This window comes from Motacilla alba, chromosome 1 (genome assembly GCF_015832195.1).
Source record: "Motacilla alba alba isolate MOTALB_02 chromosome 1, Motacilla_alba_V1.0_pri, whole genome shotgun sequence".
NCBI lineage: Eukaryota > Metazoa > Chordata > Aves > Passeriformes > Motacillidae > Motacilla > Motacilla alba.
Window position 1 is genome coordinate 53,007,206 of NC_052016.1, and position 144,179 is coordinate 53,151,384.

A 144,179-nucleotide genomic window follows, 5' to 3' on the forward strand; every position below is an offset into this window, starting at 1 on the left:
CAGCAAGAAATGTCTAGACAAATATATTTGTTACAATTATATAATGCAGCATTTATAACTTGGTTTGAATTGCCTTTTTTCTTCCTTCAAAAAACAGGTGCATTTTTAGAAGCATTATTCACTTTCCACAGTGAATGGAAAATTAATGCAATGATGCTATGAATCTTTCAGAACACTTATGTCGAGTCATCTCTCAGTGTTCACTACAAACAGTCTGAGTCTTTCCTGTGGACCTCAGTGTGCTCTCACACCCTGATTTACAGCAACTGGATGTATAGATGATCACAGAAAATTCTTTTTTTCTATTTTTTTTTTTTTTGGTACACAAGGGATACAGAAGTCAAATAGCTCAAGCAGAAGCAGTCACCAGGAGGAATATGAATGAACAGGACTTATTTCCAGAAGCCTTTGCAACCATTTCGCGGATGTCACTAAGCAGAGACATCTTAGCATTGCTCTAAAAGAAACATAAAATGGCATGGAAAGATCCCTGTTGAATATATGAGAATGAAAGGAAAATTAAAAAAAAACAGGCAAGTGTAACATAAAGCAGGAAATTACAAAAAAACCCCAAACCCTTACGAGGACAGTTTTCCTTCAACATATAATATTATTTTTAAACAAAGGGCAAAGCAAAATTTGAAACCACCTTTAAAACTAGTCTTTGAAAGTGGGTGTTCATAGTTCAGCTAAAGTCTTGATACTCAAAAATGCTGTGTGTTTCTGCTTGTTACAACACAATGGGCCTGAAAAGTAATGGGTATGCACATTACTTTGCCCAGAATACAAACCAAATTTGTGCTCCCGTTCATCACAATATGCAAGAGATTTCAACCCTTTAAAGTTTATAAATATTTTTAAATAGTGAGCCAGTTTTAGGATTAATAAAACAATAGTGACAGAGCTAGTTATAAAAGAAAGGATGACTGAGTGTATCAGTTACTCAGTCAGACCCAAAACATGGAATATTTGCTATGATCTCTTTGAAGACTTCAGTCTAGAAACCTGACATCAGGCACATTATAACAAACCAGGAGCTCCTACTGCTGCTGATGTTCCCAGGCTTCAGCGCCCTTCATCTGAAAAAAATGAGGTTTCAGAACTTCTGCCCCATCCAATGTACAAACTCAGAAAAACTCCAAAAGCAGTTTTAAAAACAGCAAACCTCAATTTAAAAATAAAAATTCAGCCATCACAACAGTTTGAAACAGAATGATCTGCCAGGATCATTGTATTTTGTGCAAGTGCACAGTCAAGAAATCCTTTAAACAAAAGCACTAGAGTTTAAAGACAAAAATTGAGAGCAATTCTCCTGTTCTAAAATATTATGCAAGTTGTCTTAGAAATAAAATACTATCTGGGAAGGTACACTATTATCTAAGAAGTTTTATGGTCACTTTGTAATGTGTAAATCTGCCCTTGCCCAGTTTTCACATAAATTAAAAGAGAAAAGGATAATAAAGAGATGGCATTTTTGGCCTTGTGGATCCATCCTTGAGACACTTACGGATTTAACTTACCAAAAAAACCCCACCAGCCCCCCCCAAAAAACCCACAAAAAAATGAAAAAACAAAACAGAACACTGCCAAAAAAACAATCAAACAAACAAAAAACCCAACAAACCTTAGATCACTTATAGCACAGTATTAAAGATTTGTGTCTGTTGTGAGATTCTGGCTATTGTGAATAATTTTGAGATGAACAGCTGAAGAATGGCACAGAATTGCAAACACAAAGCTATACATAGCCATATAAAGGTGTATACCAGACTTTTTATATAAACTGTAAAAACACATGGGAAATATTTAACAGCATAATCTAGCAGAAATCTTAAACAGAAGGGCCCACTTCTGCCTCTGTGTATTTCCACAAAAATAATTTTACTAGACATGCAGCATTTGTGTTTGCTTCAGTTTCCTCCGGCTCATGACAGGAGACAAAGCAGGCCTTGCTTTCATATTCATGTGCTGCTCTCCCTTGTTGGTTCTATATACTCAGGGCACTATATTCTGCTATAATAAAAAGCTAAAGTGCTGATATAAAAAACCAAGCAAGAGCAGAGCAGCTGGCAGAGCAGCTGGGAGAGCTCTGCAGAAGTGGGACTAGATTCAGCAAAAAACAAAAATCTCCTAAATCAGAGACCTCCCAATTACCCTTCCCCACTGGAGTCAAACAGACATGCTTGAGTAAAAGGGTTTGATGCCCCTGTGCTAGCATAATTGTTTTAGCTAATGCCCAACTTTACAAAGTTTGCCAGTAATTCACACCTTTTGGGTTGTTATTGCTTAAGCAAACGGTTCAGTGTAGAATCACATTGCAGTTGCATGCAACCCAGGTGAGAATCAAGACAGATACTGAAAGTAAAACTACACATGAACCTTGCATTAGACACTCATTCCAAAACAACACGTCAACATGAAGGGCTGCAACAGGTACATAAGCAGCTCAGTGCCAACATCCTAAACCAACTCTCAAGAGTCAAATCTTGCCTTAAAGTTCTTACCTAAAGTATATGAGCTTTTTTTTTTTCTTTTAAATTAAGGCAATGAAATGGCTACAGTTCCTAAAGTTCATTTTTGGGGAACAAAAATATACACCTTGTTTTTTTCTTTGAACTTTAGGCAGCACAACATAATGTAAAAACCTGCATTGCATTAAACCTGCAATGTCAGGTTGATGTAGAAAACCAGAACTAAACACAAGTTAAAATATCATTTGGTTTTTCTTCCCCATTGGAACACAAACTGAAACTTCAAGAGAGGAAAAATAAAGCTTAAAATCAGCTAAACTGTTTAGAGCTTTACATGTATCTGCTTCACACTCTAACATGATTTTGGGTAGAAAAGAAATCTGTACGTTTACATGACCACTCATATTTTAAACCAGTGCAAGGGGAAAGGCACTGCATTTATTTCATTGTGCCCATATCTGTTTGCGCATAAATGGAAAAAAACTCAATTCAGATTTTCTGTTCATTCTCTTCCACACCCAAGTATGACAGATTGCAGCTAACACATAATAGCAGAAGCTGATTCAAAGTTGACCTCTCCTATTCCGTGGTGTTATGTTCAAACTTCCAGGCTCTCTAGAATCTGAGATGGCTGCAAAGAACCCAGAGACAGGTACAAGATTTAGTCAGCATTCAGCATTTCTCAGTGCATTTTGCAGAAAGGGTCTAAATTAGGCATAGAGTTTTGTTGTTTATTTTACACAGAGAAGTCCTCCAACATTTGCCATAAATTCTTCTAAACTCTTTAAGAAGGCCATCTTCTGCTTACGGTCCAGTGTAGGAGGAGTGCTGCTTGCAGTAAGCTTGTTGAAGGCATCTGCTAACCGCTGGTAAATTACTGGATCTTGTTGAGTTGATAGCAATGTTTCAACTAACTCTGAATATTCAGCCTGTTAAACAAACATTAAAAAAAAAGAAAAAAGAGAGAGAGATACAATATATACAACTTCTCTCATCAGGACAAGATCCAGAATAAAGGCTGTGACATAAAACCATCAGTGCTGCTTCACCTGTCCTCACAGCCTTTCACCTACCTCTAAACCAGATAAAATCCGTCATCCAGGTTGAGTATTTTGTAAGGCTAAAGAAGTCTTCAGAGCAAGGCACAATGCTTTGCAGTGCAGAGTGAGATGAGAATTTTAAGGCAAAGGGTCTTCTGGCTCTTCCTTAGCATAGGCTTATTCCTGCAGCCTGGACTGTTTTTTCTTGATGCCTGTCCCATATTCCATACCAACCATCTCCTCCCACAGGTTCTCCATTTTCTAGGGTTCCCTCCCTGGGACAGAGAGCTTAGATTCCTTTCTAAGAGTATCCTACTTATTCTCATGCTTATTTAGACAGAAACAAAAGACAAAGAAACACCTGAAGCAAGTCCAAAGGGACTGAGCTCTGGGAGCACAGGTGAAGGACACAGAAGTCAGAATGGCAGTTCCCTCCTTTCTACCCATGAGGGATTGGGTCAGGGGAGACACAAGAAGAATTTGCCACCTGTATGTGGTATCACAGGGTCCTTTTCTTTTACATGTTCCTCTTGGAGGGATAAGTGCTGCTAACAAGAGTGAGGATCCATAGGACAAAGTGGCTTAGCAATGTCTTTGCCAAAGCCTTGCCACCCCCACAGGAAGGGCTTTAAAGGGCTTGTTGAGGGAAGGTGGTAACAACTTGTAGATGAGTAAAGAGACAGTGACTGAGAGCATTAAGAACACAAAGAAGTGTCATGGATTTAAAAGTGCTCCTCAAAGGATGAAACAGGCTTGAAAGGAGGCCAACCAGAAATGCCTGTGTAGAAGCGTGTTCAACTTTGGAAACAGAAGGAGCTAGAGCTTCACGTGCAGGTTCAGAGCTGCAACATTACTGCAGGCACTGATATGTGGTGGGACAGGTGGCATGACTGGAGTGTTCCAAGGGACAGGCAGAAGCTTGTTAGAGCTCTTCAGGGCAGAAGACGACAGAAGATTGACACTTCTGTGAAAAGGCAGCTCAAATTAAAGATGTATTTCTACAGACTGGGCAGCAATCTAGTTGAGTTCTTAGGAATCATGATCAGAGGAGAAGCAGTAAAGATGACATCTTTTGGGGTGAGATCTCATTACAAATCCCCAGAACAGGGCTTTTAGTTATCTTAAAGCAACTTGAGGAAGTTTTCAGATCAGACTTACAAAAGATTATCTCCCTGACATTTGCTCACATACCAGATGGGCTACCCAGGGGTGTGCCTTTAAGTCTGCTATTCACAGCTAGTAAGAGCTGGTCATGGATGTGGTAATTAATGCCAGCCTTTCAGTTATCATTAAATAGTGGAGTTAAAGATTCCCAGGAAAGTGGGAACAGAGGGCAGCCAAGTACAGAACCTGGACATCATGAGAGCATATGTTACCTTCTTCAAGACTGGTGGGTGGGATCCTGTGGGAGTGAGCTCTAAAGACAAAAAGAGCTCAAAGAAAGCTGACAGGTCCTAAGGACAATCTCTTCCAAGCACAAGAATGGTCTGCCCAGATACAGAGGAAAACAATAAGGGCACTGATTAAGCTAAGCAGGGACTTAATGACTGAACTCCAGCACAAGGGCAACATGCAGGAAATAGCAACAGGATGAGCTAGAAAGGAGGACAGCAGAAACATTGTCTGGACAAGAACAATGACAGAAAAATGAAGTTCAGCTAAAGCTGAATTTAGCAAAGGACATCAAAAGCAGCTTCTACCAGTACTTTAAGAGTAAAAGAAGGAACAGGGAAAATATGGGTTCTATTGCTGAATGGAATAGATGATTTAATGATAGTAGACAAGAGATAAGGCTGAAATAATCAATGCTTTCTTTTGCCTTGGTCTTCACTGACAGTTTTTTTCAGACCTTTGTGACTAGAGACAGAATCCAAGGAGGAGACAAACTATGCATAGTAAAGAAGATCAACCCAGGGATCTCTTGAGAAATCTTGATGCATGCAAGGTCATAAGACCTGACAGAATCTATCCAAGAGTTCAGAAAGTTGGCTCATGTCATTCATTACTGGCTGCTCCCTATCATCTTCAAATGACTAGGAAAATCATGAAGCAAGTACTCCTGGAAGCTATTTCTGGGCATGTGAAAGTCAAAGGACCCAAGGGAATGACCTGAAGTTGTGTCAGGTGAAGATTACACTGGGTTTTAGGAAAAGGTTCTTCACCCAGAGGGTGGTTGGGCACTGGAACAAGGTCCCCAGGGAGTGGTCACAGGACCAACCAGACAGAGTTCAGTAAGTGTTTGGACAATGCACTCAGGCACATGGTGTGATTCTTGGAGATGATCCTGTGCAGGGTGAGGAGTTAGACTCGATGATCCTCGGTCCCTTCCAACTCAACATATTCTGTGGTTCTGAGAACAGCTAGTGTGGACTTACCCAGGGTAAATCATGGTTTTACCAACCTGTCTTCTTAGACAAAATGACTTACATCTATAACTAGGACAAGTGCAGTGGATCCTAAGGTAAGCAGGTCTTCAGCAGCTGTGTACTGCACCCTTGCAACCAAGCTAGGATTTTATTGTCTTAATGGGTGAGAGCTCTCATCTGGACCTTGTCCTGTAAAATATTTTAGTCAGTGACCTGGAGGAGGAGGGGAAATACACTCTTCTCAAGTCTGGGGATGAAACCAAACTGGCGAGTGCAGCCAGTGCATTCAAGGGCAGGACTGACATTTAAAGACACTCACTCCAGCCATATGGAGCAGTGAGCTGCCAGAGAGCCATGAAACTCAGCAAGGACAAATGCAAAGACCTGCAGCTGAAACAGGCAGACCTCCTGAGGATGCCCCCTTTCAAACCAAATGATTCCATGATTTATCAGGTGCACAAGAAATAACCACTCTCCTTTAACAAAGGACTTCTTTTCAGGGTGTGTCTGAATGCCATACCTGATGCAAACACACTAATGTGTAGAATGCTTCACCTGCTGCAGTTGTCATTTCTGTATTGTGCTTCTGAAGTACCAGCATATCAAAAACCATCTGAAATCACAAAACAGAAGTAGTTGTGTAAGTGTAAACTTAGCTTTCCACTTTATCAACATTTGCCGCTGAAGCTCATCTTCACTTCTGATAATAACAATGAACATTTATTACAAACATCCAAGGTTGCTGTTTGCTTTGCTGCCCCCATTTTTTATTTTTGGATTTAGGTACCAGAACTTTAGAAGCCAAGTCTCAACTTAACAGCATAAATTCTCATCTCAAAGCACTGGAAACTGTTGTTGATTTATATTAACTGTTCTTCAGAGAAACATGACATAACTTGTATTTTTCTCCAAAAGCTTCAGATATACCAGAGAAATAATGAAAAAAACCTTTCATCTTCCAGAATAAAATACAGAATTTTTCTTCAAGTTTTGGAGACTCCTATAAGCTCACAGAAAGTCAAACAAGGAAAAGATTAGTAAAGAGGATTATTATAATTTTAAGTGGAAACTCAGAAATAAGAAATGAAACTATGTTAACTTCGAAGATATATAAAGACAAAATTATGCAAGTTTTTCATTCTCTCAGCTTGTCTGATGAAAGCATTTAATGAGCAATCCTCAGAAATACCAGTCAGTTTGGTAAGAAAAGAAGTCTTAAGTAAAACTGAAACCTATACAAAATCAGAAGACAAGCACACAGATGTCACAATTACTTTATTGCCACTTAGTAGGAACCTAGTTGCTACCAGGTCACTCCAAAATTCATTAAAGTGGATGGTCCTAAAAGTAAAGTACTGAATGTGACACTGAATTAAGAAAATGCATAATTCATTAGATACACTGAATAAATGACAGCATTTCCTTTCTAGTTCCCAGCTATGCTCTTTTTCATGCCTTTTCTTTTAGAACTCTACCCAGCCTCCAGTTCACAGAATGTTGGAAGCCTTCTGTTCACAGCTTCACCAGTAACTGCTAAACTGTCAATCTCAAGTGCAGAGCATGGATATAAAAACTGCATTCTGAGAGGCTCAGGTCTTTTGTTTACTGGCAATAATAGATTGGTTCCCTCTACACCTCCATCCTCTTTTGTACTTTAGTCTGGTACCTTCAGGTCTTCATGCCCTGCTTCTTCTTAAACTGACACTTTATTTTTTAGGTAACAGGCTGTTTCTAATTATATGTATTATCCTGATTAATCTGGATATGATCATTGTTTGGCCTCTGGATGCTATTTTTTATGCAAAAAAACCAAAGTAACAAGAAACACAGATGCCTTACCTTAAGAAAGTGCCTTGTTGCTAGAAAAAGAGTTGAATCTGTTTCTTGTGCTTTTGCACATTGTTCTGCTAACGGTGTTACAGCCTCCAGACAGAGCTGGCAAACCTCTGAGCTCATTCTGATAATCGGTGTTAAAGAACTGAAGTCAAATTTCAATTAAGTTGTGGTCAGACTGCCCAGCTGTGACACTAGAAAATACCTGAAATGCTTGTATATTTCAAGGTTTCTTTTCACTACAAAGTTGCTAATTACAAAATCAAATTAAAAAAACGCTAGAAAAAGGGGGGGAAAAAGGATTCCAACTTTATTGCCTTCTTTTATTAGCTACATGCCCTAAGGTAACATAACCCTCTCTGACATAACATTTTCAGAAAGAGTCCCTTATGGTCAAGCTCATCTGTTTCTGACACGTGCCACAGATTAGTGAAAATGGTACTCCCATTATGAGAGGGAGAGCCCATTGGCACCCTGACAGGAAATGCTCTGGAGCCAGCCCAGTAGAACAGCAGCAATGTTTTGTATTACCAGCTGAGAGACTAATTCAGGAATGGCTTTGGGATACCAGCTGAAGGCTTATGAAGTTACACACTCTGAAATGAAGTAATGGAGGAGGCAGGAATGGCTGCCAGAAAAAACTTACATGCTAAGCTACTTAAAGGCTGCGCCCAAGTACCACAAGTCAGAGGCAATTCAGCTACTGCTGGAATCTCAATGGACACGACAGTGAAACTCTCAATCCCCAGAAAGCAGATTAAGAGTAAAATACTGATATATGATTATACATGCAGATATTGATAGAAAAAGGAAAAAAAGATATTTTTAACAGGTCCTTATAAAAACAACTTAGATTTAAAAAAAAAAAACAACATTCCCAAGTGCTATAAAGGATACGATGACATCCCTAACTCCAGTGAGTACATTAGGCTCTTAAAGAGGTCCTCTGGAAGTTGTGGAATCTTCTCAGGGAATATCTCACATATGAAAGTGATTAATTTATAATATTGATTACACAGAGATGGAAACTGTCAAAAGAAAAACATGGTATTTATAGATTCAATCACGTAACTATTTTGGCATAATTTTCAACTGTACAAAGAGACAAGACTGATGATTTGCACTAAAGAAAAGAATTTTAGTAGGAAACTTGAGTTATTAGAATGGCTACAACTTTATATAAATACAAACACTGTGGTACAATAAAAGAAGATTCCAAAAGATAAACAGTAGATGGTGGCAGTCTGGTATCTGTTCTACACAAATTAAAGGAGTTTTATTTCAGACACAGAAAAATCTAGTCCTGTGGGGTAAAAGCCTCGTGAGCATTTGGAGCACAATCGAGGGGCTCCCAGGGTAGATCCCTCACTTTGGTTTGATCTAAAATGGACGTGGCCCTCACACTCAGCAGGCACTACCAGATGAGAAGGCATCTGGAGAGGGGACAGCTGAGACACCCTCCTGAAGTGTTCCCCTGCTTCGAAGTAAAACATGAGCACAGTGCAACAATGAAATGCTGCCGTCCCCGTGTTTCATATTTTACCTGTTCTACTGACAAGCTACTGACGCCTATGATCGGCAGCCATCTGTATTGTGGAAATAAATAGTTACTTTTAATTCATATAATCATTTATGCTTCTTGTCACATTTCTGACACTATCAGAGAAAAGACTCCATGAGCCACATTTCAGGTTTGGCTGTTGATCTGCACTGACTTGCTTTTAGAAGAAAAGTTTTGTTTAGGACCTTCAGATATACATTTTCTCAGCTTACAGTATTTATTTTCAAAGAGCATTTAGAACTATGTAACAGTTATTTACATTTATGAAGTCTAGAAAATTCAGCTTATGGAGGTGGAACGCATAGAGGAATGAATTCTGGGAATTCATTACTATAAAGCTTTCATATTCTAGCAGCTCTGTGTAAAAAATATACTTACCTTCAGCAAATCTTGTGACATTAGAGGCAGAACTAGATTAACCCCATATAAGACAACATCTGCTGCTGATACAGATCTATTTGTAACTTGCCCAGGTTCATGTCCTCTAAATACTTCATCTGCAGAAAAGAAAAAAATATTTTGTATAAAAGGAAGATTAAACATATTGAAGGAACAGTCCCTTTTCTTTATAATAGACATTTTTAAAAATAGGACTAGTCCCCTCTCTCCAAACAAAACAGTGAGGCACTGTATTAAAATAGAAACTTAGTGAGTGGAGGCTGTCACATCACTCTATATTTATATTCATTAGGACTAAGCATTTCATAATCACTGGTACCAGATGGCATGCTAAACCAGAACACTTCAGATACTGAGGGCTCCCTTCCATTACAGAATACTGCATTTGTTTCTAGTGAAAGCTGCTTCATGCCTGTACATAAACACATAATGAGTAAAATATTACTGCATTTTTATACTTTTTATATATATTATATATTTACATTTGCTTTAATATCTTTTATGAACAGAAGGAGAAAAAAAATGGGAAAGCTAACAGAGAAGTTCTGCAGTTTAGATGTTGTCAAGTTTTCTCCAGCTACAGGTTATGGCCTATATTTCCCATCAACTGGAATGACTTTACTTTTATAATTCCTGCATTGAGTCAGCAGCAGTATGTAGAAAATTCACAATAGATTGGATCTCTGGGCATTGCATCTAGGTTTTATTCACATTACTTTGTTTCATGGTGTTTCCCACACAACTAACATCCAGATCTCAAAGCAAATACTTTACAAAGCACTGGGTTGTCCATTTAATGGACAAAGTCTAAATCTGCTTCTGTATTCATGTTGGGCATGCTTGATGAAAAAAAAAAGAAGATGGACTGCATTTCAGAGTACAATATTCTCTCTTTCAATATGTACCTCAGAAAAGCAATGAATATCAAAACATGCTTGGTATCAAACTGAATCTGCCTGAGATGTTATCTGTGCAAAGTGTATAGAACATGGTGAGATATGAACCATGCAAATGTAATTTGCAACAACTGCAATTTTAAATGGCAAATACATGGAAGAAAGTAACAAGTTGGAATACAAGAAGGAACCCTTAACTACACCCACAAACCATAAGGCATGTTCTGTGAAAGAGGAATACAGAAGACCCTCACATGAATGGAATTTTGATGACTCAACATTCCACAAAAGTTGAATCCTGTACTAAGAAGACCACCCATGAGCTCTCTTGAGCTACTTTACTACTCCAACTTTTCTATGTGCTTTTTGTTATAAAACTGCTGGTACAACATATTCAGACTTGCAACATTCAGATTTCAAGCTGTTTCATGCATCCATAATTTATTTTATGACAGCAACAATAATTTCAGATGTTAGAATACTGTGAAAAGTCCTTCTTTGCTACTTAAAATAGCAATTTCCATATCCTGACCTAGTCAAGTTTTAACGTCAGGTTTTACTTTACATGCACTGAAGACAAGCCCCAGAATGGTTCTTACAGTCTAGAAAACAACGTGTGGTTCATCAATTACCAATTCCTTAATACCTGTATCACTGAAATCTATGAATTCCTTTGATAGAAGATTAGTGAGAAGCTCCATAATAAGAAGAAGATCCTGGTACTGGTCTTCTTCTGCTGTAACATCTATCCGTTGTCGACCTAGATTATTCTTGGAATATACCTGGAGCAGAGTTAGGCAGGCCTCATACAAGTTCATGGCTTTGGCCTATAAAACAATGTTACATAGTAAGAAAACTTCCATATGCTAAAAGCAAAACACTTTGTTTTAAGATGGCATTACTTGGTAGACAATACTTCAAGATTTTCATTTCAGTGTATGATCACTTTTGTACCAACTGTACACAAAATCATCAAGGAAACAGCCACCTTAGACAATAAGAACACTTATAGCCATATATTGATTTGATACTGATTGAAAGAGCAAAACATTAATTTTCTGGATTCCTCAGTCTTAACAAAAATCCAGACAAGAGTGGTTTGGGACAGACTGATACATATCACTAATATCACAAACTAGATTACCAACAAAATCCCCTGGGACACACTGAAGAAGTTTGGAGCCACAATACACTGTTTGTGCATACCCAGTTTGGAATAGGCAGAAACTCCTCCAGATGTCAAAACAACATTAGCCAACAGTGCAAAAATGCAAGTTCAATGCAGAAACTCAAAATTTTAACTGTTAACTTCCTGGGATCTATTAATGCCTTGCCTAGGACTAAGGCAGTTCTCTATGGTATGTATTTGCCACATAGAATACTGCTGTAATTCTCCTAGACTAGACTTCAGAGAAGTTTGATATTGTTATTAAAAAAGTGCACAACACAGTCTGTCCTCTTCTGCCACCCATGCATAGAGTTAGACTAGTGATGAACTGTGGTTAAATTTATGGGTAAAAAAACCCCAGTCTAAATGTCCTGCTTTTAATATTTGCAAGTATATGCTTTAAAACAAAGAAATTCCTTAATAGATGTGTCCATATAGTCTGTCTTTCTCTCTATAAAAATCACTACATTTTATTTTGTTTAAGGAATAGCACTGTATACACATCTACAAACACGCATGTGCACACGCACTCTGCCCCCCCCTCCTTCCCCTTCTGGTTGTATTTACCTCTCCAAGATAGCAAATTTGTTTATGTGCAACTTCAACAAACACTTCTATTATGAGATTAACAGTCTCTGGTGTGTTTTTGTATACTTCCATTAATCCAATGCAATTATTAAGGAAGTCCATTAGGAAATTGAAGAGAATTGCTACATTATCAATCTGGGTAGCCTCAGCAATGCCACAGAGCGCTTCTAATGTAGCAGTGATTTCCTGCTTCACTTCCTCCTCCTGGCAGATCTGCTGAAAGTTTTCTTGGTTTATCACATTCAAGAATCGCTGCTGAAGTGGCTGAAGAACCTTGAAATTTTTCGGAAAAGTCACATTAGGATAAGCATACTATTATATAAGATGTGAGATTTAAATCGCTTAGCAAGCTCATTGCTTTTAGCATGGCAGTACAAGAACCAATCACTTCCAGTTTCCAGTGGCTCAGTTACATTATTATCTGTCACAGTAATGCAAGCAGAAGTGGCAGTAAGCAGTGCCTCTCATTGTCCATCATGGCCTGCAGGCAGGTGTCAAAATGAGCACCTCCAGAAATATTTTAGCTAATTTTATAGTGCTTTGGAGAGTTCAAAAAAATGACGACTTTCTCTGGCTCAAAGCATTTGATTCCCTTCAAATTCAGCATTAGGGAAAAAAACTGTTCCAGCTTATTAATGAAACCATTATGATTAATGCTCACAGTTATCTTTGCTGCATTATGATTCTCAATAGCAAAATCACTGTTGTCATCATCTGTATTTTGAATTTAGAAACTTCCACAAAAATAGTTAAATCTATTTTTTTTTTCCCCAATTACTTCCACTGCATTACAGTTTTACATTAAATGACTCATTTTGTAGCTCTGCCAATAAAAGCATGTTTTTATCAGAAGGTCAATGCTTTACAAAGTCAAATGGTGCTTCCTGATGCCATTTCAGCTACTTCCCAGTATCAGCCTTTCTGGTAATAAATATCAGAGCTTTAACAGTGCTAGGGCACAAAGAGCTGGTCAAGACTCTTCATTATGTTCCACATCAGCTTTTTACTTACTGTCATTATCATTAAGTGATAACAGAATAATTCATAACACCATAAAATTAAAATGAAAGAAAGAAATGTCCCAGTGCACAGGAAATTTTTAATCTTCCATAATAGTCTCTTTCAAACATATTGCTCTACTGTCTGCTTCACAAACCCTTCAATTTATTCTTAGTGGTTTCTCTTTGGGTTGAGATATTTTAGATACAATTTAGATACAACAGATACAAGTATTGACCATCAAAAAGAGAATAATTTTAAAAATCATCAGTATTAAATATCAAAATATGTTATACAAATTAATTTTATGTCACTATAAAATTCCCTAAAGTAACTTGCTTATATGGAGGTAACAGAAGTATCAAAATAGCTTACCTCTGTCCAGTATTGTTGCTTTGTTTCTGTATCCATATGAGCAAAACCTCCTAGAACTAAAGCTTTCATTAGTGTTCTCTGTACAGAACTAGACAAATAGTGAAGAGGAGGGCTTCGCCTTGCAAACTGTTTAGCTAAATTCCACCAGTTTTCACACTGAATGACTAAGTTTGCCCTAAAAGTGGAAAAAAAAATCATTAAAGACTTCACAAAATTGTATGAACAGAGCACATCAGGTTTCTAGCAGTTGCCAGAAGTTTTTTGTTGCTATATTTTTTATTATTTCTTTATTCTGAGGCTAAATTGCCTTTTGATTTTCATCTACTAATGCCTCAGCTCTCAGATTTCTAAAGTATATACTCTGAAAATAAATCAATTCATACAGGAGAAAAGCAGGGAAATGCTTTAGTTTTAAACATATACACACACAAGAGTTAATGGACATACTGCATGTATTAAAAGCTTAGTCTCATTACTTCATAATAAAATAAGCAATTTATTCCAAAACTAGCTCCTGTGGGGTTTAATTTTTTTAAAAAGAAAAATCCTCAAGCATTTTAAATCCTCATACTTCAGAACAGTCTTTCAGTAGACTGTGAATGTATGTTTGCATGTATAATTGTATGTCAACTGACATAAATAAAACATTCAACTTCCTGCTTCACAGTTTGCAATATCAAAGAAAACTTATTGAAATTTGACTGAATCCACAAAATCCTGTATTTAAAAAAAATAATTTAGGTTTACAAAACATATTTTATACTGGCTTAGCCAGTATCTGAACTCCTAATCAACAAAAATTAACAGCAACACGAAAATCCTTGCAGTAAGAGTGGAGACCAGTAGAGTTTTCCTTTCTCACTGTTTAAGAGTGAGACACAAAGTAGGGAAGGAGAGTGCACTTCTAAATAGTAGTAAAAATGAGGTGATTAGGTTTTGTCAAATACAGGTCTCACTCCTCAGCTTGTCAGACAAGTTGGTGGTGTTTTTTGCAGTTACAGTATGTTACTAAAGTAATTTGACTTACAGAGACATGAATATGAAGCACCCTATATCTGGATTACTGTGGCCAAAAAACTTTAAAGGAAGCAAAAGAAACTTTTTGACTTCCAGAGGTATAGCAACTTACCGCTCTCTCCTTTCCACTAATGTTACTAGCAGTTGTACAGTATCATTTGCAAGGTCCTGCTCTGAACTCCACACTGCCAGGTTACTGATCACTTTTTCTAAAAGGTAACCCACAATCCACTGGGAACCCTCTGTATCAGCACCAAATGCTGTACTAAATGGCAGACTTATCTATAAGAAAAGCATTAAAATGAGTGAGTTTTACAGAAGCCAGAACCCAAAAGTGTATGGCAATCATTGTCAGCAAATTCTTTTCAGGCTGTCACTTCTTTCCTACTTAAATTACACAAATGTTACATAGACAAAGGCAAAGAATACCTGTAATAGAAAAATCTTTGCCAAATTTATCTTGTGATTTTAAGCACAACATGTAAAACAAAGAAAAGTTTCAACGTTGTTAGAAAAAAGGTTTGAGTATGTCTAGCTTTTAAGGCCAATGAAAGTTCAAAAGCTTTAATAATTAAAAGATCCCAAAATCACCTTCCAAAAGTTTTTCCATGAATTTAATACATAATTCCTCAAAATTCAGTGGTAAAAATTATTACTATATAGATATATACTATGATCTATGTAGAAACTTGTAAAAATTAATTTTCACCTCAATTTATCTGCATCTGCTTTCTGCAGATGGTTCCTTTAATCTACACATCTTTTAGGAAACATGTCACACTCTGGTCCTGGCACATTAAATTATGCTTCCTTGAAATTGCCTGTTGTCCTACCTTCAAAGAAAGTTTCTCAAGAGTGAAATCCAAAGACTTTGTAGTAATTGTGCAGGGGCTTCCTGTCAGCACACACTAATGCTTCTACCCTTAAGAACTCATGATATACACATGGCTGAGCATCAGGTTTAAATAGAAATTTCAATCACTTTCTCATGTCAACACAAACTGTGTGCATTTCCTAGACACTCTGTTTTGTTTCTTCACATTATTTTTCACATGAATCTTGCCCAACTGGTACCTTTATGAATTCTTAGCTGTGCTATATGTATGAGCTGAATAATATGACTTCAAATATTTACAAGTCTGCGTGATACCTATTATTGTTAAGGAGAGGCCCCCTGAAGCGTTAGTATTCTTAGTTGCTTCAATAGTGGAAATAAAGGGGAGGAGGAGAAGACTTATCAAAAATTAGAGCCAACAGGACCTCCTCAGGATGGGTGGCCTCTGTGAGCTAGCTGGATAACAGTTAGTTCGATAAGCAAAATCAGGATCAAGTTCTAATCATGATTAGTGCTGTCCAAGCACGGTAAGAAGTTGCCCTTTACATAGAACACACTGTTGAAATCATGATATATACAATGAGAATGAGGAGAGAAAGTAGCATGACATTAGCTAACGTATACTACCTTGTGATGGTGTTAAATATCTAACTCAGAATCACAGTCAAGAGCAATCACTGTATTAGAGATGAAATGTAAAATCTGATGGACAGTCATGATTTATAACATCACTGCAGTCAGTGAGTTTCACTCACTATGCAGCCCAGGAGCACTATGTTACTGATATGACAATGGCTACCCAAAAAAAAAAAAATCACATTTACAGCAAAATGTGCAAGAGTCCCCTAAAAACTTAAATTTCTAATTAGTAAATGAAAGAAAACATCAAATTTCAAACAAATTCCAAAATAAATCACAACCCATATAACATTAAAATTACTTTACAATTGCACTTTTAAATAGCTACACTGACATCTATATTCACAGGATATTATTGCTAATACTGACAAATAAATTCATAAAAGTTACATCCTTACCTGATCATACAACTTTTCATCTACTAGAAGGTAAGTCTTTGCCCAGCGCTTGAGGAACCATACAATATCTTTGCCCATCTGGGGGCTCAGGAGGTGTGTGAGATTTGCCCTTATTGCTCTAGATTCTACTTCTGACACTCTTAAAATAGCAGATAACAACCTGCAGATTTAAAATACAATCAGGATTCTGAGAGTGGTTTTTTGAGAAGAAATGCAACTACCAAAACCACTTTCATTTTTCACAAAATATGACAGAAGAATCAGGATAATACAAAGCACTTCAACTCTAATCAAGTAAAAAGCACCCAAATTGATTGTTTTTGAAATGCACAGTGAGAGAGAAAGAGAGAATAGAGCAGATATCCTCCAAAAAGTTCCTTGCACCATGAAGTTTAATAAAGGGTTCTAATTATGCAGTGTTTGCAGGGTGACACATACCAAAAAAACAAATACAGAACTGACCAGTTATTTTTCTCTTGTTCATTACTGCTGAGAAATAGTCTGAAGTAGTAAATCACAAGGTGATTGCATTAATACAATCAGTCCATAAAACTGCATTAAATACCAGCTCTCGTAGTACATCAGTTGAATTTTGTAAGAATGTGATTGTGCATAAGAAATTTAGGAGCTGACAGCAGACTATTTCTTGAAGACATTTCAGAGTTATTGCCAAAGGACTTCAAATCTCTCCTTAGTTTGACCTGGTTTTATTCCCACACTGAGACACTGCATCAAGTACTCCTGTTTGGTGGCCACTTCTTGAAGTGGCCAAAAGTATAAGTGAGCAGTGTTCAACCTTCTAAACACTAGGCACATACATCATTGCTAATCAAGGTCCACTTTTTCCACCTTCTTCCCAGAAGAAAACATTTAATGAGCACAACAACTAATCTTAGGTGAAGAGTCCTCCACGTCAATTTAAGAGTGGAATGCAATCTTCTGAAGTGTGAGGATCCAAATTGAGGAGTCGTTTGTGAGCATCAGCCTTCTTGCAAAAAGAGAAGGGAAATCTCTCCTGCTTCTTTTACAGGCTGACAGTGATGTCTGTACATAACTGACAACAATCCCTCACGCTCTGAGGATCAATTCTGCTGCTACTGCCAACCTTGGGCAGTAACCCGTGTTCAAAGTAGAGAAGCTCTCTGATATTCTGGAAAGCATTTGCTTGAGCTGTATATATGCTGAATGAATTTTAGAGTATATATTAGCTAAAGATTTTGATCTGCCAACTTTTTTTACTTCAGTAATTTTTAGGATTTTCTCTAAAAAATAGATCAAAGATGGGTTTTCAGTAGAAATACAAAAAACATTTCTGTAAATTCCCAAGACTTTGGCATATGATGTCTGTAAGGACTATTAGGTGATTCTTTCCTTTTTCAATGTTCAGTGTTTACATATTGCTTACTTTTCACATTCACAGAAGTCTAGTCACATTCTAGGGTTTTTCTTCCTCTGAAAAAAGCATTTAACACACTTAATAGTACAAGATGCATCCTTACCTAATTACAGAATCAGTTCTGTTGTACCCTGGGATGGAAGAGGCCTTTTCTCCCGGAGATCCCAGAATCTGAAGTGTTGTATTGATGTCAACCTCAGCTGAATGTTTAATGGAATATTCCATTACTTCTGGAGGTATTAGCGGAGTCTCTCCCTGAGTATCATTAGCCAAGAGGTAGCCTTACATTAAAAAAGAAAGAGTGATCACAACTTTCTACCCTAGGTTAACTTATGGCTTTCTGATTAAAGAATCCATAGGCTTAACTGCAGACATCACACCAGAATCAAATGTTTGTACAGACCCTGACTAACACTGCTTAAACGCATACAAGTTAATTAGAATCCTTAAAGCCATTCAGTAGGAAAAAACCTAAAGTGACAAAAAACCAAGACTGGAAAAAGAAACCACCAATTTAAAAACCAATAAAAAAAGAGACAAGTTTTGCTTCATGTAAAAGTGCTACAGTCAATTCATCTACTTGGGGGAGGCACAAAACAACATTTTGTTTTTTCTTCTTCTGCTATGTGGTAAGAAAAGTCTTGTTTTGTAGCTTCTGTGCTGAGGCCACATAATTTGGGACTTCCGTTTTGCAAACATCTCAAATCTGTCAGAGATTGAGAGACCTCAAGTACCTGTGCTGTAACACAGTTTTCCTCACCTAGCAGAAAAAGCAGAAAACTGCAGATCAGTTGAAGCACGGGTTTTCATACAATTCTCTGGTATCTAGATAATATTAATTCCAGCTTTAGCTGTAGTTTTCAATATCTGATCTCATAACCATCTGTGAGCTACAAACTCCATCTCAGTGTTACAAAAATATTATAAACACATTCATATCAACATCTGAGAGCAACTGAAACACCAGATCTTAAAAAAAGTCCCACAAATATTTCATACATTATTCACTTCTCCGAGCAAAGTACAGACTTAGTTGTTACTACATTTGCAAACTTAAGTAAAATATCATCATCTAAAAATCAAACCCTAAAAGGCTCTAAATTTAGAGCAAAAAGGCTCTAAATTCCCCGAAACGTAACAAAATAGCAGGTCATGGATCATCAACACTGAGAAAGTCTAGAACTTACATGATTCTCTGACACCATTACCCTGATCTCATGTTGATTCCCTTATAAAGTCATGTGCACCCAGCCACTGATACCATGAGCAGACTAATTTCTTGAATAGGTTGACTGATAACACAACTCAAAAAATCTATAACTAATTAGTTGCAAGAATTTCCAATGGATATTGATGGAACAATGATGAGGTAATCATTAGAGATAATCTTCTTGTTGCTCAAGGCAGATGATAGTAAGACAAGGACTTTGCAAGTCCTGTATGTAAGATGAAATAATTGTAAGGGATGAAATGCATAGTCAATCAAAAGTAGTTAAAATACATGGATTTTTTTTCCTGAGGTGTTCCAGCTGCAATAAAACTACCAGAATAAGTACTATTTAAAGCTGTTCACTAACCTGTGACTAAAATAAGCCAATGAATATCCTCATACAGGTCGTCAAGCACTTTATTGTCAATTGAACCTGATGCTGGTGAGGCAAGTAACTGCTGCTGATGTCTTTGCAACTGTCCATGGAGCCTTGTCACTCGGTCTTCTAACAAACTGTGGACAAATAACAAAGTAGCTTCACTGTTTTTAAACTGTTTTGGCTCAGGTAGGCTTTTCCTATGTGACTGCTTTATTGATTTGCATTCGTGACTATTTTTTTTTGTACTTACCTTGTGAGAAGAGGTATGCAGTGCTCTGCAGCAATCCTCCCCAGCATGCCTACGCTGGCCAGCTGGTCACAGAACTGGTCTCTGTCATCTTCCTGCAGCTCACTTATTTCTTCTTCTTCCCGAGAGGCCACACCATTGGCAGTCTTTGGTTATTTCAACAAAATTAGAGGCAACCAGTTAGAGTCATACTTGTTAAATTCATTATCACCACAATTTTCTGCATTATTTTGGCTCTTTCTTGCAAGATAATTTGCACTTATGAACAATAGACTTGTACTAAATTGGACACAGGAGAGTTAAACAGAGTCAACATGAGTTCATATTGTTTTAAAATTAGCATTTCACAAACTCATTACCAAAATGCCACATTCAGTTAATTTGCTAACATTTCAATAGTTCTCAGTTCTCTGAGATCTTATATAAATCACATAATAGGCAGTATTTCTCAGGATGAAATGAATGTTAGTTCTTTCATTAAAGCTCTTCCCTAACCTACTGTTTGAGGGGAAATAGTAGTTTAAAAAGTACTACAAAATTTTTAAAAAAGTACATTAAAAGTAAGTGCCATAAACTCAGAAATAATAATCTTTATGATCTCAGTTTTATTTCTTGCTGATGCAGGAGCTGCACTGTTCAATTTCTCAAAGCTTATCTTAGTTGCATTATAAAACTATTTAAATTATAATCAGATCTTATTCCTTGAAGAGATGAACCATGATATGCAGAAAACAAGTATAAATATTAAAAGTGTTTCTTATATATTAATCATAAAATCTATGCAAGTAAAGTAAAATACAGGAGGTGGAGACAGCTATCAGTCTGCTTTGTTTCTATAGAGGCCCTGGAAAACTGAATCCACACACAACTCCTTATGCAAAGTGCTTTTAACTCATCTTTTCTTTATGTAACCCAGCAAATCATTCTCTTTTGGCAGCTTCAAAGTTGCAGCTGTTTATTGAAGGGTGAGCCTCTGCTCTCAAAGCAGACACTGAAAGTTCCTGTTACCACTTTGATGTAGAACAAGAAGCATTCTAAAATGCCAGCTGTGGCTTTTAAAGGTTACCCATGGGATAAATGACTTATCTCACAGAATGACATGAATCAACCTGTGTACACAAGTTATGTCAAGACCGCCTGATATGAATTCAAAGCTTTCTTGTGAAATATCTCTCTCAGTTTTGGCACTGTTATTACCATCTGTTACATATTGAGATAGCAGAATCGTGTTTTACAAAGTGCTTTTCAGAATGAGGTATCTCTGAGATCTTTGCACAGCATCAAATTAAAGAGAGATACATTTAAAGATACAATTAAAGAGAGATACAATTAAAGATTCAATACAGTTATTGAATTGAATCTGTGCAATGCCTAATTCATCCAACATCCACATCCAACTGTCTAAGAATCTATTTTAGTAAGATCCAGATTCCTGGCAAATAGACAAATCATCTTTCTTTTTCAATGGTTCAAGAGATACTTGATGTACTTGTAAATTTTCTCTAGACAGTCAACTGTTCAAAAACTCGACTGGGAATTTATTTTATCCAAAAAAGACCACATGATATTCCAAGTTTCTTCTACTTTGAGCACAGTCAGTCTACATTTTTTCAGGTATTTATGCATGTCAGTTATATTTTGAAGATAGTGCATGGGAGGCAACAACAATAAAAAAGGCCCCCAATTTGACTGAGAATTTTAACTAGAACTCTAATCCAGAAGGAAGGTCAAGAGTTTAGTCACTGTATCCATGGAAAGAACAAGATACACATTGATCTGAATTACAGGTTTACTTTTCTTTTTTTTTAAAGTGATTTCCAACTTTACATTCCTTTAGTTTCCCTCCAGAATGAGAGAAATGGACTGGGAAATCACAACTGAGTAACAAGTTCAGCATTTTTCTCATTTCCAAAGTCATAAATGGCAATTCTATACCAGCTGCCTTGAGCTACATAATATACAGACACCAAAAGACACGGGCCAGTTACTGTTATATGTTATCATCCAAAACTACTACGATGAAGGCTTACCAAATTCCTTGTGCCATCAGGAGCAGCTAGATGGCACTGAATGTAGGAATTAAAGACCTGAACAGCATGTTGGGTAAAGAAACCTTTATGGAAATGCTTGTCATCTTGGACCAAAGTAAGCCAAGATTCCAGTAACTTATCATATGCCTCCATATATACCATGTCATCTTTGTCAAGCTGTAAGAGATGAAAAAAAAAAAATTAAAAATCTTATTATTAAGCTAAACCAGAGGAACATACTTATATTTATCATTATTTTACAGATGTTCTTCTACTGTTTAAACAAAAAATAGGATCTAAGGAGAGCTGAGAAAATATCAGAATGAACTGAAGCAATGCATCAAAAAGGTCACTTCATGCCTGCTAGCTTCAAAAACCTGTCAATGTGTTTAGCTATTTCTCTTAATCTGATGTTGCATATAGATTTACAGGTATTCCACTATCTTTGAAATAAAGAGAGAGAAAAAACAATTATTCTAGAGGAAATCACTGCAAGATTACAAGAGTTCAGGAAACCTTATTACAAGCAGCCAGTTTTGATGAATCCCAACTTCTCATTCTATGAACAATCAATTAGAACAGAATAACCCTGCAGCTTTAATTAATTGGTACATTTCAACAGATGCTTCTTGTTTTTAATTATTCATGTGCTTCTACATAGTACATAAGTTGCAAAAGGAAATAACTTCTCTCAAAAATAAAATCCGGAGTTGTAGGTAAACTAAAGAATCCAAAAAGTGAGGTGGCCATTTCTTTTAAAAAGTATTTTTAATGTAACTCTTGACTTTTTGTTTTGATGCGAAAATTGAATGTTTGTAAATACATCCAACTTCAAAAAACTTCAGCGTGACTGTACAGATAAACATCCTACTAAGATGTCGTCTTCTCAAGTTTTAACCAACAGGATGGCTCACAGAAGTTACCCTGAGATAGCAAAGGTTAGTAAAATGGTTCAATTATGAAATAAAGATATATTAAAGACTTAATCATGCTCCAGACACAAAAATTCCTGACTTCCAGTGATGATACAAACACGGCTGGATGAACAGGCAAGGAAAAGAAAACACTAGCTGGATGACTGATTAAGAGGAAAAACTGATATCACATTGGAAGCATTCCAAGATAGCTTCACAGCATCCTTTTGTAACTGCAAAGTTGTCATATTTCCAGAAGTTAAAATATGGGACATACTGATACAATTGTGAAAACAAAACCTGAAGGTGACAAGGAGAGAGGCAAAATTGTATTCAACACTAACGTAAGTCATAAATTTAGGAAGGACACCAAAACATGTCTTTTTAAAACTTATCTAAAGACACATTAATTTATTGACAGTCATTCAGTCCTGAAGTATTTTGACATGTATGTAATATATTTATATCTATGACTTATACATATGACTTTTAATAATTGAGAGCAAAAACAAATAAACAGACATTTTAATGAAGAACAAAATACCCTCAAATATAGCCAATTCATTTATTTGAAAAGGTAATAAAAAATTTAATGCCTTGAAGAAAAATTATTTCAACACTTTGAGATATTCTCATAAGAAATCTAGGACTAATCAGTGCGTCCATAAAATAAATGCCCAAACAGTAGGAAGATTTTATCCATATTGAACCAATCTGGCCCTAAAGAAACCTTACTAAAACATCCCAATTCTTATTTCAGATTATCTACCGCTGGGCTACCAACGATGTCATAGAGGCAAAGTGCCATGCTGTAGACTGGCAGCTGAATCATTCTGATGGATCAAAACTCAGATCTTCAGGAGAAGCAAGACAAACTCAGTAAATGTAAAGCAAAGATGCTTAATTCCTCTTAATTTCCTCTCCATGAAACAAAAAGAAATTTGTTCCTTCTTCCTTCCTAGTTTGCTGACCCTTTAAAGAAGAAACACTTTGAAAGTTTGTTAGCAGCAACAAACTGCAAAGAGCTGGAAGAGGGGACCAAAACCAGAATGATCTCTGCTATCACGTGATATTTGAAAAAATATCATGAAACAGGAAGAATACATTAATATTCGTTTTGAGAAAAAGAAGCCTTTGATGTCATTTTTACTGGACATTTTATCCAACATCCTGTTCATACTCTTCACTAATTCAGGTGGACTATTTGATTCTACTTCTGCATAAGCATTAAGTTTTGAGCAAGGCAGAGCATAGCTGTGGATGAGCATCCTCTCTCACACCCAGTGCCATTTAAGGAAGAGATTACTGGTCCACCTTGCCCCATAAACTCTCAGCACTGCTGAAGCTTACTGCCCTCTCTCCACCAGGGTAGCTGGTTAATGAAAATGTTTCAACTTCCTTCAGCCTATCTCCCCAGCTCAAACTAGCAGGTTAATGTGAAACAGCATTCAAACATGATGCTTGAATTGTGGGGTTTTCCCCGTGGTTGAAAATCAATATTAGATGCTTTGAAGTGGTTTGCAGATTTTGATTCAGGATCTCCATATTTTGACAGTTTTCATAGCAGGTCTTCAGCTAGGTATATTCCTTGTGCTTGATGGGGTTTCTGCCATGTTCACATGGTATGTTCTGCTGGCATATCACGTAGCAGAAACATGGGGAAAACAGTTTTACCAACCAGCAAAGCTTAAGAAATCCACCTGCTTGCATTCTGCTGCATTTTGTATTTCTGAAAAGCTCCAGGAATATTATCTGAGGATTCTACTGAGCCCAACATGCACAGCATTTTATCTGTCAGAAAGCTCTTAACTACAGACAGCACATGAGCTCACAGAAAGTATCACTGCATGCATTCCAAAAGAAATTCGGGGAACACATTAGCCATGGCCAGGACATTCCTAAGCCAAAAGATTGTTTTCAGGGATGCAAAGTAGTACTTCTATAGGCACAGCATATGGTATTATTGCACTAGATAGTGGTACAAGCTAGTGTAAGCTCCTGCTGAGAGATTGTTTTAAATGGCATCATGTTGAGCACTATTTTCATTAAACATGATTGCGTATTCTAGTTCTCAAGTAACAAGGTACTAACTGAGGAAACAGCATCCCTTAGCTGTCTATGGTTTTGGTGAATCTTATAAAGGCTTCAGAAGCATTTCTAAATGTACTAGTGAGCACTGGGATAAGTATTCAATATTCTACCAGAAAATCTCAAAAGCACAAAAATTTTGACCAGTGAAGTTTGCAAAGGAGCTTTATTTTAGATTCTAAATTTAAACACTGATTTTCTGATTAAGAAATGAAAAAAATAAAAAGCTTAAGTGAGCACTGAGCCAAATATAATACATTTTAACTTTGCAGCAAAGACATGATCTAATGCTCTGCAATGAATGCTAATTAATACACCTGCGCTCTCTGGTAAAGAAACACATCCATCAACTTTGTAATGAAATATTTCTATAATTATTTTCAAACTCATTCTGTCACTACACCATACTGTCAAAACAAAGAAAATCATCCTTTCTTATGATAGTGGGGAAATCTTGTTAGTATCCCAATAGCCTAATTTTAAATCTATAGCCACTGCACATAAATAGCTGAAGTGCAAGATTATTCACTTTAATTCTTATGTTATTTTCCTTAAACTACGTGTCCTTTTTAGTTTTTATTTTTAATGCAACACTTAGAAGCAAAACACTTGGGTGATGCCAACTGCTCTTTAACGTTACAACAAAGTTTTAAAGAAAAAAATCCTTTTAATTCCTGTGCTAGATTTGTACGCACGATTTCCATTTGAACTGTGTCAGCAATGAAGGTATGATCTGAACAGCGTAGATGCACGATGTTAACAACAGATCTTAACAGCTACACTCACTTAAAACAGAAACTCCTTACTCAGAACTCTAGGCAGCACTTAAGTTTCAGTCTGTCCATACGTTCATGTAGTCATTTTAAACTTTCAGGACTGCAGCTTGTTCATTATCTACAACAGCAAGTCAGCAATACTTTTAGACTTTAATATTTTAAATTAATGTATTCACTTAAAAAGTTAAGATGCACTTTAAATCAAAATGAAGTCGGAAAGATGCACACAGTGTGCATTTATGTTCATTACATTGCGTGAAATAAAAATAAAATCCTCTCGTATGTGATTTCAGAAATATCTAGGACAAAACCACTGAATTGACAACAGTTATTAACAAAATAGCCAAATTCTCATGTCACTAATGCTTATCACAAATAGAAGTGAAAAAGGCTACCCACTTTTTGGAGAGCAGCTACTTACCACTTCTTCCAAGGCAGCACTTCTTCCAAAAGAACAGGTGAGGTGTGCGAGGCAGTTAACAAATGAAGAGAAAAGTTCATTTGGAATGGCCGTTAAAATATTGCGAGGAAATACAGTTATCAGATTGCTGATAATACTGGAAATTCCCACTGCTTCAGAGTCTTCTATTTCAATTCTATAGATAGAAATAGCAGTTTTTTGCCATTAAGAAAATTGCTAAAAGGGAATTGGTTTTGTTGATACATTTTCAATAAATCTATTTCATAATAAGCACCACCTACTTTAATCTGCCCTTTCTCAATTTAAGCAATCCAACAATAAGCACAAATTACATCCAGAAATACGCAAGCCATACTACTTCTCCACACAGATATGCTATACAGTCCAAACTAAAGATTAAAAGATGCCATCTAAATTTAGAAAGCAGGCATACATACCCATTGATAGTATTCAGTAATCCCTCAATGAAGTGTGCCAGGTAATCAACTTGAGAACCTTCATCAGGAAAGACTGGCCCGTGCAAAGATGCCAGCTGTGCCAGGCACTGTAATGAATCTTGGGCCATATCTGTATCTTCTCTGATTTTTCGATGTACCTTTCAGGAAGTGAGGTAGTTAATAATACATGAAAACAGGGTGTTCTTACAACAGTCACATGGCTCTCAATCCAAAAGAGCACACACCAAAAAAAGCTTACTATAACTTCCACTCAGTCTGAAATACAAGGGTTTCTGCAAATCCCTAAACCATGGCAAACATCAAGATCGTGACTCAGCTCACATAATCTCAAGCTTTGAATTAACTCACTGAAACTAACATTTAGTCAAGGCTCACCTACATGTTAAAAATTGAACTGTCTATTGAATGTTATGTCTTAAAGAGTGAAACAGATGCCAGCCAGTCAGACATGCTGCTCCTTCTAAAAACAGCAATAATGACAGTCATCTCTATTATGCTAACTATGCCTAGGCTATAGAGTCTTGCTAAAGTTAGTCAACAAGTTCAATCAAGATTATATAGATGCTTCTTTAGCAGAGGTAAACACTGAAGACATATACAAAAATGAATGCATCACTTCCTTGGCAACACCCTTATATTATACAAGGCCAACAGTAATCTTCCTGCATTTGTGCAAATGGTTATGTCATTATTTCTGTTGTTGAGACTTTCCAGATTTGAATCTTACTATTTCAGTAAACATATTCTCACATACTTACTTTAATCAGTCAAGTAGGGATTTAAAGAACTTTTTTTGGCTCATGCCTATTTTTTCATAGAAGATTTATTGAATAAATAAAAGAATATAAAATAGCTTTTTCACACTGAAGTGAAATTTAGCTAAATTATTTCAGCAATATTATACCAAAAAGTACAGTTAAACACTAACTACCTTTCTGTGGTGTTAGTTGCAAGTTCACCCAAGTCATAACTAGTTGGATTAGCTGCACAGTTAATCCCTGAAAGATCAAACTGGCAGGAGAAATAAACCCTGCAACAGAAATACCCCTCCTAATATACATCCCACACGAGGCTGAGATTAGAAATGAAGGCTCTTGCTCTAACACAGCAATCCTGCCAACTTTTGCAAGGTTATTAAAATTTCTCAGATCAGATAAATGAATAAAAATTACTACAATTTACTTACATTACCTCAAACACCAAACTACTACTGCAAGCGTCAACCACTGCAAATCAGGAATCTAAAACCAGAACTGACAGCATACTGCCCTGGCCAGCATTCATTCAAAAATAATAAAATACAGGCAAGCCTTGGTTACTATCAAGTAAAATGCAATGTATTAAAGCAAATCTGCATATTATTAATTTTTTTAATCACAAAAAATAATTGTAAATCAATCAAGGAAACAGATATGCAACTCTGACAACTTCATACTATTAAACATAGAAGAAGGGTTAACATGTAAGCCAAAAAGTTATTTGCATGTGGAGGTTCACAGCTGACAGTAGCAACTGTCTGGATAGTCTAGACAGCTGTTCAGATTGTGTGTAGCTGCTGAGAGTTCTGCCAGTGATTTTTTTCACCTTTTCAAAACTGCTGGATAAACTTGCAGTAAAAAAAAAATAAAATAAAAATTTAAGTTTATCAAAAATCCTATCAAGTAAGAACATGTATCCAAACACACACTGTCAAGCAGCACAGGAGAGTTACATTTACATTGTCTTATGACAACTTCGCCCAAGTTTTGAGCACATTTCTCTGCTTTGCAGAAATGAAAAAAAGCCTGAGAATGCTCAATTCTCAGATCCCAAGAGATGTAACCTAAGTCAAATTGCATAGCAAATGAATTTATAAGCCAATATATGTTGCTGCTGCAATAAGTCTTAGCTGAGCAATGATTACAAACTCCTTCCAACAGTTGCAAAAACAAAACAACACAATTCTATCCATTTTTAACATTATGGGGCTTTTATGTTACAGAAATTGAGTACTACATTCCCCTTTCCCAACACTACCTCTTCCTTATTCCTTCTAACTTCCTCTGCTTTAACCTTTGTGGATTTCCTTCGTGCTGAGAAAAGAGATGCAGAATTCTGTATGCTGAAAGTAGCTAGAAAACGGCAACTACATTACTTATTTTCAGCTGTTCTGTTGAGCAAATGCTTTAATATCAGCAACTACACACTGCTCGTTTGATATTTTCTGAGACCTGTTACACCTCATCTGAAAGATTCACTACTCTACTACTGCTCATCGCGCTTGCTTTTGTCTAATGAGTACACGTCCAGAAGTATTAAAGGTATAAAAATTGAGATAACTACAAACTTTTTTTCTACTGGTAGTGGTCACCAATTTAAAGCAATTAATAGGCAAAATACAAATTCAGTACCCTAGGAAAAAGACAATACTTCTGTCTGCTTAGATAAGCAAGCTGAAGCGAACAGAATCAATCCTACCTGATGCAAAAGGAAGAGTCCGACAACACAGCTTTAGAACAGGAAGGAGCTGCTTTCCCTGTGGTCTGGACTAAGAAAGTTGAAGAAAGAAACTTACTGTAAAGAAAAGCTCCATAACTCTGCTGTCCAGGAGGGTCTCACGCCAGGATTCTGTTGGCTTTAGCATCACATTTTGTGAGGATTCAAACATAGCTATATAATGTCTGCCCAGTTATCTGGTGTCAAGGTCAACAATAACATTCCTACTTGGCTTTAAAAAAATCCTAGATACAACAGGATCCATTCAGAAAGAATGTAATGGAAACAAACTTTAAGCCTCTTCACATACACAGCATAATTCATGCATGAGGCCAAGGAATAAAAGGTATTAAGTATTGAAAAAAAGAATGCTCCAGGAATGTTAGATAACAGTTTGATCATAATTATGAGACATACCATAGCGATACGATCACTTTGATAACCAGGGTGTCTAATGTGACACTGCGAGAAGGGAAAAAAGCAACCGCAATTAACAGGTGTTAAAATTTATGCAAAATAGGAAATAATTCTCTAAAAAATTTTCCTGGCAGCTTTTAAAAAGGTCTTACCATAGCTAAAGATAGCTCATTGAAATCTATATCCTATTTTTCTAAATAGCCAGATATGTGTCACAGAATGAAGATATGTTAGCCCTGCATGAATCTACATTTTCTAATCACACTGAGAAGAACAAAAGCACAAGTCAGCACAAGGCATTGTCATATTCAACACATTTGTAAGAGACGCTCATGAAAAATGTGCAAGCTGTAAAGACATAATTTTGCTGCACCCATTTCAACTCTCACCATGTATTTTGGCATAACTTAATTTACAAAATTCTGCCAATATTCTAGTACAATAAGCAAAAACAATTAAACAAACAGGTTCAATTCTTTGTCAGTCTGATCACACAACAGTTTTAATCAAAATTTTTGGAGGTACTTCTCTTTGCAACACCATCCATTTCAAGTAGTAGTTGCTCAGTTAAAGCAGTTTTACTAGTGTTTTATTTGTCTTTCTTAAACCCTACATTATCCTCTTTGATCCCTTTCTAACCCAACCATCAGAGTAAGTAACAGCATGTTCAGCTGCACATAATTTACTTACTGGTGATGAACATTACCTATAGTAGTGTAAGTAATCCAGTACTATAAAACGTGTATAAGAAACTATTTCTATGTCTAGAATGAAACAAATTTTTCAATGGTATCATTAAAAACAGTAGACCCCTTAACTTTTGATGGGTTTTGTTTAAGGGAAACAGTATTTAAAGCAAGCAAGTAGTTTAATATGAAAAACTGTGTCACAAAGCAGGATGCACAATTTCAGTTTATTTATACTTGTCTTCTGAGTTCTGCCACTAAACAAAATTCCTACCGACACTGTGCAAAACCACATTCCAAAGAAAGGGATTTTTTCCACAGTACAGTACTAACCAGACCTTCACTGGTGGTATGTGTCCAGGACTGCTGTCAGCACGTTATACTGCATAAGAACAATCAGGGGTGTTCACATTTTAGTGCAAAATAAAAGCAGATTCACAATTTAAGACTATCAATGTATGTTGAACTAACCAGATTTGCATTATTTCAGATGGGGAAAAACTAAAAGTCACAGAATTTTCTACTTTACTTCCATCTAAAACACTGATGTAGTTTAATTGATCAAATATGCTCCGGTTCTACCCACTAAAAAAAAAAAATATATATACGTGCATGAAATTATCACATGCAAGCATCCTTTATCAGGAGTAATATTCTAAATTAAAACCAATTTTATCTGGCAAATAAGGCTATGTCTTTTTTCCTTTCCATTTACAATGTCTTAGCCAAAATGGCATTTTATAATTGCTTACTGACAAGAATGTCCTTTGCTGTGACTCTCCAATGAGCTATTGGCTTGGATGCTTTATCAGAGGACAATTATAAACACATTGTCAATCTGTGAAAAATTTACTCTTGCTAGGGTGATTCTACAGAGGGAACCAGCTACAAAATGCTTTTCACACGGAATGAAAGAAGCACTAGTTTGCTGTCACTATTTTAACAAGACTCACTATTTAGAGGCCTTATCCTGTTATTTTTAGTCTTGTTTCTCATGCTAACGGACCGATGACACATCTGACAATAGGAGATTTGTGTGTAAAATATCTGTTCACTGAACATTACAAATTATGTCTCCACCTATCATGGAGATCTTGCAGCCATTTCCCAGCATGTACTACATGTATGCAAGCATTAGCAGAAACTGGCTGTGGAGACGCTTACTGCCACAAAGTACTCCAGCTTACATTGTGCTACAGTTTGGTCTTAGTAACAGCAGTCTAGTTATGCTAAACCTGAATAAAATGGCAAATTATCTTGTACATAGGTGTACACAGGACAAATGCACTCCTAATCATCCAAAATTAACTTGTCAAGACTTACAAAGAAGCAAAAAGTACAGAAGGAGCAAAACACTTTTTTTTTTTTCTAAGCACTAAAGCTTATGATTTAGACTTACAACATAGATAAAATGATAAGCATAGATTAGTCTACTATGACATCCTGGAGAGTTTGGGGATTTTTTTGTTTCCAGAATGAAAAACAATTGCAAACCACTTCTGGTAATAATGTAAATGTTTCTAACATTCCCCGGTCTATTGAGGAATTATAAACTTTTAATAAAATTCACTTTGAATTATATGGAAATTCAGGCTAACAAGTAGCTACCAGAAGCATGTCAACGTTTCACCCATTTTGCAAGGTTTAGGACACTGATTCCTTCAGAGACTTCAATCTTCTGCATGAATCAGATTATTCAGTGATGGGAACTGAACTCTGTTAAAAATCATAAAAGCATAATTAGACACTTTAATGTTTGATAAGGTCCATATGCTGGCTATTACTGCCTAGAGAGGACAAGAAGACCATGGTGTTAAAAGAGATTTTGTTTTATCTTTGACTCAATTTATGCATGTAGACATTAGCTCTGTGCTTCGTTTTGATTCATAAGATGGAGAAATAACAGAAGTTTTTTTCAAAGTTATAAATTTTTTATTTAAGAACTAATTTAGAAAAAAAAAGTTTGAGGTTTTATGTGCTTCTTGGAGGAACATGAATACAATGAAAAAAACCCCAACAAATGTGTAGTTTTCCTCTCACTCACTCAGAACTAGCCTCTGTCTCAGGAAGGGACTGATAGGTGAAGATGAGTATTAAAATATTTGATATCCTAAGGTAGTCATGAGGGATTATAGTATTTTACTTCAGTACTTCAACAAATTCCAGTATCTGAGCATGAATCCTTCAATCTTTTTCCCAAGAGAGGCAAGGCTTGTTCTTCCACAAAATAGTATGTTTGGAACTCAAAAAACAAAGCTGAGATTTCTTCTACTAGAGCCTCATTTGTACGTTTGTGCACAGAAGTGAAACATCTCAGAAATGGAGGGAAAACTCCTGGAGTGTTAAGGTCTGAATATCTTTCTTAAAAGTCATTTTAATCACTTTACTTTTGTTTGAAATATTTCTGGACTTTGTGCCAGTCTTGGACTTGCATTTTAAAAATAAAAAACTGCATTAGAAAGGTACCTGCCGTCCAGTGTTATGTAAAATACTGATTTTATCTGGATTTTTAAGACCTTCTCTGGCTTTCTAGCCAGTGAGCCAAGCACATGGGATGAGTCTGAGGAGCAACTGCCTAGAACTCCTGCAGAGGCTTGCTGCCCCCTATGGAGAAATCCTTCACAGACCTTGCCATACCTTACACTCTCAGCAAATACATCCAGCAACCAGGACAAGAAGCATATGCTTTAATATTAAACACAAGTATTCTTAACAGTCACGGGAATGAAACAGTACTTTGTGTTAGAGACACTGGACTCAGATTGCAGGAACAGGAGTAGGAAGTGCAGGAACACGCAAGCTAATTTTAAACCTGGCCCATTCCAGAGCCATGCCAGTTCCAAGGCTCATGACCACCCATGCAGATTCTGCAGTTCTTGGTACATTCTGCTGCTATAGTTGTGCAGCTTATGATATGCAAGCTGATCACTTCCAGCCTAACTGGCACATAAAGCACCCATGCACACGTGGCTGCCACACAGATGTGCTTCAGGAGTCACACCTTTCCACCACACACCAGCTGCCATCCAGGCTGCTGTAACCATTGCTGCAAAACTGGAAACTTTAAAACCACTTGGGCAAGAAAACAGAATACCAACTCCCCTTCCCAAAAAGGGTCATTCCTGGTCTCTTTTCCTCTTCTGATATTAATGCGGTTAAGATGTTCCTATATTGCAAACTGATTACAAAATTCTTTCAGGAAAACTGAAATTATGTAAGATTGTTAACAAGTTCAACATCAATACAAGTATGTTAAGTGCAATTATGACAGAATACAGAGGATCTTCCAATCTTCTTGGGTTTGCACAATGTTGTCTTAAAAAGTTGCTAGAAAGGTTTAACAAGAAAACACAGTGTCCTAGAAAAAATTTCTAACCATCAGGGATTTCAAAGCCAGGTCAGTTTTCACCTAGAAGCGGAAGGTGATAAAAGTCTAATAAAAGTAAAATGCAGCTCTCTTAAATACAGCTGATTCAGTGCCATTGAATTTTGCTCTATATCCCAATAAACAGACAGTACAGTGCCCTTATGCTTTTTTTTCAGATAAGAACAGACTGCTGCAGTAAATCCAGGATAATTCCAGGCTGCTAGCAAACACAAGGCCTATGGAAAGCAGCCATAGTGCTGAAGAAATCAATGTTGTCACTCCTTGGTACAGGCAGAATCATTTCTGTAGCTGTGCAACAAATCAAACCTGGGGCCAAAACCTGCTAACAAAACCTGCTAACAAAACCCCACCACATTTATAGCCAGGTGGTTCCCTGCTCAGCATCATGTTCATGGGAGGTGCTTTTTCAGCAGCAATGCCAACTTGAACCATTCCTCAAAATCAACCTTGAGTTTTCTGTTTCGTTTTCATGCACTTCCATTATGCACAGCAGATGCTACCAATCTGGGTTGGACTGAGTTCAAACCTTAGAAGTCAGCAGAACTATATGGTTCACAGAACCTCCCAGACAGGTGAGTCATTCTGGCTTGAAGTTTAAAAGACATTTTCAAAACAGAAATATTAACTGTGTGGCCAATGAACACCAAAATGTTCAGATCAGACAAAAGCTTCAGTCAGTTCATACAACTGCCATGGCACTAACAATTCCAATGGAACAGCAATGATGTGTATTAGTAGAGTGCAAACCACTAGGTCTACATAAACTGCATTTTAAATCCCCTATTCTACAATCACTTGAAAATTTGCCAGCTTGCCTCCAAGCAAGTACAGGCACTAAATCCAAACCAAGAACTAAAGCTCAAGTATCTCTTTATTCATGTACTGTAATCCATACATTGTAGAATAAGGGATAAGTACTTTTATGACAACTCCTAATGACAGATAATAGACACCTTTCTGTAGATGGGAGACAGCTGCACACAATTCTTATGTTCTGTCCAAGAACTTTTACACTTGAGGACATTCAGCCAAAGTGTATTAGAATATGGGTGCCAGGAACAGAAAAATCCCAAAGTCAACAAGAGAAATATCTCTGGAAATAAAATGATAGAAATTATAATTACATCCTGACTTCACAGGATGTGTATGTCCATGCCAAGGTGTATTAATAAGCTCAACAACACTCAGCTTCTTAACTGGAGACTTTGAGTACTCACAATGTACTAAAAGTCACATTCTTGGAGGAATTTTTGTAAAGGAGAGGGTGGTACTTTTTAGTACTGATCATCTGTACTTCCTTAATTAGTTGAAATTTAATTTAATAAAAGACGAAGTTAAAACTAGTTCCATACAAGTAAATAATATTTAACAATACTGTAACAGTACTGAAAAAAGAAACTGTGCAGAAGCCAACATGCCACAAGATACTATCTCTGAAGCCTCCACAAACACCGGGTAAACTAATATCTCAAGGTGGCAGATAAAAATAACAATAGATGATTGCTGGAAAATGAAATAGGAGAAAGTGGACATGACTGAAGGGAGGCCTCCTAGGTCACTGTGCCTTGTCCTTCCTACTACAGGCACTACAGCCCAAGATAATTTAAAAATACTGAGTTCCAACTTGAAATTAGGTAGAGTTGCTTCCTTTGTTGCTCCAACGAGGTGGCTATGCCAAATGCATCTTCCATGGTAGCAACAGACTCACCACAACTTTTCTTACAATTGGTGGCAACACTGTCCAAAACTGCATTTAACAATGCAACATTTATAACCTTGTCCTAAAACAACACAGAACTCTTGAGAAGTAGTATGTTTTGATTCAATTCTAACAACCTGGGGATTTGAATAACATGCCACTTTGCAAGAGCCACCATACAGTTGATACACATTTATGCTATATTCCCTTTTTGGAGAGACAAGAATCTTGCTAAATATTACATAAATGTACTGCAGATTACTGTGATGCTGCAGGGAACAATGAGAATCAATACTATCTTGCCAGGGGAAATACCATCTAAAGGAAAAAAGATATACCTGAGAATACAATGGATCATTTTACTCCATGCTTCAGGTATTAAATTCATGCCCATTACTTCAGCATATGTACTGTCAAGATTTGGAAAGAGGACACCAAAAGGACTCTAACCCGTCAATCAACACAGCAATTCTTACATTCTTATGCAATGTACTATCTATTCAGAAACTACAGCCAAGCTAAGTTTCACTGCCCATGAGCTAACAATCAACAGTTAAAGAGGTCATCTTAAGGAAAACAGATTTATGCCACAATACAATCATCAGGACACTGTAAATCCCAAGAGTTACTGAATCTTTGGCAGCTAAGACCAACTTTGCTCAAGGATGACTGAAGATGTTCCAACTTCTGTGAACACAGGTTGATACATAAATAAAGACCCAAGCTGGTGATGTAATTCTTACAGCAAAATGAATCATCCAATGGTAGAAAACAAAAAGATGGTATCAGGTGGATCAGAAATTACAAAAATATTTGAAATTGACCCATTAAGAGCACTTAGGTTCATCCAATATCCAGAAATGGCCTGAACTTCTTTAAGAGCTGTAGTATCTGAAGTAGGCCAAACAGCAGAAAATATGATTAATCTTAGCAGTAGTATGGCTTGCTTTGGTATTTCTAGTAACATTTATTTACTAGTACTTCAAGCACTTAACATTATACAGATGTATAAAGAAAAGCTGGAATTCCAAGGCTCCACATGTTGTATGTGTCTATCTCTCCATCTGGCTCCACCAGTGCAAACCTTAGCCAAGGACAAAAGAGCTCATGAAGAACTACGCCCTTCACTTTTGAACGACCAAGATCCCAGACACACCAAGGGGTTAGAAGTGATTAAGAGCAGCACTGCAGAGAAGGAGCTAGGGGTGATGGTTGATGAAAAACTCAACATGAGTCAACAATGTGCTCAGACAACTGCATCCTGGGCTGCATCAAAAGGTTGAAGGAGGAGATTTCTCCCTCTGCTCTTTCCCTGTGAGACCCAACCTGGAGTACTGACTACAGTTCTGGTGTCCCCAACATAAGAAAGACATGGAATTGATGGAGTAAGTCCAGAGAAGGCCATGCAGTTGACAGGAGACTGGAGCACCTGCCCTATGAAGACAGGCTGAGAAAGCTGGGGCTGCTGAGCCTGCAGAAGAGAAGGCTGTGTGGAGACCTCGTGTCAACCTTCCAGTGTCTGAAGGGGCCCTACAGGGAAGCTGGAGAGGGATTCCTTCTCAGGAACTGCAGCGATAGGACAAGGAGTAATGGGCATAGACTGAGAGGAAATTCAGGTTAGATAGGAGGAAGAAATTCCTTCCTGTGAGGATGGTGAGGCACTGGAACAGGTTGCCCAGAGAAGCTGTGGATACCCCAACCCTGGAAGTGCTCAAGGCTGGGTTGGATGGGGCTCTGAGTAGCCTGGTCTAGTGGAAGGTGTCCCTGCCCATGGCAGGGGGATTGGAAATGGATGATATTTGAAGTCCCTCCCAACCCCTTATCATTCTATGATTCTGTATTTAGGACTACATCAGAAATTTGCACAGAGCCAGACTAAAATTCAGAGGGAACCACCACTGTACAACACAAGAGCATTTCCTTTCTATTTAAAATCCCAAATCCACTTCCAAAGACTTTTATAAGGTGCAATAATTTGACTACAGTCTCCATTTTATAGGCATATGCACTAAATTCCTCTCTGAAACCCTGCCAAATCACTTCAGGGATGAATAAAAGTGGGATATTTACTTTTAATCCATGAACCTTTCTTAAAGCCAATGTAACTGGCATTCTGTGTTACAGATGTGAACCATGGCATATCCAGTTTCCAATAAATTTACTTTTGCTGCCTGCTGCATAATGAACAGACTAAAAGAAAACAAAACCACACAGGTATCACCTTCTGACTGCCACACCAGGAAAGCAAATAAAATCCTTCACAGTGGATTTGAGAGCAACATCAAGATTCCTGCAGTATGTAAAACTTGGTAGCAATTTCAGAAGTTTTAAGAAAAAAGTTTATAAACCAGCTTAAAAGTTTGCTGAGCTTCTTAAAGGTAGTCCGGCTATTAAAACAGGTGTTAAAATGACTTGCTACACATGCTGTCTAAAACCTCTATTAAATACAGAGGGTGATTGAGTATTTTTACAATATTTGTCTAGCCCATTTTTTGGACTAACATTTTTTATATCTTTTTTTCTTCTCTCCTTCACTAAGAGCCTCTTTCTTATGCCCATTTCCTCCTCTACTTTCCAACTCCACTTTTCTCTGGACTAATGAACAGCAGATATCACAAAAATATCTAAATTGAAGCAATGGCACCTGTGTAAAATGAAGTTGACATTTCTCAGCTACCAAATACTTTTTTTTGGGCTGGAGATATTCCATGTTTTAGTATATACCATGTTCTTTTATGGGGAGTTGGTTCACCTGCATGATGGGGCATTGGCCTGTCCCTATCTCTTCTCTAAGGGAGAAAAGTAGGAAAGATCAGATCTCTGCATAAAAATTGAACAGGGCTTAGACTCTTCACCATATGGTTCTACACCAAAGCAGCATATTGCACATTTGCTGTTCCCTGCACTAACCAGACAGACCATAAACCTGTAAAAGGTGGGTGCTCTGTATGCTTTCTCTTCTATGTAAAATACTTTTAAACTTCAATGAAGACCAATAGCAGCTTCTGTATGTAAGCATCTCTTAGCAAGCGTGGCAGAGACAAAAAGTACTAACAGAAGAGAACATAAATCAAGGACTAAACACAAAGTTTCTATGTTTTACTCTCCTTGCAAAGACTTTACTCCTCATCCAAGAAGTGACCCAAGTAGAGGGAAACAAAAGGACCTGACATGAAAAGGATATAATTTGGAGGAAGGAAGTTCCAGCTTAAGACCTGATTGGCTAGTGCAAGATAACGCTGAAACACTGAAGACATCTGAGCATTGAGGTTTTCACGTCTGCTGAATTCCTGAAGTACCTCTACTGTGAGCATGAAGATCTGCCGCAGATCATCCTCCTACAGTCAGGACGAACACAATACATTCAGTATCGCAGTCATTTATGAAATGTTGATCAACAAGAAATACTTTTCCAGAGAGAATAAAAATTTCCAGTTTCATGCTATTTTCATTACAATACAGGAAATACTCTGAAATCGCCAGTGAGAATCCCCCTTTCGTCAAAATTAATTGATTACATTTGCAAAAACTATGAAAAAATCCTCACATAAATACTAGTTGTTAAAAGATAAAAAACCAATATGTTTTTAATAAGTGGTGGAGAAAAGAGTTGGTCTTTGGCATGAAAAAAAAGTTGGTAAGTTGTTCCACAACAGTCAATTTAAAGCAATGCCTTCACATAAACATTTCTGACTGGCCAAACAATACATCTGAGACAACCGGACTACACCATCTGCAATAATATTTTTAAATACATACATAGCTCTCCTTGGCTTTAAACCAAAGCTATATTTAAGACTATCATTGTTCCACAGAGTATTCATTTTGTTTGCAATTGGTAGCCAAGGAATTAAAGAGTCCAATGGCATAAAGATCTGTAGCTCTACTTTCATAAAATGGGCACAAAGGGGTTGCATCTTTTTAATACAAGTTTTTAAAAAATACATTATTAATTTTCCTGAAGCAGCCACTATCTGCATTATTTGCAGTATTTGCCTTATTAAATGCTTTTAGGCACACAGTGGACTTGACTGCACCTAGCACAACAAAGTATTTTTGCTTCCACATGTTTAAATTTTAGAAAGAGAGGCAGCATATATCAACACAGAACTAGTTTACCTGAAATATACGTTTACAGTTACCATGGAACTCCATGCTTAGTCCAATGTTGCTGGTTTTACTTGAACTTGAGAACTCGCTCAACAACGCCGTTAGAATGGAACAGGCCAAAGTTTGCTATAAAAAACATAAGGGGGAATAATATAACTAAAAATGTCCAGTAATGCAGTAGCACCTACAGTGTCCTTCATTTTTCTATTAGCATTTTAATACAACTACTACTTCAGTTCCTTCTAACACAAGCTAGAACAAGTCAAACTTTTAGGAAAATAGATCCTTGGATGAACAATTTCTGAAATCATCAGGGCTCCATCCTAACAAAAGAAATTTGAGTATTCGAGCAATATAAAAGCTGGCATCTGTGTGATCATCATTGCAAATGAAATCAACTTATTGCAAACCATTTCCCAGCCTTGTCATTTACTTTGTCTCCCTGTGCACAGACCTTTACAGGTATTAGTTTCAGGGAATATTCACTGTCCACTTATTTCTATTGATGTAAGAATTCAGGTTCCTCTGAAGCTTGTTTTGGTCCTTCTTTGCATTTGCTACACTTACTATGTTGGTATTTGATAATGATTAACTTTATAGCACCAAAAGTGATAAAAGTTTGTCAAAAACAACACCTGCAATAACACTGTCTACTACATCTTTTCCCTCTCTCTCCATAAAAACAAATAGGAGAGGAATTCACAGAAAGATCTGATACTTGAAAGGTCTTGGATACCTCCCTCCAAAGCACCACAATGACAAGCCTCAGAAAAACCCCTTAAAACTACTCTATTAAAATTATGACTCTGAAGTGATATGAAAATTGGTGAGAAAAAGGCATGCTAATTTTAGAGAGACAGATTCACGAAGACTAAAGGTTTTAAGTATCTTTTTCATTCTCAAAATTTAAGATAAGGTAAATTAAATGTTTATCTAAAACACTACTTAAAAGCCAACTTTCTGTATGAAACACATGGCTCCAGCCTTTGTTGTTGTTTCCTGAAATACATAAAAAAAGCTTTTTTTCCTGATGCCAAAGTCCAGAAACCATCATCACCAGTTTTAATATCTTTTAACTGATCCTTGCACACAAAGGGGAGCAAGTACTGCACAGTGGAGATGCAAGTAGTACTTCAGACTTTTGCCATACACTGCTGTAACAAGCACAAGAGAAAGTGTTTACTGCTAAAATGAAAAGACTTTTTGTTAAAGAGATGTTCTTTACAAAAAGCTCCAAAATTACTGGCTATCCTCCAGACTGTTTGGAGCCAAGGTGCCAGGGATGGACAGAGGGATAGGAATTGTTAAAGGGTCATGCATGCCAGCAAGTGTCCAGGGGTTAAACAGAAATATGCACACTACCTCTGAACACCCGAAAGATTAAAGTGGAGATGATACTATTTATGCAAGCTCATACAACAGCTGAGACCAGTGCCATCCACCCACCAACTGCAACATCTTTGTTCAGAAATGCCTCTGAAGTCAGTACCTTGACCCCCCCAGACAACTAGTTATCTTAGTCAGTAAACACTAAATTAACATTCTTGCTAAATAAGTTCCAGACAGATCAAACATAGTGGCTTTATGATAATACACAGGTTTTCTCTCCCGCTATGCAATAAAGCTGCATAAGCATAGCAGACCAGCATATTGCTGATCAGCTGCTAAGTAAAAGCATTTCCATTTTAAAGAAATTATTTATTTCAAGTGAACTATTTCTCATATACAGTCAGCTCTGTCAAACAACACATGTGACTAAAAGCATTTAGCCAGTGAAAACCAGCACAATTTAAACTACCCCAGTGAAGGAGCAATTTTGTCACTTATATACTAGAAGTATTTCTAATTAGCTCAAATATTTTACAATTCAAATTTTAAAATTCTGCGCAAGGTATTCACACAAATATTTTTTTTTTAGTTAGAAGAAATACAGATTTGATCTAATATTAAAAAAAACCCAAAACAGTATAGACTAGTATTGAGTATTAAATCCAACATTAAAAGTTCCATATGAAAACAATTAACATGGTTAAAAAAAAAATCTACTAAGAAAAAAACCCTCAAGTCTGACTTTAGAACAATGCTTCAGATCAGAATACATGTTTTTAAAGAAATAATGCAACGTTTTCTCGCATGAGTCTCTAAATAGTTTAAAATATAAGTTTTTATTTGATGCTTAAATTACTGATGCACTCACATTTTTCAGCTCAAAGCAGCCATGACATAAGGACATCACTAGCTGCAATTACAAATCTGTACACTTTGATGATCTGCAACATACCCTGATTACCAAGTGGTATCATGGCTCCAACAGTACAAGAACCAGGCAAAAACTAAACTGCTTCTGTTTTAGCATGCTAAGATCTTGACACCAAGCCACCATCCAGACCACCATAGGACAAGCAGGGCAACGATGCAGACTACCCATCATTTGCAGTTGATTGCCAGTTATTGGAAAATCAATCACCAAGTTCAAACAGGCAGGAACAATAGGAAAAGAAGTTTGTTCCTACTGTGATTACAAATACTTAATATTAGCTGAAATAGCGCCTTCCTTTTCCTCCAGTTTGTTTATATGTATATAATAATTTAGCCTTTCTCTTTGCAGAGTAATGTGCTAATGCATGGTAAAAGTGTGTTACAGATTTTTTTTGGTGTGCTTTTCTCCTGATTTCAAGGAAAAATTTAAAAGGAAGGCTAAATTTTATTACTGATGGTAAAGACATCTCTTTGAAAGTGTAAAGAGCAATGGGTACAGGTAGGCTGACTGAATCTGCTAAGCAGCTTGAGCAGTGGCCTATCTAATTTCAATGAGAGCAAGTGCAGATAGTTCTGGGACATCAGTACCTGCTTTGAGCACGACAGGAGAAAAATGATGTTACTAGATTTACACACCTTCTTCCATCAGGCAGGCTAGCTCACAGAAAATACCAGTGCACACTGCACCCCTCTGCTCTACTCCCTCCTAATTCCCAGCATCCCATCAACTTCCTTAACTTGGTATTTCAATACCTGGGATGCAAATCCTGCCCCATTCCCTCACCATCCCTAGGGCCTCATGTGCAATATTTGCACATCCATACGCTTCTGCTGCCCTCTGCACCTGTGCTTACCCCCTAAGGAATTGTAATACGCCTGCATACCCAGGTCAGCAGGGCAGGAGAAGACCAAAGAGAAAATACTGGCCAGAAATTTCAAATTTACTGGAACAACAGGCTGAGGCGAGATGGCTTGAGACTGGTTTCCTAGAAGGCAGGTGCCAGCTCCCATGAGTTTGACTTCCAGACAAGAGCAGAGGAACAGATCAAATCCGCAATCTGTCCTTGCAATGTCAAGTATTTGCACAGAGCTTTGCAAAACCACCACTGCTTCCCAAAACTGCCATAAGACTACAGGAATTTATACAGACTATTGTCCTTAGCAGTAAGGTGGCTATTTTCGTGAGTATTGACAAATTATTAGCTTAAAAGAATATTTGCCTGGCCATCCATCAAACTTTCCTGGATACACAATAATATTTCAAACTCTGGAATAAAGCTCAAGTAAATTTTACTAAAAATCAAATTTGATTTTCATAAAGTAATCTTACTGAAGCTTAACGACTAATATTTTAATTACATTTTTTTAATATACAGATACATTTGGTGTGAAGACACTAAGTACGTCAACATAAATATTATCAGAAGAATGTTGGTTTTCAGATTTTTGAAATCTATTTCAGAGAAACCAATACTGGTGTGCTATGTGAACTACAATTTCTTCCTCTTACACATAAGAAAATTGAATTCACCTAACATATAAAATTCTAGGGTGGAGGGTTCTGGGGGGTTCTCTGTTTTGGGTTTTTTTTGTTTGGTTGGTTTTTTTTGTTGTTGGTTTTGGTGTGGTTTTGGCTGGTTGGTTTGTTCATTTGTTTTCTGGTGGGGATTTGTTGGTTCTTTTTTAAGGGTTTTTTTTAAAGGTTTTTGCCATACCACAGAAGAGATTAACAATGCAAGTTAGTAATACCACACTGTAATAAGTAGAAAATGCACGTGACTCTGGGCATCATATTAAAAGCCAGATCTGAATGTCTATTGTGCAGCAATGCCATTAACTTCATACCAGTAAGAGTACACCTCTGAACCTAGTTTGACTCACTCCCTAGCAATTTCACTAGTTCTGCCACAAGTACATACCCAAACAATAAGCCCATCTAACAAAATAAAATCCTTCTCTTGTTGAGAGAGAGTACTGCCTCTGAGAATAGCTTGGCACTCACCCCAGTTAGCTTTATTACCAGGAATAAACTTTATGAAAGATCGCTATACATAAAATAGACTCTCAGCTGCTCAAACAGAAGATCAATGGGACTTGTGATAAGAGATTAACTTGGCAATCAGACACCCAGTAGTAACATCGTTTTAGTGGTTTTCTTTTTAAATGACTTTAATAAAACACAGACACCACAGAAAGACCATGTGTCATTTTAACAGTAAACAACATAACATTTATATATCATTCATAAAAGTCAGATGCAAAAGGTAAATACAACTTATTCCTCCAAACGGAATGTCCCCTATAAAAGAAGCTAAAGCCATAATGTTTGAAGGGATTTCACACTTGTGCCTGGGCTGCCCATGGAATAAATGAAGTGCTTAATTTGAGGGTAGTTAGGTTACAGAGCATCTGAAAGGAAGAAGAGTTCAAATACAGCCTAGGAAAAAATGGACATGTGGTACATCAGCTCTGCAGCAATAAAGCCAACAGACAAAGCAGAATAAACTCCAATACCAAAACTGTTTCCTTGTTTTGAATTCAGAGCAGATATACAGTTAGGTTGTCAGAGATTTGATTAAATAATTCATTTTACTACAAAACCTAAACTATCATGCAGTGCCTTCTGCAAGTATCATTTACACCTACTGAAAATGCAGTAAGCACATTTAAAAGAAGGAAGATTTTGCCTGAATAGAGCAAATCATAACATCTACCCTGTTACATTAGATCACTGCCAGCCTGAATATGCATTTAGAGGACTTTTTGTCTCCACATATGTAATGTAAACTCTGTTACTGAAACCAAAGGGAAGCCACGTGAAGATTTAATAGTATTCCTAAACTGTCTAAATTTAACTTGCACAAGGGCAGAAAAGAATCGAAGAATAAATGCATTGGAAGCAGAGTTTGCTGTGTTGCTCCTAGGTGATAGAATTCTGTAATGAGAATGTATCAAAAGCAATTTTACTAACTAAGTTGTTTACAGCAAGGCTTTCTTTATAAAGGCAATAATAGTCCTCTTCTCTGATTTCCTTGAATAAGCACAGCTGTTTTTGCTAACATTTTCAGAGTATCTAAATCTCCAGAACATAAGCTGCAACTCCAAATTGGAAGGTTAAAAGGATGGCCAGAGGGCCAAAAGAAATATCCTTATGTACACAGAATAACTGGGGCCACTCCAACTTTTCAACCTGGGAGTATTGCAAGATGGGTGGGGAACCCAGGAGTTGAAGTAGTGGTTCCCAACCAAAGAAAACCAGAACATATTTTGAAGAAATATAAGCAAGCACCAGGAAGAACCCATTGATTTTCATCTGTTCCTTCCCAAATGAGCCAACTGGTGGAAAAAAGCTATAGAGCAGGGATATGATAGGAATAGGATCCACAGCTGCAGTTCTGTGCTGTCAGCAGTAAGGGACTGGCTGGGCAATGCACTCCTTTGCTCTCATTCCCTTTCTGCCGCTGTGCAAAGACAGATGAGCAGCTCCAGGTTAACACATCAGAGCTACAGAGGAACAATAAGCAAGACCTTGCTTCCCTTCCTTGGGAGGAACCAGCCAAACCAAGGGAAACCCCCAGGGGTGAGCTGAGAAAGAGAAAGTCAATTCGCCTGTGAATCACCATGGGCCAGAGGAAGATGATCTTGTGGCATGTGAAGCATGCAGGCTTTGGACAAAGAGAGAAGGGAAGTAGAAGCCTCTACTAATAATGGAAGAGGTCCAGGCAGAGTTCGTTGGAGCACAGGGTGCAAAACACAGGGTGCATGCTTTTCTTGGTTTCTCTGGAGACAGGCAAAGTTGTGAAGCAGAAATCAGGAGGAGGAAAAAAAGTAATCTCATGAAAGAAGCTGAAGGCCTGAAAACCATTTATAAAGGTAACATATCCTTCTGCAGGTTCTTGTGTGAATGCCACCAGCTGGATCTTCACTCCTACCACAGCTGAATGAACAAATACAGGACTTTTAATTAAACTCGAAATAATGAATAGTTAGACTAGCCATGCAGCTCACCATCAGCATCACTGAGCTTTAAATATACACCATCCCAACAAGTGCTCTTTGGTGGGTAGGTGTCCTCCCTCCCCCCACTTTTCCCAGTACTCATTCCTGGTCTTTCTTGCCTGGCTCTGCCTGCCATACTGCCAGCCATGTCAAATGAGCTGCATTACACAGCTGTGCTCCACAGCAGATCTGCCCAAAGAAAAAAATGAGAGGCAGTGAGTGAGAAGGGGCTGTTTCCAAGTAGACTAACACAAAGATCCAGTATGTTACTGAACACATTTATTCTGAAGGGTGGTACCTTTGAGAGGGAGAATGACTAAACACCAAGCAGCTACGGTCAACAAATGTCTTAAAGAGGCTTTTCCCCTCAAGCCTGTATACCTGTGTGACACCGCTATAATAAAAAAAATACATGGTGTAATGCATGGAAAGGCTTAATTTCTTCTTTCCCAGTGAGTCTGTGAGGTCACAGGTGAGAGACTCCACAGGTTCAAATCTCATGAGATGGCAAAACTGAGGAAAGAAAGGGTTTGGCATGCCATACATAGAACAGGAGACAAACATCTCACCACTTGGAACACATCTCCTCACTTCCCAGCCCTGTTGTTGAAACTGTGGCTCTAGTGTAAATGTAACTGGGGAGTTATCAATTTCTAGTAGTTATTAAGCAGCTAATCTGGAGACTTGCATTTCTGGTAAAGCCAGCCCCTTTTTAACAGAAAAATCTGAAAACTGCAAAAGCACCCTGATTAATTCAACTACTAAAAAACCAATTACGTTAAAAAGTTCTCTTACATTTCTATCATTGAGTTTTAACCTCACATTTGGAGTAGTTTCTGGATTCCTAAAATTCCCAAACCGATCTTTAACACACTAACTTAGGCCTTTATAGAGAACTTATCAGCTTAAATATCCTGGTTCACCCTCTGCTTTGCAGACTCAACATGTGTCAAGGGCAATGAGGTACATAGAACAAGGTAACAATTTTATTAGACCAGAAGACACAACTTGGGGTGGATAATACATATGTTTTTGTCAAAATGTGAAAGTCAGGACAGTCTCTCCAACTCCTGCTCTACCACATGAAGCAGTAACAGCTAGACAGGCTTCCAGAAGCAAAATTCCCTTCAAAGAATAGAAACAAAAACCATAAATGCTAAATAAATATAACTAGTTATCCAGGCAGCCATTATAATGGACAGATTAACCTCAATGAAGATGAATGCCTAGAGTTTTGCTTATTAATATTTCCCACTGCTCACATGAAATCCATTCACAGTACATCCCTCAGAAACTTTAGGTAATCTGAAGCAGCTGGATCTTCTCTCTAGCCCAACTAGGAACACTGAGAAACAGAAAAATAGATTTACAAATGTTGCAAGAGAAGGAACTGTTAGGATTCCAGAGCTTTCCCAGTGAGTCTTGACAAGTCTTCTTCCATATACAAAAAAAAATATGTAGGCTTCAGATATGGAGCTTTATATTAAAATACATTCAAAAAACCACAGCTTCTGTTGCTTCCCAGTCCCATATCAAGTCTATAGCAGCTGGATCCCTCTGCATCTGCCTACACATGTACTGGAAGAAATCAAGGTGTGGTCCATATTTGGGTCTGGTTTTAAACAAAATCTGATTGTGCTCTCATGCAGACGAGATCCTTCTCCTGGGAGTCAGTCACGTAGCTGCCAGGATTCCTGTTCTTCTGGCAGCAATGAAGGACAAATGAAATCCTTCAGCTATGCAAAAGCAAAAAATATTTTAACACAAGAAGAAAAGGCCAAGGAATTGAAGGCATTTATAGTTGAGAAGAACGTGGCCCACGCAATTCTCCAAAATCTTGAAATCAGTGGTAGAAAACACGTATTTAGAATTGTAAGATTGGCTCTGATACTGTGTCTGCTGCCAGAAACTCTGTCCCCCAGAGAAACGAAGATTTTGAAGAGATCCTGAAATTGCTGCCAGAGGGAGATTACAGATTCTCCTTCATTCTCCATCTCCAGAGGGATGGCTTGTATTGATAATACAGGAGGAGCCAGAAAAAACAAAACCAAGAACTCCAAAGCTAATCTTTGTCCTCCTAGAGGATTACTACCTAAACTCCGTTACAAATAAATAGGCAGCCAGACTTAAAGTTTGCTTTCCCTTCTCAGACAAAGGTTTCTTCAGTGAGATTCATAAAGCATCAAATGGCAGAGAAGCAGTAGCAGAAGCCAACACTCCAGTTCTAAACCTGGCTCTAACCATGCATCCTTCCCATCCCTGAAGTATTAACTCCCCTTAGTACCCTGTCATTTCCTTAACACTACACTGTGTTCCACTATTAAAAGATTACTCAATACTACAGCAATTTTATTACTCTCATCACAATTCCTCTCCTTATCTTCCTTCCAACCTCCTTATTTTCTCATTCTCAACAGTCTTGTTCATATGTCAGTTTGCCACTACATACCTTCATGTCCTAGCCTCAAAATACATCCATCTCTGAAGATCTTTTTAACTAGTACTCAAGAAGTTGAGGTACTAAGCACATCAAATCCTGCAAAAGGACACAAACAGACACTACCATCTACATTCACTGCCCTCCTTATTACCCCAACTATCAAGACTTGATCCTGACAAGATATTACTCAAAAGTCCCAAAGATTTCATGGAGCAGGACTGGCTGATGATCACAAAGTTAGTACAGACATCTGACAGAAATTGGGTGGAGGGCTGCAGGGAATGGAAAAGATTCTTGTAAGGTAAAGATGGATCAAGAAGCTTCACAGCCAACAGGGAGGAAAAGGTAAGCAAGAAGCAGACAAGAGAATGCTTTTAAAATGGACTTTCTCTCAATTACAAACTGCTGTAGAAAGCCATTACCTCAGAATACTCCGAGTTGGAAGAGACCCACAAGGATCAAGTCCAAGTCTTAAATGAATGGCCCATATGGGGACCAACCCACAACCCTGGTGTAATTAGCACCATGCTCTAACCAACTATCAGCAGCTAAGAGCTGCTGATAGCTCCTGTTTGAGAGCTTTAAACATTTTTAAATGTGAAGTGACCTGCTGCTGACTTCATGTGTAGTGAACCTCAGGCAGGATGACACAAATGGGTAAGCAGAAGGTCAGAACAGAAGGCTGAGAAGGATACAGAAAGGACAAAGAGACTGAAAAAATAATTAGAAGTCACAAAGGTATGATAGACTTCTGCAACTTGAGTGTACAAGGAGGCAAGAGTATGTATCACACTATGGGAAAGATATCAAAAATTTGAATGATTCCTTCCACAGGGAAGCAGACAGGACTGGAAAATATCTGCTGACTTCTTTCAATACCTACATCTTAGCCTCTTCTGTGATTTGAATGGAGGCCTGTATTTACAAGTAACTAATATAAATGAATCTCCAGAAGCACTTGTGACAGTGCATGGCACTGTCCTGACAACACATCTCGGATCTTGAAAGCACCACACTCCTTTCAGGATGTGGGCTTCACATCATACTCTGAAGCACCCTTAGGTGAGACTCCCCACAGCAGCAAGGCAACTGCACCACTGGGGTCCCACACGGCCCCTCAGGCACGGCTGAATGGTACAGGGACACTAGTAAAGAAACAAAACCACCCAACCATATTTGAAAAGATAATTCATACAATCAATTTTTATTATTTTAGTTATTTCATATAACAGCCTTTCAAAGTTGTTACATATTTATACAAGAAGCATGCCCTGACTCCCTTCAGAAAGCAGTTTTGGCAGGTAGCATGCTGAAACACCATTGTATTACTGCTTATTATTGCACAAGCCAGTCCTGGGTGCCAGCACCAGAGTCTCTCCTGCAGCTAAGTCTCAGAAGATTACAAGAACATTTTCGTGAATGAGAACTGGTTTATAATATAAACCATCACATATACATGGGAACATGTACTTATAACCAGTTTGCCAAAGACTACCAACCATGCACTGTGCCATACAGAAAAGACATTTCAGCAGCATCATGTGTCTTTTTTTTTTTTTTTTGCTAGTAAGTCTTATCAGCACACCAGAATATAGAAAACATCATTATATATCCTACACATTTTCAATATCATTCTTAAAACTTGAGCACAAATATTTTGGAAAAACTGTGGGGACATTCATACTCGTGAAGAGGGAGAAATAAAGGGAAAATGAAATAAAGGGAAATGAAAAACTGAGCTCTATTTGGCAGAGAGCTGAACTTGGAGAAGAGTACCCCTTCCCCCAGCCAGAGCTCCTCTGCAACGTGCTCTGCTCTGCAGCGTGCCCAGGATGATATGCTTGGAGCAGGCAGTCTTAGCTTGCTGTGTGCAGTGCGTCTGTGGACAGTGCATGCACAGAACACAACTGCACAAGCTGGACTGTGCATTCCTCAGTTCAAAGTCCACGTTTCTATTTACGTCACTTTTGTAGCTTTATGCGAAGATCCTACAAACTACATGAGCACACACAGTGTCGTGCAAAAAACTTGAAAACCTCAGCTGTAACTCCATTGTAACAACCAGGCTATGTTTCCTGGAAAAAAGCATTAACTCAGTTCTTAACAAATACCCATTTATATCTGAATTATGCAGAATCAAAAGGCTAAAATGGTTTCCTTAAGGTAAATAACTGTGAAATTAAGTTTTACAAGACTAAATGAAATTTCCATACCCTGGAGCGATATTACTTGTTGCTCAGAGGTGACACACTATTTTTAGGACCATGACATGAGCTGGATTACTTCTAGTAGACTTTGATTGAATTTTCAGAGTTAAACATTTGCCACTCCCATCTATCTAGTGCAACTGCTGCTCTAAATGCTCAGCAGTGTCATAAGCCAGTTCTTTCAAGGCTTTTTTTTTGAAGAAAAGCTTCAGTTAAAGTTTCAGCATGGAATCTATGTACTCTTTGATTTTCATCTGGTAGGAGAAAAAATCACCTCTCTTTAAGCTCTAGTTACATGCCTCTATTATGACCTATTCTAAACTTATCCCCTGGCATAGCAAACGGAATTTCACTAAATGCATAGATAGATATTGGACACCTTGTTTCCACTTTGAGCTCAGTATCGAAGGTAACACTTACCCCTAGTAGTATGACATTAAATCAAGAGTAAGTTTTGTATTTCCATTCCATGTTTTACTTCCTCACACCCCTTTCTCTCCACCTACTGTCTCCCAAAGAACAGCAGAGGCCTATGCCTCCTGCTCGCAGGCCATTTCGACAGCTGAGCCGCAGCAGAGTGCAGCACTGCACAGATGGAAGGGGAACAGAATGTGCAAAGAACTTCCCAACTAACAGAAGATCTGTTTTAGATCTTGCTATCAGATTAAAGAAAACCAGAGGAAAAAAGAAAACAAACAATTAAAAAAAAAAAAACACCAAAAAAACCCAAAACAAACCACCAACCCACAACTATGGCACTTATAGCAGCTATTCAGAAAAACATTCCCTAAAAATATGGTCTCCTTGTATACCAAAGTATGTATACACATACAACCCCTTGTCCCAAAACATTAAAAAATCTCCAATTTGGTAAATGACTGGATAGTTACCAACTTAATGACTAATTGTATAAGCAAAGCATAAAATACTTTATAGCCACTAAGTATATAATGTAAGCTGCTGATACAGATTGCTTAACTTTTGAAGAAAAAAAACTAAGTACTTACCACAGTGGGGTTACCACTGCTGATCAGCTGGCTGACTTCATGAAAAATGCTTTTGCAGTCGATTGATTTGTCTAATGATCCCCGTTTCACTATCACCGCTACCGCTAATAGAATCTGCTCCCGCACATACTTTTGGAGGCTGTAAACAACATCGCACAAATATAATTGCAGGTAATTCTGGACATCAATGCTCAATAAAATTTTAAACACATTTATTTTTCAAATATCTTGTGTGAATTCATAAGGCAAAGCTGATAGAAGTTAACTGCTAAGACTACAAGACAAATTATTCTTAAAATGATCTTGCACTGCTACCCAGGGAAACAAAAACGACAGCCCAGATTTTATGCAGAATCCTAGAGGTTCTATACTTACTTAGGCCTTTGTAAGACATAGGTTAGAAGGAATGTTCGCAGTGATTCAATGCTAGCTTTTTCCAAGAGAATCCATTCTCTTACAACTGCTTCCATTATCGCTGTGGCAGCTTGAAAAAGTACATAGTCCACTTTACTAGTTTCTGTGGGAAAAAACAAATGCAACTTGAGTATCAGAAGACATGTATTCAGCTTGAATGTGTTTCCAACAAGAAAATTAATGGAACTTACTATCATTTATTAATAAATAGAACATTGTTGCTGTGAAAACAGAGAAGGAATTTACAACTAAGAAGGGGGAGAAATAATCAATAACCCAATTATCAAATTGTCCAGTATTATTCAAGTCAATGACGTAGGGAAAAAGTTGTCTGTGCTAGGAGGCTGGTTCAAAGAACAGTAATAAGAATGCTAACACAATGGGGGAATAAAATGAACAAGAGGACAGATTTAGTTCCAACAGACTAATTAATAAAAGTGAATAATCTTACAGGCATGTCAAAGCTGGAAATTTCGGTGTTTGTCTTTGAAACAAATAGTACATAAAAGTACATGTATTGCATGGGTAATAAAAAGAAGCAAATCCACTTACACTTGAAAGTAACATTTCCAAGCAAAAATTTTACACCATGGTGTATTTAAAGTGTTCTACATCATGTTCAAATTTCCAGATTTATTTTGAGTTAACCAAAATGTAATTTCTGACCACAGTGTAGAAATCATTTGCCATTATTATCTAAATATGGGATTACTATGTATAAAGATGCACTAAGGAAAATATAAAAGTATATTACAGAGAAAGGTTAACAGTTTGGGTGATTACAAAATACAATTTAAAGAGAAATGCCAGAATATTAATAAAATTTCTATGATGCTAGAAAGCTCCAGAGACTTTTTTGTTATTGTTCCTTTACTTTTAAAAATTTTAACTTGGAAATAGCAGGTAATATCTCAGAAACCAGTTTCAAAACTTTCTGAGCTCCGCAGAAAGAATTTTCAGAAAGGGTACATCCACCACGTCGCAAAAGCATAAAATATGAAATAAAATTCCCAAACAAGAAGCAGAGTTTGAGATATAGTGATTAACCTGCTGGGACTAGAAAAATTGTATTTGAAAAGACCTCAATCATGAGATGAAGGGCTTTTAATTACTAAAAAACAAACTTTCTTGCCCCAATTACATACACACAAGTTTATAATATAAATTTCCTTTATATGCAAGTTATATGTCAAAGATAGCAGCTAATATGCTAAAATATTTTAAAGTAATTTAATCAGGATCCAAATCTAAACCCACAGAGGTAAACATGCTTAAATAAAAATAAACCATGTTTAAATCTACTTATCTTAATTTGGAAAACTAAGTAACCACTTAAGTAAAAGATTAATGTGTATGTCTAACACATATAAAAACAAATTGAATTATTCCTGCATGGGAATTTCAATTCTGGCACTTGTTACCTTGGGCCTTCAGCTTTTCTAGCTGTACAAAGCTCATACACACACAAAGAAAGAATATAATTAAAAAGGGACAGCATTTCCACTTTGCACCAAGTCCCGCAGCCACACAAGTGCAGTCACTGACACATGGAGCTGCAGCCCCCGGTGTAAGCCTGTAATCAGCCAGAGCAGCACGATCCTCCAGGGAACTTACTAAAGAAAGGACAAGTTTTGCCAGTGCACTGAGCAGCTAGAAGCTTACAGCAGAATGCAGTGCCTTGTGCTTCCCGGCTTCAACCCCAGGTTTCTAAAGGACAACACAGTAATGGCTGTTCCCCTTTCCCATATGCTCACCTTCTCCATTATTCTCCTTGTGTCATTCCTACACTCTTCTTTCCACAAATGACATCATCCTTCTTATCTCTCTCTACCTCCACTCCAGTTCCTGTCTTGACCATTTTTTTCCTGTTTCTCTTAAAAACCATCTACTTGGTTTTCTGGTTTTTCCAGCCCATCCTTCCTGCACACATCCCTTCAGTACACTTCAAGTCTTCTATTTTGCATCATGAACAGCTTGTTTCCCTTCCTGGTTCCTGATTTCACAATCCCTGCCTCTTCTTCCTCAACTCCCAAATCTAACTACCTGTTCTTTCTGTCCATCCTGTACAGATACTTACTGAGGAAGCATAAAGTTTTGAAAAAGTGTCTAAGTTCCAGGTCTCAGCATCATACTGCCTACATTCCCACAAAAAAAACCTGCCCCACATGGAAACATGCGGGATTTTCAGTGGTCGTAGCACATGAACAGTTTAAGGATGTAATATATCTAGACATCCAAAAAGTATTAAAATCAGCATCATATTCCGTTCAACCAGCCACATTTAAGATTTCATGCGATTTCATTATTTATTTCTGATTGATGATGAATGTATCCTTAGATCCAAATGGTCTGCAAACAAAGTCACTTAAGGATGTTTTCACCCACCTTAATTTCTCTAAAAATCAACGTGAAAAGAAGAAGCATCAATTTTGCTGAGCCATCAAGCAAAAAGTCTGATTGCAGTTTTCCAAACCAGATGGAGTACTTCTCTAATATACTAAACCCAGAAGAACTTCATTTGTAGAGGAAAATTTTGGTGTGGGAAAGAAAGCACATCCTGATCTATATATCAGAGCATAACATAGCAGTAGGTCTGCAATACTGACATCATAAAATTCATGAATTCTAAGTCTCTAATCCAGTAAATTTATAAATAACTGTGAAAAAAATACCACAGAATGAATTAAGTATGAAAATAATATTTTCAACATAATATTTCTCTGTTCATTCTGGCAAATTCCTTAAAAGAAAAGTTGTTTTCTGTGGTTTTGGCATGTGTTCTTTTGTGCAAACTTTGAGGTTTCCCCTGTCAGGTCTCAGAGTCAGTTTTCATTGAAATTCCCCCTCACCTGTCCCCAGCATTCACGTCTGGTCAATACTACAGTGCTGAGCAGCAATCTTACATCTTTACTGCTCCTGTAATATTCAGATCTAGCTGCCAAACTCTAATAAGTCTCTATAGCACCTGTAAAAACATTTTTCTTTTATAAATAGCTACCCAATCACATTTAGAGCACTTCCATTAAAGAAATTTCTGATGAAGGGTGGTATCTGCCTCTTTCCTTTCTCCACAGGTATAATCACACAAAATTTCCAATCAATACTGTCTTGCTTCTACCAGGTGGACAGATACTTTTCTAGCTTTTTCCTCTTTTCCTCCAGCTGAGCTGTCAACAGCAAGTAAGTTGTTCAACTAGAAACAAACCCTAATTTCAGCACCAATGCAAAATCTCGTAGAAGTGCATAAAATTGCATCGTTGGCTGATTTAATGGGAAGCAAGCACAAAGCCAAGCAACCACACTACTGGCAGCTGCACAAGCTGCACAGATTAGACAGTATTACAATAATCATGTTGCAGAGAAAATCTATTAAATCAGTTTAGGAACTTAGCTACATGAAGTTACACCTTACAGCTTTGAAACTGACAGAAATGAAACAAAGAAGGACAGTAATAGGCTTTGCCCTCCATCAAAAACATCCGTCATTAAAATCAAAACTGATGTTCATAGTCCCAGCTGCAAAAGAACAGCACAGATCCAGTTATAAAAGAATGTACACACCTAAATTCATTCATTGAAACTTACCCAAAATATGTTTGCAGACAGCAAATGGTGATTTTGATTTTCTAAATGATAAGAATATGTGCTCAGCATGTTGGCGTTGTTCATTGTTGACCATGGAAGGTGGTGCCTGAAAGAAAAAAAAGTTATTCGAGCACTGATCAAAAATATACTAAAAACAATGTCATGTCAATGTCATGAATGTCAAACACATAAATGTTTGCCTTGTTAAACACCAAAACCCAGTATCTCTTGGCAAAACTACTTGTTCTCAGGCATTACCTCTTCTTATACACCAGCCTGCATTTACATTGCATGCACACAGGTGTGAATATCAAGGTATCAGGCAGAAAGTGAATAATTTAAGTATAGTTGCCTAACAATGTTTCTGAAGAAACTTAGAAGTCAGATCTAAATTCAATCCAATTCTTTTTCTACTCAGACCAAAAATACCACTGCACATCACTAAATGCTGCTAAGCACGCTCACAGTCCTGGAAGCAAAGCACTATTTTTTTCTTTAGTTCTACATTTGTTTTAAAATATGTAGTTGCATAATAAATTCAGGGGATTTAAAAATCACTACAGATATGTTCTAAAATAAAGTATATACCAGGAACATACTACCCTCTAGTGTTTAATATTAAAATTGACACCCAGAGGACTGGTGTGATTGAAGAGACAAGTAAGCCCATTTGGGAATGGCTATGCTAGTTCCTCAGCTTACACCCATCCTATTACATCCTGGGCACCTTGGCTGCTCAGGTAACACCTGCTGCTCTTCTGTTGAAAGCCAGCTCCAGGGAGGTTTCTACCCAAAAATCAGCTCGAGGTAAAGCATGAGACCATGCAATAACCTGGAATCCTGTGAGGTGCCTACGGAGCACAGAGGAGCTACTTACACTGCAGCCTCACCTCACTGCGCAACCCCAACACCCCACACTGCCCTACAAGGTAGAAACAGCCATGCAGAAAGTATCAGCAGCTCACAGCACCACACTGCTCTCCACTTCTGCCACTAATATTCTCTAACTTCTGCTTTTTAGGGTTTATCTGAACTGCACATGGCATGAGATACTCTTGCAGGCGATTGATACCACAAATACGGTAAGCAAAACTGAGGCCAACCTTTGAGAAAGGAACATGCAGACATGTAGGAAGATCACATCCAAACTGCAGAGTAGGATCAAGGTGACAGCATAGCAGCATAGGTTATAGAACATCAGCTGAACTTCCAAACTCCACATTCCAGCCCTGTCCCTAGCAGTTTGAGAAGACCATGTGTGCCACCTATCTTTCAGTCATGGTCTATATCCACTGCTTCGGGAATAAAAGCATCAAGACCAATGCTTTTAACATAAGTGAAATATTTTCCAGGAAATAAACCACAAGAAATCTGATTTAACAGGTATTTCTGTGATTTCTCAACTGTCCTGCATGCAGCAGGAGCTGCTGCTAATGGGAACAGCTGTTTGTGTTTTCTGCAGTGTGAAGGACCATCCTTCTCTGCATGGACTCTAGCTACATTCACTGCTGTAGAACTAGCTGTACAGAATGCCAGAAGAATATTTGTGGCAGGTTATCAAACATGCAGGAATGACTTACACAGCAGCAGCTTGACACACACACCAGTCAGAGCTGTGGCAAATAAATCAAACCAACCAAAAAAAAGGCAGTTCCCACTCCCCCCCCCCGTATGGGCAAGCATTTGTGCAAATGCACAGAGAACCAGACTGGGGAAGTGATTACCAAAAATCATCCCAGATTTTCTCATCCGTATCAGTTCCCCAGTCTGGTTCACCATAATCCAACACAAAAGCCTAAACCAGCACAGTATGGGACATAATGGGTGGTGATAGCCTGTTTTTTTCCAGCACCAGTTATCATTTTAGGTGCATTTAATCTACAGCCTCTGTTGCTGTGCAGTGCCTGTGAATAGTTTTAAGTCTCAAGGAACACGCAGCTCTGCACAATGATATTTCACAAGAACTAAGAATCAAATTTCTTGAGACAAGTGACTTATTAAAATAATTTTCTGCTACCAAAAGGAGAGGTCCTCCTACTCCTTTTTTGGTCCCACCTGCATGGTCCTGTCACCTCTTTGCATGATACCTTCTATCAATTAGTCCACAAAAGAAAAAGAGGATAGAGGGGGAATCCAGGGGCAAGCGGAATGAACATTTTTTACTCTAATAAGCATCAAAAAGCCAGACTAGTGCCAGAGTCAGTGCAATGATGGGGAGAAAAGGAGCGGAGTGACATTTCTCTTTCAACACTACTGACCTTGCAGCTCACAGCTCTGCAGTCTCATGAAGCCTCACTAATTATAGCTATGTTAGAACAAATCCTTTGGGTGTGACAAAGCATAACATTTTGCAAACCCAGGGTCATTTACAGTCATATCCTTAGAGCAAGAAGACCAAATCAGGGCTACCTGGTCCAAACTAATTAACACATTATATTTAAGTTTGCCATACAGAAATCCTATCTATTTTCACTGTCCTGTAATACTTTAGGGCATCTTCAGGGATATTGCAAACTGTGGCACCACTAAAAAAACAACCAGAAAAGTGTTATGGGAAATACTTCCTTTATGCTTATTATAACTGGAAACTAGATCTCTTGTTTTATATTATTTTAGTTCTTCTACTTCCAGTAGAAGTCCAGTTACAGAAGACATTTGACACCTTGGAAAGGCACATGGCATATCATATTCCTGTATTAATTTTTAAAATGACAATAACTTCATAATACATTACAAACTTCAACTCTCAAAACCATTCAGAGCAGACAAGTGCAACAGTAAAGGTTTGAACAGTAAAGCCACCAGAGGGAGCTTAAAGCTCACAATCTACTGCCTTCACTGCATTCAGACAATATTTATCTGTACAATGAAAGTAAAGTCCAGCTAGTTTTTGCTTTAAAGAAAAGGCCAGCATATACACATTCTGGGCAAATTTCACATTATAAGAACACTGGCTCAGTGAGCCCAAGAGCCCTGGTGGCCAGCACCTCCTCGGCACAATAGGGTTAGAAACATATCATAATATTCATCATGTTTGGAAAGTCCCCTAGAGCACACACACCCTTTCACTGTGCTCTTTCTAATTGTCTTCTTCCAACTCTTCTCTACTATCCAACTTACAAGAAATTAAAACATAGTAAGGTAATGAGCAAGTTCTTTTGGCATACTAAAACCATTTGCAGCTATATCACTTTCCTTTCTGTACTGTCTGACATTACCTCTAACTATCTGTTCTCTCTTTTGTCCTCCAAGTTACCTACAAAAACTTCTCCTGGAAATGACCATCTTTCTGATTTTAGCATAACAAGCTACTGCCCTATAAGAAGAGGGTTCCTATGTGACACAGCATTTAAATAAAATTACAACCTTTCAACTACCAAAGCTGTCTGGATACAGAAAAGGACCAGAAGCAGCAGCGCCCATAAAAAGGATACAGCAGGACTACTGTTTCAAATGGCAGCTATCCACTCAAAGGAAAGGGAAACTGAAAAAAGATAAGAGTAGAAACACTGTAGCAGACTAGCACTAACACTGGCAAGACCACTAAACTTACCTGAAAGCCTGGACAACTCCTGAGAAAGTAATGTAATTGCAGAAGACGGGAGACCAACTGCCATGAAAAGTACACACATGACTAGGAAACATCTGTTGATATACATGTGGGAAGAATAAGGGCTTTGGGATTTTCTTTTATTTTCAATAGGAGTAGTTAGATGTATACAGAGAAACTGAACCTACACATATGTATTCAGAATCACCTGCTTTGTACAAGCATTTCCTACCTCAGTAACACACGTTTTAAAAATATAGTGTAATTATGACTTATTTGCCAGGATGGAAAGTGTCAATAAGTTAAAGTAATAGATACAAATAGACAGAAAGGAAGCAAACAGGTTGCAAACACAAGATACTCATTAAGACTAAAGCTGAAGTCACGCTGTATTTGCCACTAACTGGCTGAAGAAGTAACACCACATCCACATTAGAAGTCTGCTTTTTTAGCTCCTTCCACTTATCTGAAAACACCTTTTGCTTTAAAAAATAAATGCATCAAATTCCACCATGCAAAGTGATTCTGTTCAGGCAGTTTCATGTCACTCATCACAGATATACAAAATACAACTTTTCTGATCATATATTAGAAGTTACATTATTTTCTTAGTGGTTTTAGACCACAGAATAGAATTGCAGAATCACATAATAGTTGGAAGGGACCTTTAAAGGCCATCTAGTCCAACTCCCCACCATGGGCAGAGATACTTTCACCTTCCACCCAACCAGGGTACTCAGAGCCCCATCCAATTTGGCCTTCAACTTTTCCAGGCATGGGGCATCCACAACTTCTCTGGGCAACAAGTGCTAGTGCTTCACCACCCTCACTGTAAAAAAAATTACTATCTTCTTACAAGGCCAATAAAAAAAGACTGAATTGGTTTCTGACTATGAATCTTGACCTCTTCAATACCTTCAACACCTTGTTGAAGTTGATTGTTTAGTAGTTTCTTCTAATATCAATGTGGATTCCAGAGAATGTTTTACTTATTGCTTACTTAAGACACTGATAGTATCTTAGAAGTAACAACTTCTACTATTCAAGTGACAACATTATTATGAAAATCAATAACAGAATGGTTTTTCATTTAAATATTAGTTAACCATCTTGCATTGATACTTCTGCATCAAAATTTTGCTAAGAAAAATCCTGGCCCCAATCAAATACAAACACAACTAAGGATAGGGTGAGCAGCGTTCATTCCTTGCAGGAAAAAAAAACTTGCTAAGACAAAATTTGATTTTTCACATTTGCTATGGTAAGACAGCACTGAATACAACCAAAGTCAGCATCTTCCTACAATTACACTGGGGGAAATCTGCAAATTAGCATGTCACAAAGAACACTCACGCACTCCTCCAGACTTCACTGCTAGGGAGAACACAGAGAGAGTACACTGGAGTGTTTTAAGCTAACACCCACAGTATTCCCACCTACCAAAAAGGTCCCCTATGAACAGCACAGCCTAAACACTAGGAAGATTATGGAAAGTCAAACATGCCTACTAAGAGAATTTTCTTGGTTTATTAAAAAAAAAAAAAAAAAAAAAAAAAAGGATCAAATTGCTTGTACCTGCTAGCATTAAAGCCAAGTAGGAGCCCTTCTTGCCAAAAGCAATGTTTATGTCTGCAAGTGAAGTACATTACAAACTTGACACGAGTAGAAACAAAAATCTGATACTTCTACTGAAGTGTGACTTCATAAAATTCACCACAAACTCTCCAAACTGAGCTTCCCAAATATGTGGGGAATCATGCCTTTCTTGCAGTCAAAAGGTACAATAATAACTGTTCCCAAACTCTGGTCTGGGGGCCACTCTTGGCTTATGAAAACCCAGTTCAAGACATTCTTGTTCTTCAGAATGGTGCCTAGACTCTGTGCTGCAGAGAGCCTGGGAAACCCAGGGGGAAGAGCTTAGGAAACAGATCTCTGTCAATATACAAGGATAAGCAAAAGCTACCACAGATGGCAATGGCACTGCTGGGTCTGGACTTTGCTGACAGCCACCATCAGGCAAGACACGCTCAGAAAAGCAGGGAATAAAGGAAGCCCAGATGGTTTGCCAACATGTCCCAGCAGGCAGGGAAGCCAAGCAATAGTGAGGCATATGCAAAGGAGAAAGATCATGAGTGAACTTGAGAACCATGTGCAGGGGAACACCATGTGACGGTGATAACATAGCTGAGGAGTACAGGCAAAAAATAGAAGGAGAAAGAGAAAAAAAGGGGGAAAACAACACAGGGGCAAGCAATAATTTTTAACTAGTACACATACTGCATTTGGGACAGCTAAATATATTACTCCACCCATGTAAGCAATTGTTACAGCTGCAACATAATTAAATAATCAAAAGCCATTCAATTTTAAATTAACGTGCTCCTCTACCAAGATGACCAAAACCCACTAAAACCAGATTTCTATAACTTAAATAACAAAAATACCTTGAAAGAATTACTCCCCAAAATAATTCTGCTGTATAAGCAATTTATACAAAAGAATTAGACTCAGAATAAAGAGATTTCTAAGTTTAACTCTACCAAAGTCATATCAAGCAACATGCCCCAAGACTAAATTACCCTGACTTCTGTGAAGTCAACCCATAACAAGTTTCCATTCCAGTTTTAGCAGTAACACTTTTCAAGTGTTTCAAATAAGCTTTTTTTCCTACAATATATCACAGCACACTCAAAAACTGTCACTTGTCTTATTAAAGTAGCTAATCTAAGAGATTAAATGTAGGGGTCAGGCACAGAGAACTGGACAATTAGCCACACTTTTGTTCCTAGATAGTCACCCTACTTCTCCAGCAGACACTGATGATGCAAGGAGGTCTTGTTGTCTCATGAAGCAGATGCCACAAGCTTACAAATTCAGGCCAGATGAAGATGCTCAGCTCTGCTACTGCTTTACAAGTAGATCAGACGTTCCAGCTTTGGGCACAAGGCCAGAAGGAATTTAAGACAACTGATAACAACAACAGCTTCTGCTGTCCCAGTCAGATCAGTCACGACATGACTGCCTAGCTTTGAGTAATAGTTACTACAGAAAACTCAGCTGGCACAAAAAACCATCTCCAGCTATGTTCCAATGACTTCCTTTACACTTACTATTTTGAATAATCATTTAAATTACAGCAGTGACTCAGCCTCCAATTCAAAGGATACTCAAGATTATTTTTAAGATTGGTAAGAAAGATGCAATAAATAACTTCCAACCAGAATTCCACTAGAGACAACATGGTGGAGATTAAAGACTTTCTGAACAAAAAACTTCCTTTGATTAAAAAAAAATTCTTCTCCAAAAGTAATTATGACTTGAATTATTTAAACTCCAGAGTGCCCAGTATTTTTCAGTATATATTTGGAACAAATGTGTGACTGCTGGAGGAATTGCCTCCTACACACCTACTCACTCACATCTTGCTTTCATGCAGAAACTTAACAATAGGGAAAAAAGACTATTTTTTCCTCATCAACTTTTGCTTTATATTTTGAAGCTGAAATATGCTATTAAGTCTTTTGCAAGTAAATCAGGAGACAAATTGTAGTTTGCAATAAGAGCTATTCTCAATTTAGTAATGTTCTTGTGTAAGATACTATATATATACACATTAATTGACTAAAGAGCCAAAGTAAATCATTACCATCAACAACAAAACATTTTCTGAGATAAGACTACTCTCCAAGGCAAGCAACAAACACTACTGAGACTTTACTTCTCTACTAACAATTTGATCCACAAATATAGACTATTAAAGACTCTCCACTGAAATTACCCTTCATTTATGTGCACAACACAGCTACATCTGAGAAACATCCCATAATGGATATTTACCCTACAGTAGTCTGGCTGTTGACAGTGAGAAGATGAATGCTGACATGAGGCTACAGTTCAGACCCTTAAAATAAATGTTATTTATTTCCTAATCTCTACATTCACTGTTCTAACATTTCAAAGCACAAATGAGGTCTGACCTGCAGTTCTGTTTGGCAAAATAGATTTTCTGAAATACCTGACTGACTGATGGCAATGGGAAAATCCACATGGTCCCTTGAAGTCAGTAAGATCCAACAAAGCAACAAGAAGTCAATCCATGTATGCCAGAGAAAGCTCAATCAAGACAAAGTGTGACTCACTATGTAAGAGGACAGAACAACTACACAGAACAGTTACAGAAAACCTCACTGTTCCAAATCCAACCTTTTAAAAGCATTTAATGTTAACAAATAAAATCAACCCACTTTGACTTCAGTAAAAATGGCACATCACGACTGTAGTAGCACAGGAACCCTAAAAATATGCTACTAAAGGATACAAAAAGTCAAAGTGCCCCTACAACAACTGCATTCAAGCCTCAAGTCCCGCTCTCCTGTTTCCTTTCACTGTGTAAAAGAAAAATCTTCAAAATTAAGAAATGGGAGATTCAGCAGAAAATAAGCCCCATGCATTCTAGCTACTCCTCAGGTATCACAGGGCTGGTGGTGGCTGGCCTTAAATTCTGAATGATAGCTAGTTTGGCAATCTGACCATCTCCTGGAGCTGGAGTGAGCTTGGCCTCCTTACCCTGAAGCAAGAAAGAAAAATGCAAATGAACCAAATTTCTCCCTCAGCTCCCACCAACTCCAGCTGCTTCTCTTTTTCCTCACAAGGAGGCATGGAAGACACATGGGTAATAGGTGGAAAGGAATCTCAGCACCACCACACCGCAAACCTCACTGCAGGGTGGACTATCCCCATGACAGGTACTGGTTCTCCAGCAAGAGATAGGATCCTAGCCTACCCACAGCCTCTGAAATCCTGATTGCAACTTGATGATAGGATTCAAGTGGCTCACCTCTGTATTGCTCATTTCTGTGCCTATGAGACAGCACAGACACCACTTTAAAAAATGTGCCAGGACAGTACACAGTGAATTTCAATAGAAAGTTTGAAGTAAAGAAAGAACCATTGTGATCATTCTTCTATGAGACAGGAGATCATAATAACGCTGGTAATGGCAATACTCATTTTCCAAAGTTCATAACTTGAGATGTACACAATATACAACCCATTTATCAGACTCACTATACATCAAATACAGTCAGCATCTGCTCTCCTTCTGCAAAAGGAACTTCCATACTGTGTGTAAAGAAGTGTCTCATATTCTTTTTTTTCCTATTGTCCAATTTCAAATTATACTTTCTGAAAGAACAGCTATAACCACCCATTGCTGCACGGGTGGCATTACTTTTACTTCCATGTAGCCTTCTACAGTGTGCACATGCAGTGGAGTGAGACATCACAGGGGTAACCCCCATGCACCACAGACCCCAAAATACAAGACAAAAGCCATCACTACATGAAATATTTAAACTGAGATAGTGATAAATTTCAATTTCTGAGTGGTTTAGGCTTTGACTCCTATCAAAAAGGCATTTCTTCCCACCAAGCTAATGAAGAAAGGCAGACACACAGGGCAGCCAGTTTCCCTGCCAAAATTCACAGTTTAGCGCTTTTCCACCATCAATCTCGTTAAAATGTCAAAACCATTTTGTCCTATCACAGTTACTTAGTAAGAGTTGATTAAAAGCAAGATAAGGAAGGTTTTAAATTTTATCTAAATTTGATGTGGAAAACTCCTTTGGTTTATTGTACTTTCAAAATGGCATGGCCTAAATTGCCTGCCTTTATTAATGGATTTTAAATGTTAGGGCACTAATGAAAACTTAACGACACAAGTGAAACACACACAAAGTACAATATTTGAATCATGTAAGAAAACAGAATAAGATACAGACAGATACAAGGTACAGACAAGAAGTCAAGGTTTAGCAAAAAAGAGGAGCAGAACAGAGGCCAGAGGAAATTCATAACCTGCATTAGGTGGAAGATAAGAAAGCCAAGAGAATTTGTGAAATTGAAATTAATTTTGTGAAGAGAATAACATCTTTCACTCAAACCCAGGAAAAATTATGAACTTTCACTGAACACACCTCAAAAAAAGTTCTTTCCAAGTTTGCCCATATTGGGAAACAGCAAAAAATCCATCTAGAATTGTACATACTTGAGACAGTAAAATGTCTTCTACTTTTACCTTGCTTTACCACTTTGTTCCACTCTTGCAAATACAGCCTGAACCATGATACTGAAGAAGTTACACATGTCTGTATTCATCCTTTGATATACAGAAGCAGGCACATGACACATATTTTGAGAAAACCTCTTCTAAACATGAGTTTTCCATGATAAGAGTTGGGGTTTTTTTAATGCCTGCAGAAATGTTTTGGGATTTCATTTAGAAGATGCAATTTTTAGGACTCCCTTAAAGTGAGTGCCTGAGCTCACACTAAAAAACCTGCACAAATTAGCCAAGTCTCAAATTCTGAACGGTCAAAGGGCTCCACACATTCAGGCTCCACTGAAAAAATGATCATGAAGAAATGTGGTCATAATCATATATTTAATTCTCAGCCCTCTTAGAGGGAATATTACTGTAAAATGAACAGAAGACTAGCTCCAGAAACAATATTGTTATTTCTCTTGATATTCGAATTTAATATTTATATATTCCCCATTAAACAATTCATTATTCTGAAGCTACCCAGCATCTGTTCCTAATCCCATTTAAAACAACCTCACAAAATAATGGGTTTTCAGCTTACCCTCCCTAATTCTCTTAGGAAGAAGTACATTTGTTTTTGTTCTTGGGCTTTGGTGCTTGCTGTTGACAGGTGAGGAAAGCACTATTCATACTCTCCTTGCCAGAAAGGAATGTGCCTGTTTTGTAAACTTATTTGCACATTTCCTCATTAACAATGCAAGATGTAGTCATCTGGGAAGCTACCAAGACCGTGGTTAAAAGAGAAGTCAAATAGCAGCAACATTATTAGCAAAATAAACAGTAGATGCCAGTGGCCCAAGAGATGAAAAAGCTAAACTAAATGTGAACAGTTAAGGCCTTGATGAAAAACAAAACAAAAACCAAAACAAAATGATGATGCAGAAAAAATGCAAAGCTCTCTTTGCACCTAACATGAATGGAGGTTAATGTAATACTTTTCAGCCACAGCTTCAACAACACACAATTCATCTTTAAGGCACCTAGAATGAAACCAGCAGCTAGCTGCACAGGGGGAACATATTCCTTCCCCCCCACAGGCTGCAGTCCTGTGCAACAGAGATACAGGCTCCCACTTGGGGATCTCCACTTCCTGCACACACATGTACATAGAGATGCTGTGGAGACGTCCTCATGAAATCCACCAGTGACAAATGTGTAAAACGTGGCTTTTAGATGAGGGGTGTAACATAAGAGGAAACCGACTGAGCTGTAAGGTGAAACCCAGAGCAGGCAGGCAGGGTCTGCCAGCACCAACAGCAACTGTGTGAAGTCATGGCAAGATGAGTGAGCAACTGACTTAAGGGACCATGTGAATGCCAGGATCACCAATACAAGACCAAGCTGTGGCAGATCAGTTCTGGGGAAGTTCACAACCAAACATTGAAGACCACCTATTTGCAGAACCAAACAAAAAAAAAATCAAAATGAGAAGAACCTTTGCTGCTTGCTCAAGGCAGAGAAATGACACACACAGATGCTGGGCCAGAGAGGATGGCACTTAACCCCACATCACCAGCTTGGATACCTTCTACCCATCCCCAGGCAGGCAGTGCACAGATATGACTTCTTTTGTACTGCCACAAGACACAAGTGGCAGTCCTGCTGTGACTCATCAATGAGCCAGCGTGGTTTGTGCTTGTACAACTGTTTCTGCTGCTTTTTAGCTCTGATACTGCTTGCACGCCATCACTACTGCCAAAATTAATGATAGCTGGAACATTGTTTCACAGTAATAAGGGAAGGTATAAGTCAATGTTGGTTTTCATCCAATTGCACCACTGATCTTCGTGCAGACCAATGCTTAAGTCCCAGAGCCACAGATGTTCTGTGGTACAAGTCAATAAACACAGCTACTAGATTTGCACACTCCACGTTAATGATGCTGCCACACATTTTTTGAATTCTGCAAACTGCCCCTGCCCTCCTTCACACACTGTTGGAGCAAAAACCTATGCAGCCAGGATATTTACTTGTGATGTAAATTAGTAAAATTCAGGGTCCTTCCGAAGCAGCCTGAAGAAGGGATAGAACACGGCTCAATCACTTCCTTGTGTCTTAAAAACTATCAAATTATACATTTCCAAAAAACTTGAAATAGAAAGTTGAGGAACATACCACTCATTCCAATGCAGTACCATGTAGCTTTTCTGCAGCTCTTCCAATGCACAGATTTCAGAACACATTTGTGAAGGATGCTGGTATTATTATTTTCCGTCATTATAACAGGATCATAGTCTAACTTGACAGTAATGAAGAGGGGCTGCCTCTCCAGAACTCCAAGGCTGTGGTGCTTGGAGATCTTCCATTCCTTCCTGCCATGTTAATTCCTCTCCACTCCTAGACACACATTATTATCCTGTGCTAGCTCTGGCAGCTGGCAAGTCCTTCTGACAGCCAGTCCAGCTCACTAACCTAGCAGATAATCAATCCAGCAATAAGACAAGTAATGTTTTTTCTCTGCCACTCAGTGTTAGGCTGGTTTAAGCTCCCGTAAAAATATAGCCTAGGTCATACTTAGAAGCCTGGGACTGCAGATGTTCTTCACCTTAGCCAAGGCTTTTGAAATACCAGAGCCCACCATCATAAACTGTAAAATTCCATGGCAAAACACCTTTTTGCACTTCACTAATTTCACAGTCACAGATTAATTATACAAAGCCTTCAAGAGATCCTGGCATAAGGCATATTTCCAACACTACCACAGCTGTGCCTCTAGCATTTTGCATAGATGCACCTAAAACAGGCCTGAATGACAACAGAGTGAAATTCATAATTTCAGCACAAACCATGATACACCTTTAGCCTTTCTTCACACTGACTTTTGTAGTTCTGTAAATTTTGAATTTGGTAGGCACCACTAAACCAACTTATCTCACTTACAAAGTAACAAAAGCAAAACCCATTATTCACTTGCTCCTACATTAACTTAAATAACTTTTAAAATGTATTTTCAACTAAAAAAAAATCAGTCTTGATTTGAAAAGAAAGATAATTGTATATGCTACTTCCTAAGTGGTTTAACAATATAATTTGACCAAATTGCTTCAAGGAGCATAGGCAAGCTCTCTCATCTCAGTCAAGATAGTAGAATTGTCTCTAATGCAACACAGTGAAAATTACTTTAATTAAAAGACACTTTTCTCCTTGAATTCACTACCCAATCTAGCTCACTACGCAACCACTCAGGTGGGTGTACTATTATCCTACGTTTTGGCATGGCCAAAGACAGCACTGCACAGCAGTCACTCATTATGTCTCTGAAGTAGGAAAGTTTGGGGTTTTCCTTTTGGAAGATGGGAGAGAGGAAGAAGAGGGACTATTTTAAGTATATCCTCTTGTCAGTTTTCCTTCATTCCCTAAAATCCCTATCTCAAGAACTACTTCCTCTTCAACAAGATGTTTTGGACTTCAAAGTCCAAAGGACCAACATCTCCTACAGCTCAGATCTGACACCTTCCCTTGTATGCCACATCTCCCAGCACATATGTGGGTTTATGCCACTCATACACCCCACTACACATCAAAATTGCAGAGATCTTATGTACACCTAATTCAGACAGACTTTTTAGAATCAAAACACTGTCAGAAACTGATGAAAAGGAGTATTTTACTTATCTGCTTGTGACAGGATCAGCTCAACTTAATAATCAGGAGGATTTCTTCCACCTCTCCATAGGGAAAGCTGTTAATTAACTAATGAACACAGATTAGCATAACAACGATAAGACTCTTAGGAAGCAGGTTAAAGGGAAAACAGCAGTAGGTAGTGCCTGAAGAAGAATAATCCAGATGGAGTTATGGACTAATGAAGCTCCCCAGCAGATGAATGCAGAAGCAAGCACACAGTATTTACATCAATTACTCAGAACAAAATATAGAAATATGCCAGTGCAACGGTGACATGTCAAATGGGTGTGAAACATATTGATTCAAAAAGACAAATACTCCCTCTGTGAAACAGTCAGGGCAAATAAACTCTAAGCATGCATAATCCCATTTCACTAGATTTTAATTTCATCAAACACAATATTTACTTTTCAAAGATATCAGAACCTCTATCAGTTCTCACTTCTCTAATCTCAACTCTTCACTTTAGTACAGATAAGCTCCATGCACATTTGTTCTTGGCTCCCAGTTAAGAGTTCCACTAGCATGGTGCACACTGCATGCACACATATCTCCCAGGCTGTAATCTGAACTGTGTGCCTGTAAAATGCACCAACCATACGAGCTCTTAAACAAAAGAAGAAAAAACCATACATATATGCGATGGACTCTTAAGTTATTTAGTGCTGTTCCAAAAAATTATCTGAACGGCTTGGGTGTGGTTCTCTGAAGACATAACCTTGCTGCTCTGAAGCCATTAAGGAAAGTACAATGTTAAGTACTATTAGAAAAGGAATACAGAAGAATATAAAAAATTTACGACCACCTAAAATCCTCAAGTATCCACATTGCAGAATTCTGATCAGTTCATCCAAAAACAGTATCATAAATCTAAAAAATTACAGAGAGATGTTCTAATGTATGGGGAAACATCCCATATGACAAAATCACAAGACCCTTCAGTTTAGCTAAGAGATGACTGGAGGGTGCAATAAGATGGAGAACTATACAAAATCACAATGGATACTGTAGAAGAAAAATCAGAACACTTTATAGTTATTTCTCATAATTTAAGAATTAATTCAATTATGAACCAGCAGGCTTCACTCAAAGAACTATATTGCTTTTTATCAAAAACACTTGTAAACCCCATTACACTCAGAAAAGCATGTAATATATATGTATAAAGACTAAATAATATATATATAAACTCAAAAAAAAAAAAAAAGGCATTCCAAAAGCAACTGGACCCATTTGTGGGCAAAAAACAATGACAACACCTCAAGCTTTTGAAATTGCTAATTCAAATAATGTAAAGCATCCACTAGTAAAAGAATCATCCTTACTTTTCAGACCTCTCTAACAGCAGCTACAAGCACCCACCAGAAAAAACCCCATCTGAGCAGAAATTTTCTCAATTCTAGCCATAATATAGCACACATCCTGCTTGTTTCATGGGTGACAACTTGGAGGACTTTCACAAATCTTCTCAGCACTGGAATGATTCATTTGTCTGATTTCTTCCAACAGGCAACCTGCCATAACAAAAGCAGAGCTACTCCATCTCTCCCTTTCACCTTACTATGAGCCACGCTTCACAGTCTGAAAAATTGCCTCACAATGAAGACATATTGCAACAAGAAACCAAACTTCTTGTGGAATAAGGATTATCATGGCCTTTGTGAAGAACAGGCTGGCTGGTTATGTCAAGATGTGAGACAGTGGAGAATTGATGAGGCTGACTGAGCAAAACCACAAGCTAGGCCACCTGCTCATCTTGTGCCTGGGCTTGAGCAAGGCTTAACACCTGAATGTTGCCTGGGCTGAAGCAGAGGCCCCAGAGCCCAATGTTGTCTTACTGAAGTGCAGAAGCACCCAGGTCTCTGTGCCAGCCCTCAGCCTCACTGCCCCTTCACTGTGCACAAGCCTTGGTTTAGATCTGTTCCTCTGAGGAGACAATGATGGGGGTAAAGACCTGGCGAAGGCCTGGGTCAATGGCCACCACTGCTGCCTCAGCTGAGTGGAAGAGCACACTGAATACCACACTTCTGTGCTGTCTTTTTCAGCCACAAGATAGGTAGCTCATTTTGATGAAGATAACCAAAGACCCTCATTCACTCCCTGTTTATATATTAAAAGCCACACCTACCAATATGAAAATAAGAAAACAGATGTTCCCCCACCCTACACCTACGATGGCAGCAACAGGCAGTCAGTGATTTTTAACTGCAGTCATTCATCCATTTGTCCATGAACTACAAATTGATATTTGAAATCCTTCACTATGCAAGGACAAGAATACAACCCCACTCTACAGACAAGTCAGTGGGTTCGCTACTCTCTCCTCCCCAAGGCAGGCACAACTCTGTGGTAAGATTTGCTTCTCTAACTGCCTTAGAGCTTACCTGGGAAGACTTGTGCACAGAGCTATGCACTGTGCATATTGTATATTTTGTAGGTCTAGTGCAGTTATCAGCAATCTAACAAGTCTGCTGCTTCAATAAAGCTTCCCTGTGTGACTCCACAACCAGGGAAGTTCTTATTCAACGTGACCGAACTTTAGTGCCTAAGTGGTTATAAATGAGAAATTAAGCCCAGCCCCTCTGATCTCTGAGGACTAGCTAGAAGGCAAGGGGGTTTATTTCCTGACAATTTTATACACTTACCACAACAGGCCTGATCTCCACAAAAGGTAGGTCAAAAAGAGCCAACCATATAAACTGCCATGGTTGATGGTATAAACAATCTGATCCTACTAACGTGCTCCCTTATGCTCTTATTCTGTAAGCTTATTTGAACATCTGAAAGTAAAGATTCTAGGACCACTGTCAGACCACCCAACTTTAGCCTGAAATCTGCCTTAGAACAGCAGGATGAATCACAAACTAAGTGGTACCCTGAGAAGGTGGTGATGTGAGAATCCACATCACTCCACACACACATCCAGCACTCACACTTTGAAACAGACCACAGTCAAAACAGAACATCTACAAACTTTAAAGAATGGAATTCTTCTGCAAAATCACAGAATCACAAGGTTGGAAGAGACCTTCAAGATCATTGAGTTCAATCCATGCCCTAACACCTCAACTAAACCATGGCACCAAGTGCCACATCCAGTCTTTTTATAAAACACATCCAGGGAGGGTGACTCCACCACCTTCCCAGGCAGAACATTCCAGAACTTGATCACTCTTTCTGTAAAAATATTTTTCCTAATATCCCACCTATATTTCCCTTGGTGCAGCTTAAGACTATGTCCTCTCATTCTGTCAGTTGCTGCCTTTGCCCAAATGTTCTTTGAGCTTTCCAAGAGCCACACCACATAGAACAACCTAACACGGACCTCTGGACCTACTTTGCTCAATGCCCTGCCCAAAAAGAGCTCATTTCAAACTTAGATCAGGTTGTTCAGAGACTTGTTCAGTCAAGTATTAAATATCTCCAAAGACAGGAGATCCTACAGTCTCCCTACACAGTCTGCTCCACTGCCTTCACCAATCACACCTAATGCGATTTTTTGTCTTCTCTCCAGCTGGAATGTTCCCTTCTGAAACTTGTAACCTCTTCTCTTTTCAGTGTGCAGCTCTAAGTGAAGTCTGGCATTTCTAATATCAGGAGAGTCGGAGTTAGCAAGATAATTGTACAGTGGAGGTATATTATACACTTGAGCCAATCTGACAACTCACCACTAGCAGGGGCAGACCAGCTCTGTACGTGTCCAACAATCTAATTTCAGTGCCCCTGTGCTAGCTCTGCAACCTAAATGGCTGCACAGATAGCCAATACATCTTGCTAACCTGACAGAAATCCATTCCCTTGTTTAATTCCTATGTCATCTCAGCAATATTAATATCTCCTGCACAGGGTCACAAGAGAGAAAGCAGAGCTGCAGGTAAGAACAGAGCACTTCTTTTTGGAGGGAGGTGGGGTGAACAAGCAATAACCTGTGAATTCACATTTAGGTGTCAGAGAATAGCATATGCTAGAAAATTACAACCTGCTTTAATAAGCTCTCAGCAATAACTAGGTGGTATTAGGCATGTTTCCTACTTCGTCCTCTCACTTTTGGGATGAAATTTACATTTCTTTCCTTAATAATACAACCAATGTCTTCTCTAATCCATGAAGACAGCTATTTAAACAGTGTTTAACTAGTACTAATTATGTTTGGCATTAATTACCACCTGAACTAAACAGAACATAACAGATAGGAGATACATGGTCAGGGGACACTGTGCCAGTAGGAAACAGCGGAGGAGTAAATTAAATCAGTTCATACAGATGTTGGTGTATGGTCTTTACCAAGCCAAATTCACACAGGCCAAACGTGGATACCATCCTGTGGCACTGAGAAACTTCACAGCAAAGCATTAATGGGGATCATACTTCAGGTGAACACCATACATCTTTACTAGAAAGGAATTACATACTCAATTTTTATACCTCAAATACTTTTATGCATATTAAAGAAAATAGTCACAGCACCAGCCTTCAAAATCCTATTTGGCAGCTAATGACAAGATAAGTTTCATCTTTTATTACAATTTGTCAATTTATACCCAATTCCAATCCTTTCTCAAATTAAGCCTTTTGAACGTGAGCTACCTAGAACCTGTTGAAAGGCATTACTGGTAACAAGGGAAAAGCATTTCCATGCAGCTGTAGAAGAGCTTGGTGAGAGAAAAGATTGAACATTTCCAGTTTTTAAACATGGCACACCATGGTTTGTAAAGTCCATAAAGACCAGCAATTTAGGAGATCAGGACTTGGGTGTTCTTTATCTGATATCTAAAAAGTAATTTTTCAAAGGAAAACTCAACTAACCCAGAGCAATGAAAAAAAAATTATGAAAATACTTCTCAAAGATTTAGAGAACTCATAATCCATGCTTATCCTCAAGGAAAGTTAATTAAACACATTCAGGTCTTTTTATTAGCATGCCCTTATTTTCCTCGAGGTTTAGTATTTCTATTTGAAATCAAGGCAAGTATCAAGTAAACCACATCACTCCCTGCTCTGTATTTTGAAATGCTGAAAAACCTTTGATACATCCCTAGCCATTGGTATTTTGCAATTATTGCCACTGTCTCAGCTGTGATAGATTGTCACAAGAAAACCTTGCTGAATCCCTCCACAGCTCCCTGCCCAGTTAAAACCTTTTGCCATCTATTGTCAGACCATTCACAGCTCTGCCTTTTCCCATTGCTTCAGGTAGGGCTCCACTGCAAGGTGGCTGACTCATGATCTCCAACACTAGCAGCAGGTTCATCACCTGGATACCTGGACCCCACAAGTCCTCAGATTTTTACATAAACACCTTTCTAAGTGATCCCAGCAGGTTGCTTGATCAGTTCACCCCTCCCATCTGCCACACAGAGATAACTTCCCACCCTCATCCCTAAGAGGACCTTTAACCAAACAGTGCAGCCTTCTGGCTAAATGAAATTCAGACCATCACCGTCCAGGTGCAGTCCTAAAACATAATTATGCCCTTCTTTTTGAACAGTTGCTAGTGAGGCAGAACAGGAGCAGAACTCGTAACTCTTTCAGTCTCTGGGGTCTCACATCCACCTTTGTGAAGCACCTGCTGAGCTGCACTCCTCTCCTGCATCCCTCCAAAGACTCTATGATTTCTGAGAAAGAACACAGGGCAATGACCCGAAACAGTTCTCACAGCTCTTCCACAGCCAACCCTGCTTAAAGCCTGATTCTGAGTCCTCACCCTCACAGATAGCTCTAGTGAATGTCTCTGTTTCATGCAGCTTCCTCGGTAAGAGCCATCTAACTAGTTCTTCCCAGGTTAGTGTTGTCTATGAAACTTCCAAAATCAGCTGTGGAAAAGAAATAAAAGAAAAGGCTAAGTATCACAACAAGTCAGATTTCATACTGTCAGAGGATGTAGGGAAGAAGGTAGAAATTCAACAAGGATCCTAACATCCATGTGCTTGCAGACCCAAGATGTATTTTACCAGCAAGTCCAGCAACTGTTCTTCAACAGAATCACAAACATTACCATAAGAGGCCTGCACCTTTTCACTGTATTGAAGTTTTTATTTAATTCAACTCCACAGTAAGTTGCTTTTCCCTCTTTGCGCTAGCAGGCTATGCTAGCGAAACAACGCCCACAACAAGTTACCTTTAGTCTTCAAGCACAGATATAAGACTTTGCAGACACCACTGCACAAGCTAGCGGTTTGATACTGAAAGCTACTTAACCACCAGCTTCGTTCCACACCCCTGTTCTGTTACACAGTAATACTTACTACCGATTTTCCTTACCAAGCCAAACTCTCCTAGTAATCACTGCATTTGTGTTATTTTTAAAACAGAGATACATAGACATTACCAGAACATCTAACAATCTACACAGACATGTTTTGTAGAGCATGCACGAATCAAAAGCAGCTCAAAGCTTGAAACCCATCACTAGTGGCATAATTTGTGAAGTATTTTTCTAAAAAAGACTAGTGCTTGCTGCCAAGCTACCTATCTTTACTGTCCTGCTTGGAAACACGGTGAGTGTTTTTCAGGCTTTTACTTGACAAGCAGTAACACACATATTTTGATGGGACACGCACGACTAAAGCTGATCACCTCTCACTTTACAGTTGGGCTACTTCAGTGAGACCTTAAAACACAATCATTCAGGCTCTGGCCATTGATTAATTGTTGATACCAAAAAAAACTTTGCTAGTATTACTTTGGTTCTTTTGAAATCCCATTAATAGCAACACCTTACAAACTTTATTTCTGTCAGAACCACCTTTTGGTAAGTGATAAATTCTGTGGGGAAGGCTTTCAGCTAGACACGAACAGAAGATCTGCAATAAAGACTTGTAAACTAAACCAGCCAACACAGAGCTTTTCATTCAAACAAGTCTTTTACAACAATGCAAACCTATGATGCTTTAACACCAATGGTCACTATCAGTATCCAGCTCCATCGCATTTCTGATCTTTGCCATATGGGCGTTCTTTTCCACGCAGTTATGAAAATAAGGTAACACACAGACATCAGGGACAGTTAATTGATAATTAAACAGATCAAGTGCGAAGCACCACTAATGGCTTTACTTCAACGCGGCAGCGCCGTGAGCCTCTGGCCCCTCGGAGCCCCTCCACTTAAAGGAAAACTCTGGAACCGGATCGCGCCACTCCCGAGGCCGCTTCCACGCCGCCCAGGGCGCCTCGCTGACCCCGCTGGGCAGGGGACGGGCGCGACCTCCCGCCGTTCCTCCGCCGCCGCCGCGGGAGGTGCCCCGCGCCCCAGTCCCGGGAGAGAGGGAGGGAGAGTTGCCCACTGGCAACTTCGGCGAGGGTCTGGGCGGCGGACAGTGGCGGTGCGGGGGCCCGGGGACGGACTCCCCACAGGCGGGGCGGGCAGTCGGCAGAGCCTGCCTGGGGGCGACGGGGAGCGGGCGGCACATGGAGGAGCGGCGCGGCGTGCGCGGCGGGGCCGGCCGCGGCTGCGGGGCCACAGGGACGAGCCGGCGCGGCGGCGGAGGGAGAGGAAGGGAGGGAGGCCGCTCGAAAGGGGAGCGGGACGGGGCGGCGGAGGCGGCGCGCCCCGGCGGGCTGCGCCCCGAGCCCCGCGCCCGAGGGGCGAGGGCAGCGGGAACGGAGGCGGGGAGGGGAGAGGGGTCCGGCGCGGGCTCCCCTTCGGGGGCGAGGCGGCGCTCCGGGCGCGGCGGTGCCGCCGCCCGCCTCACCATGAGCACTTTGGCCGCGTTCTCCAGCTGGGCGATCACCTCGGGGGCGCCCCCCGCCGCCGCGGCCGCCGCCGCCATCATGGTCTCTCTTCAATGACGCGCCATGCGCTGCATTCTGGGGCGAGGCGGCCGCGCGGCCAATCCCGGCCCGGCCCGGCCCCGCCGCGGAAGCGAAGCGGCGGCGGCGCCGCAGCAGCACCGCGAGCGCCGGGCGGGGACAGCGCCCGCCCCCCGCGCCTCCCTCCGCCCGGCCCCGCCCCTCAGGCCCCTCCCGGCCGCCGCCGGGGCGGGCCCGGCCCGTAGCACGCAGCGGGACCTCCCGAGGCGCGGGGTGGGGCCGCCGCCGCTCCCCGCCGGGCCCGGGTCTCCGCGCTTGCCCGGCCCGCAGTTTGTTAGGGGTGGAAGGGGCCGCTGGAGATCACCCGGTCCAGCCCCCTGCCAAGCCAGGGTCTGCTAGAGCAGGTTGCACAGGAACGCGTCCAGGTGGATTTGGAATGTCTCCAGAGAGGGAGGCTCCACAACCACTCTGGGCAGCCGGTTCCAGTGCTCTGGCACCCTCCGTGGAAAGAAGTTCTTCCTCGTGTTGAGGTGGAACTCGTTGTGTTCAAGTGTGGCCATTGCTCCTCGTCCTGTCGCTGGGCACCGCTGAAAAGAGCCTGGCACCATCCTCTTGGCACTCTCCCTGGAGATTTACACGCACTTCCTTGTGCTTCCCAACGAGCTCAGGTGCCAGCGCGGCCGCAGGCGCTGGCTGCTGGCAGCCTCTTGAGCATTGCAGTGCTTGCAGATCTGTGGTGGGATGAGAAGCTGAGTTTATAAAATCTAGCTTACGAAGCGGTGGGGAGGGAAGAGGGTGGTCAGCATCTTTACAAATGAACTGGTTTACAGCAGACAAAACAAACCGAAACAAAACAAAAAACCCAAATGAAAACAACAACAAAAAACCCAACAATGTTTAAAACTGTTGTAAAATGCGCTTTTTTCCACATAAATCCACCCGGAGCTCCTTTCATGTTATTGGTCGTGAGTCACAAGACAGTGTCAACTCTAAAAGATGTGCTGAAGAGAGCACTGTTGGGCAGCCATAGGTGAAAAAGGACTCTCAGATTATGCCTTCAGTGGCATTTCATTTTGGTTAAAGAGTTGGCCTTTTAAACAAATCTAATGGTTTCCAATTCAGTTTGCACACTAGAGCAGACTTGGAACTTTTGATACCTTCAGATGAAGCCAAAATGGAAGATCTGCAATTGCCAAGGAGTGTTCAGTGCATAGTTCCAGATCAGAGCATGTCCGTCACAGCGCAGAGCACTGAGCACCCTCAGCTGTTGTGTTCCCCTGAACCCGCTGGAACCACTCTGCTCTTAAAAGCGTCAGGTGTTTCCAGCCATAGTTCTCTCAGCCTTGGGGAGGCATTAGCTGACCTCAAGTGCTGAATTTATGCGAGGTTTGGAATTTATCAGCTAACTGAGCCAGCTGATAGCAGCTTTGAGTACTTGTAGACTGTACGCACAATCTGAGTGTCAATGGATAATGTTTCCATGCAGATGATACAATGTAATAGCCAAAGAGGAAGAAGGAATCAAGGAAACGAATGACAACAAGAAATCCATCTTTCCCATTCCAAAGAAAAACACAAGGGTTTTTCTCCTAAGAAATGACAGCTTTCAATGCTGAAGAGGGCATGGCAGTGCTTATTACTAAACACGTTTAAAAGTACCAATAGAACCATGTAAATTATTGATTTTGGGGCTTACCTAGGAGGTAGAACTAGAACATGCATTTCAGGATAATGTTAATCTTCAAAGCTGAAGAATATGGGGAGATCAGCAGGGCTGCACTGAAAGGAGGGCTCAACATACAGCAAGTTGAACAACAGTCAGAGATGGAATGGTTCGAAGGTAGTGAGAATTTGACAACACACTTAAGTCCTGGAGTGTGTTTATTGGGCAAACAGCACAATGTACAATGAGTCTCACTCTAAAGAACACAACCCAGAGCTAAAGACTTAGAAGTTTGTGTAAAAAGAGGTAAAATGTAAAAAAAGTCCCTAAAAGGTATGAAAAAACCCTATTTTAAAGAATTCTCTGTTCAGTAAAGGACTACTTCAGTTGAGTACTTCTGTACTTGTAATTGTAATCAAAATGAGATTCTTCAACAACTTTTTCAGCATGCTCAAAGGTCCTTCATTCTGCTGTGGCCTTGTGTGTTTAGCAGCACACTTGAATAGCCATGAAAGCAAAAGAAATAGAATAGTATTCTTCAGGTTGGGAGGACTCAAGAGGTCTCTACACACACCTTCTGTTTCTTCAGCCTTCTGATCAAGTTGCTTAGGGATTTGTTCAGCAGGGTCTTGAAAACCTCCAAGAATGGAGAGTGCACAACTCTCTGGGCAACCTTGTCAACGCTTGATTGGCGTCACAGTGACCTCTTTTCCCCCTTAAATCAGGATGTCCTCATGTGTCGTTTACTTCTCACCCTGCTGCTGTGCACTGCAATAGGCACCGTTGATGCATTTTCTTGATAATCTCAGGTACTGGAAGAAAACTCTTGGGTTCCCTTTCAAGCTTTCTGACTGAATGCAATTCCCTCAGCCTTTCCTTACAGATGCTCCCACCCCCATGCCAACTTGACTGCCTTCAGCTGTACTCACTGCAATTTGTCAGCTTCTTTCTCATAGTGCGGGCCCCAGAGTGCAATGTGGTTTTCCAGTCGTGATGTAACAAGTGCTGAGGAAAAAGGACTAGTTGCTCTTTTGATCTATTGGCTGCATGCCTGTAAAAACAACCTAATATGTCTCTATAAAGGTAGCCTTGCTGACTGCTGTGGTGTTCTGCTCACTTACGTTTAGCTTGGTTCCTGTCAGGCCAAGTAAAGTGCGTGGCTGGGCCTTAACTGCCCTGACACCCTCACCTGGGACTTTAGCACGTGCAGTGCTTTAGGTTTGCCTGTGCCAAGCCCGGTCTCCTCGCATTGTGGCTCATCAGTTGTCCTTTTTCAATATGTAATATATAGCCTTGTCTCCAATCCTTTCTCCTGCATGGATCTTTACTCTTACTCTGTCTTCTACTCTTTCTGGCCTCACTTTCTATCTGGACTCTGGACATGACTCATTATCTTGCCTTGTCTTGGACTCTCAAGAAAACCTGTCACTACTCCAGCCCTACCCAAATCCTTTGGAACTGCATCCTTTTTGGTGAGATCACTGCCCTGCCTGTCCTGTGGTCAACTTCAGCTTATTCATCCTCATGGAGTGGCCCTGCTCATGCTGTCCTTGCCACAGTCCACCTTGCCTTCAGATTCCTACTTTGGTCAGACTTCAGTCTATACTGCTGTGGTGGTTATTCCATTTTAGGTAAGGTATGACACCACAGGATCCATCTGCCAGTCCCTGAATGGGCATGGTGGTTGGATCAATCTGTACCTATCCCTTCTGCCCTGAAGTTTGCCTATTTGGGCACACTTTAGCATGTTCATTAAATCCTCTCCTCTTTCAAAAGTGGTATGGTTTGTGCAGACAAAATCATGCATTTTACCCTATCATCATCAGGAATATCTTGTCCTCATTTTGAGTGGGAGGACTGAGTGGAGTAATCTTCAGTAAAAATTACATGTTCAAGTAGTCACATCTTCTCTCAGCTATATTACAATCTTAATGTTCTCTTGGCTAGTCTTAGAAAAGCTGATTGTTCATTTATCTTGTCAGAGTGAATGCTGAAGCTATTTCTGCTGTTGGCTAAAAAAGATGCATTACATTGTTCCTTCACGCTTTCCTCTTTTGTGGTGCTAATCCTCTTAAAATAGTTCAAAGTTTTGGAGTCATTGCCAGAAAGAGTGCTGTTGATAGTGGAGCCTGGGCTTCCTGCTCTAGCAGTCCTTTTCTACCTTGTTTTCTCTCACAGCTGAAACCAACCAGCTACTGCCAGTTTGGGCTAAAGATTAAAATGTTAAGGAAAATGAAACAACAGTTGGTTGTTCAAAGCAGTCATGAATTTGGGTTTCTTTTGAATGTGTTAATCAGTCCTATGCACACATATAATAAAACTGGCAAAGATTTGCTGTAGTCAGGAGCATCTGACAAAGTCTAGTGCAAGGAAATAGAAGTGACTGAGCAGTGAGTTATATGAGGTAAGGAAATCACAGTCAGTAGGAAAGCGGATGACTAGTACAAAAGCACAATGACAACTGCAAGCATTCAAGTGGCAAGCTTGGTGGGGAATTAATCTTTCATCACTGATTAGGTAGAAGCTTTAGAAATCATCATCTCTTATCAGGACATACATCTTGATTTATTTTCTGTGCTTGATTTCCTAAGACGTTCCTAAGGTTTATTTCCAGCAGTGTTCAAAAGATCTCTGCCTACATAGCCTGCACTTTTTTTTTCTCAGTAGACCTCATTTCTCTGGCTGGAACATGCAATTTGCTCCCTTTACCAGGCTCATTTTTCCTAACACCTACCTTGACTGCATGGGTTTCTGCAGCAATTCCTGCAATAAATTCTGTAAATAAATTGCAAATAGGTTCTGCAATTAATTCCTGCAACACTTCCTGAATTATCACTGTTTTTTCATCAGTGCCTAGCAGAAGTCTGTTCAGAGTAGTGGTTCCAGTACTCACTATTCCACTTGTGGTAGTCTGTGATGCTCATCACCTGTGACACAGAAATCTCTCACCAGACACTTCAAAACAGTTCAGATTAAGTACTTCAGACAACCTGGCTAGGCTTACATAGAAATGGCCTCAGTCAAGTTACCTGGGCACAGTAAGTCACTATTCCCCTCTGGAGGAAAAGCTTCTACCAAAGTTACTGTAAGCAAGTTTGATATCACTGCCCAGTGCTGTTGGTCACTTGCTCTCAGTTTATTTCTTACAACACAATAGTAAGCAGTGCTGCAAAGCTGGATTAGTCATTCAAGTAATTCATTTCAAGTTCTCAGTTTTGTTAAGAATGGCATTTGACAAGGAATGCAATGTGTCATACATGAGTTTAACAGGGAAGAGGCAAAATATTAGGTCTTTATGTGAGCAACCTCCATGTTGCAAGGCTGGGTCTTACTGGAAGCAAGATTCAAACCAATTATTAACTGTATGACACAGAAAAAAATACAAGGGCTAAGAATGAGGTTATAGAGATTTGGTGTGTAGTGCAGTTGTGTGTGTGTGGAGCTTGTGACACTGTCAGAGCAGTGAAGAGTCACAGTGGCCAGGAGCAGTCGCAGCACACACCAAGCATCAGTTGAGCTACCACAGCAGCAGCCTGCAGAAGGGGAATTCAGGAGAATGTCAGACATAGAAATAACTGAGTCACACTCAATATGGTAAACTAATATTCTGCCCAAGAATTGAGGCACACACCTTGCACTTGAACTGGCTTTTCACAGACAAGGCCTTGCATTGGAATAGATTGACACTGGATGGCAAAATGTCAGTAGAGTTAAAAAATGTAAGCTAGGTGGGCAGTTCTACTACATACAGACTTCTGGCATCTTGTGATACTCATTCCTGTATTTGAAGCTGCAACAGTAAGAGCTTAAGCATTGTTTAAAGCAAGTGAGTGCATTAATTGTTTTACAGGAAACCTGCTGTATTTTGGTTTGTAGCTGCTTACATTCTGTTTCTTCCTGACTCCACTTGTCTGGCAACCACCGTGCCGGCCTTAGCACTGCAGTGTGCTGAGAAGGGGGGAGCTCAAGAGCTCAACAGAACAGTCACAAAAGTTTAGCTGTTTTGACCTTCAGAGTTATCTTTAGGATTTATGACTGGTTGATCAGAATATGTTGCCTATGATTCACACTTGGAAGTTTATCAGTGATAGCTTACACTGAGTATTTGGAAAATATGTATGCTTTCCTCCACACAGCCTCTGTGCTGCCTCTGCCATGGACTTGTGGAGTATTTGGGAACACTTTCCTAGTATACTGAATGGTAGGATGATAGCTGAAGCTAGTCTGTTTCAACTTGGCCGTAACAAACACTTAAAAACCTTCATGAGCAGGTACCTATGTTGAAGGACCCAAATGCCAGCTCAGACTGACAGCTTACTGCCTCTTTCATCTCAAGGCTGTTGTCAAGGCAAACTTACCAACCCAAAAGGGATCAATGTAGCACCAGTGTATTTTAGGCTACTGTCTCTAGACACTTGTTTCATGTAAGTGTCATTCACTTAAGATTGAGTCATTTTTGATTAGCATAGGCTAGAGTACTGATGGCTTTAGTCTCTCCTCTGAAACTGTTCTATTTTGACCCTGCTCTAAAGATGCCTGCTTCCTACTCCTATTAGTTTATTCCTAAGGTCATCTGCTTAAGAGGGGACTTTTCCTTCCTTTCAGTAACTTACAAGTCACAGTCAAATTGTCACTGATCCTGCATAAAAAGGAAGGACATAAGTGGAAATCCTCAGCAAGACCCTTACGTAACACTTACCACCTTAGTACTAGGGGATTCATGGGCCCAATTTGAATGTGTGATTCTCCCTTGTGTGTTGAGTAGGTACAAAACAGTGTGGTCTGGAGAAGCTGACAGGTGAAATATCTGTGGTAGTTCACAGAAGGTGCCAATGAAGCTGCTATAGCTTAACACACACGTGTGCACACCCACAGACTTGTTTTACTTGTGTTTGGAAATGCTGCTGTACTACTTTGGAGGTTTTCCCTTAAGGAAGTCTGACACAAACTTTTGATCAAAAAATGTTCCTCCTGGAAGCAGAAATACCATAAAGCACTTGCAAGTTGGTTCATCATCTAGCCATTTCCATTTTGAAGGCAATCCGTGGAAAGCAAGCTAACTGCCCAGCTGACCAATCCTCTATACAGTCGCCATAAGTGTGTGCCATGTAATGAATCAATTGCAATAGAGAAAGCAAGGTCCAGTAGTTAGCTGTACCCAGGCTATCTGAAGGTGGCTAACTTCTGAAGTTGCAGCAGAAATATGCAACAAGACTCTCTTTATTTTTGTTCCATATACAGGAGAGGCATGTAGTAGAAATACCTGCCGACAGATTCTCCAGTAGCTGAGGGTCCATGGGCAGAATCATCATTGCATAGAACCATTTTACTGCTTCAGTTTGAGTCTGTAGTTTGCACCAGCTCCCTGAAAAGCTTATCCTATGAATGAGGAGATTTTTCATCTTTGGCAGTTCCAGAATAAACTTGGATTTTCAAGGAATTTCCTTCTTCCCTTGAGTTGTATGGATGGCACATGACAGTGTACCTTAGAAGGAGATTCCTGGATGACAAGTTTGTATGAGCTGTGGCCATCACTCTTACCTGCCAAGTTTGCTCTGGGGGTAACTACTGGCACCCTGGTTTTGAATCACTAAAAAGTCTTGCCTGGATTTTGCACATCCCTGCTGCCTCCTGCAACTCATCACAGCACTGCACTGTTAGAAATTAACAGTTAGCCCCACATGGATTTACTGTTTTATTGAAAAAATTAGTATTCATATTCATGGTGTGTTGAGATATTAGAAAGATCCTTTAGCAGGTCCAATTATACCAGATAGCCCAAATTTGGTAGCCTTATCAAAGATTAGTATTAGATTAGTATCCATGTGGATAGTTGGTATTACTAGAAATTCGACAGCCTAAAAAAGTCAAACAGGAATAAAAAATGTTGTCTATCACCTATGAGGGGAAGCTTACTGCCTAAAATTATAATGTAATTCTGATAAATCAGATAGTGACAAATCAGAAGAGATAAGGGTTCCAAATTTAAGCCACTTACTTTGCAGAGTCATGTGTAGCCATGCAAAAGATGATTGTGTCTAAGGTGAGGTAATTTTCTTCTCCTCACATCTCTTGTTGAACAGCTGTTCCAGAGTTTGACTTGGAGAGTTATTTACTTTCAACTTATTTGCTGGCACATGGATAGATATTATTCTTTATCCCAATTAGATTTTTCTCCTTTCTTCCTCATGTTTATTCTTGGTCTATTTAAAATATTATGTTGCCCTTATTCTTCATTTTGTGAGCTCATATAGAATTAGAAGAGATTTTTCCCATAAATAAGTTCCTCTGCATAAATAATGCTTCTTCTATTCTAACATGTATTGATCTTTCACAAAAAGTGACCACCAGGAGGGTGATACTCCAGATGATATTTAACGAGGACGTTTCTTTTCCTGTAGCTGTTGGAAATGCATAGAACAAGGTGGTAAAATTGTCTCCACTAGTTTCACATTTGTATCATTTAAGTGGTTTAGGCATCCCCCAATCAGCTGAGGCACACTCACACATAAGAATACACATATGGAAGGAATTTTAGAGGGCTAATCTCAGAAATCATACCATAAAAAAACTTCATGGCATTTTTATTATTCCACGTATCCCCATTTTGTTTTCTCTTTTACACTGCTGTCAATAATATTTTACTGAATGTGCCTGAATACTATTTGCAGATTTCATTAGTGTGAAAGTTTACTTTTTGTTCTCAAGCCATTTCTAAAAGTATTTAAATTGGACCTATTTATAGGCTCTCCAGCCCTCGACATGTCCCTTTGCAATGAAGTCAGTATGGCAGAAATACCATCTCTGTTCTTCAGCAGCAGCCCCTCAGGGACTTCACCATGGATTTTCTTAGGACTGGAATCAACTCTGCAGAGGGCAATTAATTTAAACAACCATAAAGAAATTCCTAATCCTTACCATAAATAAGGATCAGGAATTCTCCATCTTGCAGGTGGACCTGGAGGTCTCAGGCATCTCTATACAAATTTTAGATTATACCCTCATGCCATGTATGTGCCCACCTCCTACTTATTTAGCCAGCCCTTCCTAGCAGGAGGTCTAGAGATGCCCAGCCAGTCCCTCTGTCAGCAGCTGAGATCCCTGACCCTACTTTGTCTTCTCTGTTTTGAGGTTTGACATGGTAGCAAATGGGTACCTTGGTGGCCAACCCTGTAACCTTAGCTGAAGGAAGTGGTCAGCAAATCCTTTTACTACCACTCAATTTCTAGTATGAGCGTAGGGGAACTAGAGGATAATTATTTGAAGCTAGTTTCCCTGGTTTAGGTTTCCCTTTGGTTCCCAGACATGGTATTCTAGAAGGCTGATGGACAAGTCTCTCAGCTTGTCCCTTTTCAAAGAGGGGTTTAGCAAGATCACAGTTATTCTCATAGATATCTCACCTTAGTTAAGAGTTTTTTTGCCTGGAAGTGGCCAGAGAAGCTCAGGTGACTGCTGCTGCTTGCTTGCCAATTATGTGCTGTGCACCCAGTTTTGATCTGTCCTGCTGGAGTTCCCTGACTGCACTGCTGAGACATTGGATCTACTGCATGGCAGCTGTAAGCTGCCACTGACTGGAACATGAGAGGAAAGTTGTCAATGGATTGATCTTCAGGGCTCTAGATGCTCTTCTGGACAATCCTCTCATCCCTTTTTCCTTCCAATACAATCCATTTTAGTTCTCTTTTTGATAATTTCTATTCTAATAAACTTAAGCATCTTCAGTTTAACTAATAATTTCTGTGTGACAATGGAGCAACTGTTTTTGAATGCCAGAAAATTTAATCTGGAATAAAAGAATGGTTTGACTCTGCAGGTTTTTGTTTCTGTAAAACAAGTGAATAGCTATGTAGGCTTTCCCATTCTGGATCAGACTTTATGTAGACCTAATGTCTAGCTTGTCTTGTACAGAAAGCATATCAGTTCAACATTAGCAAAGCCTTGCACAATTTTCTATGCATTTTTGTGTCCTCTTATTAAGTATCAATTCAACAAATTTGTCAGATACACATAAAAGGTTTAGTGGCCTATGCATTTTAGCAGAGTTATTCTACAAAGCAAGAACAATCATGGCCAGCCCCTTAACCCTCCAGCACTGCAGCTGATTTAGGAGATGGATTCACATAATGACTGGGGTTGAAAACAAGTACTTTAAGCAGTATGCATATGGAGATTTTATGAGCCAATGCACCTTGAGAATGTGCTTCAACTCCTTGAAGCCATCACAACTTTCTCGTGTCACGACTTCCTTGTCTTCTTTCCCAGTTAGCAGAGTATTAAAGGAATGCTAGTAAAAAGGATTTCAACAATGATTTCATTATCAGTTGTCCAAATGTAATGTTGTCAGTGAAGTTACATTCACATCATTATGCAGATATAGTCAGGTGCATTTGTTTCTTCAGATAGAGGTTTTGATTTATTTAACCACACAGCAGTTTTATTTTGTAATTACATTTGCGTCGACCGGAAAAGCAAATACATAATAATCTGGTTAGCCATAAAGCAATTGAAATATTACATTATTATATAAAGTATTACCTCTCATAGATAAGTAGGCTTGACTTGTCAAAGGCATATTTGTAGTAAACAGATGAAATTTCCTGGAAACACAGCTTCCCAAACTAGGTCTGTTAAAATTGCCGCTGCTTGCAAATATTTTTGTGAATAAAGGAAAACATCATGTTGAATTGATGAAATAATCTTTTTTTCTTGATAGCTCCTGGTTTCATAGGTGCAAAACCTTGAGACCTATTCCAGGTGTAATTCCCATGGAAGCCTGTGCACAGGGCAAGATTAGAAGTGAAAGCTGATGCCCTGTAATCAATGTGTGATCTGTTCCAAAAGAAAAACAGTAATGTGGAGACTGATGACTCTTGACAGGCCAGACTGTACTAATGGATTTTCCTGCAGTGGCTGAGCTACTTTCAATAGGATTACACTGACATTTTTCAGCAAGAGTAACACTTCTGGCAGTCCCCACCCTGCCCACCCTGCCACTGTCATTCCATTCCCTGCACTTCCTTGTGCTCCTCCCCTGTGCTGGCTTGACTGTCCGTGTCACCATGAGCTGAAGTGGTTTGGAAAATCAATCCAGCTAAAATTAGCAGCCGGTGCTTCACTGGGTTGTTTTTTGGCCTGAGCTCTCTGCTCTCAGTGTACTGACCAGTGGCTGAGTTATGCCAGCACAACCAAGGGGACATGGCAGGGCCGGTGGGCAGCAGGAAATCCAACAGGCAGCATTTGGATCCTGCCATTGCTTCATCTCCATTGCTCTAGCACCGCTCTGGCACAAGCATTTGTGAGGCTGCACACTGACCCTTGCCGGGCAGCTTTCCTAACAAAACCCAAAAAAAAAACCAAAGTAATCCCTCCAGGTTTGTTTTTCAGCAAGATTAATTCCCTTCTCTTGAAGGTCCCATGGTTACAGAAACCTCTGTCCCAGGAAGAGAATGACATGGGGCTGAAAAGTCAATGGAAAGAGTGAGCACATACTCAGATAGTGCAGTTCCTGAATGTCGTATCGCAGCTTTGGGAGCTCAGCAATCTTATTAGTAGCCTAGTCTGCCCTCCAAATAATACCCACTGAGGAAAGAACAATAACAATCTCAGAGATACATTTTGTATCTTACTTATTTTAAAAATTTGCTTCCTAAATACCATGGGTTTGACAGAATCACTCTTACTCCTGATAGGTTGAATTGGGTTGGCTTGGGGATTTGGGGGGGCATTGGTAGCACGCTTCATTATGAGTTTTTTGTATGAAAAAAATTCCAGTTTAAAGCCAGCTTAAACTAAAAAAACCCAACAAAACTTAGCGAACTAACAACCAATGTCAAGTTTAAATATGGAGAGTAATTGTTTTCTACAATCAAAACCAGTAGGCAAGAGTCCTGCTTTGGTGAATGGAAGGTAGCAATCCTAATTTATAATCAATATCTACATATGATTTCTACATGCTATGACAGTTTACCTTAAAACTTAAAATTTCAAAAGCAATTTGATAATGTATTGATAATTTGCCATAAGGAAAATATTCCCAATTAGGAGTTTAACTGCAGAAGACAAGATCATTTGTTGCTTTACTCATCTTCAGAAGTAGAAGTTCTCCCCGTGCAAATCACCTGCTTCAAATTATTCTTAGCTGAAGTGTCTGCTGGCACATTTTTTCAGTAATTTTACATAATGTGCCCCTTGAAAGTGAGCATCAGAGTGAACAGTCTTGCCTAAATGACTGGAGCAACTGAGATAAACAGTTCTGTTAGCCTCAAGGAGAGTAGTATTGATGATTTACTCAGAGGATGGTTTTCCTCAGACTCTAATTGTCCAATGAGCCAGAGGGGCTGTGTTTTCAGGGTGTCACAGTAAAATGCAGTGAAACAAGCCAATTTTAAGGCTTGGAAGTGACATTTTGTGTGCAGAAATATGGGCTAAAAATTGCTCTTTACCTTGTCTTGGAGAAAATGGTGTCATCCAAATGATCTTTTGGTACAGATAAAGGAAAAATAAATGCCACGTGTGTAACAAGAAGGTTTCATGCTAGTTAGGCTTCATGAGTTAGATTTGGTCAGTTCATGTTGGTCATTCAAAAGACTTTTGCATTGAACAAGATGCTGAAGGAAGTTTCTGTTGGGATGTTGGGACAGTGTGACAGAAGTCAGATTAAAACTGTGTTTACTCTTTCTATGGCTGCTGTTTTAAATCTCTCCATTTAAATCGTTAAAGCTGTTAGTACAGAATTTGTTTTATTTGCTACCATCAGTATAACTTACTGCCAGCAACTGCATTTAGAAATAACCCCTCCAGAATAATCTAAGTAAAATATGCATTAGTGCTCATATGTTGGAAAATGAGAAGAAACACAACACAACAGGCAATAGCAGGTCTGTGGGATCCAGCAAAGGGACATGACAACAGTTCAAACAATGTAATGTCCCCTGTCCTGTTGCTTTGCTAGCTGTAGTTATGACATGAGGATGTGTCTGAAAAATAAAACAAAGAATGAAAGAAGAGAAGCGAGAACATTGTTTTGGACTGGATGAACTCTGAAGCGGAAGGCCAAGGTGATTAAGGCAAGTAAACGATGGGACTGTGTTTATTAGCCAGGAAATGGTCATTACTAAATTGTCAGGAAATGCGCTGGAGGCTGATGTACCAACTCCAACATAGCTGTATGTATCAGTCATATTTTCTCAGTGTTGTTGATATCACAGAATAATCATAGCATCTGCATTAACTTTTGTTTGGGAATAAGCAATTTCATTTCTTTTCAGCCACTCTTGCAACTGCATCCACCTTTATTTAGAAGGGGTGAACCCGGTTTCTCTGTTGTAAATGTTTTGGTGAAGATGTGCTCATGAAAGAGGATTGGCCATCGCTGTCACAGAGAGTGTTTGGAGAGATGGCAGCTGCACTGTGTCATCTTGTGAAATGGCAAGAGCAAGCAGGAGAGGCATGAGGAACACCCAAGAGACCCCTTCAACATCTGTCACTACTGGAGGCAGCTTCTTAAGAAATGCCACGATGCTGTTTGGAGGGAAGTGGGGTCCCAGAGGCGCCCACCTTCTCCCTATTTCATGAAGCAATTTTGGCAAAATGCTCCCTTCTGTGCTGGGAGCAGCCATGTAGCTTCCCAGCTGATCAATATCATCCTCAGCTGGAGGAATCTCTTCTGGAAACCACAGCACCACTCAGCCTCCATGACCTGTTTAAGTCAGAACTGTATCCAGACACTGCTAGTAAACTTCTCCATGGACAACCTGAGGCTGCCTAAGAGAATACCAGCTGCCTGTGTTTGGATCCCATGTCCTCCATTCCTCATATCTTCTTATCAAGTAAGACATTATTGCACCTATTCCAGGGGTGCTGTCTATTTGCAATGGAGGCAGAACAGCTGGTCTAGCACAACTAAAGGCAAAAAAAAAGATTGTCTCCTCTGTCCAACTTGAGCAGTGTTCCTCTGCACACTTCTCCTCACCTGATGCAGTTGAGGTTCTCCCCATCATCAGTCTGTTCTTTCACATAAGCACAGATGGAAAAGTTGTTGCATGGGGACAATGACCTCTAAACTGAATTCCAGATTGGAAAAGAGCAAGGTAGGTCTGACCCATCAAGCAATAGCAGTCCCCAGAGTAACGCAGAGATTCATCCAGTTTCTCTGGCATGAAGACATGACCGTTGTGTAGGCTTTTTTTTTTATTTTTTCATATACTGGAACCACTCTTTAAATATTTTGCTGTCACTTGTTATTTGAAGTAGAGTTGACCTTATAGCCAATTCTATGAATAGATGCTTTTTTGGAAACTGAGTATTAAAAATTACATAGGTAAGTGCCCCTTATTAGACACTGATATTAATTAAGCCTGCAATGAGAACAATATACAAATAATACATAGTGTAGTTCAAATTCAGGGCTTTGTTAGTATAAAGCAAGATATTAAAGCAAAATAAAAACTCTTCTTATTGGGTTTCATATTTGGAAAATTTCAGAAGACCATCAGTTTGTTGCTGGCTACAACATGGTGTAACTTCATTGTAAGCTCCTTGTGAGGTGACAGCTATCTTGGCTTTGCTTCAAAGAATACTGAATGTGTGCACGTCTGCACTTGGGCCAAAATATGCAGCAATGGAGTATCTCCATTACATTTTCCAAAATTATTGAGGTCTGGCAGCACCCTGTTTACTTCCTTGACTTGCTGTACAGCAGCCTGCTGTGCTCTGCTCCAGCGTGAGGATGATGATGGGACCGTGGCAGCCTGTGCTCAGCAGATTTCTTAGTCTTGTTTTAGCATATCTGTGGAGTTGTCATAACTCTGGCATTTATTTTAAAAAGCATTTTTGGACACCATTTTTAAAACTACCAGGCAATTAAATTTAAAATGAGAGAAGTTTCTAAAATCTACCTCAAAAAGAAAAAACCTGTTTTACTTTGTAGCCCAGCTCATCCTGTGACTGGGGTCAGACTGTTGCTCATCCCTGCTCTCAAGCCCTTGCCCAGTATGTGCCTAATGTCATCTTCACTTTTGGGTCTCTAAAATACCATCAGTATTGCAGAAAGATTGGGGATGGCTCAAGTTATCTCTTTTAACCTAAGGGCATCTCCTAATGGACTGTTTTAAAATGACAGCACAAGTGCCTTACCACAAGATGGCCTTTACAAACCACAGCTTTGGCTTCCATCTCCTACAGCATCTGGGGATTATTATTATCACTGCATTTTACTCCACAAAATGGTTTTCCAATGTGGCAAGCCTGTGGGTTGTGATTACCCTTGGGCTCCACAGTTACTAAACAATGAGTCCCCCTCTCTGCCCAGTTCATGAGGGCGTAGACACCATGAACATAAATTTTTGCACAGTTAACTTGGTCGTAGTTATGTGAATAACTATATGTGAAAATTATGTGAAATAACACCTAAAGGTATCACATTTAGAATGAGATTTAAACACAGAATCAGCAGGTCCCTCAAAGGTGGTGTCTGAGGCATTCTGTGAGAAGACAGTCCAGCAGCAGGGATGAGCTCCATGCAGGACACTCATGCTGAGAGATTAAATTAAATTTCCAGAACATTTTTCCTGTCCTTGGCTGCTGGAGTGGGAACATTTAGATCAGCAGTTATTAAGGTTAGCACTTAATCTAGTGAGTTCATGGGGTGCTCTCAGCTCTCATTAGCATCAGCAGATGCTGAGGACATCCAGACCGCAGCCTTAAAAATCGCCAAGAGTAGATCAACAAAAGGGGCATCAGTGCCTGAACTTGTGGTGTCACCTCAAAGTACACAGCCAGGTCCCATTAATAATTCTTAGGGTGAGCAGGATATCTTATTACAAGCTTATAATAAATGCTACCCTTTGTTGAAAGAACCACCAGAGACAACCAATTTTGGCCGAGAGAAAAAACCCAACGCCTATGTCACCCATTTGGCACCTCTGACCAGAGCTCTGCATCTGTTTGTGGGCAAGAGACACCCAAATCCCAGCTTTGTCACCTGTGAGCACACAGAAAGCTGCTTTCGCTTGAGCGTGGGCAGTGGCCTCATGGCCGGAGGTGGGAGAGGGGCTGAGGATCTTGGACCTCAGAACTCCTGGAGCCAAAAGTTTCTCTTACCCCTCTTGTGACAGTCCAACTCATCAGAGCACTGGCTGTCATGTAGTGGAAGCTCTCTTGATTTTACATGTTAAAGATGTTTTATTTTGTATAAATAGCAACAACAAGCTAGAGAGGGACCAACTGTGTCCAGTTAACAAGGCAGTCCTTTAGAAGATGAATATATGTACTTACAAAAAATCTCTTGCAGAAAACTCATATAAAATTCAGGAGCATCTGCCTTCAGATTTGGAATAAAGAACCTGAAAAATCCTGTTCTGAAGTAGGAACTTCATCCTACACCGCACTCCAGTACCCCAATGAGACACAATTACCCAACCTTTTCCTTAGAGATACCAGAACATGTTTAACAAAATAGTCTGTCCTGGTCAGGTAAGCACTCCCTTGTCTGCAGTGAGAATCTTGTTTTGTGCCAGCCTGGCATCACCGTGAAGAAGGATCCTCAGCAACCTGTAAGGTGCAAAGTTTGGTGTTTGAGCATCTTTGCACCATTGAATTCAGAGACTCCATGGGATTTGGACTTGGGATGGGGGGGACAGTTTGTGATAGCTGTGCAGCAACCAGAGAGTTGCCAGGGCTGTCTAAATGAAGGAGAGGCAACTGAGAAATCAAATGCTTGTAAACACCTTTAGGAATTGTGTTTCAGTTCTTCCATAGATTTGACATGGGACACATCCATCTTTCAAGCCACTGCTCAAGAGTCTGTTAGGGAGAGGGAAGGGAAGATAATCCTAGTGACAAGCCTTTGCATCCCCTCTGCTTAGCCTTAGTGCTACAAGTGATGCCAAAGGCAAGGGAAGGCTAGAGAGACAACAGAACAACACTTTCTCTGAACCTGCATCTCCCTTGTTTCACTTTCTGTCCACTGAAAGGAAGAGTGGCAGGAAAGGAAAAGCCTGCCACCCAGGCGCAGGCATTTTGCCGCAAAATCTCCACTGATTCCAGACTGGTCACCTCTTGCTTCTTCTCACTCATCAGCTGTAGCTGCCTGTGCAGGGACTTAAAGGGAAATGTTTCACCTTTGACTCATATCCTAGGATTTAAAAATAATCTAGAAGCTGATTTGCAAAGGCACAGGTGTTCTTTAATGTCTTTTCCCTGAGCTTCAAACATCCTTTCCTGCCTCTACATTTCTCCTGCTTTGGTCTCGGGACATTTACTTGTATCTTCTCTGACAGATTCTGGTCATCCCCCTTGTGATCACTTAACTGCTGTTAGTCGCTTTAAAAATAAATACAGACACTAGGGGAAAGAATCTTAATAGAAGCACAATATGTTCATAAGTACCTCTTAACTCTGGGCTTCCCAGCACAAGAGCAAACCATCTGAAAATCAGGCTACGGAGACTGGATAAATCTACACTATTCTCCCTGGTATTCTACAAGCAATTAAAACTCATTCAAAACTCAGCCTGCAATCTGAGTTTGTGATCCACAGTGTCCTGCAGCACAGAGTTGTTCAATGCCCACAGGAACTGTAGAAAAAGAACAGAGGGACAAACCACCACTGATTGCATAAATCCTTCATAGGCAAGCCACTGTTGGTTGTAAAGTACTAACAGCATGTGGAATTTGGGTATTCAAGGATATTATGCTGTGTACAGAACCATTTCACCACTGTGCTCCCGACGCAGAGTTAATTCCGTGTCTGTTGGTGGTAGAGCATCCCGACAGAGACGAGCAGTAATTATCTTACCCAAAAGAGGGCAGCAGTTAAACTTCTACGGAACAGTTCATGTTATTTTCAGAAACGGTTTTTAGCAATGACAAATGTTGTTTCAAGTAGCTCAATGACTGGGAATTGTGCCAGAGCCTGACAGTAGAAGCTGTTATTTTATTGATATTTCTCAAAAGGAAGTCAAGCCTGATTATCCATGTTGACACTCAGAAAATGCAAAGTAACATTTAAATTCATAATAAAGGGATGAGGATGCTTTCTGTAAGAGTGAGGATGTTAATCATTTAATTTAAGTCAGTCATTGAGCTGCAAAGTGAATTTCAACGTATCAGAAAAAACCAGACAGAACTAGAGATCTCCAGTTTGTTTCAGAAAGTTTCCTCTCTGCCCCTCGAGCCCCAGCTGCTGTTGCTGGGGTTGTCCAGTTGCTGTCTGTGCCACACCACGACTTGTCCTAACCACAAAGTGACTCCTAAGTCCACTCATCATTCTTGCTACTTACAGCAATGCTTTGTGGTTCAAGATTTTCCCTGCTGCTACTCAGATGCTAGAAAAGAGTTTTTCTTCCAGATAAACTGCTTCTCATCTTATTGATTGTTGCTTGGGTTTTTTTTGTTTTTGTTTTTTTTTTTTTTTTTTTTTTTTTTTTGTTGTTGTTTTGTTTTGTTTTGTTTTTCCTGCTACTGAGGCTTCCACCTTCTGGCCAGGGGAGCCTCCAGAAGCTCCTTGCCATCCTTGGCCCAGAACCCCAGAGTCCTGAGGCTGGAAGGTCCCCCAGAGTCCTGCAGGTCCAGCCTCCTGTGATGAACTCAGAACAGGCAGCATAAGGTCATCTCAAGGTGTCTTACAGGAACCAAAGCAGGAATGTGCTGGAAGCAATTTGCTTTGGCAAAACCATGTATTAAATCAGCTGATTCTCGAGCCAGCTGTTATAAAACCCTCCAAGCTATCGCCACACTGAGCAATTAGAATTTTTGCAGCTTTCCACCAGGTTTCTCACCCTGTAAAGGAGATCTTGAAGTGGGCTGAATGTAACAGAAACCAAACACAAGAGTAAAGCACTGCACAGAGAGGCGCTGCCATTCTCAGCAGGTGCCTCCAGTCGCCTCCAACCTGCGTGAGGTTCTTCATTTTGCTGTGACTTTGAGTTACAGGCTTCAAGGTCGTGACTGTATTAACTACCAAGGCCAACTGCAAGGCTGCTAGGAATATGGAATTGGCTTTGGCTAGGGAGCTACATAAGGCAGGGGTTGGTCTTGATTGCTATGTGGAATTTGAGTTCTTTGAGGCAGAGAACACCAGGAGGCCCCTCCATCAAACAGCACCAGTTTATGGGAGCATTAAGTATTTTTTCCTGTGGCCATCACATGCCATTGTTAGCCTGGTACCTGTGAGGCACCTGATGTGCCATGCTTAGCTGTGACAGTAAAGACATAGGCTTGCCTATCACCCTGGGTGACTCCTATCCTCCACAGGTGTCCTTTTGTAGCAGCAAGATGACAAATCTCCTCGGCCATGACAATGGTGCTGCTTTGCTACTCACTGGCCCTGTGCCAGGCTGTCCCAACTAGAGGGGACAGAAAAACATCCCTAGGGGATGGGACATTAGTCCACTAGGATGGGCACAAATGCTTGGCTACCACTTGGCTTTAGGAGTGGTGACTGCTCACTGCTGTGCCTCTGCCACAGCAGGTGTAAGAATTCCTGTCCTTGCACCACGCTCGCTCCTGTTCGTCTGCTCTGGCCCTTGGGTTAAAGGCCTTAAACCTGCCAGCCCTGAAATGCTTTCACATCAATACATCTTGTCATCTCCACTACTCTTTACCTCCCACTGGGAAAGCTGCCAAGCACATCAGGGCTATGGTTCATTTTGAAAACAGCACTAACAAGACATTCCTGCATCGCTGCAAACATGCAGCCGCTTGGGACACCAATTCCAGCCACCACTACTCCCCTGACTTAACCACAGTAGAAAAGAATACTCCCAAATCGGCAAACCACAGCGTTTCAACAAACTAAAGGAAACTGTGTGTGCAGCAGTGTCAGTGCCTCAGCTGCAGGCCGGGGTAAATAACCTTTGCTTGTCCTGCTCTGGCACTTCACAGAGTGACGCTTCCCAGCAATCGGCTCAGCCACGGGAATGGGCTGTGTGGAGCACGGCCAGCAGCTTGGCCAGTCCCCCACTCAGGCTGAGGGTGCTGCTCTCCGTGCTTCTGGTCAGTCCCCAGCATGTGACAGCCTCCACCAACGCCACTGCAGGTACTGGCTCTGACCATCACATCCTCAGAACCCTTCCTGCTGTGATTCCCATTCCTAGGCCTGGCTGGAATATGGATTAAACTTCAGAAGAGGGCAGGAAGATGGATAACACCAGAGCTACATGCTGTCAATTAAGTTCATTTTAATTTCAGATATTAGTTGGATTTGTTTAACCTCCTTTGTTATTTTTAGAGCTAGTTTAAGTTGGCAGGTCCTGCTATGTGGGAAATTGAATGTTAAAACAATCCTTCAGGCCTAAATTGGAATGCACATTTGGAAATTTCCAAGAAATTGTATTTCCATTTCCAAAATCTGTTCTGGAAACTTCAAAATGACAAAGTCACAGCAATTCATTTCAATGTTTGCAACTCTGAATATAGTGTGTTAAATATAAAATATAAGCCCTTTGCCTTTTAATTTTTTTTTTTTTGATTGCTTTGGAAACAAAATATTTTTACCATGTTTTAGATATATCATTGTAAATGCACTGGTAAGTTCTCCCAAAATATTTCCATTTTGTCAAACCAATATTTTCCTATGTGAAGTATTTTCTTTGGGGGAATAAAACCCAGTATGGATTTGAATTCACCTCCTTCTGCCCAGGGATTTGGTCTCCAGCATCACAAATAGAGTTCCCTGAGGGAAACAGCCTGTCCCCCAGGCAATCCCTGGGAACGGAAAGACAACTTTCTTCTGGGAGATACTTTTATTTAGATAATTCTTCCAGAATTAAGCATTTGGGGGGCAGAGCACTGACATGTGTCAGTGTTACAGCCCTTCTGCACAGCAGGCACAAGGCACACATTGAGAAGATGGATACAGAAAAGGCATTATTACTCCTCTTGGTGACATGCCATGGGTGTCCCACCAGATTTGCAGCAGATCATCATCATTCCTATCAGTGCTCTGCCATTTATGTAGCACTTCTGCCTGTGAAAAGGTGCCTGATTTGTGGCAGTCACCTCATTCACCTATGGCTGTGCGGGTGCACATTTTCTGAAACGTGCTCCTTTGAGGTGAGAGTTGTGTTCTGGCTGTGCATGGCTCTGCTCAGCGGTGGGCAAAGGCTGGGGAACAGCCAGGGTGGTCTGTGCCCCAACACCTCAACAGCTGCAGAATCCTTCATGCAGCCCTTTAGCCGTACTTTCTTTCAGGATCTTTTGGCTGGGCCATGCATTCCTGCAGCTGTGCTGCAACACTCAGTGGTGATAAGAAGCTTCTGTGCGGGACCACGATGCCAAGAACAACCACAGAACCCCCACAGCCAGGCTCTCAAGGGCTTGGAGACCAGCACGTGTGGTTGGTGACAGCCATCTTTGGTTCCACTCAGCCTCAGGCCCTTGTGCTGGGGGAGGATGTGCCACCTCTGGAGGCTTTTCCTGGACAGAAGTCTGGCTGGCCAGTCCCAGTGCGGGCTGCAGCCCATGGTGAGTCTGAGGTCAGACTGCAGATCTCCAGAAGTCTCTGCCAGCTGTGGCATTTCTGTGCTTCTATTGTCTGTTCATCCCTGGTCCCAGCCAAAGCAGATCCAGCTGTAAAGCCAGCCTTGTTACCCACTGCTCTTCCTGCCAGTCCCTGGTCAGCTTGGGTATCTGCAGTCTTCCTGGTTTCCACCCAAGTGAGTTCCTCCTGTTGAAAAACCCCTTCCTTTTGTTGAGTTCTGTCACAACATCAGGGTAAACCACACTCTACACAGGTGCTTTTGAAGCTGAATGTTGGCTTTTCTTACCTATTAGATTTCATGCCTAGAAAACCAAACCAAAAAACCTCTTACCCCTTCTTCAATGTTGAGGCAAATCCAAACATATAAATAGCTGGAGAACATACCTGTGAAGTACTGGACAACTGAGCCTTTCATAAGAATGTGCCAATGCACACTTCTGTCCTTGTGCCAAGGTCCCAGTAGCAAAGTTAGACACACAAAAGGTAAATGTGTGCTCCCTCCTTTCCTTTTTACTGGCTGTACTATTGAGCACGATCAGGTCTCTTTTTAGTGAAATTAACTGCTTTGAAATTGGCATCAGACCAGTAAAAGCCACAGGCAGTTGCTGAGCTGAGCTTACTGCTGCTATTGAGGCCAAGAATGACCAATGCTATGGAAAGCAGCTGTCAAGAAGATACAGTAACTCATCAGAGCATGAGGCCACCATGAGAGGCTGAGGAGAGGCTGCCCTCAGGAGTGGTGATTTCATTTTCAGACTTTGCATTACTAAAGATAACCCACTTCAGTGGGTTAACTTTGCCATATTACTGGGTGACCTGCAGATCCTTCTCCTTTCTAGTTCAGTTTCCCCTCTGGCCACAGAAAGCTATCAGGGCTCCCTTTGGAAAGGAGCAGAATTGTGCAGCCAACTGTTGCCCTGAAAAATAAAGGAAAAAATCTCACCCATAGCTGTCCAGCAGCATAAAAGCAGGAGGAAAAAAAAGCACTGTAACTTATGACAAGCATATTTATGGGACAGTTGATGTGGCCTTCATAGGAACAGCCAGGAATTTAGGGGAAAAGCTTTCCATCTGTGGCTACACTTTGTGGCACATGGTCAGCTCCTTTGTGGCACTTGGCTGTGCAAACCAGCAGCCTCGGGGTGAGCTGTTGCTGTGCTTGGCTCTAAAGCAGCCCAGGGACAAAGGCGGTGTGGGAGCAGGGCAGCAGTGCAGCCTCCCTTCCCTGTACAGCAGCACCCGAAGCTGCAGGCCAGGCTCTCTGTGGGGACACATGCAGGCTCCCTCCTGTCCGGCAGGACTCCCTGGGAAGGCTGCTGTGTGCTCCCAACAAGGGCGAGACCAGCAGGAGGTGCCAAGAATGCTCTGCCCAGCACATGCACCCACACGGGGTAACCACTGCACGCTACAGCAAGGCTGGACCATCTTTAAAGTCTTTTTCCTGGCTGCCACTCACAGTTTAAGAGGATCAGCTATCTCCCTCGGCCCATGTGTACCTCTTGCACATTCAATTTCCCCATTTCTTACAACAGCTAAGTACCTGGGGCTTTCTTGGGTCATGGGGATGAGATGGGGTGTGCCTTTATCTTTTGAGCCCTACTGAAGTTTGAGAAACACTTAAGACCACTCAAGGTCTGCTTCATGAAGCCTCATTTTCTTCACACATTTAAAAAATAATAGATGCTGTCACAGGTATTTTTCATCTCACAGCAGTGAAGTGAAGGCACTTTTGAAACCATGAGAGCTGCAAGCCAACGCATCCATCAGTCCGTTCAAATTTCTGCTGTCCATGTCACCAGGCTCCAGTTTCTTCTGCAAGGCCTGGAGCTACTGTTGGATTTGCAGAAGGTGACCCCAGCTTTATGGTACAGATCCTCAGTTTGTTTTGGTAAGATGGAACCCAGTACTCTGTTTTTACAAAAAGCTACCCACTGTTCATTCACTGCTCAGAACAGAAACACGAAGTAGGCACAGTTTCCATGTTCTTAGCTGCAGCAGATTTCTCTGCCAGGAAAAATACTCTTACACTTTTTTTGGGGGTGTGTGTGTGTGTGTGTTTTAATGGTCGCTATTTCTACATTATCTATTCTTATTTCCTGTAGGAAAGATTTATTATTTTTAATTCCAATAGTAAATTTAGTAACAGCTGCCATTTTCTGCCAATGTTTCTGCATTTTGGGATAGTACCAAATTATATGTTCTAAATTCCTCTTCTCATTGCAGTTTCTCTAGGAAAGCTTTTAAGGCAGTTATTTCATACCTCAGAAATTACAGGGAAAAGAATTTTCTTGTGCTCGTGAGACCAATTTTCCATCCAGTTCCAGGCTATCGCCTGCTTCCTGCATAGCTTCATTCTTCCATTTCCATTTAAAAGTCAAATGCTTCTCTCCCTCATTTAGCTTTCATGTTGCTCAAGCTAGGTTTTAACTTCCACTGCCAGTTTTAACTTCCACTGCCAGTTCTTTTGCATCCAACTAGGAATAATTTGCTTCTCAAGAATTGCTGCTGCTGCTCAGCAAATCTGGCCCTGCTGAAGAGTACAGGTATGAAAAGTTTGTAGAGGCTCCTTTCTGTTCCTGGCAGCCCTGATACATAGTTTTCTGGTTTTTTGTGAAGTTATCTGGGGTGGGTTTTTTTTTTGTTTGCTTTGTTTTGTTTTTGAGGAAGGGGTATTTTAACACCAACCCTAAATTTTTATAACCTCTGAAAAGAAGATCATTTTGCAGGAAGTTCAGCAGAAACAAGAATTAGAGCCAGCCTCAGGATGTGGCACAAGGTTTACTTGTCCAAATTTTATAAAATTTACTCCCAAGTTTCTGTTTACCTCTGAAATGTCTGCAAAGGACAAGAGGCTTCTAAAGACAGTGCCTGATAAACTTGAAAGATTGGTTTTTCAAATTAGTTCTTTAGGTGAAAGGGGAGTTGGCTTCTGTTCCCTGCAGCATAGATTGTAAATCAGTAATGGTGGAAGCACCTGTTTCCTTCTGGGCTGGTTTCTCTTGTTTTGCTTAGTTGCAGAGATTCTGTATGTGCAGGTGAGTTATTTACATTTTAGAAATGAATCAGAGGCAACAGGGGGCAAGCCAGCATTGTGGCTGCTCTGGCAGCACCACCACTGCACAGGCAGTGACTGTGTTCAGTTTTATCTATTCCATTCCGTATCTATTCCATCCACTGACCTGCTCACTCCAAACCAAGTTTTACCTGGAATCCCACTCCTTATTCTTAAGGGCCGTTGAGGACAGAAGAAATAGTCTGAAGGTACCCTGAGATTCCACATCAAATGCTGCAGGAGAGATGAGATTTGGATCTTATGTTTGTAACTCAAACCCATCAATAACATTACAAAAAGAAACCCACTAAAGCTTCTGCCTTAAAGGAGGATTGAATAATTCGCAACACATTAAAGATTTTGATTCAGGTTTTTAATAAATTCTGCCAGTAGAAGCTTTCAAAGGCAATGATATATCAATAAATAACAGTTAAATTGAGTTCCTGAGAAAGAACCTACCACATGAAAGAATTTCAGATAGATGTAAATAACAAAAAAATGGCATTACTATATAAAAAAGCAGTAATACTGAATCTTACATGAACTGTCACAACACAAGCACTGCATACCTCAGAACATTCCTTTCATACAAATGTAAACAAATACACAATCATTTTTGTTTAGTTTAGGCTGATGAATTCATATGTTGTTGCTTAGATATCTAAACAATGGATAGGATAGGATATGCTAAAACATTAAGGAATAATATGTGGAATAATATACGGAAAAAATAATGAAGCTCCAGATTTAAAAATAAAATAAAGCAAAAACACATTAAAGGAGTGTTTTCATCAAATGTTATTAGGTCAATCACTTTAAATAGGACTGTTACACTAATCTGAATTACGGATTTTTGTGTGTGTTTACTTATTTAGTTATATATAATATATATGCAAATATGTATGGCTTAATTATCTTTAGTATTCTGATATCATCTTGAATAATTCTCATACTTATACATACAAGAAAAATGCGTATTTTAACATAGTTAAAAACTGATATTTCAAAGTATGCCTATAATTTGACAGAAATGAAGGCCTATTGTGCTCCATCACAGCAACATTTTAACCTCTAGACAACGGGACAGAATGACCTACCAACAATGCCAACATTTTCCAATGCCAGTGCCTAAAACACTAGGATCCTAAATGGATACACATGTGGGGTCTGATGTCTGGAAAGCCACGTACCTCCAGGTTCCATAGGTGTCCGTGGAGCTGCAGGCACCCAGCCACATCCTCATTGCACCCGGGCCTCGGCGCGTTATGGGAACCCTGCGTGGGGAGACGCTCCGGTCTGGGTGCTGTGCTGCCTCTGCCAGCTGGAGCTATGGCCTCTGTGCTGCTCCCTGCCTGAGCCAGCCCCGTCCAGGCTCTCCCCACAAATCTGCTCTGTTGTATTGTTCTGGCTGCTGATCCTCATTGGGAAATGTGTGTGCCCGTGGCATGTGCTTGCTAAAACCATCTATTACATCAGACCACAACATCACTACTCAGGTATAACCTCTGCAATCTGTTTTACAAAATTAATATTGGATACAATCATAAGAGGAAACCACCCACACAATACATTATCAACACACGGTTTAAAATGGTCTAATTTTAGACCCTTAGAAAAATGAATCCACAGGACCTGCCTGTGAATGGCAAGAAAAGGCCATTTCAAATAGAAAACCACTGCTCATGCAACATTCTTCACACACTAGACAATGAAATCACACCCAAGTTGCCACTTGCTCACACTTTCTAGTACACTCCAATAAGCAGAAGGAAATAAAGCAGCTTTAAGGTTATGTCACAATTTTGAAATGTGGAAAATACATATAATAAACAAAAATCACGGTGTGAATACAATGGCATCAGTAAATTTAGAAAATTAGAGAGCAGTTTTCTTTTTTTCATTTTTCTTCTTTTTTTTTCTTTCTTACATTATTGCACAGAGACCTTTCATCACATGTTCTTCAGCTTTATGCATCTTCCTAAATGTGAAGTAAGTGCTATGGATAAAATAAAAATGTAGAAAAGAAGAACAGCAGCATGATTTGTCAAAGTTAATCCCTATAATTTAGTAGGAAAAAAACCCTGCTATAAACAAAATATAAGTGCTCTTTATTCATTAAAAAAACAACGCTGACAGTTGCAGAAGTCTGTAAGTGTTAATCTCAGTAAGGGGGATGCTGACCTTAAATAAAAATAGGCCAGAAATGACGGACTGCTGGCCTTGCAGATTTTGGTGAAGACCAGGATTTCAAGTGTAATTATCAACAAAGTTATTTACAGTAGAACTGACCTGAACTTTCAAGAGTGCCATCTTTAGGACCTGGCCCTGCAAGCTTCTTTTACTCCCCAGGATGTCTCCAGCCTCAGCTGAAGGTACACAAGTGCTGCAGGATCAGCTCCTAAAGGATCAGTTAAAGGCCCTATGGGATTTGAGATTAGTCTTTTCTGGAGTACACTATACAATAATTTACACATATACAGGCTGACAAGCTCCAGTCTGATCTACCACACCTTTATCTTCTACATCAGACTTCTCAGACTGGCAAACTTCCATTCCAGAAGGTTTGGGATACCTGAACGGATACCCGTTGTCATCAAAGAATCTTCGGAAAGTAAACTCATAAAAAGCATGTTCTGTGTGTTTGCTGTTGGAAGAGGCTAGTGGATCCCAGGTCCTGGTGCTGTCACCACTAGCATCACTCCAAGGACTTTCTTCTTCAACTGGATCAAAATTTGAAGTGTCCATTGGATGGCTGATCTTTGGAACATAGGGAGCTGGCTGCCTACGGATATCGGTAGAGAAGTCCATAGAGTGAAAGAAAGAATGGGCTTTAATATCATCTGCTCCATTTCTTCCAAGCCTGTCCTCAGCAGCACAGCAGAGCTTTGTGATCAGATCAGTTGCCTCAGGGCTCAGCTTGATCTGTGAGGGAATGTGCAGTGTGCTTTCCCAATTTATCACCTGCAGGTAACAAAGGTATTAAGGAACTTCTGATCTGGAAACAGAACTCTTCCAATGACCAAGATGAACTGTACAGGAGTGCGCACCTAATGAGTCATCTCATAGTGTGCATAGTTCACAGCTTCAACACTGCATTTCCTGTTAGTAATTACTCTAATGAATCAGAAAAACACTGTTGGCTAGCAGACAAAAGGAACAATTCCATCTTTAAAAAAGGCAAGTTCCTTCCCAAATGTTCTCATAGTCAGTTTTGAGAACATACTCAGTTTACACAAAGGAATTACTTCTCTTTGTCTCCAAAATGTAAACTAGGAAAAGTGGTCACGAGACAGATCCTCTCTAAAAAAGAACTATCATTGCTCAATTTTGTAACACTTATTTGCCAACTGCAATTGTCACTGGTATATCGGGTACTAATAGGCACTCTAAGGAATTAAATTGATGAACTTGTGCTTGAGAAATCACAATTCTGCTGAGAAGACTCATAAAACTGATATCTATCTTTGCAGCTGGACAAGCCAGTTCTAGTCTTCATTTTCTGGCAAAGGATGTGTGCTTGCACAGAGCTATTTAAAATCAGGCTTTTTAAACCATTACTCCTTTCTGTAGCAAAAGAAAGGGGAGTAGGTCTGGGAAGGGAAGGGTTAAAATTTTGCTACCACAGACTGGAACTTTGCTTCAACTTACCTTCAGCTGGGTTTCTGTGGGGGTAGGAGCCAGGAAAGGAGGCTGTCCCACTAACATCTCAAAGAGGATGACACCAACACTCCACCAGTCACAGAGCTGAGTGTACCCTGAAAGGCAAGTCAAAAGGCTGACCTCCACAAGCCAAGGAGAATGTGCATAGAGCTACTTATAATTAAGTATTAAAACATACAGCACAAACTTCTGCCTTTTCTCAGACAGAAGGTTTGTGACTTCTGCTTGCTGACTCACTTCTACTGCTGTTTACTTCTAGTAAAGATCTAATCCTATTGTCCTCGAACCTTTCTGAATAAATTCTCCACAAAAGTGAGCCATGAAACTATCATTAAAAATAATGAAGGAGGGTTTTTTTTGTGCCCAATCCCACAGCAGCACAAACTGAACCTCAAATAACAAAAATGTTTAGAGACCAATGTCCACCTTAGGTTCAGTGGAGGTGACTCCATGACTTTGAAAAGCTGGTGAAAGACACAGCCTGGCTCTACAGACAGAAGAAAACCACAGACGACTCTCTGAGCAAGTTACAAGCAAAGGAACAACTTTAATCACTTAATTGCTGTGACAAGACCAATAAAGTGTATGTTTAAGAACTGAAAAAAAAAGATTTAAACACTGACTTCAATGAAATTTGTGTAATCAAATGATGCAGGATCCAATGTGAAATCTCTGTTAGAGAAGATCAGGATTAGGACCTAGCTTGCAGACAACTCTGAACACCTAATCTCCTTGCTACAGTGACCATGTCAGTTCTGCATGGATAGTCACCAACTACTGTCCAAATTCCTCAAGCTAACCTTTTGAATGTAGGGTGTCCAGAGTAAATTGTGGAAAACTTTCTGTTGGGTTCCACAGGTTCTGGCTGGGAATACGGAGGACATATTTCCACAAGTTTACATCATCCATGCTGAAGTGGCCCATCTGATCAGTGATCCAGAACTGTCAGCTGGCTACTCACTGGTCTGTGTAAACTTGATAGGGGTCAGAGTTGTATTCCATGAGTACAGATAATCTGCTTTATACTTGAAAAATTCATCACTGTTAAAATTATCAAACACATTTTTTGTAGCCTCACTCAAAGGCCTCAGAGTGTGGACATTACACATGCAAAGTATGGCCCAGTGTGGTGATGCTAAACACTGGAGCATGAGGAGTTCTCTTCAATCCGAGCTAAGTGTTTGTGGCCTTCAGAATGACAATCTTGCAAAGCAACAAGCTTATTCAAGGAAAAAAAAAATAGTGAAGCAGGAGAAAAATACAGGTTTACCTACCTTTACGAAGCAGGACTTCAGGAGCAATGTAATTAGGAGTTCCAACTAATGAGTGGGCCAGACATCTCTGGTGCTGCTTCTTAGCTCTTTGTTCCAATGTCTTCAGCCTATCTCCACATCGACAGTTGGACACATCATCCCAAAGATCACTGGGCTCCATGCTGTCTTGTCTGATATGGCTCCCTTTCAAATGGGAGAGAAAGTTCATATTCATGGTCATAAAACTCAACACACACACAGAGAAGTATTTACTCAGCTCCAGAGCCATCTCCTACTCTCAGTGAAGAACAGTGTTTAAACTTTAAACTCAAGGTATTTTTAAATGCCCTCCTATTCTCAATTGGTTTTCCATACAAAATGTCCAACAAAATGTCTCTGTCTCAGCACAAGGAAGTATAGCTCCATATGGGGGACACAGAACTATGGAGTATACTTAAGTTAGCTACACCAATTGTTTAAGACCTCTTTGCCAACAGACACCAGAACTCAACAGCACATACAGGAGACGTATGGACTACTCCAAAGCTGTGATTAAATTATTTCCCCATCAAAACAGACCCTCCAAACAAGTATAAACTGAAAAATTACTGCTGCTGCAGTGGACAGCCACATTACTGACAGGGTTTTGAAAAGTATTGGAAACAAAAGGACTGGAAACAAGCTAACTGAGTGAGTCAGAGAGAGACAGACACATTATATTGCCACTGACTGTTTGTCCAGTTTCCTGATCTGGTGTTTCTGCCAACAAGTAGATGCTTGTTTCAAAACAAATAACAGAACAGCATCCTAGAAAAAGGGTCAAAATATTACCTTTCTGATAGTATTTTGAATTGTGAGTCCACCTGAATCCAGTACACAGTCCAAAGTCAGTCAGTTTGATATGCCCATCGAGGTCTATCAGAATGTTGTCAGGCTTGATGTCTCGATGAATAAATCCCATTTTGTGCACACTCTCTATGGCCAAAGTGAGCTCTGCAATATAAAATCTAGCCAGACGCTCTGGGAAGACCTCCATCCGAATCAGCAGGCTCATCATATCCCCACCAGGGATGTAGTCCATCACAAAGTACAAATTGTCTTTATCTTGGAAGGAGTAATAGAGTTTAACCACCCACTCATTGTCTGCCTCAGCAAGTATGTCCCTCTCTGCTTTGACGTGAGCCACCTGATTCCGGTTCAGCACATCCTTCTTTCGCAGAGTCTTCATGGCATACAGGGCATGGGTGTCCACTTTGCAAGCCAGGCATACTTCTCCAAATGCACCAATACCCAGAGTCTTGATTTTCACAAACATAGATTTGTCCATTTTGGCCCTTTTAAGTCTGTTGTAGTTGGACTCCTTCTGGTAGAGAATTTTCCTCATTTGTTCCTGTTCTGCTTCACAGAGGCCTGCCTTTACAAAGGAAAGCAAACCACAAGAGCCAGTACTGTTATATTCATAGCAAGAGAAAAATAAATGAGCATTCCCAAAACACATTTCTCAGAAAAATTAACCAAGAACCAGAAAAGATGTATTCATGAGTGGTATACTCTCTTGTCTGTCTGTTGAGGTATTTCTGAAAAAAGGGCAAACTCACTGTGCCCAAACTTGTTGCCTGAATTTGCAATATCTGAGATTGGTATGCCTGTCTCTTTTGGGGGCAATATTGTCAGAGAGGGGAATACAACATAACAAACCTGACCCTGGGATTTGGTTTACACCTTTCAAATGTGCACTTTGCCACTGCACTCCACTACATGCATGTGCACTGAAGCCCAACTTAATTTAAAATGAAACTTAAACCTGCATGCAACAGTTCACTTTGCTCATGAATGGTCCCCCAGGGCAACTCACATCAGCAGTTCCTACCTTAGGTGCTGTTTGTTTGGATTTGTGTTGCAATTAAAGAGCTGGTTTTGACCTACACATTCTCAAGTGCCTTGGAACCTTCTTTAGAAATTGTGTTTCTTCCTCTACCATAAACATCCTCCACTCTTAAGGTTTTTAGATTTCCTGAGCATCTGTTCTATAAACTTCTCTTTTTCCCATCTCAAAATATGTACATAAAATCCTCAGGTCTGGTCTTCCCTCAGCCACTGCAGCCTAGACCCTGGTGCTATTTCCCTCCTAAATGTATCATTTTCCCTCTGCACCCGAGCTGTAGAACAGCTGGCTTGTCCACCTCCTGTCTCCAGAGAGCCTCCCAGTAACTGCAAGTAACATTTCACAGGGCTGTGAGGAGAAACTTCCTGGAAAAGATAGAAGCAGCTGGATCCAACCAGATTTCCCCCATCTTTCAAGACAGAGCCTGCAGAATGCCAACTCTGCCAACTTCAGCGTCTGGCCCTCTGCTGAGAGCCACTGGTGGCCTCCACCAGCAGAAACCCCTAGGCTGACCCCCAGGCTCCTCTGGCAACTCACTTCCTGCAGCATGCTCTTTTCTTTCTGCATACCCCAGTTCCAAAATCCTGAATTAACTGGCATCAACTGAACTACTTTTGAGAGAAAGATCAGTGCCTGGTGAGAAGGGGCCATTGAGAAAGTGGAGGGAGCTGAAGCTCACTGGTTAGCAAGTTAGAAACCCAAGCATACACCCACAGGGTGCTTAGCCTGATTTAATTTCACATCTGTAGTCTAGGTATCTAAAGATGAATGTGGGCAGCCAGACTATGCAATGAGATCCTCACGGTATAAAAATTAAATCTGTATGAATAAAGGATGGAGTAAGTCTACAGAAACTTGCATAACAGGTAGGATGAAGTTTCAGACTGAAGGAAAAAGCCAAATCAAAACAAGGAATACTGTTTTTGAAATGAAAGATAACTACATCACTCCATTATAGAGGAAATAGTTACTTTTTAGGGTAAAATAATCAGTGTGCTCTGTTCTTGCTAATTCTAGAATAATGCAATATTAAGATAGCCAATATCTCCTGCATGTGTATTTTCAGCCAGTGATAAGGTTTCTAGGGGAAGGAGTTGTTTTTGTTTATACCTGAATTATCTCTGAAAGAGGGAAAGCTGAAGAGTGAGAAGAGAAGAACTAGCACAATTAGATCCTGTTACACCTCTCTAGAAATCATTCCCTATCTCAGTCTCAGGAAAATACTCAAGCAACACAATACTGTACTTGCAGTGAGGACAAACTATTAACTGCCAATAAAATGCAAACGTTTCAAGACATTTTCCAAGAATGTTCTCTTAATTCTAACCTCACTAAACAAACTCCTGAGTTTTCTGGTGCAATGTGAGCATCGAATCAATTGACTCTGGAAACTGACTGTGCTGGGGAAGATTGGGTAGTTAATTATTACCCATTATGTGTTAATAACAGCTTTCCTTAGAGCTTATCCTTTAATGCTAAAAGTAGACTAGTCATATTCCAGTCATGCCTGGGAAGAAAAAACCCCTCTTCCTCCTCCAGAAGTAAAAAGTAAAAACACAACTGCCAGACCAACCATCAGAGCTTGGCAGCTTTGTTTTAAGCAGCACTATCAGAGAGTCAGCTTAGATTCGAGAGCTACAGTTAGGCATGAAAGAAGTTCTATCACCCAAAATGCATCTCCCTGAGACCTGCCTCTACAACTTCTGGCAACGGTCCCAAAATCAGTTCAAGCTGGTCCAATATGGTTACTTGCACAATATTACTACTTACATGTGTTCAACAGACAGCTTTCAGTCAAGTATTACACAGTCAACTGAAAATATGGCACAGCGACTGCCAAGCTGAACCATGGCTTTGGTAAATGGGCAGCAATCATGGAACAGCGAGGAGGAACTAGAGCAAAGAGTTTTGCAAGAGCTGCCAAAGTATTGCCAGAATTATCTCAGCCTCAAGCCTGCATTCTAAGTTCTTACCTATAATATAGAGGGTTTTTGCCTCATTTTACTTTTCTGGTATGAAGAAATATCATTTCACATCTCAGGTTTTTCAAACAGCCTTCCAGACCTGCATCCACACTTTTAAGGGGACACAGTCTGGTATAGGGAGATGTCTGATACCTACTACTTCAGTGTATTCTCCCTTTACATTTTTTTTTTACAAATTAAAAATAGCAATTATCAATTTGACCCTATTAGATTTTATTATAACAAAACAAGAATTACTTTTGCCATTTCTTGCTCCAGTTGTAACCTTCTGTTAATTTTCTGCTGGTAGGTCTTTATGACGTTCTCTACATGTTGCTCCATGTAGAACTTGAAGGCAAAAGGTGAGTAGCTCTTTATTCGGGATTCTCGCTTTTCCTCATCTTTGCCATTTTTTCGCACAGGCACCGGAGATGTCTGAATCTGTTTTTTATCTTTGTTTGGCTTTTCAGCTTTAGCGTTCTTGCTGCTTTTATCATTTCGCTCACTGCTCTCTTCAGTCTTGTTGCTTGTTGAACTGGGGACCACACGCAGAGTCTGCTCCACGCCCATGCACAAGCAGTTGATATCAAACTGCTCAGAGGTGCCAGGAAGTAACAAATGCTTGGGATAGGGTGGGGGTGGGCACCGCAGTTCCTGGTTACCATAATCCACATCAAGCTGGTAGGTATTGGCTGCTCCAGGCGGTGGCACATGCTGCTCCATGATCTCCAGGCCATCCACAGCCGGTGCCTGTGCAGACAACCACGCAGGGTGGGAAGGTCCCACTGCAGTCTGAGGCTCTGGTCTCATCACTCGCATGCTCTTCACTGGCTGGAGGATATGAGCAGATGTGACTGCCGTGATTGTGTTTGGAGATGTAATGGAAGGATCGGGTTTTCCTGGAGGAACCTGTCTCATAGACACTGTCACTTGTGGCTGCTGCTGGTGGTTGTTGAAGGAGTTTGTTCTGCTTGGCACCGCGGCATCAGGTCTGAAGGATACATGTTGCCGTGGAGATGTTTCTATTCCTGGGTTTTGCACAGAATCTCTGCGTGATGGTGTTGCTGCCTGCCACTGCTGAACTTGAGGATTATTCATGTCATAGAGGTCCATGTTTAGGCTATTTCTAGATGGAGTTAATAGATTTTGTGGTGGACTGTCTGAAAAATCATTAGCAAAGGCTGGACCTCTGGATATCACATGCATTTGATGAGAAGAAGGACTTGTCTGTTTGTGATGAGAATGTGAGATATACAAGCTTGCTGGTGCCTGCTGAAATGCATGACCAGTATTGTTCTGAACAACCGCTCCTTTATTTGGGAGATTGGCATATCCCCCCTCCTGCTGCATCTTGTTTTGGAAGGATGGACTCCGCTGAACGCCATATCCCATAGGTTCCCCCTGCACCATCATGTGCTGCCTGCTGTAATGTTGGCTGTTGCAGCCATGGGATGCCTGCAGCTGCAAGGCCTGACTGCTGTGATTAGCCACTGGATAATTAATCACAGAAGACTCCATATTTGCAGGGTATGCTTTCTGCTGATGGCTCGTTGGTGTGCTGTGAGTGCCTACTCCAGAGGGTCGCTGTACAGGAGCAGTCATAGCTGAAGACTGAGAAGTAGAGATTAAATAGTCCATGTATGGCCTGGGAACCTCAGTAAGCATATTTGCACCTTCTGCTCCAAAGCCTGTCCCTTCATAGGCTGCATTACTGATCTGGTGGTAGGACGGAAAAGATTCATTTGATCCTTCAAAGCTTGGCCTGCGGGTTACATTATTTGGCACAATACCCTTTCCTTTATAAAAAGAATACAGAAGAACGTTAGGAAACAATTCAGGTGAACCAATTACTTTGTATTACTCATGCATCTATACATACATACACACTGCTCAGTGAGTATGTGTTTTAAAAACACCGTTCAAAATCTAAATTAAACACTCTGAACATTTGAAGTAATAGGTGCCAAGTATTCCTACTGATAACGAGCTACTGGCTCACAATAATGCTCATGCCACGAATCATCTGGGAATCCTATCAAATCATGAAAACAGAAGCACAAATTCCCTAACTATGAACTCATCAGACTACTCTACAGCCTGTTTCTTAAAGCTGGACCAGGATTAGCAGTCATTGCTCTCATACAGGAGGAAGCTACAGAGCAGAGTGTTAAGTTCAACAGGAGGAAAAAAGCTCCTGGAAGGACTTTCTATACAACTTAAAGTCAACATTGCTATAAACTACTAGGCCATCACATAGTCCATCTTCTGCACAGTGAGCCACCTGCTCACACTGGTTTTCTGTTTACATCTCTCTCTTCCATCATTCTCAAAAATTCCTCTTTCATTTTCCTTCATTTAAACAAAGGCATCACACAGTTTGTCCTGTACTCCTTCCAATATGTTGGACACAGAGTACCCCCTCACATTATTCATCTTCCATCTGTTGGGAAGGAAAATCATTCAGGGTGTCAACATATTAATCTTAGCTTGAAGAATGTGCAGAGACAAGATAGCAGCATTCCTACAGTGGAATTGCTAACGGCACTTTTCATCAGTTCTTTGATCTGAGGACAAATTGCAGGTGTATAAAACACTGGCTGTGCTAAAAAGATAAGGGAAGACTCTGTGCTGCTGTGATGTTTTTGTTCCCCTTCTCGTTCTTTAGCTCTCACAAATTACAGGACTTGGCCCATTTTTACCTAAACCATTTCCTTTTAAAATCCTGACTTCACAATAGCCATACTGAACTAACAGGCTTGAACAGTGCATTACAAGCTTTTTGCAGTACAGCACGCCCCAGCTGGGCCAGATGCAGCACACCTGAGCACAGCTGCTGACTCCTCACCTTGACACACAAGCCCTGCTGCCTGCAGACACACAGGGACGTGCACGGTATTAGGACAGGTTTATGCACACTCTCTGCACAGTAAGGGTGTGCACCATGCTAAATGATATCCTCAAAAGAATGCAACGTTTTGAAATGGAATCAGGTTGTACAAATGATCAGAGATCTTTAATGTGAAATCTGTAACTGGCAGCTTTTTCCCCTGTGATAACACAAGGCCAGCATTACTGAGGCTGTTCTTACAACACCATCCCTGACAGCTCATCTCCTGGGACACAGTGGGATGCACTGATGAGGCTGTAGCAATCCAAAGCATCCTAAGAAGTGGCTACTCTGGCCTGGAAGTGGGAGGCAGACATAAGACCCATTTATCATCTCTGTCAGCAGGATTCATCCTGAGCCTTGGGGACAAGCTGACTTTGCTTCCCCTTATCAGAGGCCACAAAACAAAGTAGCAGCAATAACTGTCCTTCTTTGGGACATGTAATTCACCTGAGCAAATAATCTTGATGTCAAGAGAGATATGATGTCCACCTCCTAGATTTGTACACCAGTAAGTCTGTTCTGGGCCAACGGGGGAATATTTGGATTTGAACAACAGATTTCTGTTTAAGAAGGTGGACTATGAATATGGACACAGACAACTCTTTGGAAGCAGGTGAGCTGTACTGAGGTTCCAGCCCAGCTGGCCTTGCAAGGCCAGATTCACTTCACTGTCTCCCACAAGACTGCTGTGGAACACTGCTGTCCAACACTTCTCCCCAGCAGCAACCCCACTTTAAAAACTAGCTTATTGCAAGAAAGAAGAAAACAATTAAAAAAAAATCATGCTCACCTGGTGAGGTTTGCTTAATTACACGTACTATCTGTTCATTTCTAGGATCCAAGTAGCTCATCTTACTGATGTACTCCAGGGCTGCCTCAATACTTCTGCTCCCTGTCTGCTTCAGTGCTCGGACAGCCATCTCCTGCACAAAGCAAACAAGAATTGAATCACGGTGTGACAAAACCCAAGCACTGGACTGCAAACTGAAAAGCAGTAAGTGTTCTTACATTAACAGGAGCATTTTAAACACCAGATCACAGCTGCCTGAAGCCAAATGGACTCATATTTTGAAAGCATTTGCATGCCTTACACAACTCAAAAATCATAAGAAAATAACAAAACATACAGCATACCCAGATTCTAGCAATTAAAGAAGCCTCAAATTAAAATGTGTAATTCAAGAGCCCTTAAAACAATCTTTGAATAAGGTATGGAAAAGTCAGCATAGTTTCACACTGGATGAAATGAAATGAAAATTTAGCTGTTAGTATTTGAGAGCATGTCTTCTCTCAGTCACACCTGAACACAGTAAAAACTTTATCCTTTCACAAATACCACAAAGAAGCTAATTAGGCAGGGGTTGATTTCTGCTCACTGGAGTCCACAGTGAAGAAAAACTGCTGTTTTCAGTACAGCTGGGACATCATCCACTATTTGTTTGGAAAATGACTGGGCATCCCAAACTGAAAGCTACACTGTCAGTCTTTTTAGCTGTATTTTATTAACAGCCATGATTAGCAACCCCTGCTCTACTCTACAGCTCCTAGCAGTTTGTTTATACTTTTACTTATAGCTCAGGTATATTAAACACCTTTCAGTAACTCGAGCACCACGTGGTTGCAAAGCAAAATTCACAAAACACCATGAGGCCGCATGGTCTTTTCTGAAATGATGGAGAAATTGAAATCTAGAGCTTAAATGTTGAATTTCACTCACAGAACTTCACTCATCAAAAAGTTGGATACCTACTCCAAAGTAGCTGCTGAGCACCTTTCTATAATCACCTCTAAAAGGCAATTCATAAAATAGATATAAGGGGAGATAAACCTTAGTGACACATGATTAGAGAATTAATTTGAACTTAACTCCCAGCTCTTAGATGGCTGAAGCTGAATGAAATCAATGCCACCACCAATGATTTGCCTGCAAATGTCAGTATCCTATTCTCTTGCCACTTTAATACTATTTTTAGGGGAATTCTGTCATCACAACCTGCCCACAGAGCGCTGAATCAGAGGGAGGTCGTGCCTCCCTGGCTTGGCTGCCCAGTTGCAGATGTGGCAGCTGGGTTGGCACTGGTGCACGGCTCTCCCATGGGTCAGTTCTGGGCACTGCCTGGCAGTCGGGAACTCCAGTTGGAGCAAAGGGCAGCTTTGCTGCACTGTACACGTCAAATACCCGCTAACTGTTTACTTAGCAAGGGAGGCCCATCTCAGATGACACCAATTCACACTTAGCACAGAGCCACATGCTGGCACTTGGCATCTTGTTTTGCTTAACTCAGACCCCTCCCACTGCCCCCAAAACGGCATCAGTTTCTTCATTAGTCAGAAATTCTGCTTGTGGAATAGCTATAGCAAGCTGAATATTTTTCATATAATTTATGACTCATAATTCATAGAAAGGCAATAGTTGGTTTCAAATTTCCTATAGCTGAAATACTTCACTGGCATCAACACATTACTAAGAGCAATTTTAAATCAACAGAAAAATATTATGTATGAAGGAAAGAATTTCCCACAATATTTTTTCCTCTTTCTTTTTTTCTTCTTGTGGATACATTTCTAAAGTATTAGCAAATTCACATCATTCTCATCATCCAGGGACTCTGGGCTTTACAGGCCTGTTCCACACGGCTGCTAACATAATCTGTCCCATTTACAGCAGCTGGATCTAGCCTTAGGTCACAAGTCTAAGTTTCCTAAATTAAATGTTCTCTATAAGCACATTTGGGCTGTTTTGGATGTTGGGTAACAATTGTATTAATGATTAACAAAACAGCCCACATGGTCCATTCTTCCCTCTCTGATCTGTGCTGGCTGTATATAATTCAAAGGGGCTAAAATAGGAGAAAAGTTATCACCAGCATATTGATATCATCTCCGAAAGCTTACTGTAACTTTTCTCCTCTTTTGCCATTGTCTGTGTCTGAAAAGCAAGAGTGAAAACAACACTGATCTTCCTGAAGCTGCATGTTCTACCTTCAGCACAGTTTAGAGGACTCATATTTAAACTTCAGTGGGAATAATGTGAGGGAACTGGTTATCCACTGTGCACAGCTGGATAACCTAAGAGGCCAGCAACAGCTTGGGACGAGCAAGTGTGTCAGTGGCAATCTCACCCTTGCAAGCCCCCAGTGCAACAGCAGCCCTGTGCTCCAGCTCCCCACTTCTCATCTTTCATTAGGTCAGCTCCCACCCTCCAAAGGGTGTCCTCATTACACGCCCTGTTTGCTCAGCATTTACATTACTGCTGGAAAAATGAAGTAAGTTTTTTTGTGGTTCAAAAGAACACCTGTGATTCTCCTGTACAGCATCCCACAGCTTGAGCCCTTTACCCTGTAACTCTCATGAGACACCAACATCCCAGTTTCTGTACTAATGCACACAACCCTCACATCATCTTCAAGCAAATGGAGAGCAACAACACCAACAAAAAAACATCAAAAAATCCACATACAAAAGGAAAAAGGTTTTTCTCAGAGGCAGATCGCAGATAATCACAATTCTCCACCCAGGAGACAAATTCTTCTGGGGGCATATGATACTTAAGGAGAGTGGAGGGCAACAAGAAGCCCCAGCAGTGTTGCAGCTGGCATTTGTTCTCCTCTGCATCATTCTTCCCATTGCCACTGTCCGTGCCCACAGCTCTCTTCTCTCTGGCAGTCACCTGAAAAGAGCTCCATTACCCCCAGCACCTTCTCCTTAGGGACAGAAGACATGTTGATGTGTGGCTGAGGATCACAGAGAGTGTGCTCTGCCTGAGGTGGCTGCTGGCTCCTGAGGCACGGTGGCCTTCTCCTTTCTATGTGCAACACAGGGATGGGCTCTGCCGAGCAAGGGAGCATGGCTGGCATGAGGCAGCAAAGGGCTGGTCTCCAGGAGCTGCTGAAGGGGAAGTTGGCTCCCTGCTGGCAGCTGGGGCTGGGGCCTGGGCTGGATTTGCCAGGAATCAATATAAAGACTGTTTTAAAGCTGAGGAAGAAGGGCAGAAGATGGATTAAACAATTACACTCGTTGGAGAGCAGAGGCTTAAGTGAGATGGAGGGTGTTTGTGAGAAGCAGCAGAATGGCTCAAAAAGGAGGGAAATCGATGCCAAAATCTTGCAAATCAATATATAGACAGTGGAAGGGCTGAGGAAATGAAGACAGACACTGGGTGAGGATAAAAGTGCCCAGTTACAGAGACACGGATGAAGCTGTCTTGATTTTACACCACGCGAAGGTAAGGAAACTTTAGAAAGAGAAGGGGGAAAAAAAGGAACCAGAAATGAGCCAGGGGAAAAAAAGCCACTTGGAACTGCAGCCAACTCCAAAACACTCAAGTAGGCACAGGATCAAATCCAGCTTCCACTGAGGTCAACAAAGATTTCCATTAACTGCGAGGTACACTGCATCGGGCCCTCTGCTTCAGATTGTTTCCTTTCCACGAGGCCAAGCGCTGTCAGCCGCAGTAAGGGTTGAGAAACTTGGCTGCTGGCTGTGCTCTGCTGCCCCACAGCAGCTGCCAGGCCCACAGAGAAACACCAGCCACTGGCAGTGTGCACAGAAACCACAAGAGAACAGAGCGCTCCCAGCCCCAACTCATTCTCCATATTCCCTTTGGAGGATTCAGACATTTCTCAGTGCGGGGCTTTTATGCACCTTTTCTGCTTCCAGACATCACTAACTACTGATGAAAAAATCAGCCAGAAAATGTAAAGGTGAAGAGCTACAGGGGGGAAAAGTGCGTATTTACAATTAACTCTAACAAAGCTGTAATTAATTTAACAGCTGCAATATTAAAACGAGGTTTCAGTGGTCAGTTATGGTTTTGGACAGATCTAATGGAAAACCAAAGTCAGGCCATGAACCACAAAACAGACTGAGGAAACTGCAGTATCCCAAATTTGTGGACTCAAATGAAAAACCAGAAGGGTGGAGTTTCCCAGCTAATTCCTACAGTGGGCTACCTAAACCTGACTGCTGCATGGTCTCTGTTATTTCCCTAGTCTTGCACTGGTAGATGGCGGCCTTCCAAGAGATTTCAAGATTTTGCTAGAAGGAAGGCCACCTTTGAGCTCAGATGCTCAATAGGAGAAATCCTTGTTTGATGGTAAACAGATATTTGGATTTGTGCACATAAAGACTTCATCTCACTCTGTGCTCCGCAGGCAGTGTGAAAGGCTTTCCCCATTTTACCCTCCCGCCTGGCTGCGCTCCACCAGCACTGGCAGAGGTTTGCGTTCTTGCTGTACTACAGGGTTGTCCAGCAACATTTTTCATTCAGAAAGCTTCTCGTTGCCAAGATGTATTTATCATCCAAGTGAAGATTGCACAAGAGGTTACAATAAGTAAGACTTTTTCCCAAGAACATTGTGTCTGAAGGAGACAATAGGTCCTCCAAAATTTGGCAAGGGTAATTAATTGCTAACAACAACAAAAATTAATTACTTGCTTTCCATTCACCAAGAAGGATGGCTGACAGATGCAGGAAACAGATACAGGTTCCTTGCAGAAGGGAAAAAAAATAAAGCTCATGCCAAAAGAGATGATCCAGCATTGATCTTTCTGCGATAGCCCCCCATTGTAGGATTTTTCATTCATGATTTTAACCATGCAAAACCCAAGCAGTTCAGGAAACAATGTGTACAATGTACTCTATCAGAACTGCTGCAGCCCCACAGAACAGAGAAACCTATTTTGCAATATTCTCTCTCTGTAATTATTCTCTAGTTGGACACTTCATCCAATTTTGTACTCTACTTTTGTTTTGCCTGTTTTCAGATTGCTAACATCAGGGGCGAAATTTTGCACTTGAATTCCCATGCCTACCATAACCTTGATTAAAACATTCTAGCTACATAATTAAGATATTATCCTGAGTGTCATTAGTGCTTTTCAGTTTTAGTGCATCAGAAAAGCAGGAGGAAATTAGCAGAGGCAGAAACCTACTGACCACTGCAGCATCACTTAGTCCATTCTGAAACGATGTGACCCATTCAGAAACGAATGGACAGCTACCCCATGATTAGTTAGGGTTGTTTTCTGCCCTGACTGCTCCTGTTACAAACTCCTCCAAGCTATCCTGCTTAGGCAATAATAAACCTCCCTCCCAGCCTAAATTATGCAGGGTCAGTTTACTGCCTCTGATTTTAGCTTCAATTGTCTTTTCACAGCAGTTCTGCTGTTACCTACACAGCGAGTCCCCTTCATCCTAAGGGATTCTCACAGCCTGGCCTCCAGGGCTGAATTTATTTTCTTCTGTTAAATGGGAATTTAATTCCCTTTATTGGTGTAGTAGCCCATCTCTGTATCAAGAAAGATCAGACAGGGACATGATTTTGATAAGAGGTGCACACACTATTCTTGTTGACATGACAACAGCGGTGGAAAAGTCATCCTTGTGGTAAAGCCACTTGGGGCTTTAATCCTGGCTTTTAGCCCTTGCTTACAGCATTTCTACCTTTTGTGCTCCTGAATTATTTTTAATTCTGCTAGCACTCCAGCTCTGAAGGTCATTCATTCTTTTGGCTGGATGCTTTAGCTCTGCTTTGCACTGACTCTGCATTCCCACCTCACATTGTCAGAGTGCTTCCTTCCTTCTTTTCTTTCCCTCATAGCAGGCTTACCAGGGGTTAAAGTATGCAAAGGAGACACACTGTAGTACATAAAACTGGGCAGACAGAAAAAGGATATAGACACATCACAAATAAGACTCACTAAATTAAATCACAACACCATAGGAAAAAAATACATGACTGTAGATTAGGAATGGGGAATTGCAGGTAAGGAACAACTTTAACCAGACGTTTTTTATACACATTTTCAAGGGATATTTGCAGAACTGAAAAAGAGAGTATGTGCAAAAGACAGAGGGAGGATTTCATACATTATACAGTGCTCTGGTAAATGTCCTATCAGAAGAAAAACAAACAAAAATAAATCTAATGTGACAGTGACTGCTATGCCGCTGCTCATTCTGTTTGCCTTCCAACACTTTCAGTCTTTATTTAGCCGGTCACCTACAGAAGATCGGTATATTTACTACTCTGTTTGTACAGCACAATGAGGTCCTGTTATTGTTGTGTTTATGGCAGCAGGATAACTTACTATTAAAGTAAATTAAATCCAGGCCAATATATGCAACTTGGAGTACTAGGCAAAAAGATGGTGGAGGGTTGAAGTGTCAATTCTCCTGGGTCCCAACACAGAAACCCTTGTATCATGACCACCACAAACCAAATAAATGACCTTAATCCACAAAGCCACAGAATATGATATATTCCACAGAATCACTACAGTTGCAAAACACTTCCAAGATCCTCGAGTCCAACTTTTGACAGAACATCACCACGTAAACTAGACCCAGGGATAGTGACTCCACCACCTCCCTGGGCAGTCCACACCAAAGCTTAATCACCCTTTCTGTGATAAATTCTTCCTCATGTCCAACTATATTCCTTCCACAGTTCTATTTGCTATTGCTATGGAAATAATCAGACAATATAAAACAAATGTAACTAGATCATCTGGTTACTTTTTTTCACTTACAAAACCCTCCTTTTGGCAATTAAAGTGTTTCTAATATCTTTTAGGATTTAAAACAACTCTGGATGGTTAAAAATCAAACAATGAACCAGACAAGTGATACCAATATTTGAAATCTATCACTTTAGTTTTTGTATTTTATTAGCCCTCGAGTGAATACAAAGTTCTCTCACAAGTATCACAGAAAAGACTTTTCTACTGTTTTTTTCTACTTTTCTATTGCTTCTCCTTAAGTTGATGACTAATCAAAACTGTTTAATTTCTTCCAAGACAAGAAAAAAGTGCTATATAGATTTAGCAGCTGGGTACTTAGAAACAGCTACCATAACACCTTCACCATTTTATAAAGGATAAGAGAGGAAAAAACCAGAGTTGAGAACAGCAACTGTAAATATGACATAACTTGTCATCAGGTGTCTCAAAAGGTACCAGTTACATCAAAATACTTTTTAACACTATGCAACTTATACTACCTAGCAGCATAAAACTCCTTTTAGTTTTCTTTCCTAGCATTTGTGTGTTCTTTTAACTATGCCTGTATATTCCATTCCCCCACCACAGCTGATTGCAAGACACACTGTGTTTGGCCATGGGCGTTTCACAGGGGACACCTCCCATTTTACACTACAGTCCTTGTGTTCCGTGTGTTTTTCAAATACGACTCTTCCCCTGAAAAGGAGAGATATGAACTTCAGGCTATAAGCCAATCCACAGTCCCAAAGTTAAGACATTTGGAAATAAACCAAGCACGGCTGCTCAACATATTTCCAAACAAATGCCTGTAAAATGAAGGAAGTATTTATAACAAGGCATCTCCAGACAAAGAGAGCATATGTAAACACTTCAAGAAGCTCTGATGAACTATTCAAGAGATGCAATCTGTTTAAAGAGAAAACACACGTGCACTGCTATGTCCATTTTCAAATCCAATCAGAAAATCAAACAACTTCTGTTGATGTCCCAAAGAGTGTGCGTATGTACTGACACACATACAGGTATTACATAATGTCTGCACATCTGTGTAGATTATTTTCTTTAAAATAATCTCATATCAAGTGAGCCCCCTGAAAGCAATATGTAAAAATGAAAAAGACTCTTATTTGTGTCACCAGTCTGATAAAACAAGTAATTTAATTATATTTGCATATACATTTACTGTACCATTTCTGAAGCACAACAGACGCTCTGGAAAAGGTTTGGAAACAAGGAGGCTGAAGGAAGCTGGAAGAGGTCCTGCTCCAGGCAACAAAGCTGCACTCTGCACAAAGCTCAAGTGCCATGAAAGAACAAACAGGCAAAGAAAGAGAGACCACAACAGTAAGAACAATAATAAAGTGAGTGAAAATAACCAAGAGCCACCATGAATACCATTTTTCTTTTCATCCTTTCTTTCAAGTAGTCTGGGAAGGAAAAACAGACCTGAGCTGCTCTCTTCCAGTCAGGACACAGGCATGAGAGGAAGGGGAGCAGGGGGGAGAGAGGAAGGGGAGCAGGGTGCACAGAGCTTTATCATAGAGGCAACTTAATAGATAGACCTGAGGAACGGTGACAAATAACCTGTTCTCCTTGTCCACACCAGCCTTGGAAAAGCACATTTGTGTCTGAAAAGCTGATGGCACAAGCCTTGTTTCCCCACATACTTGGTGAAGGGAGTGATACTGTAAACATCCAAGACCATGGTGATTTGCTGCCTACCTCAAAGGCAGTAATGGCCCTTTCTGAAGGCACCTGCTTGCTCCCCCAGCTATTCAAAGTGCACACACTCATGATTTAACAATCATACTTGGCCAACAGTAATAGGCAATATTAGTAGTTCCCTGAGTACAGAAAATTCCACTTCCAGAAAACACACTGCTTCAGATCCCACATCAGCAGAGAGTTGTAAGGACCGAGCACAGCATTCCATTTTGAACACATGTAGTACTTGAGAACTATCTATATTCCAAAATTCACAGGGGTCAGGTTTACATTAATGATAGAATAAAGGACAGGGGGAAAAATGTGTATTTGTACATCTGTAGTGCTTGAATTATCCCCTAAATGCACAAAATCCTTTCTACTGTGATGCACCCCAAAGCCTTCTGCACTGTGCTGAGCTCTACACAGACACAAGAGAACAATCCTATTTTGAAATGGATTTCTAATTTAAAACAGAACAAACAATTGTATATACAGCCATAACTGTTCCTCATTACTCTTCAAGTATGCTCATTGGAGAGCTATTTAGACTATTTAGAGTTCAAGTCTAAGCAAATGTCCCATGTCAGGTCCATCAACAGACAGAAAGTTGGACAAATCTCTCCTAACCCTTCCTTAGCACTGGAGCAGGAGCACTATTATGTGCTAATTCAGAAACCTTAGAGTGAGGCAAATCATGTTATAAGCAGCATTTACAAATTACTGCACTGGCAGGTTTACATTACAGAGCAGCATGGAGGAGCTTTGCCTACTTCATGCGTGAGTGAATGCACATGCACACACGTGCAACTGTGTACGTAACTCCTTTCCAAAGAATCTATTTTACTTCCCTGAAATCCTCTCACTTTGGTTACAGAAACAGGAAACTTCCCACCCTCTGGACACAGTCTGTAGTAGTTTCAGCCTGGGCTCCAGTTGACTTCTGTCTGGCAGCCACTGTAGAGACCTGTAATCCCTCACACAGTGCTTCAGCCACATGCCCTGCATTAACCGGTGTGGCTTAAAAGCTTCTCCTGATCCCACAAGGCAAGGCACAGCACTATTCATCCACACCTTTAGTATTGCAAAGGTAAGGTTACATCCTACAACAGCTTTTAAACCCTGAGGAAAAGGAAACAGAGGGCAATTGGTAAACATATTCAAGTATAAGCTCATGAGTTGTGTCAAACCAAGCACCCCTATCGTCTTCTGTGATGTTCACTGAAACCCCCTTCCAGGTTCTTGTTCACGTTTTTTAATAACTATGGGCGTGATTGCATTCATCATCTCCTTTTCATACCAAGTCAAACACTGGGCAAACTCTGAGGCTTACAACTATAACTCAAAGAACAAGAGTCATCTACCTGGTATTCCAAAGCAAATTCTTTCAACACAGCACAGAAGTCCAAGCCAGTGGAGAGTATTTTACTAAGCCTCTGGATTTTCATTTGCATTACCAAAGTGTTGAATGCCACACCTCTCATCTCACTGTCTTCTACTTTCTTTATCCAGCAGTAAAGCAGTTGAGCTGATGTAAAGTGAAGCAAACAACCATTTCAGCAGCAGCACTGAGCAGCAGAGTTTGCCAATAGCTAATAGCAGACAGTATCAGGTGTTACAGCCTTTATAACTAGGAGGAAGGTATGCATGGGACAAGAATCTTCAAGTTCTTGGTTCAGAAACCCCATCACCATTTGGTTTGAAACTTTCCTCTAGATTGGTATGATTTACATCCAGAAAGCAACAATGAATCCAAAAACTCAAAGAGAGAATTTAGCTTGAAAAGACAAGACCAGTAACACACAGAGGAAGTATTTTATTATTGCTTCTTCATAAAGCACATTGAAGTAATCAGCAGAGCAGGAAAGGTGCTGTGCATGTCACCAATGCAAGCAGAAAGTTTTCCTATCCAAGAGAATGGGTAGACTTCAGCCAGACTAATTCCTCTGCTTTTGCCCTTGTCTGACTCAGCCCAACGGAACACGCAAATTCAGCCAACAGTGCTGATATTAATACCAATGTAAGTATTAATTTGAGGATATTAATAACACTGCAGCACCCAGCAAAGAACCTATACAAGTTCCTGGAAAAAAAAAAATCATAGCAAGCTGCCTTCTGGAGTTTACTGATTCCACTGGAATCTCATGAACTCTCAACACACATAGAACATAGTAAAGAGGCTTGCTCAGAAGGTATCTTCAAAGTTGAGGTAGAATTGAGCCCAGCCTCGAGGGAAAGGTGCAGCACACAGCAGAACAACACTGTTATTTCCAGAAAGGTGCTCCAGGACAGCTTCACTGCCACTTGTGTGCCAGGATCCTCATGTATGAAATCTGGCCATGAATGAACCTCCAACTCTGCACTCTGGGAAGTGTGAACCTCCAACTCTGCACTCTGGGAGTCCAAATGAGGGTCCCTAAACTCAGGGTGAGCAAGCTTAAAAGATAAAAATCAAAACCCCACCTATTCCTATGCAAGGCATTTTAAATCACTAAATACATTAAGATAGCAAATTCCTGCAAAAGCAGTACCTTGCCGTGCAAAAGCCAGCTGTCATTTAAATCTACTCTTGGAATTGGGCTCTCTCATGTTCTTTCTGTCAAGTGGGATATTTTGTGCTACTACTATCTAAACTTATTAGCAACCAGGGCATATTTGCTGCAAGATCAGCAGGCCATCCATGCCCTCCTCTAGACCTCCTTTTCACATCCTGAGCTGTGAGAATGATGGCATGACCCCTTCCTGCTAGCACACACCTCTCCCCTCTTTTCTCTTCTCTTTGCTTTTTTCTTCTCTTTTTTTTTTTTTTCTAGACAGCAGTTTCTTACTCTATCAGGGTGAGTAAATCAAGCTGGTTAGACTAGCAGTTCAAATGAAGGTTTCATGATGAGCTTATTCCTCTTCATTAGCAGCAAGTGATGTGTTTGCTAATTTTATTGCTCACGCATTAGCAAAAACGCGTTTGGCTGGCCTTACATTTACAGTAATGCTATTCGTGTATTAAAGCATTTCTTTTCAGTGGCCACAGACACCAAGATGAGGGCTTCCCATTGCTTTTCCTTCTACTAAAAAGATACATATATATATTGAGTTATGTAGAAAACAGGATTTTCCCAGATATTCACAGACTTTACAAATTATTTCTTAGACACACTGGATATGAGGAACTTGTAAACAGGATATTTAGACTCAGCAAGATGAGTTAGGAAGTTTGTCCAGGAATAAAGCCCCAAAGCATAGAAAAGAATTGTGTCAAAGACTGGAAGTTTTTTTTGTGCTGCCAGAGACAGCTGTTACCCACAAAGTTACATGGTGCATCAAATTTGCAATGCCTCAGTACTGTTTATGCCATTTCTCCATATTCAACTCTACACACCAAATTCTGTACCTATTGTGTTAACGGTGTCTCTGTCATTTTTACTGAGCGCTACCTACTTAAGGCATTACAAATTTTCTTTTGTTTCAAAAGATTTTAACATTTAAAGAGTGATATTCCTCTACCTGCTTTTTCCTGTAGGTGGTTTGTTCAGTTTTAAACCATTAGATCTTTGCAGCATTGTTTTAAAGCATCCAAGGCAAGGAAAATTCAAGTGAAGACAACAAACTTAAACTGCCTGTTCACATTCAAGGTCAATTACTAACAATTTTTCAAACAAGGTTCCAGAGTATTCCTGATATGGCCTTTAGAAGTTTGTGAGAGTTTGGCTCCCCTACTTTTTCTTTGGGGAGTACTTTAAAAGAACTTGTAAAACCTTGGAATGCATTACCAGTGAACTGTTCTCTCCTTCGAGGATTTGTACCACAATGGGACCCCAACAGACATCAAGCAGTAATGCAGAGTCTAAAACAAAGAATATATCTCAAAAATACAGGTCTGCTGTGAGACAAATGAAGGCTACTTTCTCTCTCAGCTTCCCAGTGCAACACAGCACATCTCACATGACTGAAGAAACATCTGGGTTTTATCTTGAGATAGGATTCCTAGTATTTCTCTGTAGAGACACACACACACAGACTCCAAGTGCTGTACAAGCTAATGTGCCGTATTTATTGTTCAGAGTAGGAAGAGGCAAAAATTTTACATTAAATACTATTTTAAAAAACTTTCTTGGCATTTTGAATTTTATGTGTTAATTGTAATGCTTTTCCCCCTCCAAATTCTCATTCAAAAACATAAGAAGGCATTCATTCAGCTTTTAACATTTTAAAATCAATATGCTCAATCCAGTAATGCAATATACACTGCAGCACTAGGGAACTCATTAGACATTTTCCAGAAGTCTCCATACATCTCTTGACTTCGTTTCATTAACTCTATAAAATACATATATATAACTACAGCTCCAAAAGTAAGAACTGCTAGACAGCACTGACTGGCATTTAATGATTTTCAAGGCTACAAAAACATCTCTTTGTGCTAAATGCCTCATACTACTCAAAGTTACCACAGCTTTCTGCAGTTGCAAGACAAAACTCTCAAATCTACCAATGCCAGAGGCAAAAAAAGAAAAAGAGAAAGAAAAAAAAAAAAAACCCTCAGCCAGATAAAATATCTTAAGGTCCGGCTTTTTACATGTAAAGCAGCCACAGCAAAATTATTCACATTCTTAGCACATAGCTGACCAGGACAAGATTCCACAGAGAGGTAAACAATTCCCCCAAGAGAGCAGCTGCATCTTCTTCAGACTGGGAGCTACAGGGGGTGGGGAAAGAGAAATGCCCACTGAGAGAAATGCCCCCAAAACTGATGAGAATCATGAAGACTACTTCTGCTTGGTGACAATGCTTCATGCCACTGCTCCTTTACTGAGCTCCATGAGAATAGAGAAGTGTAGAAATAAGTAAACAAATAAAGAAATAAATGAAAAATAAATTGAAGCCAGTTAGTAACATACACTTTAATTAGTGTCCTAGAGGAACATTGTAAGCAGGAATCCAAGTCCAGTTCCATACAGAAGAGTAGGGGATAAATACTAGGTTGTGTTGAACAGAACTGAAAGGAACTGAAACAACTAAGTCACCCAGCTTTGCTTTTATTGCACAATTATTTTCAAAAGTATACATGAAAGTATAAAACTATTTCTTTCTAGATTTTCACATTATCTCTGAAACTGTCCTTTTTAAAATTGTTTCTTTTTCCTTGACAGTATCTTTACTCAGTTCACCTCACTCTTACTTCTGATGGCAACCAGCCAAGTGGCACACTTTAATAGTCAAGACACACAGTCCTGAAGAAGCATCTTTCTCGCTCTGCTTCTTTTACATGCAAAAGCTGTGAGATGTGGTTTAGGTTGTTGTAATGAAATAAATCCTCTGGGAAGACTCTTCTCAATGCCAACCACTTTCTCAGAAACCTGCCATGAGCCATCAATGAAATCAGCACAGCAATGTAGAAAACAACCACATCACTACTTTTAGCATTCATAACTTACTATTCACATACCTGTTCCAGCTGCAAGTGTGTTGGCAGAAAACTATTTCTGTCTTGTCCCTGGCTGCCTGTCACTTCTACCCGTGCCGGACGTATCGCCTGCTTCCCTGCTTGCCTGACCACACTTGCCACCAGAGCCAGCTGGGTTAGCACAGATCGGTGATTCACCTGTTGAAGCATTTTGCCCCAAGACAGCTGGGGTTAACTCCAGCAGCAGCTCAGCTGGGGCAGTAAGACCTCACCAGAGGAGGAGTAAGATAACATAGCATGGAGCAGATGGCCCTCCCTGGAGCACAGCTGGAAGGAGAGCATGTGAGTGCAAGGCTGAGCTTTCTCTCAGCATTTCCTCTGATGGTGGCTGACAGCCAAGGCAGCTGCCACCGCTCTCAACTTCTCTGCTGCTTTCTGTGCCTTCCCCCTATTGTATCCCTCAATTGTGCTCATGTCCCTCCCATCACCCCCAAAAACTTATTTTTAACCTGGATCACTTCTCCGATCAGTCACTGCTCAGCTCCACAAACACTGTGCTGGCACAGCTTGCAAGAATGAACTGGAGAGAAACAAGAGGGAAGACAGGCGGCTCTGGCAGCAACAACAAAAGCTGCTCTCCTGGAAATCCAGCCCAGGAGTCTCCTCTACTTCCTTCACACCAGCCTACAAACTTCCCAGGTGAAAGGAATATGCTTGTGATATCTCAGATCATAAGGTTTTTCTTCTTTCTTTTTTTTGCCTCTGTGCTGCATTAAGAAAGATCTTAATTGCCGTATTTTGTATGTTGGTATCATATCGAATTTAACAAGCTAATCCCTCCCTTACTTGTGCAGTTATCACCTAATATTTCAAGGCAAAACTAGGACGTTTTTCAAAAATACATTTGATCATTTAAAAAGATCTAGCCAAGGGGAAACAGTCTTACATGACAGGCTATAAATCAACATGTTAGACGAGTAATTTTAAACCACAGAAGAAGGGAAAAAAAATCTCACTGTATCAAGCCAATAAAAACCCTTTAACACTCTAGAATATATTGGATCTATTCCATAACAGCTATATTTCTTATGAAAATACAGTATTTTGAACTCTAGAGAAGTCTGAACCTGATTAAACTGGAACAAAGGAGAGGGAGGAAAGCAGAGCAGAGGACATGATTCTACCCATCTTCAAAACTGAAGTCTGGGGAGGGAGTTTGAGAAGGTTCAAACAGATGTATTCTCTTGAATAAGTCACTTAGTATTGACACATTTGCTTAGTAGTTCCCAGTAATGCTGGCAGGGGATCAGTATTCCTCACCTCTCTCCGTCAAGCCTTTACTCAAACTTCTAGGAGACTCTTATTTTCCAATGCTTTCAACCTGTATAATTTGATAGGAAACTGCCAATTGTTTTTCACGCTTCATTGAACCACTAAGTTCAATACTTGGCCCATTATAATTTTATAAATGTTCACTGGTGACACAAAGCTGGGAGGAGTGGCCAATAGCCCAGAAGTCTGTGCAGCCCTTCAGAAGGACTTTGACAGGTTGGAGAGATGGGCAGAGAGGAACTGTCTGGAATTCAACAATGGCAAATGCAGAGTTCTGCTCCTGGGGAGGAATAACCCCAGGCACCAGCACAGGCTGGGGGTGACCTGCTGGAAAGCAGCTCTGTGGAGAAGGACCTGGGGGGCCTGGTGGACAACAAGCTGTCCATGAGCCAGCAGTATCCTCGTGGCCAAGAAGGCCAGCGGGATCTTGGGATGCATCAGGAAGAGCAGCACCAGCAGGTCGAGGGAGGAGATCCTGCTCCTCTACTCTGCCCTGGTGAGGCACATCTGGAGTGCTGTGTCCAGGGCTGGGCCCCTCAGTACAAGAAAGACAGGAGCTCCCGGAGGGGGCCCAGCAGAGAGTTACAAAGATGATTATATCTTAGTAGTGAAGCATCTCTCCTGAGTACAGACTGAGGGAGCTGGGCTGTTCAGCCTCGAGAAAACAAGAGGGGACCTCAACAATGTATACAAATGTATAAAGGGAGGGTGTTGAGAGGATGGATCCAGGCTCTTCTCAGTGGTGCCAAGCAATAGGACATCAGGCAACAGGCAGAAACTGATGCAAAGAAGTTCCACTTGAACATAATGAGGAACTACTTTACTGTGCAGGTGGCTGAACACTGGAACAGACAGCCCAGAGAAGTTGTGGAGCCTCCCTCACTGGAGATATTCAAGGACCATCTGGACACAATCCTCTGCCATGTGCTCTAGGATGGCCCTGCTTGACCAGGATAGTTGAATCAGATGTCCCACTGTGGTCCCATCCAACGTGACCTATTCTGCAGTTCTGCAATTCTTATCATCATCATTATTATTATTATTACAGCCCATACTCAGTAGCACAAATACTATTTAAAGGCAGCAGTGTCTCTTCTAAGATCTTTAAGGGTGCAAAACATTAAGAAATAAAAAGAGACAAGTGATCACTTTCCTTCCTTGAGAAAACATATTCTTAAAATTGAAGTCTACAGCAAAACCAGAATGAGCAATATTCTTTTTGAGTATTTCAGCAGCAGAATGAAAACTGGCCCATGCTTTAGTGGGGTAACAAGCACAACACTGCATGGCATGGGAGGGAGGATTTGTAAGGCAGTTTCGGAAACTAAGACTCAACAATGTGCAGTAGTGGACAGGTGAATGTCTTCATTTCCGCATGAAGTAAAAATAATCCAGTTTCTCTGCACCTGTTTAACAAAGCTGCCAAAGGTAAGGACACATGCCTGGTTAGGCAATCAAATTTCAACTTCCTAAACTTGCCCTAAGAGAACTGGGTGGAGACAGTCCTCTTACTGATTGCTAATCTGCAAGCATGTTGCCAAGTACTGTTAAATATGTCCCTGCATCAGAACAACACTGCAAGTTCATGGGAAGATCTGTGTTTGTATTCTTTAAGCATGCCAAGCACAAAACAAAACAAAGCCTCCATGATGATGATACATGGAGATGGTCCCCTGTATTTTGATGACCAGGTTCACTCTACACTGAGAAGTCATCTTGGGGTAATTTCTACAGTTACAGAGAAATGGTCTTTCCACAATTCCACTTACTTGGGCTTCCAGCTGTGTGTACCCTGCTTTGGACAGTGCTGTGAGATGCAGAATCACAGATGCAGCTACCTCCTGAACAGCAGTGTTCAAGCAGTGCTTCCAAGGCCAACATCTGCTTCCTGTAACAGGCACTGTAACTGTCTATTCCTCTTCTCCAAGGCATCCATCAGCATTTAAAATTGTTGGCATTATGGTTAATTACTTTTAATCAAGCTCTCCAGTGTCTGCCACCACCTTCAGAGACTAACCAGAGGCCAATGACAGGCAGGCTCAGAAGCATGTGCATACATATATATATATATATATATACATATATACACATATATATATATACACACACACACACACATACAAAACTATGCGTGAAAACCTGAATTCAGGCATGTTTTTCCATAAATGAAATGTGTAGGATTTATATTTCAGAACATGCAATAGCTGAGATTGTTGGAACTATCCAAAGTACTGCCTTGCAAAAGAAAACAGTAACACAGCCATAGCAGTTCCATATGTAGTCCATTACTTGAGTGACTATAATGATTCTTGTATATCAATTTTAATAGTCAGTTTTCAACTTGCAGCTTTTCTCTGCAAAAGTTTAGAGCCAGGAAACTAGAGCAGAAGTATCCTAAACTGTAATAATCTGACAGCCAAAATTTTAAATAGGATCTATAAGCTAAAAGCCAAATGAACTTTCAATAAGTATTACAATGCTCCCATCTAAGCAATCTCTCCGCCAAGTGACTCTGCATTCTTTCCAACCTGAAGTGTATGGACTGGGCCATCCCACCAGCTGACTACTCTTTTACGCCCTGAACAGTAAGCCATGTTTTCAGTACAACCTCAAGGTATCCTCTTATAGAAAGTTAAATAAGAAGACAGTAAGAATGACAGAGATCTCTATGCAAAGAATAAAACCACTGAACATCATTATCCTTTCATCTTTTCTGCATTGCAGCCTTCTTACATTTTTACCCTAGAAAAATCAATCCAGCTTGTAATGTCTTCTGGGTAGAGACCTCATTTTTTACATCCATGTTGCACCAAACAGCTTTACTCCAATGTCAGGGTGAAATGGTGGCTTTTTATTTGATTATCACTGCAACGCAAAGTGAATAGTAAAACTCTCGTTAGCCATTTACACTGGTAATACCATCCATACCGCACTGAGGTTTTACCAGTTTCTAACATGCGGGTCACAAAACAAAGATCTTGTTCTGCTAGGAAAGGTGTGATAATTTTTTTTTTATAATGTCATTATAAATGCTTGGAAAACTCTGTGAACACTGACAGCATAATTAAGAGAAGAAAGAGGGAAAATACCAGGTATGCTACAAGTTACAAGAATATCTTGGCTGGTTATTATAACTGGTTCTTCAGTCGTCCATGTAATCTGAAATCCAAGTTACCAATATTAAAGAGATTTGAACATACTTCATTTAAGGCCAAAATCTGTGCCAAATCCTAAGTCTACGTAAATGCACTTAGCATGTGCATGTACTGGTGAAACAGGAGGACTCTTTTATTGCTCAAAATAGGCAGCAAAAGTCTGGCCTGATGAAATCACTAGGAATTTTACAGCTGATTTCAGTGAGGGCAGAAATTCAGTTCAAGAATCTTTATATTCTAGCATGGTGGGGCTGGGGATACGATCCCAGTCTACACGCATAGTCAATCTGAAATCCCAAACACGCTGCTCTTCTTTCACAGTACTTTCACAAAACTTCCTCGTCTCACTGCATTCTGCACAGTGGTACTCAGGCAACAGATGGGTTCTGAGCAGATTGTGCAGGCAAAAAATTCACTTTTTGTCTTCTGACCCAAGCAACCAAGGTGGACCCCCTGCTGTTGCAGGTGGGGTCTGAGGAAGAAGGACACTGTTACTCAGTAGCTGCCGAAATTAAAAGGCCTTCCCATCCCCCTGCAGCACTTCCTGCAGTGCTCCATACACTAAAAGTCATATAACACTACAAGCTGGATCACAGCTCAGTGCATTCCACTGCACTTTGTCACGCTTCCCTGACCGATACTATGCCAAAAATTACTAGCTGTAACAGTTCTCTGGTGAATAAAAGAGCTTTTGCAACTCTGAAACAGAGCTGAGTTTTTAATTCATGTTAAATCTGCTTTTCTGTTCTGAAGGAACATTTTTAACGCTGCCTGTAATTCTCCTTCTGTGCTCTTTTTAGTTCTGTAGTGACTTTTGTGAAGCTAAAGGAAAAACTCAAGCTGACTAATTTTAAAAGCCTTAAAGAGATCTCTAAAATACACCTGAAGGAAGTAAAAATATGACCTAGCAAAATACAAGCATGAAAAAGATCCACATCACATTCATATAAATCTAGAAATACATGGCAATAAGATTCACAAGAAGGCTACCATAGACAACAAAATCCAAAGTCCAGCTGCCAACTGAGCACAATCTTGGAGCAACACAAGACTGCTCCTGCAAACATCTTCTACTCAGATACTCTTGCAGTATAGAACCATGCCCTAGGAAACTTTCCTTTGTAATCTTTTATGCAAAACTCATGCCTACAATTACTGAAAGAACCTGATTATGAGAAAACTGTAAAACAAACACAAGCACTTAACAGAGTAAAATGCTCATTATGGCAATGCTTGACTTCTCTCCAGAATACCAGCATGATGCATGTGCACCTAAAAAAGGGATCCTGCCTCCCTCCAAGCCAGTTAGCTTTGCTCAGCAGATCAAGAACTGTTGCCTGCTCCAGCCCATTTTTGGAACAGCGGGTTTCACTATCCAACCTCATCTCCAGGCTGAGCTGGAAACATGCCTGCCCTGATTTCTCCTTGCATATGGAAATAATAAAGCTATTTTTACATGAAAAGCAAATCCTTTATTTTCTTAAAAACAAGAACAACCATTGCAACCAGCACAGAAGCCAGGCATTTCAAATAGAGGAGGGTGTTACCTGAAAGTACAAAAAGCAATTAAACTTTGTGAACAGAGCACGTGGGCAGAATGAGGGGTGAAGCATGACTTTAGACAGCAAGCAAACAAAAAAACTGAAAGGGTGGGAGGGAGGAATGCAAGGTAACCTGGAGCTCTTAAATTCAGTAAACTGAGAAGGTGGGGAAAGCACCTCTGCAGTGACCAGGAGCAGGCACACACTGGGGGAACTCTGGTGGGAACACCACACCACTGCTCTCTGGGGTGTGCAGGGAGCAGTTCAGGCTCAGGCTGCTGCTTCTTCCACACTGCAGTGTGGAAGAGAAGGGCCTTCCCAACACCTGAGCATGATCTCTTCAAGCCGGATATGCCACTTAACCAGTTTACTGATAACGGTTGAGCTCAGCACTACCACCTTTGAGACCCAACTGCCCTTCTCCCTCAAGTAAATGTCAAATATCATATCATCCTCTCTGCTCACACACCCAGTTCCTGCTTTTTAGCAGAAGCTTCATCCTTGTTACACTTCCCATCGGCCATCGTCATTGTCAGATATCACTCTCCTGTCAGAGTTTAATAGCAACAGCACTACTTCCTCTATCCATGATCTGTGAGTGAAAGAAAGAAAAGAAAGAAAAGAAAGAAAAGAAAGAAAAGAAAGAAAAGAAAGAAAAGAAAGAAAAGAAAGAAAAGAAAGAAAAGAAAGAAAAGAAAGAAAAGAAAGAAAAGAAAGAAAAGAAAGAAAAGAAAGAAAAGAAAGAAAAGAGCCTCTTCTCAGACTGGGAAACCACAAAACTACTATGTGAATCCCCAAATTCATGGGCTCACCAGTTTGAGTGCAAGGAGGGCTCCACTAGTTTGATTCAGGGCTTTGTCTGAAGCTAGGCAATGGTCCTGCTTCTCTAAGTTAATGGGAGAGAGGAAGAGAAGGAAGTTATATGCATGGCAGAAACTAAGATAACTGGCCTGCTCCAGCTAGATGTAGATGCTGTACTGATGCTACAGCTGTTGCTGTTTGGCCTGTGTAGGGCAGGGTGCAGACTGAGTTCATACTCCACTACACAGTGATGAGCTTGGGAGCACAAACCCTCTGGCACAAAGCAAGAAATCGTTCTTTGAAAAGAACCAAAAAATCCTGCTAAGCATGTAGCACTGCAATTTGCTCAAAACAGTGCTCCTGGAGGTGCTGAACACAGCAGAACACTCTGACCTTCTCAGGAATCTGGGAGAAGACAGCTCTGCCTCCAAAGCAGAGCTGTGTCCCAGACTCTCCCTCCTGAGCAGTGGTATTTCAGGCTTGGGGGGGCAACAGATTCTCCCTGGCAGAAAATCTGAGCACCCATTTCTGCCTGAGTGAGGAGCAGGGCCTGCAGCAGCAAGTTCTCAACCTCCACCAGTTTCTAACACTTAGAAATCACAGAGAAGTTCCTGGAAAAATCTGTTGCAAATGATTTTACAGTATTACAAAGTAATACTGAAAAAATACTTTTTCTAGTTACTTTGATGTGGTTAAGAGCCCTGAAGGTTCACTTCTCAGTAAACAGAGAGATGAGGGGCGGGGGGAGGCACACCAACACAAACGAAAATTCTTGTGGTTTGCTTTCAAATTTGCTGGGCTGGCACTTCCCAGTAAGGTCCTCTTGTAGTATGGGCAGCTGGCTCACCACGTGTCCTGGCTGACACTGAGGACTTTTGCCCACTTGTAGATTCCTAGGCTCTAGGTCTTCAATTTGCACTGCTGAACAATGCAGCAGTAGCTTCTCTCCACCATTTGCACAACTGCAACACCACACGTTTCACAGGTTCGCCATAAAAGACCTTCCAGAAAGCACTCAATGGACACAGTGCTTGCATTAAAGAAGGTTTTCTAAACAGGAGGGATGTCCAACGTGCAAGAAATGATCACGGGAAGGAGATGGAAGTGAGCTTCCAGCATAGCACCTGCTGAAGCATCTGGAAGAAAAAGAAAAATTCCACCCTGCTCCAGCACACAGCCAGCAGGTTGCTACCATGTCTGGGCAGCACAGATGACATAGGCAATCAGGGGATCATCTAAACTACAGGGATAATCTGAAATAGAATCAAACTGTGCAGGACAACCAGAAGAAACAGGCTCCACCAATGTGTAATGCATATGGTTTGGAGCGCTCATTTAGAGCCAGGACAAAACCAGCCCAATATGGAGTGAATTTATCTTCGTTCAAATGTCTCTGTCTTTTGACCACAACTTTTTATATTTTCAATTGATACAATCAGAATTTTTTTTTTGTTGTAAACAGGGATACCCCACACAAATTAGTATTTCAAAAGTTCCAATTACATTGATTGAATTGGATTTTATGCATCTTTATCAGGCTGACATTTGGCAGAATGGTGGAATGAACACAGCAACTGTGGCAATGCTGGAAGAAAAGCATGAATGGGACAGGTGGCTGGTTTAAGCACAGCCTATGAAGCCCTGACACTGAATGGAAGAAAAGATGCAGAAATGAAAACACACAGGGTGTGCTGGCAAAGTCACATTACAGTTGCATCCATAATTCTTTAACATGTCACACCAAATTTTTTTTATATGAAAGACTGAAGTCAATAAAAGAGTTATTCCTTAGCAGCTTGCAATTATATAAAAAAAATCAACTCATTTAGGGTGTTCAGAGGCACATAGAGAAAGGCCCATATGAATATTAGTCATTCAAACCAATGGAGCAGAAAAAGCAATGCAATAGGACCACAGGTAAGGAAAGGAAGGTATAGACTTGAAGAGGCTGGAAGATAAGAACTGATACAGGGGCAGAACAAAACAAAACAAACAGGGAGGGAATGAAGCTGCAGATCAGCAACAGTGATCTCTAAGTTTCAGCTGACATTTTCTTTTGTTTTGAAATAACCCCCATCCAACAGATTCAAATAGTGGATAAAATCCAAATGTAGCCAAAGACTTTTACAGGAGTAATTTTACACTGTTAGTTCTCCTTCTAAAGTCAGTCTCTTTAAAGGGCAGAAACTTAACCATATTATCACCCAGTAGCAGCAGCCTTCTTTCTACCATTTTATGCATGTGAGGTGCAAGACTCTGCATCTTTGCATGCTTTGGATTAAACGAGTAATTTACAAACCTTGCATTAGAGTAATGAAGGATATAGAAAAGGAGGATAATGAAGGGTATAGAAAACAGTTGCAAAATGCTTGGTCATTCAAGCAGTATACATTTAAATCCCACCATTTCCCCAATTCCCACTGTGTTTGTATTCCTCTAAGTGCATAAGTGACTACGTGTGTCACAGTAAGTCTCACACATGCACACATACACTGATAACAATTTAAGACAAAGCAGCAGCACAGAACAGAGTTATTTTCACGGACTGTCCTTGCCATGGCCATTACCTGATTCACAAAGTTACAGGTACACAGTGTTCTTTGGCTTCAGCCTTCTGAAAATTAACTGACCTAGAAATAATTTTTTAAAGTATTTTCACATCCTCTCTCATTCTTTTTATCCTTTACCTCCCTAAGGAAATATTTTTAATTACTTGGATTCACTCAAAATTAAGAGCACAAGTTTCTCATCAGGAAAAATCCATCTCTTACACTGCAGGGAAGCATAACATAGCCTCAAACATTAGAATATTGTTTCCTTAGACTGAAAAAGAAATCCTCAGTGCAGTACTAAATCCTGTGGATTAAGTTCTTCACAAACAGCTGGCACCGTGCAGACACTGCAGTCATCCCAATACATATATGCACACATGCCTTGCTTGTATGAAACCAAATTTCTATGTGTCTATTTGTAACCCAGAAATTTCTTGGTGAACTGCCAGTGACTGCCCCGATGGCAGGACAAGTCCATTAGGAACAAACCTGTTTTGCTGCGCTGCAGCCAAAGCTGGGAGACCTCATCAAGATCAGAGCTGACAGAACCACCTCCACAGAAGCTGCCCAGTAACATAAAGTCTAAAATATTTCTATCAGCAACAGTGTTTTGGGTGACATGCAGCACATGTATAGAGCAGGCAGACAGCAAGAGTTTGACTAGCTGACTTTCATCAGGTTTTTATTAAAGCATCTTCTGGAGATGGGAAACTGGGATCCCTCTCAAGCCTGGACAATAGGAGACTGCTACTGCTAGAATGAGACCACAGACCACAATGCCACAGCAACTTCAGCCTCTAATTTGGTAATCAGAAGCATTGTTAAATTTAATTTTATTTTTTTCCAAAAAGCTACGGAATTATAAAAACTTAAAAACAAGGGCCAGCATTTCCCACTCTAAGCCTCAGCTCCAAGCAACATAAAAATGTCAGATCTAATCTACACTCACAATTAGGTTATGAACATAAGCAGAAGGAATGAAAGAAGTTAGATGTATTTCACATGCTATACACATAACCCATGTAAGTTTAAAGCCCAAGTTAACACAAACATTTGTAGCTTTAAGCAAACAATGATCATATGTCTGTCCCTGCTTGATTTCACTAGAGCAAATTGCATTTGTTCCAGCAGTACTTGATTGTGGAACACCTACTCTAGTATAGCTAGAGTAGCTATGGCCACAGGCAGCTTGTAATCACCTCAGAATTCTTTCCGAGGTCAAAGAAAGGAAAACTTTGGTCTAACCAGCTGTGTCTTAAGAGTGATTCAAGGCAATGGTGGAGAATTAATGGACATATCCACTACATAAGAAAAACAGCAGCTGGCACCACCAAGTAAAAAGATTTGAAGGGCTCTTTCACATCTGTCCTCACCTACTTCAGACAGCACTGCATACAAGCATTGCAAGTCAGAGACAGGCAGCACCCAAGAAGCAAAGAGTGACTGGAAGCCTGATTTATGGAAGATTAGGGGGACACATGGACAACACACATGGCACATGGACATTCTATAGGAGTTGACACCGTAAGCAGCTGCCGAGCAGAATTTGAATGCTGGGCCCATGGGAGTACCAACAAGCTGTGGTCTGCTTGAGATAGGGCTACAGCAAGAAAAAACTGAGGAAAAACAAATGTAATTGTATGTTATTTTATGTATATTTGCCCATGCTTTAGGAAAAAGAAAATAAACTTTTTAAAAAATCACTCCACAGAAGTATGGCACATACGTGTGTATCACATGAGTAGCAAAGAAATTTTTATTTTCATTGTACTGATATTTAATTAGCAGCTTTAACATAAGCTTTTAATTAGTTTAGCTACTACTAAAAAACATTCCTAGGTTGAATTGAGTTCTAAATGCACACCTTGACCTACCCTTAAAGACAATGCAAAAGTCTTGTTTCAAGTCCTTCCACTGAAATCTCTCTAAGATTGAAAGTGCCATTCAATTTCTTTAAGAAAGAAAAGAACCCCCACAGACAAGCAAAAAACACCCCACATCCCCCTTCCAATGCAGAGGTGCTATTTTTCAGACTCAGTATAAAATATAAAATCACATTGGTTCCTTTCAGATACTAAAGCTGAAAGAACAGCAGAGATTTAGGCTGAGAACAACACAAAAAATGCAAAAGGAACTGTTACACCCTACTACCATTGTGATATCAGCTTCCTGTTAGAATAATAATGGCAATCTTCACTTTTGGTCACAAGGGCTTTTTATTCAGAGACTGAAGTAAACGCTTATGCAGATTTTTTAGTGACTGTGAAGAAGTCATTTCCTTTCTCACTAAAAAATAAATAAATCCATAGCTCAAAATTCTATTGGCAATTAAATTTTAATAAATACAGTTTAAGTATCCAGTGTAAGTTAATCCTGTACCCTGTTATAGCAAGATACAATTTTATATTTTTATATTAACTCCCAAGCTTCTTGAATATTTATCTGATATGAGGAATAGGAAAGTTAAAATAACTCAAGATTCACACTTATCTACAGTAGAAGTCTAGCATCTGATTCCTGTCCTGTCATTTCAAACACAATCCTCCTATCAAGATGTAATTTATTCTATAGTTTGATAAAGAAGAAAAAAGACTAACAAGAATTAAGGGCAGAGTTTAAAATATTCTTGTTCAGTGCAATATTACTGCCCTGCTGCCAAATCTTGTCATGTGAAGGAGAACATACGATCATTTACAACTGTTAATAAATATTTTCACCACCACAAAAACTCAAGGGAAAATACTTTTCTTCCTTCTACAGGAAAAGCATATTCAAAGCCATGCTCACACAGAACAATACCAAGAGCACCTTCTCAAATACATTGTGGGAGTTATGTCATGACACCGAGAATCTAAGTATGCTCACTAAGCCAGTACCATCAAGAAGTGACAGAAACACAGGAAGACTGGAGACAAGAGAAAGGGCTTAGGAGAGAAAGGCGTCAGAAGCTATCAGCTGAAGAGCAATCTCCACCTCTTGCTTTCAGCCCCTGGAAAGCTATGACTCACTTTCTTTCTGAAGAACTGAAATGACTTAAGTTGTTAACCTCAGGCGTATTAGTGGGGAAACACATTCCGTTACATGCTTTGATGGGAGATTGCTGTATTATACTGGAAATCTCTCAGAAAAACTGAAACCAAAAAGGGAGGTTAGAAAGAAAAAAGTGTAGGGAAAGGTTATGAAACAAGCCCTCAATACACCTAGTAAAGAGAAGGCAGAGTGAACAACTTACCTTCAAATGATGGATGCAAATGGAACACCCAAGAGACTGTTGGCCTGAATTATCAGACCTATTTCAGTTGCTAAAATAAAACTTTTCTCCTGCATTCAGCAGTGAGTGCCCTCATTTGAACATCCCTTTTTTCCTCCCTGTAACCCAAAATACTTCTACAAGCAGCACAGATTGTAATGACTTGCACCACATTAGCTCAGCTGGTCAGAGCATGGTGCTATCAACACCAAGGGCACAGGTTAGATCCCTGGATGGGCTATTCACTTAAGGGCTGGACTTGATGATCCTTGTGGATTCCCTTCCATTCAAAATATTCTGTGATCCTCACCTTTAAAGTATGTCCCACAGAATAACCCAGGCAATCTTATAACAGCTCATTCTTCAGTCATTTTTCATTAACCAAACAATCTGGACTGAAAACATGCAGAAGATGACTAAGATGTTCATCCTGGAGGTTTTGGTAAATAGCTGGGCAGGCGAAACTCCTAACACAGGTAAAGTTTACTCAAGCAAACACAATATTTTGTTACAGGACAGGCCAGTGTTATGAAATTAGTTCTCTTATTTGCTATTACAATTTTTGCTGTCCTTCACCTTGAAGGCAAGCTGTCTCTTTAGACTTGTCCTCTTAACAAATACATCACAACAGGTATTTTACTACAACAAAGCTCCAGCAAGTCGGTTATCAAAACAAAACTCTACACTGTATCTGCTTCCTGTCATCACTCCAACATTATGGTGAAAAGTCCTACTGCTCAGTAACACACTGCTCAATGGCACATGGATCATAGGTGAACAAGCATGACCCATACAGAACAGGAAGAATAGAATACTAGTTCTACCTGGTAAATGCAAAAAAAGGACTTTTTGCCAAAGCTCTATTTGGCAGAACAGAATTTCCCTCACTTAAAGTACTGCAAATATTTGTTCAAATTGAGAGAAATACTTTATTCCCCATTTTCAAAACCTGAAACCAATGAGCATTCCCAAACCAGGGTAGAATCTTTTGCCAAATGGGTTCAATAAAAAGAAGGTAAGCCAAGATGAAGAGACTGAAAGAATCCTGGAATGTAACGAGGAATTTAAGAACACAAAAAAAAGAAAACCAACCAAAAAAATAACAACAAAAAAAAACCCAACCAAAACCCCCACCCCACTTCTACAAACTGAATCTCATTAATTCAGCGTAACACTGATGACAAGGTAGTCAATTTGATATTCTTACACACATAATTACACCATTCCATTTCATTGAAGGACACTACAATCAGTAACCAATGGACAGATTTTCCATTCAAAATAGCCTGATATTGCCACAGGGGGTACATGTTTTACTCCAGATATTTATAAAAGCCTCTGGAGAAAATGAAGCATAAGAACTTCCCCACTTCACATATTCATAGCTGTACAGCACATAGCATGTTACTGGCAGTATGTAGCCTGTAAAAAATCCCAAACTGTGATTTTTTCTTAAAAATAGCTGCCCAAACAAATCATGTCTAGAAATCTTCACCCAGAAAAGGCACCCTTTGCTCAAACGAAAGTTTGCTTGAGGGAAAGAAAAAAAAAACCCACAAAAGTGACAAGTGTGTAGCATTCCACAGTTCATCTAGAACTGCTGCAGCCCACTCTAAATTACAATGTCAGTGGCTGTTTATGCTCTAAGGAAGTACAGTAAGTACAGTACAGCCCATTCAGGTTGCTGGAATGCCACTGATCATACACTCAATTGCATCTATTCATTAGAAACATTCAGTCCACAACAGCAGCTGCTTTTACCACCACACCCCAAACACCACCCAGTTGCTCCAGGTGATTCCAGTGGTTTACCAGCCCACAGGACACATGCCCCACACTCTTGTCCCCCTACAGTGACTGCAAGATATACTTCCAAGCCCAAGGACTTTTATTGACTAGAATGGCATATTAAGTGTGCTTTTGGTTTCAAGCTTTTACAAAAAAAAAAAAGGTCTGGTCTTTTGCAGTCATGCTCTGTGAGTTTCAAAACTATTTAGGCTGCACTAATTATTTTTGATTGAAACTCACTAAATAATTACTGTTGAAAAGATGACTTAAGCAAACAACAGTCAAGTTGCTCCATTTGTTTCAGAAAAACAATGACTAATTATGTGTGTTATTTTGGATTTTATCTCTTAAAAACAAGAAAATATGTAATCGTGGTTTCTTTCAGGTGAACAGTGAAGTCCCCATTTCGTTTAGGGGATCAGAGTTAACTATAAAACCAAAAACTACACAATGGCTGAAAAATAAATCTTTCTGGAAGAAAATAGGTCATTTAAAAGAATACTGGCAACTTCCTAACCAATTAAAAAAAATAGTCTGTTTTCCTATGTAACACCTATGATGACTGCAACTGAAAGACATGAGAATTTGATATTTACTTCACGAATTACACTTCATTTCATATACTTGTTAAAGTCTACCAGTTGGTTTATAATGAACCTCCTGGCTGTGTGGGACTTTATAGAGCAAGAATAAAGTAATAAAATGTTATGTTTCCTTTTTATTTAATAAAACCAATTTAAATTTAATCTTAAAACTTAAGAATCACTTTAGGCAGAACAGGGAGCTGCAAACCCCAATAAGCAACATCTCTCGTAGGATGTGAAATGGTTGCTGTTAAAATCTATCCATGCTACAGATATGTGGAGCTAGTAAGAGTATTAAATAGAAGTATCCTTTTTCTAGCCTCTAAAATTCTTTTCCTTTTCAATTGTCACTACTTCCCTTCACCCTTCCAAAAGCCTTTATTGTGGCTTGATAAACAGACTGAAGAAGAATCCTGATCCTTGCATGGTGTCCACCACAACATTTCCTACAAGGTTAGTGTTACTTTTCAGTGCTAGGTCCAGGACACCAAAAATCATCAGCACAAACCCAGCTGATAAATGGAGTTCCAGGAAGATCAAACTGAGAGTGATAGCCCTCTACTCCTTCTTCACAGCCTCCTAGAATGCTCACGAATAGAGCTTCTTATGACAAACTGCCAGACACTTCAGGATGCTTGCAGCACCTGAACAGCTGATCTGTGTACCATGAAGCAGGATCAGGAGGAGTAAGATTTTGTATTCTGCAGGCTTGCTCTAGTGGAAGACTCAAGAAGAACATCAGCTGTTCATTGACTGAAATCCTTGACCTCAAAACAGCTTGACCTCAAAACATGGCTTTTGAAAGGGGAAGGTTGGGCATGGGCTCCAATGCCCATTTACCAACCTCACAAAAGCAATGGGTTCAGAGGTAAATAAAAACATCCCCAAAGAAACTGAAGCTGCCTTCACTTCTCTGGTAAATCAGAGATCTGCTGCTGCCCACAGGACTACAGAAGATGTCCATGTGGTAGGCATTTACAGGCTTTGATTCGCAAGCAGGGACAGGGCAGCTTGGGATCGCTGATTTAAAACACATCATGATACACAACAGTTCAGCATCTGATCCAAAACATCAGGGGGAAAAGAAGAATCTAGAGGCAGTAATCAGGTCTGTCACCCTACACTATGCCATCTCCAAGGTCAGATACCACTCACATCATCTCAAGAAGCTCATTCACAACCTTCCAGGACAGTGAATCTTCATGTGGTCTGGACTCACCCCAGGAAGCTCAGCACTTTTATTCACAGGATTCCAGTTTTGAAACCTCTATTTGGACTCTAGCCAAACGTGAACCTGGGTAAGCATAGACCCGAGTGCCAAACACACCTAAAGAATAGCCCAAATAATGCCACTGCCAGGCAACAAATCACAGCTAGAGAGAAACAACAAATGGGAGGATGGAAGAATCATGGTCAATGAGGAGGGGCAAAAAAAAGCCCAACCAAAAATGTGAGCAAAATTTAAGGAGCAAAAATCTCCACATCAAAGTCAGAACTGGGTTCAATGCTGTAGAAGCAGCAATATCATTGTATGAATACTGAAGTCAAAATAGTTGAATATATAAAAAAATTTACACACATACTTCATTACACTGCTTTGAATACCAAGACATTTTAACAGGTGTTCAGGTATTTCTGTTTTATACATTGGCTTAACATTACTGTGCTGTAGTGTGTTCAAAGTACTTTCCAAGATTTCAGCCCAACAAGCCAAGTTCTATGTGTGAACGATTTGTCCCTGTAACCTACCAAATGTGCATTTCCAATCCAGAATCCAGCTGTGCTCATTTAACCTTGGCTCATATGCACAGGGAGTGTTCCCATCCTAAACAGCTAGGGAAATTTAGAGGCTAGAGCTCTAAAAAACACTGTTTTCATGGCATACTAGAGATCAGAGAAAATCCTTAGTTCCTCCAGTTAAATAATTCAGTACAGCATCTCGGTTCACTGGACTAGGAAGTGTTTAGTTGTTCTGCAGCACTTCTTATTAGATATGCAATCTACTCTAGCTCTGATTATCTTGTGTAGCATAAACTCTTTGGCATAGAAACAGCACTAATTAATATTTATATAGCTCCAGGGAAATGCATACTGTTACACTGTTTATAATAATGCTTGATGTTAGTTTTGTTCTACAGAATCAGAATACAGGCTAGGAGAGTAAAAAGACTCACATTCTGCCATGAGTGAATGGGGGCTAAGTTTTGAAATCAAGGAGAAGCCACTGAATGCACTTTGGTTTTAAATCTCTCCAATTTGTATCAAGGACTATAAATGGAAATGTTTCAGATTGTCAACAATTGCTATTTAGTCACACAGGGGAAAAAGTGTTCCTACAACATTCAGAATCTGAACCCAAACCAGCATTTTTTCTCAAAAAAGCAAAATTTTGAACTGCTCCTGGACAGAGGTGAAAGTTGACACCAACACTGGAAGCACAAACAAGATGAATGCAGCTCAACACAATAAGACTGTGTTCTGCACCATGTGGAAGGTCTTTGAA

The 144,179-nt window shown here is 40.1% G+C and overlaps 2 protein-coding genes across 5 annotated transcripts in view; both read right to left on the reverse strand.

Annotated features, from left to right (window-relative positions):
* Window positions 1–305: 305 nt before the first annotated feature.
* Window positions 306–76,390, reverse strand: XPO4 (exportin 4). 3 transcript variants are annotated; one of them, XM_038132578.1, is made up of 23 exons: window positions 76,162–76,390; window positions 55,191–55,296; window positions 51,567–51,708; window positions 51,192–51,330; window positions 39,289–39,405; window positions 38,354–38,507; window positions 29,059–29,171; window positions 26,484–26,641; window positions 26,047–26,221; window positions 21,848–22,024; window positions 19,821–19,963; window positions 19,559–19,704; window positions 18,085–18,262; window positions 16,586–16,745; window positions 14,826–14,995; window positions 13,697–13,871; window positions 12,302–12,595; window positions 11,213–11,393; window positions 9,650–9,768; window positions 8,608–8,738; window positions 7,717–7,834; window positions 6,398–6,490; window positions 306–3,400 (listed from the first exon to the last, which is right to left on the reverse strand). In XM_038132578.1, exons 1-23 carry the CDS (start codon window positions 76,240–76,242, stop codon window positions 3,203–3,205), a joined length of 3,468 nt encoding a protein of 1,155 aa, XP_037988506.1. In that variant the 5' UTR covers window positions 76,243–76,390; the 3' UTR covers window positions 306–3,202. The 3 variants fall into 3 exon arrangements, with proteins under 3 accessions (XP_037988506.1, XP_037988515.1, XP_037988524.1); XM_038132587.1 differs by having other exon boundaries at window positions 18,085–18,181; window positions 76,162–76,360; XM_038132596.1 differs by lacking the exon at window positions 76,162–76,390 and adding an exon at window positions 58,744–60,160.
* A 24,378-nt stretch (window positions 76,391–100,768) lies between these two features.
* Window positions 100,769–144,179, reverse strand: part of LATS2 (large tumor suppressor kinase 2) — a 48,945-nt gene continuing 5,534 nt past the window's right edge. For both annotated transcript variants that reach the window (XM_038149762.1, XM_038149773.1), the window contains exons 3-8: window positions 112,856–112,988; window positions 109,434–110,971; window positions 106,158–106,740; window positions 105,348–105,530; window positions 104,062–104,168; window positions 100,769–103,374 (exon numbers count right to left, since the gene is read on the reverse strand). In XM_038149762.1, coding sequence (XP_038005690.1) covers window positions 102,880–103,374; window positions 104,062–104,168; window positions 105,348–105,530; window positions 106,158–106,740; window positions 109,434–110,971; window positions 112,856–112,988 — 3,039 coding nt within the window. In that variant the 3' untranslated portion in view covers window positions 100,769–102,879. The remainder of the gene's footprint in view (window positions 103,375–104,061; window positions 104,169–105,347; window positions 105,531–106,157; window positions 106,741–109,433; window positions 110,972–112,855; window positions 112,989–144,179) is intronic.

What these genes read in the sequence shown, in the direction of transcription:
- XPO4 (XM_038132578.1), bottom strand. Translation starts at nt 76,242, where the DNA reads ATGATGGCGGCGGCGGCCGCGGCGGCGGGGGGCGCCCCCGAGGTGATC. An exon ending in TATGTCTTACAAAGGCCTAA is followed by an intron (nt 51,331 to 51,566) that starts GTAAGTATAGAA and finishes TGTTGTTTACAG; the next exon opens with CCTCCAAAAGTATGTGCGGG. An exon ending in AGCAACAATACTGGACAGAG is followed by an intron (nt 12,596 to 13,696) that starts GTAAGCTATTTT and finishes AAAAATTTCAAG; the next exon opens with GTTCTTCAGCCACTTCAGCA.